Genomic DNA, 143,155 nt, shown 5'->3' on the forward strand with positions numbered 1-143,155 from the left:
AGTATTTATTTTTAGATACAGTGTATGTTATAGGCCTACACACTTTGTTTCTGTGCTTTCCTGTATTTCTGCTTTAATACAATGCAATATTGTGAAAAGCGATATAGAAATAAATGTGAATATAATTTTTGTGTTGATGTCATGATAATGGGGCGTCTTCCAATATTCCAGGCCAATAACAGTAAAAAGACTTATAAAACACTCATAAAAACAAAGAAACTTCAAGATGCCATAAAATAACAAATGGTTCAAGTCTTATAGAACATTTAACATCTGAAGAACATTTCTGCTTTGCAATTTTTAATATGATAACACTTAACAGTAAATAACACAAATAATACATTTTGTCTGTCCTGATTTTCAGATCTGAAGCAACTGCTGAAAAATGCATGACTGTGACGTCACAGGCATCTGTCATAACGCTTGCGGATATTTGAGTTTGTTTGGCGGGTTGAAATGGTTCCCCTGAGTGCTTTTACCGCAGCAGAAATCAATAGCGACTCCGCCTGTCACCCTCTCAGCTCGGCGACCGCTATGATCATCTTCATCGCTGAATCATGTCAGCTTTTCCCGCGCCGTGCGTCTGAGATGTAAAGAAATAGCAACTTTGATTTCGCACCATGTGAAGAACAAACTCAAAACGGAGAACATTTTCATTACCTCTCAATTTAACACCGTTTTGGCCTGAAATGCTAACTTTGAAGGAGTGGCTTTTTTCTTGTGAAGCTTTCATGAAGCCGATATTATTTTGTGGAGTGGGCTCTGGGCAGCACGTGCCGTTTTCCATATAGTCTGATAGTTACATGGAAACTGAAGGCATTAAAGTGCTAAATAATATATTAAATGTTGTTTACTTGGCCTCGTGCCCCTCCAAACTTGTGTGACTTTCTCTGTAAAACACAAAATGAAACTATGCGCTTTCCGACCTGAGAAGTTCAGGAACAAAGTTCCCAAACGAATAGTTTTCACTCAGGGAATTTCCCTGAATTATTATTATTTTAAACCGTTTTTATTGCCATGGGTAGGCTAAAAACAAAGAAGTATACATCTCAATCACAAGAACAGTTACAATACATTAGAAAATAAATTACAAGTAATCGGTTGAAAAATAAATTTATTTAGTGACAAAAGCCGGTCGATAGCAGCGCGTCCGTCGAATGACCCCAAATCTTCTCAATTGTTATTTGTGCATCCTCGCTTAATTTCCTTGTGTCTTAGCTCCACATCTTCAGGATCACCGAGTAAAAATATCTAAACATTCTTAAATCAAAACACAATTACTTGACAAGAAAAGTGACCTTAGATATTTGGTCTTGTTTTCCGTATCATCCGAGTGAAAAATGCAAGTTTAAAAGAAGTGAAATGGCATATCCTCTGTCTCTTTTAGGTCACTTCAAAGCGTCATTAATTAATGATGAAAATAAGGTTTGGTAGATTTCATCATCCCCACTGCAATAAAATAAGTTAAAAACATGCTTAAAAGTGGTCAGAAATGTATATAAGGTATGTCAAATATATGTTATAGGGCCTACATAAATATGAACTATTAATTCATAATTAATAAATTAACTATATGAATATTAATTATACTGTCTACATTTAATAATATAAAGCTTAATTATCACATTTGTGCGTGTTTGAATATGATCTAAAGATGTGACGATGTGCAGGGGGAGGATATATTATATATGCGCGTCAGGTTTAGTTGATAAAACACTTCCGCAAAGGAAACACCTGTTTATCCTCGCTTATGATTCCTCGGAAAGCCTCCTCTCTCCACAATCCTCGCCTCCTCCCGGTGCAATTAGAGAATTGAGATGTCCTTAAAGGTGGCTGAGCTCGGTCGCTTTAAGGCATGAAGGAAGGAGGAGCGAGGAAACAAGGAGGCAAATTGCATTCCACGGTGCGTTCCAAACGGGATATATCACTTCGGAGTGAAAACAATTATGGCTGCCATATTGAAGGGTCGTTCCAAGCCAAAGTGCTCATAAATGGCAACTCCAAAGGGGCCTTCGGAAATACGGATTTTGAAGGGTACTACTGATTGACACTACACACCCCCATGATTCTTTGCGTGGCGTTGGCGCCTCCTTATGGGCACGGGATGATGACGCAGAAGGGCACTTCAAGAAACAGTGGTTCGGTCCCATACACCCATCAAACCCTTCGAAGGGCTAAGGGCAGGGGTTGGCAACCTTTGCGACCAAAAGAGCCATTTTGGGCCCTCTCCCACCAAATAAAATTTTTCTGGAATATATGTAACCTTTCAATTACTATAACACAGGTTGTTATGCATATAAGGTAATAGTTACCGCAAAACTAGATTGCAATACAGTGCGATTTTTGTATTTAGATGTTGGCAATTTATAAATGTTTGTCCCTGGCAAGAATTGGGACTGTTGCCTAGCAATAGGAGAGTAGCGTCGCGGTGCTGCACGCACTTGCTTTAGTTAGACTTTCTGTGAACGTTTATTTCGGCTTTTGTTTTTGCAGCGTTTGATGAACAACGACAAGAGACCGCCTACTCTCTGCAGGCATAAACATTATGAGAAGTGCGCTAGCCAGACAGGATTTAAACTATGCCTGCTAAGGACCAAAAAGCAGGGGGCAGAAGAGCCACACGAGAGCTACGGGGGGCCGACCCCTGGCTTAGGGCATAGGGATGAGCCCTTCGGAATGGAACACAGGGTGCCTCCATCTAATGGCCTCCATCTAATAATGCCAACATCCCTACCCGGAACAAGGGCTGTTTCTCAATTCCAAGAACGCAAAGAAAGAGGACTTGTGTTCTTGTGGAGACCAGTCTTGCCAGGCAGCCTCAGAAGAATGAACTTGGATGGACGCATCGCAGTGACTTCTGTGACTTCTAGTGGATTCTGTAGACGTGCAAAGCTGCATGATACATGTTACTTTCATGCGTTCTCTGTTCTTGTGTTCTTGGCTATTGGAACAGGACTTTGAAGGTTGTTGATGACGTATAGCGTGAGCACGAGGACACAAGACCCCTGAAGAACGCATATTGAAAAACAGCCAATAAAATCGTTCCTTTGGTGTGAAAGCCCCTTATATGCATGCTTACTTCACGGTTTTCACCATCCACGAATTTCTGGTAAATTGTCAATTATAGGATGTCACTGCCTTAGAAATATTTTCAAACTGATGGTTGAATGGAATTTTGCAGAGGAGATGCTTTAGTGTTCAGCTGTTTAGCTTATGACACTGAAATGAAAACATATTTTCAATCATATTAATGTTTGCAGATATAAGCGTCTACATTAACACGGATCTGCGAAAAATGAAGAAATGCTGTTTTTTTGCATGCCAGGCCAGTTGGTGATAACTTTGTAAAGAAACACATTGTGTCTGGGCAGATATGCATATTTCCAGGTTTAACCCAAAAGATATTTTAAAGAGTGTGTTAAGAGTCTACTGAATGTGTCGGAGCCGATAACTCTGTTTAGTGCTACAACATATGGCCATGATGACCCGAGTTCTAGTTCCGGCTTGTGGTACTTTCCCGATCCCACCCAATCTCTAACCCATTTTGCTTCCTGTCCTCTCTTTCCTACTTCATTAATTTGATCATCTTAAAAAAAGAGTCTTCTTGAAAAAATTTATTTTTGCTGGAGAAGCGTTAATAAATATGCTGTGTTGCACAAGCACACAGTACTGGTGGTTTTTGGAAATACTTGCACATGCCTACAGACTGAATATGAAGTACCACAGATATTAATATTAACAAGATGCGCCACTGCCGTCACAATGAATGGCAATGCAACGCTCAATAGGGCTACCTTAGCGAAGGAAGTCCCGCCTTCCAGTAAAACGAGCCAATAGTCAAACAGTAAAGACTGGCGATTCTCTGGGGCGGGGCTCTCGTGAGATGCTTGCCAGCCTCTGAAAAGGAGCAGTAGATTAGGTGACCTCAATTATTACTTTTTTTGTGCAATTTTAGCTTAGCAATAAACTGCAAAGTGTTAATTAAATTTTAAATCATTGATTGGAAATATTCTGTTTAATTGAGATTTTTGCCAGCGATTCTAGAAATATCTGCCTTCTCCCATTCAAGTAGATAGTTTTTAGAACTTTCTATGACGTAAATACCTGGCCGCCGAGTGGAACAACTTCTGTAAACTGACATTGGTAATACTCATACATAATATGACAAAAGTTTTGCCTTTTCAAATTTTTCACAAAGACATCAAAAAAATCTTGTTCAATGTTTAGTAGCGTTTTTCTAAATATCTTTTGAAGAAAGTCATAAAGGAACAATGCAATACTTTTCATTTTTGGCTGAACTATCCCTTCATAAATTACATAAAGAACCTTTATATTTATTTTTAGTGGATATTCAATCAATAAAAGAATTGCCTAAAAATGAACTGTGTGATAAACTGCCGTTATTATAATTCATTGTCAACAGCTGCAGCTCATCTGTAAAATGTTAATACACTTAAAGGTCCAGTTTGTGAAATTTAGCAACATTGAGCTTACGAATTGCATCTGACGGCTCACTCCACCCATCACCCTCCCTTTCGAAGTACTATGTTGGCTGACACAGGACTATAGATGTGGTCGCATTTACACTTCTTTGCTGAAGGAGATCATGAAAATGTGCTCTGCAAAGTATTTTGTCAGTTTCGGGCAATTGTACAACATGGTAAATTCCAAGGGGACCTGCAATGTATGGAGATAGAAATAGCTCATTCTAAGGTAATAAAAACACAACTCTTCATTATGTAAGGTCTTTATACACCTCCGAAGACATAGTTATATTTATATTTATTGCATTTCAGCCTATTAACCCTAATACAAATGTAAGCGAGATGCATGAGAAAGATTTAAACTACATTTAAGTTCTTGGTGTGCTTTTCAAATCCAATTATAGATTGATGTCTTAAATCTAATATTTTCTGGAGATGTGCATTTATGGTGATGTAAACAGCGAAACCCGGCTCTTGAGCCACGTATTTCAAGCACAAGGTGATCCAAGTCAAAACTTCAATATGTTACCCATCAGACACTGTGTCATTTAAGAGACAGATGCAGCATGCATGCTTGCCTGCGTGAGCAGTCTTGTGTTTGCCTCCAAAGAGACGTTGTGGTCTCAGTTCGCCGCATGGCACTGGATGAGGAGACCAGGCGCAATGAGCATTCCAGCGGCTCTCTAGAGGACACAACAGATGTGGATTTACATACACCCCCCCACATCCCACTCTCTGATGAGATTATCTGAGAGTGCCGAGAGAGAGTCTCGTGCTTAATACTCGCCTCGAGCGGGGCCAGGGGAGTCGGGCCCTCAGAGAGAGTACGGGACAAAAGCAGAAGGGGAAAATGTCAAGCTTGCCAGACGAGAACAGGACAACAAACTGCTTGGGCTGGTCCTCGAGCGATGTCCCCGACAAGAAGGTGGTAGGATTTGCATATCATAATTGCAAAATGAGGACTCGCGAATTCATCTAAGATGAACTACTGACAAATCCAGCCTGCCTGTTCGACAAATCGCAACCTGTGTACAATGACCTCACAGAGATGAACAGCTGAGACTAACCTAACATTGTTGTTAAAATACTTGATGTCGTTCTGATTCGTTGATGTTCTGTTTAACATAACCATACAGTAACTGTGTAATGTTTGAAAAGATGCTTTTGGAAGATTTGTAGTATTGTACAAATAAACTTGTAGTCACAATTACAATGATTTTCTTTGTGTGAATACAAGTTTAAATAGGGTTTTAGTTGTTGATTAAAGGTCCAGTAAGTAATTATTTGGAGGATCTATTACAGAAATGCAATATAATATACATAATTATGTTTTCAGAGGTGTATAAAGACCTTACGTAATGAAGCGTTATGTTTTTTATTACCTTAGAAAGTGCAATTTCTATCTGCATACACCCCTGCAGGTGCCCCTGAATGGAATTCGCCATTTTATTTCTACAGTAGTCCTAAACTGCTCTACAGAGCATGATTCATAAATATGTATCTCCTTCGGGTAAAGAAGCGAAAACACAACAACAACAGCCGTATTGGCTCTTCGAATGGGAGAGGTGGAGTGAGCCGTTTCAATTGGCAACCTCACCACTAGATTCCGCTAAATCATACTCTAGACCTTTAAATGAGGAACCGTTCACACGAAGAAGAATAAGTACCAAGAAAACTTTTTTTTAATTATTACAACTATTACAGAACCAGAAGAGTGATATTGTTGCAATAATTTTCAGAGCAATTACAGCAAATCAATGTCAAGTTGCATTACAAATGTAAAAGTGCAGCGAGTATTTTTCTTTTTACGGTGCGGGGGCTAATAGTCATTTCAGGTAGCTTTGTATTTGCATTCCAGGTGTGGAAGGACCTTTACTAATCAACTAGTCTACAATTCAGAACCGTCCCTGGTAATTGTTCCCTGGGAAATTACAAAGACATATTTTAAAGGCAAATAAACAAGCAATACCATACTACACCTGATGCTCTGAATTCATGTATTAAGGGCGCTCGCATGTATCGTCAGAGTCTTAAATCATGCAGCAGGCATTGTGTTGGCCGCCTGAACCTGTCATGGTCCTGTATGGTTCAAGTTTGTGATTCATTATTAAACTGTGTGTGAGGCCTGCGTTTGAATATGAAAGCTGTGACAGTGTGGCCTTGTACGAAAAGCACATGCTATATTGATTTCTCTTCCGCTGAGATACTTGGCCTTGACATTTCCAGCCAATTCCCACATTGTTTTGTAAGTTTTATTTGTTCAGCTAGCGTGGGCTCTATCAGGCCGAGGGCATAGCCGGGCCCTGAATTAATCCCTCTACCTCCTCAAACTCAGGTTCAATGTTTAGAAGTAAGTTACGTCTGTCTGCCAGGAGACCACACCGAAGATCTCCAGAGGAGGTGAACGTGGTTTATAATTATGGGCTGTGTTCATTTACATGTGTTAATCACTCAGGTGATGGGCTGCTCATTCTGATAGGGGCAGGTCAGGCCCCTGCAGACACAAGAGTCAAAACCCAATTATATGCATGATTAACTTTATCCTAAGCTCTTTCCCTACAGTCAGGACTCTCGGTGGATAAGAGGACGGGGCAGTGATGTGTGTATGTGCTTTTGTGTTTGTGGATGGGGTGGTATATAAATTACAAGTAGTTAAGTTATGAATAATGATTATCTTGAATGTTAATTTAGGTTGGGCAGTTGTGATAAAGCTGTTTATTACATTGATCTTATTATTTTGTAAATTGTTCGGCCCTGTGCAGGAATATAGATTGTCTCAGGGAGCCAGACATTTGGCTTTGGGCATGAAATACCACCTACAAAAGACCAATTTGTAAAGTGACCAAGCATAATATTAACATCTGTGTGATATTTAATATTACAGTTTTTCTCAAATGCTAAAACACATTTCACAAACGTTTCCTCCATGTTCCCCAATGTCTAAACACAACACCCTTTTCTAAAGCTACATAAACACAACCACACCTTCTCACTTCAAAACTCAAACTTTCACACCAAAAGAGCAGCTCGAAGCTTTCAAAAATGTAAACACTATACACATCATTACACACAACAGCAAAAAAATTGAAAACACAATGCTCAATTTGTGAGAAGGTTCTTTGTTTCATAACTGCCAATGCATATTTTTAGAAACTTTACAGTAATGGATCTTCTGAGATCTCTGCAGAGCATTAGGCATTTAGATTTGTGAGTTTCATATGAAGAGTATAAATCTATAGTAAATTCTGCATGTACACTACTGTAACACAAATCAATCCAAAAACTGAATCTATTGCACACAACAGTACTCTTGAAAACATGATCAGGGTGTGAAGTTTTTTTATTTACTTTATTCACACCACACACACACACCACAATCACTGTGCGGCATCATGTCGCTGAGCTGCATCGGGCCACATCCCCTCATCCACATCGCACGCTATATTGTCTCTTGCCAGGCACTGCGGGAAAAACGCCCTGGAATGGCGAATCCATCCATGGAGGGCCTCCACTGGGATGTCAACACAGGCCAGCTCCATTGCCCTTAGGAGGTTCTATCTAGTGTATGGTTGTCTGTCATAAACCTTCCATCTCCACAATGAGAAGAGCTCCTCTATAGGATTCAGGAAAGCGGAGTATGGTGGCAGACAAAGGTGGTTACTGTACAAACCACTCTCTGATTTGGTTTGTTCTGTGGAAGCTTACATTGTCCCAAATGATCACATAAATGTGATGGGCGGTCCAGGAGGATGTCTTTTAGCTCCTCTAGGAAGGTGAGGAGACGTTGGATGTTGTAAGACCCAAAGGACAGAATGCCGGTGGACAAGCCCCTTCAAACCCATGGCCGCACAAAGAGTGATATTACCCCCCCACCCACCCCCCGTTGGCCAGGAACCTCAGGTGATGGCTCTTTGGCCAATGATGTTACGGCCTCTTTGCCTTCGTTTCTGCAGGTTGAAACCAGACTCATCCAGGAAGAGGTACTCATGAGGTCTGGCCATCGCGTCCAACTGTAATATCCTCTGTGAAAATGTGAAAGTGCACAGGTGTTCAGAACAACAGTCAATCAGGTAGCACAGTATTGTCCAGAAGCAATGTAGGCCACTGAGTAACACAGTATGTCCACTAACTGTACTGTGAACATGGATGTATACTTACTTGCACATAGTCGTAACGTAGGTCTTTGTGTCGCGCAGAGTTGCGCTCAAAGGGAACCCTATAGACCTGTTTCATCCGCATCTTTTGAGACCGGAGAACTCGGTCTATTGTGGCCAAGCTGACATCAATGCTCTCAAAGTTGACATTATCGGCAGTGACTTTGTCTCTGATCTCCCGGACTCTGATCTCCCGGAGTCATCTCCCGGAGATGAGGTTGTTCTCACAAACCATATCCAAAATGAGGGTTTCTTGTGCCGCTGTAAATATGGCAACCCTCCCACCTCGATGTGGCATTCTTTCAACTCTAAAGAAAGAAACATGTGTTGTCAATTGACATGTTTTACAAATACAGTAACAACTTATTTGAAACAAATAGACTACTTTCACAGGCTTGTAAATTGTATTGTGACAAAGAAAGCAATAGAGTACAATACCTGTTGTGTTGTCTGAATGCCCTGATAATGGTGGCCACGGTGAACCTACTCAGGTTTGGACGGACACTTAGTCCTACTTCAGCCATTGTCATGCCATGGACAATGACATGGTCAATGACTGTTGCTCGCATCTTGTCTATAATGATGGTGGGAGGTTGTCTTGCTCTCCCTCCTGGACCTTCTCCTCTCCCTTGTTGGCCTCCTCCTCTTCCTCCTGGAGCTTCTCCTCTCCCTTGTTGGCCTCCTCCTCTTCTTCCATAGCCAGCTCTTCTCCCTCCTCTGACTCGAATCTTCAGCAAACTGTGCCCTCTGAACTTGCTTTTATACATGAGGTCACAGCATTGGCAACAAGTGTCTTAAATTTTGAGTCGATGTGTGTAATGAATGGTGCCAGGTGTGTTCATTGTGTTCAAATATTGCTGACTGTGGCAAGCATTTTGCATCACATGAGCTTTCATCTGAGAATATGAGCAGAGTTATTTTGCAACTTGTGTTTTAACAAGGAAAAATGTGTTAAGATTTATGAGAATGGAGGATTGTGTTTTGTGAATTGTGTCTTCATGTGAAATGTGTTTATGATATTGGAAAATGATGGCTATATTTAGTAAATGTGTTTAGACAACTGGACATTTGGTTTAGAGGATTGGCTTTTGAGTTTTAGCATTTGAGAAAAACTGTAAACAAGCATGTAACATGCATAGTTCAAATAATGAGCCAAAATGTTGTATATGTCTATACTTTGCACTTAGTTTATTACTAAATCATGACTAGGACCTGAATCTATACCTCACCAATTTTACAGTAATAGTTAACCCCCCCCCAATAAAAAATTCTGACAGCATTTACTCACTCACCATTTTTGTCATTTCAAACCTGTATGACTTGCCTTGGTTTTGTGTCAATACAAAAGAAGTAAATGGGGTCCTGTTCGGTTACCAACTTTTTTCAAAATATCTTCTTCTGTGTTCTGCTGAAGCTGGAAAGTCATAAAAGGTTTGAAATGACAAAAGGGTGAGTAAATAATCACAGAATTAAATTTTTTTGTGTGAACTATCATTTTAAGGACATGTCGTTATATTTTTTAGAGAATTACACTGTAATTACACCTTACCCCCAGTGTTATAAACAATTGGGTCCTCCCAGTCAAATGACTACAACCATTTTCTTGAGCCGGTTACTTGCAAGCCGCAAGCTGAGTAAAACACAGACATGTGTAGCTTTGATTATTATAAAATGTAATACTATAATAAACTGTATATAAGACATACACACAACATTCATCAGAAAATTATTGTCAGACCAATCTCTGCAAAATGTACCCATAAACAAGTTTTAGCAAAAACAAAATCACTGTGCAGGAAAAAGCGGACCCACCACAATTGTTGTGCAGTAGTAAAATTTCAGTGAGCAGACTCTGGATGAGACTTTGATAAGATGTCAAGCTTGGCAGATGTTCTGCCTGTTGGATTGGTAGGGCTGCACATTGAAAGCATTCCTTGGTTGCTGGGATCTTATCTGTAATATCCATCCATCATCAATAGTGGATTTCCATCATAATCATCTAATCACCGTTATACTCACCTTTTGGAGAACTGCAGTGGTGTGTTAAATGCACAAGAAAGTCCCCACGAGCCCTCATTTTGAGACTGGTAACAGACTACAAAAATTGGACCGATGAAATGTTAGACATTATTTGATGATGTGCTCAGTCAAGTCTCCTCTTTCTGTCAAACTAGAACAAAGGAAACCCGTCTGTAGTGAATTCAGTGGGAAAATGTTTTATTAATTGCCATATGCTTATTGATTCCTCTTTCAAGCCGGTTCTTTTGTTCTTCCTTTCTGGTGGCAGCAGAAGGATCTGTAAGTTATGTGAAGTGTCAGAGGTGTCCTTTTGATGTAGATGACAGCCCCCATGCTAAGTACCACCTGTGCCGGGTCTAGTCTTGTCTTCTCAGGTCTATTTGCATCTGAACTGCTGGACAGTTCAACCCATCAGACAAAACTAATTGAGCCCAGAGAGGCATAATGTCGATTATCGCTTGTTATCCTAGTTGACATTTTCAGGAGTGGGAGGATATGACGGACACACCGTCAGCGGTCAGGGGAATTTGTATGAAATTGCACGATGATTCATACAAAAGAAAAAGCAAGAATGACGTACCACCCATAAATGACTGTTGACCTACAGTAAATATGACTGCATTTAATCATACAAATGAATAAGAATTAACAACCTCATGAAAAATGACATACATAATAGCTAATTAATTGCCATGATACAATCAGACAGTAACTCAATTTGCTATATTTACAAATTTACATTTTCTTTTCCTTATACATGTAGATAAAAAATCTATTGTCCGATCGTCAATCTGTAAAATCTGTATTTTTACATAAACCTAAAGTTAGAAGAGATGCACTTTGTAGGACATACTGGCAAAAAAGGAAGCAGGAACACTGTTTACTCCTTGCAAAATGTAAAATAAACTGATTTTTTATGTATGTATTTTTGATGTATTTTTGAAATACAGTCTTTTATTATAATTACGGAAAAAACATTTTGCCATTTTTTACAGTGTACAGTGTAAGTATCAATTTCATTACTCATATTTTGCGAAGTTTAACCAATTTCTTGATTTACAAATTTAAACTTTAAAAAATCACTAAGGAAAAATCTTTAAATTTTTTAAACTGTTTACATCTAAACATCACGTATATGAATGAATGTGCAGCTGCTGCCTCTTATTTAAGTACAGAATTACAAAGATAAATTGTTATCTAGCACCCAAAGATACACCTCATGCATCCTCCGAATTAATGTAGAAAAAGTTTGCATTTCCTACTTGCTTTTCTGAAATGAGACAGCCTTGATGATGTAAGTAACTTCAAAAGAACACCAATGCAGTTTATGTTTTGATCACCATTCTAAATCTGATCTGGATGAAAACACAATTTACTTAGTTTTTAAGAAAAGTACATTCAAAGATGAAAAAGAATACATGGAGAATAATATGTTTTTGTTTATTTGTTTAAAAGCAGAGTCTCTGTTCTCCAATTTGATACATTGTATACTCACATATTCATAAATTAAAATATTCTGTAGGCCATGAAATTTTTGTGAAAATGATGAATAATCCTAAAACTGTATTAAAAAATGCAGGCGGGGAAAGAGTTAACCTTCCATTTCTGTCCTTTATTTCTTTTAGATAACGGGTTTCATTCTTTTGCAAAGTTGTAGCTATCAGCAGGTAAGCCAGAATCTGTCATGATCCCGCCCTTACTAGCAGCTGCATCTTTTGTCCTGGCCGACAGGATCATGACAGCCCCATTTCTTGTGTTTGTTTTGGAACCATTGATCGCCTTAGCCCCACCCCCTCGTTTCCTTATTCATTATCATATCATTAGTTTACGCCCTTCACCTGTTGCCCTTGTTACCTCCCATTAGTTTCTTCCCTTATTTTTCTGTCTTAATAAATTAATTTTGTATGGATTTGTCTGCATCTGGATTCTGCTTCATGCACCTTATGACAAGAATCACCTGTGACAAGAATCACAAATGGCATGTATCCTTCGTTGAAATTGAAAAGTGAAAGTGACCTATTTCTTAGATATGGTTACCCATTCCCGAAATGTGACCTCTGCATTTAACCCATCCAGAGTGTAGTGAACACATGCACAGCAAATCATGAACACACGTACATGCTCAATACCCACCGGCCCTAAAAAAAAGCAAACCATCTACCTTCTGGTCACAAGTCAGACTCTCTAACCTTTTGGCCACGACTGCTGTTATGTTCACCACGCCACCTACAGACAAGCTGGGCATCCAACACAACCTCACTACAATTTGTAAGTATTTATAACCGGGTGGCTAACTTTGACGATCTCATTCGTACCTTTTAGTACGATATGCTTTCGAGCCAGATTCGATTTAGTACTGGGGTTACGGGAGGGGCTTCAGTAGAGCTTTTTTCCAATAATAGTACGTTTTTGTATGATTCACATCAGACCAATTCATACGAATTAACCACTGCGTAAAATAGTTGTGAATTCAGGCTGGTGGTTTCGTCCTTAAAATGCCAGGGGTTGGAAGGTACGTTGCACGATACAATAAAGTAGGCTTCAGATTGAAAAAATGCAAAAGCCGGACATGAATGGTGGCCATGAATGACATGAATCATTATGTCTCATATTCATTAAACTCCTCTCCCTACATCACAGCATACATTGGTTTAAAGAGCACACAGCATTTATAATGATAGATGTCTACCTCACCTCATTCGCAATTTATAAGCTTTAAAAACTCCCGTGACATTCTGACGCCTCTGCTTGGAACAGGTTGTACATTATTAAAAACTCCACACTCCTATGTTGTCTTTGATATTACTCATCTTATCATGGATTCACTTTATAGATGTAAATATCAGAAGTTAAGGGAACTGTTACAACACCCACACACTCCCACTGTCACTTTAAATATTTTAATAAGGACAGATCAAAAAAGTTGCACATTTTATGTTCTATAGTATATACGATCTGTCGATCCACTACCATCGCAGATGTTATATTATTTATTATTGTTATTAAATGTAATATTCAATTAAATCTGCAGATAAAAAGTCAGTATTTAGAAATTTCTTCTTATGATTCACAATGGTAAGCTTACAATACTGATTTGTTTTTTGTAACTGTCACCTACGATTTTTGTGGGTGCTGTCAATCTTGTATATATAATTTGGCTTCAATACACTCAAACAAAGTGTCTCATAATTGTAAAGTGTCTTAGTGTTATATAAGGCATGAATACTTGAACCATTTATTCTGAGGACGTAAAAGATATGTTAAATTGTGTAATTTCTAAACAACTTAATGTACAATTGTTGTAACACACAATACAATGGAACAATGTGTTTCTACATATAAATTTTTTCACCTTTTTCTGATCTGCACACTTTATAAGATATGTTATCTTATATTTCATGATGAAATTTTATGCATTTTCAAAAATACCAAAAAAACAGGTTACAGTAAAAACAGTTTTTTTCCTGTGTTTAATTATGTCTATTCTTATACTTCTTGCCAATTATTTAGACATAAGGTTGTTTGTTCTATATTTTTTATGTTGTTAGTTAATGTTTACTGTATATCACAGAAAGGCGTAAAGGCCACATGTGATAAACCTTTATCCATTTTACCGCATTGTGGTGTTTAACTGTATTTCATGTATATTATGAAGTAAAAAAACAGATCTATATTAAATAATACATTAAGTATAGTTACAAGAATTTAAAATATACATGATAGACATAAAAAATATGATCAAGAATTGTAGTTAACACTTTATTGTACGCTGCCCTGGTTCCACACAGTATTCATAGTATTTCCTATAAATTAAGAATAATAACTTGTAACTAACCTTAGTCCTAATCCTAACCCTAACCTTATAGTAACTACACATGGTTAATTATTTTAAATTCTCTTTAAGTACTGAAATGTATACTTGTACACTGTGCACTGTAAAAATAAATCCGTAAAAGACTGAAATTTACCGTAAACTTGAAAAACAGAAATATAGAGCAAAAAAAAAAATGACAGAATATTAAGATAAATATTACATTGTTTTTCTTGTATTTTCTGTATTTTTTTAACCTGGCAACTGGGGCGCCAGAAATCAACTGTAGAATAACGGGTTTACCTGTAAAATTACACCCCCCATGTCTTTCTTGTAAATTTGCGGGCTTCTGTAATTTTATGTTTTTTGACCTGAATCTTGAATCTGTATAAAAACTCTGTTAACTCTTTTACTTGGAAATTAAAAAAAGAATAACACAAACATTCTGTAAAATTCGTTTTTTTACAAGGTACAATACCGACACCATAAAATAAAGTGTAACCGAATTAGGAGAAGCTTTTAAGTTGTTTGTATGTATCTTGTTTTTTTGGGCAACCACAGATGGCAGTTTTTTTACTGCAAAAACAACAGATTTATTTTAGCAGGTGTATACTTTTACTGAAATGAGAATTGAAACGGGTAAGCAGCAACCATTCAGAAGATCCTAGCAATGGCCTGGCAACCATTTGTATAATGGCATTAACAAATATTAACGTATGATTCTTATTCAAGCACTATATTCAAACTTGATCGGCAGAACTTTGTCTCACGCAGATTCCGCAAGGCATCTTTGAAGTTGCCAGATCCTTGTATTTCACTGAGGTTCATAAGGGTAGAGATGACAGCACTTTCTTTTGCAATTCCACCGTTTTGATGTGCGCAGTTGTCAAAAGCTTGCCAACATCACTTTGATTCACAATGATTATTAATTTATTGCAGTTTCTGCCTGGTTTGTCTGCTAAGTAGTCTTACTACACGACTGTATCTAACCTGGGTCCTGATTTTTGGAGAAAGTGGCCTTCACTCAATAATAATTCATCTATTACTTATACGTAAAAAAGAAAAATAGGTATAATAAAAACAGTTGGGTTATTGTTCCAATGGATGAGCAGCTGCTAATAATACCTGCACCTTCAAATGTATGCAATATTTACAGTAAATCACCTAAAGCGCTCTCAGAATAGATAAAAATGTAATGATATATTGGTGCCTTTCCATTTAAGATGAAGGAATCCATTCACTGGAGCAGTCTCGCTTTTCCAGCCATTATTCAACTACAAAGCAAATCATATTCATCATTGCTTTTTAATCACATCAAAAAGAAATATAGTTCTACCCCAGGGTGCTGGCAGGAATATGGAGTCCTCCATGATGTTATTGTTTCCAGCACTGCCAAACAATCTCAAAAATTGACTTAGAATAAATGTATTTTTAATATGATAACTCAACCCTTGTGAATACAGAGGCACTCTGTCAATTGTTCTTGCTGAATGCGTCGCATTACAGATGTAATGCGGGAGTGCTTGTGATCTAGCGATATTAAACCTGCGAGCGTTGCCTTTCAAACTTTGTTCCGGCTTTCCGGATAACATTCTCTTTCCTTCAGCTTAACTAAATGCCCTAACAGATGAGATAAATGCATTGCTTTACCGAGTCAGTGTGTTATTGCAAATGCTACGTGTGTTCCTCGTGCTGTTAAGATACCTGCTAATCTGATCTATCGTGCACTTCTGATGCACTTTTTATTAATGTGATTTTAGCTTAGAAGAATATACCTGTGTGAAATAATAGCCTTGCATATAAACTTACATATGTAAGGAAGTACAAGCTTTCATCCCATTGGTGTATCAGCACAAAGAAGTTCTGGACAGTTTTGAGTTTATTTAATGTAATGCTGTTTGTTTGGGCACACGCAGTACCAGTTTAAACCATTTAAAGAGATTTAGAAAGGCTAACTTAAAGGTCACCATAAGAAATAACCTGATGGTCAATCATAATAGTCTTATTTGTGTGTTGCAGTACACAAAAAAATGTGCTTACACACTACAATAAAAGTTTAGTTTTTTCTAATAATGATGCATTTTTGTGTGATTCGCACAGATTTTGAAAACAAATCCCTTTGTAACCCAGGCTGGAAATAACACAAATGGATTGAGTCAGCTATGGCCTACCTTAGACTTTAGTAAAAAATCTGTCTCAAACGTTTGAAGTCATTCAGAAGTATAACCCGTTCATATTTGTCCATTACTGTTAAGCACTTAAAGCTGAAATGTGTCATTTCTGCCCCACACTGCAGATTTTTTTCCCAAAATGAAAACGCTGTCATCATTTCCTCTCCTTCGAGTTGTTCCAAATCTGTATAAATGTCTTTGTTCTGATGAACACAGAGAAAGATATTGGAAAGAATGCTTATAACAAACGGATCTCAACACCCATTGACTGCCACGTTAGGAGAAATTCAATGGTAGTCAAAAGTGCCCCAGAACTGTTTGCTGTCCTACATTCTTCAAAGTATCTTCTTTGGTGTTCAACAGACAAAAATATATAATGTAATTTGTCCTACTATGGGATGGACCTAATGACGGGTGTTGAAATCTATAAAGAAATGTGTACACATTTGGAACAACTCAAAGGTGAGTATGATGACAGAAAATGTCATTTGTCATTTGTATCATTTGATCTTCTCTGATATAATGATAGTTCCGCTCCATAATAACTCCAACAGTTCCACAAGAGTTGCAATTATTTTAACATCCAAAATACAGAAGCTTTTAGATAAAAAAAGCAAATAAATCATCCAAAAAAGCACGTCCAATTTTGAGAGGCATTGCATTTTGCTCAATTGATTTTTTATGACAAATAATCAAAACAGGTATTTGTTTGCTTTTTTGAAATGGTTCACATCCTTCACGTGAATAACCGAACAAGCCGCTACATCCGAAGACAATGTAAGATGGCATATCTTAATTAGGCAATCATCCCTCGGCATGCTGTTATCTGCACGTCGGGATCTTATCTAATGTGGCATGTGACGACAGCAGCCTCGTGTTACGTTCATGGCTTTGTGGCGAGCGAAGCGTTATTTGCGCTGCTAGGACGAGAGTTGCTCAGGGCCACAGAGGCTCCTAATGATGCTTTCAATTAAAGAGGAGCCCTGAGGCTACAGCGCAGCTGTCTGTTTCAAACGCCTCCTTCTCGCCCGAGCCTCCGCGGCGTGCGGGAGTGTTTAAGTCAATATTATTTTAGAGACTACCTCCCATCTATTATTGAGTAAATTGAGCCATCAGCGGCGTCTCTGGCCGTTTTCAACCCTAAATGAAATCTATTTGCCAAAGGCCTGAAGGACCTGCAGAGATAATATAGAAATACAGTGTGCGGGGAGCTTGTTAGGAAAATGAATAATAGCTGCAAGGAAAAGTAGTTTACGCTGGATTACATGTGTCAAAATGTTTGCTAGTGTTTTGACGAAACAAAAGAAACATATTTGCCAGTGCTTTAAAATTGTGGTTGTCAACTGCAGGTTGCAGGCAACAGGGAGAATAATGGTAAATTAAAAAAAGAATGAAAACAAATCTTGATCTTTTGTTCTCAGAACAGTCATGCAGATTAATTTGTCTAGTGGAAAAAACGGTTATTGAATAGGAACAGGTATTGAATGTTAGACTGGCAGTATGACTCTGATCTTCGAATAACACCAGCCCTTTAATACAGGTTCACTTCAACTAAGAATCAAATATTTGTTATGGATTATTTTTTATGAGCATAAACTATTAAATATTAAAAATACATTTTATATTTTCCTATTGAGACTGTTCATGGTTCGTGGGTTTTACTCGCTGGGAATGCATGTACGTGTAAAACATGGCGACATTAAACTGTTATATATTTTGGGTGGAAGTGTAATAGATGTATGTCATTGATATATGGGCATATTGTTGAGACTTCTTTGTAGTTTTACTAGATAACAATATGCAATACCGCTGAGATTTTAGTATATCCTACTTTTGTGCCACACATAATTGAATTACTGTGTTGGCACACCTCCTAATATCCAAAACTGTTGGCAAAGACAGAAGCAAAACCATCTGAGAACTGCTCAAAATCTAACTCATTTAATATGAACGAGTACAAAAGGCACCAGGCAACTTTAACTTAGACTACATCCTGTGAAAAAAATCTAAACACTTTTAGAAAGTGCTAATTTGATATTCAGTGGTTTGACTTCAGGCTGAAGTGGACGAGGGGTAACATGAACATCTCACAATTCAGCTTGTGCTGTCTGGCATGTTAGTGTTTATATTCACTATGCAGGAAACACTATTTTAGTCTGAATCGATCAGCTCAAAATCAATATTTTTAAAAGCTTTACACACCCTTTAGTTAAGAGCAAAAGCGTGCTTGCTTTAAATAAGCACATCAGGGTGTGACGGCGAGTGGACAAGCATTGTCTTAACACCTTCTTCTATCATACGGACTGCTCACTTGTACTCATAAAACATTTAATATCATATCAAATGTCCATTAAAAGTCATACACGCCATTTAATTATCCTGCATATGCATTTCTTTACAAAAATATATAATTCCTGAGAGGAAATTTTTGTCAATAATCAGACACGTACTGTTAAAACAAAAACATTAATACTGCCTGGTTTCACTATAAACTAGATTTGATGTATTTCCCCAAAAAGCCACGTATATAGCAAGCAAAATATGTCTTCTGTAATTATAACAGGTTAAATATTTATGTGATGATAAAGGATGTCATATAATTTCTTGCAATGACTGAGCTGAAGGAAAGTGCCACATGTAAACATACAGTATATACATTTCTGCACAACAGCAATTTTGAAAAGGAATCCCATTTGTAGATGTTTTGAATCCTCCTTATAAAGTAATAAGAAAGGAAAATACGCGTGTTGAATGCGACATTGGTGCAAGTGGACGGAAGATAATTGGATAGTTTTGATGGAGCATCTTTGGTTACAAAGCTTTGAATTCACTGGATTGTGAAATAGCATTGCACCTTGTGTGAACATATATAGTCAAACTCTGAATTTACCCAAAGGATTAGAGAGCTTTTCACATCCTTGCAGCTTCTTTTCATGGTTTTGTGTATAAAGACGTTGTATTACCCCTGTAAGCCACAGGGCCCGAGTCGCTTCTCTGATGTTTGTTGATGTTGGACTCTGCCGTTCGAGCAGAAATTGAGAATTGGTGGTAATCCTCTCTTTCTTGCCAAGAGTTTACTACATTTTGAATTTACACCCCTTAATCCCTTTTAAAATGGTCTTTTGAACATTTTTAGCCCCTCACTGTTCCCGCATCACTTCAACACACGTTTCATGTTTAGATGCCGTATGGAGCACAAATTTAATATCTCCTCCATTTATGAGTGCTGTCCCATAATCCCCTTGCAATAAATGTTGACTTGTGCGATTTAAATACACAATTTATCCACTGTATTAAGCCCAGGAGGCGACTATTACAGTTATTGAGTGTTTTCTTTGAGTCCATAAGTGAAGCACAGTTGTGAGCAAATCTGGAAGGCACTGCACAATGTTCTCAAAGAGTGATGATGGAATAATCCTCACGGGGTTGAAATATATGTGAAGAATAGCTTGAGTTCAACAAATGCAGCTAAATTGTCTTGACTGACGTCTTCCAAACCTGATGCCAACCTTTATAGAGTATCTGTCATATCTTTCAGTGAGCCCATCAAAACAGCTTTTACATATTAAAAATGTTCTTAACACATGACTGCTTATACAGGGAAACCTGAATTATGCATAATGTTATAGTTGCAAACCAAACCACAGAACGTGTGTTGATGAATAAACTTCATAATCCCAAAATGATTTCTGTGTCTGTGACATCTTCGGTAGGTTTTGTAAAATGGCACACATGATCAGGGGTAATATATGAACATCCAATAAAATAAGATAAATAGATCATTTTAACAGCAGACACACAACTTTTTTTAAATGACTACTTTGGCCTCTTGCACGGACGTGTTACATTGAATGGATATATGTGAAAAAAGGAGCATTTCCGCATAAAACATGACTTCATTCCTAAATGTAAGAAAACGTCGCGCAGCTCAGATGCAACAAAGCTGTTTTATTTGCACTGGAGATAATAATAAATAAAAGTGGCTAGAGAGTGAGTTTGCTGTCTCTGTGTAACGCAGTCTGGTTTATTCCGTTTAGATATTTGGGCTTGGATTCGTGCAGGGATCCGAATGCGCTATAGTTCGTGAAGCCCGGGCGGAAAGCAGACGTGTAGTATAAATGTCTCGGGGGATACGGGCAATGCACGGGTGATAACCTCCCTGATGTCTCGTCACACCTCTTATCGGACGAAGCCATTTCAGCAAGAGACCACAGTTTGGGTTTGGGGGTCGGGTTTGCTGAATGAATGACAGATGTGGGTTTGCAGTTTTCACTGGGGGGCTTCGGGCTTTCTCTGATGTCGTTTAGGGGAGAGGAGGTCGTGGCCACCGGAGACTCGGGTACTGTCCGCTTCTCGTGTTCTTCACAGTCGATTATAACACGATCCGTCGCGTCGTCGTTTGTGTGCTTTTCTGAACAGTCGTCGCGAACTGCAACATGAGGTTAAACAAAGAAACCATTAAGATTATTTGGCTTTTCAATCATATTTATATGTGGACTTTTAGTGCCCCCGAATATCAAATCTAATGCAGGATAATCATTTTAAATTGAACATAAAAACAGCTTAAAATGAACATTTAGTTTTGTCATTGAAAACCTTTAAGGAAGCATACTTTATTTGAGACTATTGTTGCGATTGATCAATATTATTACATATACATTTTATTTTGACAAATATGTTATTATTATTATTATGATAATTAACAGTGCGCACAAGACATGAAAAAGCGAATTTATAGGAAATGCACACCTGCATCTTTGGTCATCTCTGTTGTTTGGGTGGTCTTTAGCGGTTCATCCTCTTCGTCGTTTTTCTCTAAATCAATGCTGTCCCCATCATCCTCATCCTCACTCCTGTTTCGTGGTGTCCAGGTCATCTTATTTTCTTTTTTCAGTCTCCTCCGTGCGTTAGCGAACCAGGTGGACACCTGAGTCAGAGTCATTTTGGTGATGATGGCCAGCATGATCTTCTCACCTTTAGTGGGATACGGGTTTTTTCTATGTTCACTCAGCCAGGCCTTCAGGGTGGCGGTGGCATCTCGGGTGGTGTTCTTTCGGTATGCTGGGTCTCCAAACGGGTACGCACCCAATGGCCCAGCGTACGGGTGGTAGCCCATAGAGGAAGTTAAACCCGGTGAATGGTCGTACGGGGAGCCCTGGGCAATGAATGAATACAGATCATTATACATCAATGATTTATGTTGGCTCGGCTCTGCTGTTTAAATGTGTCAGGTCAGGGCGGACAGTTATACAAATATTGAATTTATACTGATCGAAAATATATCAAATATAAATGTTTCGTTTTGTTTAAATAACAAATAAAATACATATGAATATTCTGAGCTATAAACATCGAAATGCAGGGTTGTTTCTATCACGTGAACTCCATTTGTTAAAAATAAAAAAAGCGTGAAAACAAAATAGATATGTATTTTATGCATGTTAGTTAATGGTTGGTAAAATTATTTGTCTTGTTAATAATCATTTTGTTATAAAATAAATGCAGCAAAAGCAGTCCACTAAAAAATAGCGAGAAACACAAACGAATCACTGATTATTAACTTGTACAGTATTTGTTCTTATTTCATTTTTAGTTTGTATTAAATTGAGCTTTTTATGTTTCTATGTTTTAAAACGAATTAACTAAGAATAAGAAAGTGAAGTGAATTTTTTTTACAAAAGTTTAACATATTTTGGTTTCTGTAGAGAAAAAACAAATCAACACATTTCACGTGTGTTGACTAAATAAGTTTAATCGACAGTGGCATTAAAAGATGCATCTGGAGTTACAAGATGAAAGATTAAAATGTCATAAAATGATTATAATAAGCGACATTAAAACCCTCCGAAATCCAATTTGTGTGTCAATATAACTCACCACGTAAGTAGTAAAAGGGACTGTGGATTCAGAACTGTACTGGATTGAGTTAAAGGCTGAAGTGTTGCTGAAAGCTATGGTCGCGTACGGGGCAAACGCCGAGGCGCCGGAGGGTCGTCCCAGATCATGCGTGCGCGGGCCCGTCATCGCACCGGACGCGTGCGGAGGGCACGAGTACATGGAGAGTGAAGACTGGTACAAGTATCCTGGAGGAAAAGCCATGGCTGAATTACAGTCTTCCCACATGTCCAAGAGTCAGGACACTCATCATCGGTGCCATCCAAATGAAGATCACAGACTTAAATCATATTTCAGCTCCCGATGACAGGCATGTGAAAATGTGATTTTCTGATCGGCTGTGGGTCTTCTGGAGAGGGAAAGTCTCGGCGAGTTTCACAGAGCTCCGTCCGCTTCCTCATGCCATTGAAAGAAGGAAAAACTCAAGCTGAGTTTCCTTCCCATCTCTCTCTCTCTCTCTCTCTCTCTCTCTCTCTCTCTCTCTATCTCTCTCTCTCTCTCTCTCTCTCTCTCTCTCTCTCTCTCTCTCTCTCTCTCTCTCTCTCTCTCTCTCTCTCTCTCTCTCTATCTATCTATCTATCTCTATCTCTCTCTCTCGCTAACATACACACCTTCGCACTTTTTGTACTTTGTCTTGCCAAAGGGGGCGCTGAAATATGGACGTGGTTTTGGGTTCAGTCCCAATGCGCTTTTAGCCACATGAGCGTCCTATTTATGGTTTTTATTATCACGGTTAATTTATTTGACTTTTACGTATTTAAGGATTATAAAAAGTTAAAACATAGCTGGGTAGAAAGCAATTGCAAAAGGAAGAACGACGTAAAGGTTATTAATGCTTTTAAAGTGTGTCGCCACTTTCTGTTGGCTCTTAATATCTCAGGTGTTCACTGTAGACTGCTTTATTTAATCTGTAAGGAGGGAGTCTATCCGTTGCGCTCCATGCAGTATCTGATGCGCACAGGAGTTCATGCACTATTAGCATGTCTGAGATACACCGGGAATGTTACGAGCTCTCTCCTGAATATGGAGAAAAATACGTTCATACTACATGCGAGAGCCAGTCCGCTGGAAAAGGTAACGGGGACAGGCGCATATGCGTACAGCATAGGCTACTGTGTGTGCACTTTATATTAGAGAATATGTTAGAGAATATGAACTTGTTTAGGCCAGGTTATTAAATTAAAACTGTTAGTAAACTGTTTATCCAGGCATATTCTTTAGAAACCTCTCAGCAGAATCTGTAGATTTGTGTTGAATTCGATGACCAATGTAGCCTGTACACCTGCACATAACTGATCTAATCCCATTTGCGAGCTCTATAAATAGACTTTAGTATACTAATGCTCAGGGTTAGACTGCTGTGAGTGAGAACTATACACTATGGTCTGTGTATGTATGAAGCATTTGGAGTTGTTATCAATGCACACCTGTTGACTCTCAAACACCTGTTTCTACTTGGACATGAATAGTTTGTTTCACATTCATTTGCAGATATTTAATTTATTTATAGTTGAGTTTTATTTCATTGCTTGAGAGGATTTTAACTGATATTAAGTGTTTTGATTTGTGCTTAGATGCCAGTTCCTTGGACCATGGGAGCCCTATTGAGGACATTGTCATAAAGGAAAAGGTAAAATTGTCTTGACACATTTTGGCAGTTAAAATATTCCTTCACAGTTCCTAACTGTATGTCTTATTAAATGAGACGGTGTTAATATACCGACCCAGGTTTTCATGCAAAAACTTCTTGTTACTGTATACAGTATGTATTATGAATTACTCAAGTATCATTTTGTAAACCCGTTTGGCGTGTCATGCGGAATACGGCAATGGAAGAACGTTATAAAGAAAGTGTAAGTAAGCCTCATATAACAGCCTCAATCCCAATTGTATGAGAAAAGCACAGAATTGACAGTGTTTGACATTCAACATCCAAATACTCATAAAAGCAAAGTAATGCCTAAGCGCGGAACGTAATATAAAACACAACATATACATAATTAATAACAACAATTATTGAAAAAACTTTTTAAATAAAGTTAGTTCCCCTTCAGTCGGTCTCTTGACGTTGTGAGAGACTGACTGGGGTTTGATCTTGAGAACCTACCTTCTCCGAGATAATTAATTATAAAACGCCAATGGGCTTGGCGAATGGACGCGCATGCCAGTCTCCGCCCCGTGCATACGGGTATAAAGGAAGATGGCGGCGGTCATTCACTCATCCTTTGTTCTTCGGAACCTGTGTGTTTGCTGATGCTACACGCGATACTCGACTTCGAGAAAACTTTTAACCTGCTGGATTTATGACGCGGAGCAGCGGACTTCTCCTTTCGGTGGACTTCCCCTGGGCGTTTCGGCAGAAGGCTACAGACCTTAAGAGGTAAGTCCCTCCGGCTACGAACATGTCTCGTAGCTGTATCCTTGGGTGCGACAGACTCATCCCGGAGTCTGACGGCCATGATTCCTGTGTCACTTGCTTGGGGCTCAAGCATGCTGAGGCAGGTTTCACTGATGCAATGTCCCGTGTGTGCGGACATAGCAATCAGGGTGTTGCGGTCATGGTTGGCTACGTTCTTTCGAGCGCTGCCACCACCCCATCTGTTTCCCAGGCGTGTTCAGCTGCCGTTTCGGCGAAGTTGACCGCTTTGGCGAGCGGCTGGGGTGATTTAGGGACTCCGATAGATGTTGCTCCGTCAGCTTCACGCTCGCGGACCTTCTATATCCCTTCACGCTCACCTGGTTCGTCCCCTACGAGCGGCAGACGGCCGTCTCATAGTGGTAAGACTTCGCACACGGATGATGACGCTATCTCTATCGCTGCGTCGGACAGCTGCCTGCTGGCATCGGATGCGGAAGACTCCCCTGATCTCCTGTCGTCAGGCAGTCGAGCTCCGGAGGAGACTGACGCTGAGATGTCGGCCATGCTTTCCCGGGCAGCCGCGTGCATCGGGTTGCAGGGTGTAACAACATCCTCCTCGGAACGCTCGCGGCTAGATGCGCGGTTTCGGGGGCGTGGTCAAAAGCCACGCCCCGCTCCGTTACCATTCTTCCCGGAGGTGCATGACGAGCTCTCCAAGTCCTGGAATGCGCCCCTTTCGGCGCGTTTCAGGCCGGAGGGCTCTGTGGCTGTGACTTCCCTGGTTGGTGGGGCGGCTAGAGGCTATGTTGACGTTCCCCGCGTGGAGCGTGCAGTCGCGGGCCACTTGTGCCCGCAGACAGCTGCCACTTGGGGGGCTCGACCTAGACTCCCGTCCAGAGCATGTAAGCTCTCTTCGACACTCGTCGAAGGCTTGCAGTGCTGCTGGACGAACCGCCTCCGCTCTCCACGCCATGGCGGTCCTCCGGGTTTTTCAGGCGAAAGTCCTGAAGGATTTGGACGGCGGGAAGTCCGACCCAACTCGTATGAGTGAGCTGCGTACTGCCACAGACCTCGCGCTACGAGCGACGAAGGCCACGGCACGTGCCCTGGGTCGGCCGATGTCCACAATGGTGGTCCAAGAGAGGCATCTGTGGCTTAGTCTTGCGCGGTTGAGCGGCGCCCAGAACGCCCGTTCTGGATGCGCCCATCTCGCAAGCAGGGCTGCTTGGTGATACCGTGGAGGACAGCAGTTCTCCGCGGTCTGGAAGCAGACTGAGGCGATCGAACAGATCCTACCACGCCGCAACGTGCCCGCCAACAGGTCGGCATGGTCTCGGGCACAGCCTGGTTCCCAGCAGCCCTGCCCTCCCGCGGCGGCCCTCCGGTTGAGGAACCTCCCAGAGGACGACCCACCAGAGACGTAGCCCCCGCGGAAGAGGGCATCTGTTCCCCGTCAGCAGCCCGCCAAGAGGTCCTCTAAGCGGCCCTGACGGGATGAACCAGGGGGAGATTTTTCTGGGCCCGAATCCCGGCCTTTCCAACGCCGGATCGGAGAAGGACGCTGCCTGCCGCGTTCCATCGAGTCTGGGCCCTTTTCAGGGTCCGGCGCCCACATACTCACAAAGAGACAAATCTCCCCTGGGTTTTCCTCCACAACACTCTCGTCCAGACGGTGTATTGGATGGATCGGGCCGCCGACCGCAATCTCCCACCGGACATTGCGTCAGGCCGCCTGAAGCAGGTAAACATACAGAGCCGTCAACCTCCCGGGGGGTCCCCCCTGTGCGAGGTGACCGTACTGTCAGCCACCGAACCAGCCTTCCCCGGCACGGTGAAGCAGATTGTCCCTCTGGTCCCGTTGTCGCGGTTCTTGGGCGCTTGGTAGCGCACCAGCCCGTCACACTGGATAGAGAGGACAGTCCGTCTCGGTTACTCGATCCAATTCGCCAGGCGCCCCCCCAAGTTTCGGGGCATTCTGTACACCTCTGGGCGAGGAGAGAATGCTTCCGTACTTCGGCAGGAGGTCGTCGCCCTTCTGGCGAAGGGTGCGGTCGAACCCGTCCCTATAACCGAGATGTCGTCCGGGTTTTACAGCCAGTACTTCATCGTGCCCAAAAAGGCGGGGGGGCTGCGGCCCATTTTGGATCTGCGGCGCCTGAACAAGCACCTGCACAAGCTGCCGTTCAGAATGCTGACGCAGAGGGGCGCATCCTGGGCTCGGTACGTCACCAGGATTGGTTCGTGGTGATCGACCTGAAGGACGCGTACTTTCACGTCTCTATTCTCCCCCGACACCGGCCGTTCCTACGGTTCGCGTTCGAGGGAAGGGCGTATCAGTATAAGGTCCTGCCATTCGGTCTGGCCCTGTCTCCACGTGTTTTTTCCAAACAAGTGGAGGCTGCCTTAGCTCCTGTCAGGGAGCAAGGCGTGCGAGTGCTAAACTATCTCGACGACTGGCTTATCTTGGCACACTCGCGAGATGTGTTGTGCACGCACAGGGACCTTGTGCTTTGGCACCTAGACCGTCTAGGCCTCCGGGTCAACCAGGAGAAGAGCAAGCTCTCCCCCGCGCAGAGCACCTCTTACCTCGGTATGGAACTAGACTCTGTCCGTATGTCAGCACGTCTCACCAACGAGCGTGCACAGTCAGTGCTGCGCTGTCTGAGGTTGATCAGTCAGAATCCCTCGACGCCGCTGAAGAATTTCAGAGGCTCCTGGGGCACATGCCGTCCTCGACGGGGGTAATCCCTCTCGGGTTGATGCACATGCGGCCGCTTCAGCACTGGCTACAGAGTTGGGTTCCCTGGACGGCGTGGCACGCAGTATCGGGTAGGTGGACAGGTCCCCGACTGCGTTGGCATATCAACTGCCTAGAGTTGTTGGCAGTCCTTCTGGCACTGAGGAGGCTCCAGCCCCTCGTGCAGGACAAACACGTGCTAGTCCGGTTGGACAGCACGACTGCCGTGGCGTACATCAATCGCAAGGCGGCATACGCTCACCGCAGTTATCACAACTCGCCCGACGCCTCCTCCTTCGGAGTCAGCAGGTGAAATCCCTGCGGGCCACGTTTCTTCCGGGCAACCTGAACCAGACAGCCGATGCGCTCTCTCGACAGTGTACTCCCCGCGGAGAGTGGCGACTCCATCCCCGTGCAGCCTGGCTCATGTGGGAAGCGGTTCGGCAGGCACAGGTGGACCTGTTGCCTCCCCGGACTCCACCCATTACCCGCTATGGTATTCCCAGACCGAGAGTCCCCTCGGCACGGATGTCCTAGCACACAGCTGGCCGCGGGACAAGCGGAAGTACGCCTTCCCCCCAGTGAGCCTCCTTGCACAGGTCCTGTGCAAGGTCAGGGAAAAGGGGCATCAGGTTCTGGCGAGTGGTGCCACACTGGCCCAACCAGACCTGGCTCTCGGATCTGGTAGATCTGACGACGGCCCCCCCTGGCCCATTCCCCTGACGAAGGACCTTCCGCAGGGGAAGGACACGTTGTGGCACCCCAACGCAGGCCTCTGGAACCTCCATGCCTGGCCCCTGGACGGGATGAGGGCTTGCCCGTTAGCGGTCCGGGAGACTGTCTTACAGGCTAGAGCCCCGCCTCTAGGCGGTTATCGCTTATAAGTGGCGCCAATTTGTCCTGGTGTTCTCCCCGGGAGGAGATCCCGCGGAGTTGCCTGATCGGATCAGTGCTGACCCGCAGGTAAGTATCCCCGTCAGCACAACCTGGTCACCAGGTTCCTCAGGAGCGCGAGAGGGCCAGCTTGGCTGCGCTCCGTACCCTCTTGGGACCCTAATGTGGTCCTACAGGGCCTTGGTACGGCCCTGGTGAGCCCCTAAGAATTGCCAATCTTCCTCAGTTGGATGAAAGATGCACTCTTTGTGGCGCTCACCTCCATCAAGAGGGTGGGGGACCTACAGGCATTCTCTGTGTCCCAAAGGTGCCTGGAACTCGGGATTGGTAATTCTCACGTGGTCCTGAGATCCTATCCCGACGACGTGCCCAAGCTTCCCACTACTCCCTTCCGGGACCAGGTGGTGAACCTGCAGGTGCTCCCCTCCGGAGAGGAAGACCCAACCTTTTTATGTGTTGTGTCCAGTCCGCGCGCTGCGCCTCGGTCTGGACCGCACACAGAGCCTCAGAAGCTCTGAGCAGCTCTTGTCTGTTCTAGGAGACGGCACCCGGGGGGGGGCTGTCTCCAAACAGAGGTGGCGCACTGGGTACCAATCCCAGGATCGCCGTACCCGCTGGCAGTGAGAGCCCACTCCACTCGTGGGCACTGGCACAGGGCGCCTCTCTGGCAGACATTTGTAGAACTGCGGGTTGGGCTACGCCCAGTACCTTCACGAGATTTTACAATCTCCACGTGGAACCAGTTGCAGCACATGCCCTTAAACGCCGCCAACGTTTAGGGTGGGCTCCTGGTTTGGGCGTACGCCTGCGAAAGCGCCTTCTCCCCTCACCAGGTGAGACTAGTGCGCTATTGTAGCCTACCTACTTTCCCCTCTCGGGCGAAGTATAGGCATTCCATCCATCACTAAGCATTGCACTTGGTAACAGACTGAGCAGAGCCGTCTGTTAGAACCAGGTCCGTTATAGGTAGAGTCATCCCTGCTCAGGCAGACCCCTGTATTAGGACTAGTGCCCCATACGTAGTGACTCCCCTCTGGGTCGTCCCGTGTGTTGAATTCCTCACTCAGGATTTCCCGATTGGTGAATCTGTGACCTCCCCGCCGGTGGTAATCCCACCTGGATTGTCCCCCTATTCGGGCTAACACCTTTCCGCATGTTGTTCTCCCCGCCGGGGAGACCATGTCATTTCTCCACATGTACCTCCCCTCCGGCTAGGATGTGGCCTCCGTAACACACTCTTCTAAGAGGAGAGCAGTGTTTCCCCAGTGTTCGGCTCCGGACAGCTCCTCGCTACTAGAGGCGTACGCCACTGTCCGTGAGGCCGTCAGTAGAGGCTTCTCAGTATGACTAATACTATATGACTGGAAGATTACATCTCGCGGTAGCACTCTTGTGACTCGCTAGCCCAGACAGGGTAGCTCCGCTAGAGGTCGTGATATCGGTGCAAGCGCTGTGGCGTTTAAGATTGATCCCCAGTCAGTCTCTCACAACGTCGAGAGACCGACTGAAGGGGAACGTCTCGGTTACGTCTGTAACCTCGGTTCCCTGATGGAGGGAACGAGACGTTGTGACTTCATGCCACAACGCTGCACCGAATCACTGCAGTGAACGGGAGTGCCCTCTCAGGTTCCTCAGTACAAAGGGTGAGTGAATGACCGCCGCCATCTTCCTTTATACCCGTATGCACGGGGCGGAGACTGGCGTGCGCGTCCATTAGCCAAGCCCATTGGCGTTTTATAATTAATTATCTCGGAGAAGGTAGGTTCTCAAGATCAAACCCCAGTCAGTCTCTCACAACGTCTCGTTCCCTCCATCAGGGAACCGAGGTTACAGACGTAACCGAGACGTTTTCTTGGTGTCCATTAATGGTGGTTCAATGGATTCCAAAATGCTTTTGATCTTAAACAAACTAAAAATAAATAACAACGATAAATGAAAAAAATCAATATGTTTCATAAATGGCTGGCTAGATGTCGACTTTAAACTTTAAGATAACTCTAAGCTAAAACCTAGGTTTATGTTTAATGCAGTTGCACCATGACAATGCTTCTCTGTGACAAAAAAACCTAATGGTTTGTTTCTAAAGATTATAGTTTCATTCAGAGAGAGTCAATAACTCCAATGGCAGAATCAACAATGATTGACTATAATGGTGCATTAATAATGGTCTTTATTCACAGACCACCATCAGATTTAGTGCATCTTAGACAATCTTATGGTGATATGACTTCATTAAACAGTTGCTTCGCTCTTGAAAGCCAAGAGACGGATATGATCAGATGATGCATTTAGAAATTCAGTGCTATTGAAATTATTGAGACATCTGGAAAACATCTGAAATGTATCTTTTGAAACCGATTTATATTTCCACAGTAAGTTCTTGAAAAACAAAAATAGACAAAATGACAGAGTGATAATACCTGTCAGGATATATTTGGTCATTCACTTGCCTGTTTTGGCCTTGCTTAACATACAGATGTACCAAACATTGTTGGATTATGTTCTCTATATCCCTGTTGACTAATTGCTTGTGAATTCCTTTCCTGAGTCTTCAGCTAGAATCCACTAGCGTAACTCAAATGGAATACTGGCCAACATTAGCTCTGTTTGTTTTGGACTTTCACGTTTATCCTGTAGTCCTATTTGTTATTCTCTCAGTTCCTCCTGGTGCCATGTCAAGAAAATCCAGAGTATTCATCACTCAATGAGTCCTTGTTTCATACTGCGTTGTGACCCTAGGTGGATCCTGTGGCTTTGAGACTTGTAGACATTGTTGTGGATATCACATGTCACTGGTTGAAAACGGACACACCAAAGCTAGAACTGGATTAACTGAAGGATCTGCAGCAGCTGCCGACTGGAAATTGGTGGTAAAACTGAGAGTTCAAATCAAATGCTTTGTTTTTCTGTTCATTGCCCGCTGCTAAAGGTTTCCCCTGCAATGAACATTTACTGTATGGAACTGTACTCTCAATTCTGTGTCATGTGCATAAAAGAAACGCGAAACAATTGTACTCCAACAGTGATAATATTAAATATAACTGAGATGCTCCACTGTATGTATCCCTCTGATCATTACATACAACAGTACAGTAGTGACCAAGAATGATGTCATGATGAGAATTAAGAAATACTACACTTATTTTCTTTAATTATTTCTTCAGTTTTCATTGTCTGTAAATATATGCAAATTAACTCAAAAAACCTGGTCAAAAACCCACAAAGCTTCACACTTGAATATTTTGAGAATTTTTTTATTAAACTGCACGTTTTTGCAACAAACAAATGTACGTTGGGTTAACTTAATACTTAATTGAGTCAAACCAACCATATGTCTTCAATATTTAATCATCTTTTACAGTAGTTCACATAGTTCAACAAAAACACATACCTACAAATACAAGCAGAAAAACTGATTTTGAAATGGTCACTTAATTTTTTCCACAGTTGTATATTTGAATGTAGAGTGAGGATGTTAATTTTCCAAATGAATCACTCTTGGCCACTACTGTACAGTATAATGCTGTGTACTGTACAGGTACTCTAAGTGGAGTGAGGAACAGGTATGAAAGTTAACATGTATGATCGCTCAAAACTGGGTTTCCCGAAAGTCATTTAGTAGATTATGGTTAATAGAAGGGTAAGAATAGTTGAAATAACCCAGCATTTTTTAGACAAGTACTTAGAAACATCAAATGCTTTAAATGGTCTGCAGTCCAAGACGAATGGTCCAGAAAGGCCAAAGTACAAGCAACCACGAGCTCACAGTTTTCCTAATGAATTGCGAAAGGCTTGAATTACACATTCAACCATTATGTAGGAAAACAATTTCAGTTACCTCTTCAGTTACCAATCTTTGTGTAATGAATACCCATTGGCCCCAACTGTTTAAACCTTCTTTAATGGAGGGACATTTTAAGGAGACATTCTTGTCTAATGAAAGACACGGCATGCCAGTGGAAATGGAGGCAGGAACAGCTGTGACATGTGGAGGGCATGCTGGGATATTTGAATGTGACGTTTCACTGAAGAGAGACACAGCACTAGTCTGATAGATTTCCATTCTTCTGTCTCTGGAACTGTGGGAAATAGCTTCAGTTACAAAGGCTTATGTTGGATTTCAAACCTTATGAAAGCTGTTTGCAAAATGTGTGAATGAATGGTATGCCCATTATATGAGAAAAAAAAACCTTTATATGGTGTTCATGTACTGAAAATGTATGAAAAATTATAGATGTTTAGCACCATAGCATATATTTAGTAATTAATGTTAAATTACGTTACATTATTAAAACTCATGTTAAATAAAACTAGTCCCACAGGGCCAAACACCACTTTTTGAATTATTACTGTAAAAGTTATTGTCCTGGGATAGTAACTTTCCTATAATAACATTTCACTCTTTTCAAGTTTACTAACTTTTTCAATGCTTTTGCATTGAAGTTGCACATTTTATTTTCCCATAACCCAAACCTTTCAAGAATTTGAAAATCTATAAAATATGTAAATTAATTGTAATGTAAATGTAAATATAAGTAAAACAATTTGAAACAAATACTAAATGTGTGCATTATATCCACTGTTGGGGATTGTTAGTAGATTATAAACTAGTGATACTTGGAAAATATTGTTTTGACATAAGTTTCTTTTCCGAATGTCTGTAATTGAAGAAACTCCCACACATGGATACTACTAAAGTCTTAATGAACATGGGTGCTGCTATAAATGACACAAAGCCTGCTGGGATTTCTCTTTCTAAATGAAGTGTAGTGGAGGTTGAGTCTGGTCTGGAGTCTGACAGATGAACTGTGGTTAATGGCCACTTACACAGGGGTCTCATCTCCACTGGTCCGTGTACACACATCAGCAGGTGACTAAAACAGCCACTGCACTTGTCAAACTGTCACATTACTGGCTAATGAAGAGTAATCATGCCTACGTTGAGTGAAATGTTATTCCTCAGCTAAAGGGTATTTGTGCTTGTCAAACTGTTTTAGATTAGGACAGAAAAAGACTGCGTGATGCAGTTATGAGTAAGATAAGAGGACGTTAGTGTGATAATGCTGGTTTCATGATGGTTTTCTTGTGCCTTTGGGGAGATGTTCAAACCTCAAGTTCATTATGGATATTATGGTAGAGTTCTGTAGTATATCATTTATAAAAGACAAACTTGGCAGGTTTAGCCTAAATTGTGCGCTCACTCAGAAGACACAATGCTTTTTTTTATATATGACTTTGGTTAAAGTCTTGACAAATGCAGTTAACTCCAATGTATTCTAAATCTAAAAATAACTTTTTTGTAATGCTGTAGAGAGGGATGAAAATAACTCAGTTAATTTAATTTGGTAATACTTTGTTTGTTCATATTTCAATTTTGTTTTCAATATTTTATTTTCTACAGTTATAAGTGTATCTTAATAGCAAATTATATATATACACCACAAAACAAAGATCCACGATGGTGGAAAACACTAACAAAACTAAATACCAAAACAGAAAACAAACACTTCCCAAAAGGGGGGAATAACTAAATTGGATTAAATAGGGAGAATAACAAAGAAGATAACAATGGGCAGGTGTGGGTAATGAGACACAGGTGGAAAGCTAGACTAGGAACAAGAGGGGCGGGGCGGGGCCAAAAACGAGGCTGGAAAGACCGCATATTATGTCTTGATTGACAATAATATGTTTCTCTCCACTCAAAACGTGTGGCTCTGTAACAATTCTGCCACTAGACCAGAAAATCAAGACAAGAGAGGTCAGAATCATGACACATGGACAGGAATACCATCGCAAAGCTTGTAATACACACGTTGGTTTACTAGACTAGGCAATGTATGTTCGTGTTACAATATCCCCTTCTAGGCGTTAAAAAGACACGCATGGAGTACCAGCAGGTGACGATATATTCCTCGATACCAACAACAGTAACGTTAACAGCACCATATATTCTATTATATTGTGGTGTAAAGATTGTTTTTATTCCGACATAATATTTTGATTTGTGTAAAGAGACCAAACAGATTGAGAGGACCATCCTAATACATTTCTAGAGACCATGAATACATGAACTAGCTTTAATGCATTAGGAACAGATTGTCACAATCCCTGTCTGTTCCCCGGCCTGTTCACCGTATTTCACAAAAAGCTACAATACCCATAATCCTCCATATCCCTATCACCTGCACTCCGTCAGCCATTTCCACACCTGATCCTCATCACCTCATCACCCAGCACTAGATATAAGGACACATCTCATCTTTTAACATGGACTTGTCTCGTACATGTTTGCATAAGAGCAAGGACTACTTACCTTTTATGTTACCTTTCACATAGCGTGCTGAGGACGAGAATTCGGTTGCAACATCGGATGGCAACTTTCCGACATCAAGTGCTGAGGACTCTCTGCAGCTCCCCGCTATGGGCCGCCATGGGCATCGGGCTGTGGTGCACTTCACTGCCAACCCCGCAGCCCGCGGCTGGACTCTTTGTACCTGGATACGGAACACGGGGAACCGCGTCCTGCTCAGGTGCCAAGTTCCTGGGAGAGCTTGAGGAGCACGGAAACCTAGAGTGCCCTCTTCGGGGTATTCATGGTAGACCACCTCTGTTGCCCTGACTTACTTTGACTCGGGAGCAGCTAAGGGCTATGTCGGTACCCCAGGTAAATCGTGATCATCATCGCTGATGCACTGCGGGGGATCCAGTTGTTTCCCTTCACGCCATGGCCATCCTGCCACCAGGCTAAGGTGTTGAAGTAGTTAGTCAGGGGTAACACGACCCAGTGGTCAGGCAGGGACGGCCCCCCTCACTGCGTGCCCCTGGATGACCAAGGTGACGGCGTGCACACTGGGTCGGACGATGTCCACTTTGCAGGTCCAAAAGAGACACCTTTGGCTCTATCTGTGCAGAGGCGAGACGTTGAGAAAGCACACTTTCTTGATGCGCCCATTGCGCAGTGTGGACTGTCGGTGATGCTATTGAAGACGTGAGTTTTCGATGGTCGGTAGCAGATTGAGGCACGTCCTCCTCTGCTGTGACCCGGTCCCTGCCAAGGTGTCTGCATCCCAGGACATCGGGTAGTGAGGATTATCCGTCTCGGCTATGTGACCCGGTTCGCAGGCACCATGCCCAAGTTTTGTGACATTCTCTTACCTCAGTCAGAGGCGTGAATGTTCTTTTCCTTCGGGCCGAGGTAAGCAACCTTCTGGAGAAGGGGGCAATCAAGCCCACCTCTCTGGCCGAAATGTCCCAGGAGCTACGGCTACTTCATCGTCACAAATTAAGGTGGGGGGCTGCGCCTGATCTGCAGTGATCGCAGAAGCCCACCCTGGAGTTTGCATGACACCAGGAGTGGTTTGTGGTTATCGACCTGAAGGACACGTATGCATGCCTTGGTTCTCTCAAGCAGACCGTCTCACATACCAGTACAAGATCCTGCTCTTCTGTCTGGGTCGCAGACGAAGATAGCAGAGGCTGCTCTGGCTCCCCCTGGGAGAAGGGCATGCGTATCCTCAACTATCTCGACAACTGGCTTACCGGCCCATTCACAAGATCTGTTGTCTACGCACAGGGACCCTCTGCACCAGCACCTTGACGGATAGTGCTTACTGGTCAACTGGGACAAGAGCATGCTCTCCCCTGCATGGAGCACCTCTTGTCCTAGTATGGAACTAGACTCTGTTGCGTAACAGCATGTCTCATGAGAGCCCGCACAGTTGGTACTCCCTCAGTCAGGGGTCCCCTTGAAACACTCAGAGAGTGTCACACACCGGCGTGTGGCATCATGCCTCTTCGTCATGCACGCACCCTCTGTGTTAAGCAAGTGCCTGGGGCAAGTCCCCAGCCTGGCCATGTGCCCGGACCACACTCCCTTCTGGGACAAGGGGGGAACATACAGGTGCTCCCCCCGTGGGAGAAAGACCTAACCCTCACGTATCGTGTCCAGCACGCACCTTGCGCCTCAGTAACAACAGAGGCAGAGCTCAGATGCTCAGAGCGGCTCTCTGCCTGTACTGGTGGACAGCGGGGAGGCTATGTCCAATCAGAGACTGCCGCACTTTATTGCGGATGCCTGAGCGGAGCAGCCTGCCTCCTTAGGCCGGGTACTACCTGAGCTCTTGTTATATAGCTCTAACCGGACCCACAGGGCGGTTCCGTCTGATGAGCCGGCTCCCCTGCAGGCGAGACCATGTACGGTGCCTCCTTGCGGTAGGAAGTGGTCTCCGTAGCGCGTTTCCTCAGTGAGGGAATAGCAAACCCAGTGCTCCTTATGGTGTCATGCGGCCATCTTGCATCTAGAGTAACAAGGCCACCGCCTGTACGGTCGATAGTAAGAGCCTCTCGTCATGACCACACAAATGGATGACTTACTACACCACTGGATGGTTATGATTCGTGCGGACGATCATGCGCAGCCGCAGTCTCGACACAACATCGAGAGACCGACAGAAAGGGAACGTCTTGGTTATGTATGTAACCTCGGTTCCCCTCGTATCTGCCTGCTGCAGCGAACGATAGTGCCTCTCAATTTCCTCAGCCCAAAAAGGTGAATGAATGCCGTCCCATTTGCCAAGTTCATTGGCCTTTTCAAAAGTAGAATCGGAGATGATAGGTTCTTAAGTCAAACCCAATTCTGTCAGTCTCGACACAACGTCTTGTTTCTTCCATCAGGGAACCGAGGTTAAATACGTAACCAAGAAGTTTTATCCCCTTGTGGTTTTTAATTTTGTTGTTAAAGTCTTTGTTTATTCGATTCTGTCTGCAATTGCGTTCTTTGTCCCACACCCCAACCTGACAGTTTTTGCACCTTGTATGTATTTAAACCTGTTGTTGGACACACTATAAACCAAAGTTTAAGACCTTAAGAGTAACAAAATATTTACTTATAAAATAAATTGTAAAGGTCCGACTAATAGAATTTGAATCATTGTAATGCAAGTAAAATCCTAATATAGTTCTATATAAGCGATCTTAAAGATCTAAAAGTGTGGCGTGACATATAGTGTTGAATGCAGCAATAAGAGACAAACTAGAAGTGAGATAAAATCTTGGTCAGATACTAGAAGCAAATAATTTGCAACTTAAACAAGCTACGTTTTTGTGCTGTGATGTGGTCTGAAGCAATAGTCAGCATAAGACACTAGTACTTTTTCTAGTATTTTATGACACATTCTGAAATATGTATATCATTTCCTGTGTGTGTTTTGTAATAAGAGGCTTAATAACAGCCAAATTAAAGGGTCTTGAGACATGACCTGGAGCGAGTGAGGACTTAATAATATTAAGAAGAGGCTGTTCTGTAAGAAACATAGGACATAATCAAGTGTGTGATTAAAATGATGAATGTGTCTGCCGATGTTTTGCATTACACCAAAAGAGTGTAGTAAACACCACTGCTAATGCATCATTTGAATTATCTATGTGGGTGTTAAAATTGGTGCTTTATCAAAATGAACTAATATGGTGGGTCAATCAGGCAGAATATATCAAAACTGTTATCTGTTATAATTTCATTTACAATAAATATTTAGAAGTGCTAAAATCTAGTGAAGATTTCTTCCACAATTTTGACACTGTCAAGAAGGTTATCTTCCACTTCCACCAAAGACCAATTCTTTTGTTTTATGTTTGATAATAATATGTTAGATAATTAATAAAAAATACAAAAACACAAGCCAAGAAAAATTAATCATGTCAATTAAAAAGCACATATAAAGATATGTATTTTCATAAACTTAAACTTTTAATGTAAATGTATAACAACATCAGTGAACAGTTTAAAATATCATATCATCGAATATCATGAGCCAACACAATAATGTGTACTTACAGTACCTATGTTATGTTTTTCTGCCTTTGCTCTCTCTCTCTCTCTTTAGGCATCAGCGTTTGAAGCTTGTGAGTTTATACTATCTTCTCCTGGGATTTCAGTAGCAAAGCATTTTGAGGGTTTCAACTTTCTTACCAAAGAGAAACCAAAGCACGACCTTCAATCCACCACACCAGCATCAGCTTTGGTCTTCACAGATGTATCCACATCCAGTCAAAGATCCTCTGAAATAAATTGGACTTTTCAACTCAAAAAGCGAGCACATGAGAATCTGGTGAAGCAGAAATGTGATGAATCTGAGTGTCATGATCCAGAGGAAGGGATACCAGTGGTGGTGGTCACCCAGCCAGATAAGGTAGGCGGCGGCCTATGCAGAATATATAGAGAAAATCCGCTGTCATGTCAAAAGATGGGTCTTGGTCAACTTTCAAACAAACCCTGGTGCATTTAAATTAAAATATGAATGCAACTCAGACCAAAAGCTTTCAAAAAGCTCAAACAAGTGGCAAACACGTCACCTTAGAGGCAGGGGCGTTTCGAGCATTGTAGGACATCCGGGGCTTAGCAATGACGTATACGTGCATTAGAGGTATGCAGCGTCGGAGGCGTGGTAGCTGTCAGTGCCAAACTCGTTTATAAAAACGAACCGGGATCCCGATCAGCACGAGCGATCGAATCAGACCTAACAAAGCAACATCGCGCTCTCCTTAAGCATCCACTTCATGCAGCAGTCATCATCAGAGAAAATACCATCTCCACGAGAGCAGTTGTTTTGTTTGTTTTCCCGCTCTAACTACCCTAGAGCCAATTATATTGGCTGCGCTGCGTATGTTCAGTGTTTTCTTATTAAACATTTTTAGAAATTTAAAATGATGCGTATTTAGTCTAGATTTATATATCAAATTGTTATAAAAATCTAAGATCTCATGTAATATTCACTATTAGCACCTAATGATCTCACTTACATGTTTTCTGTAAAGCACCTTTGGAACTGCACTTACTAGCTGTTACTAACGTGCTTATATTATACTTCCTGCATGCTATTCATTCAATCGAAACAAGACAAATCGTGTTAAGACTGGCAACTGTATTATCAGGTAAGGAACTCCGCTTTATTTGTCCACTCAATTGCGTCAATGAAATCACAGCAATTGTCACTGGCACAGACAGTTTGGGTCAATGTTTCCCAAACATTCCTACATTAGTCAGACGAACAGGTTGTACTATTGCTGTTCGTGATGATGAAGCACTCTGAAGTAGTTATAATAGAGCCACAGTGTTTACAACCTTTAGAAGATCCAAGTACAAAAAAGATTTACGACCAAATTAAGAGTTTATTTCCAAAATTAGAACTATGTTTTCAAGAATCATGTTTTTACTGTGCATTACAATTCATATCAATCAAACTGCAGTTGGTTTGTTTTGATTTAAGCCATAACAATGAAACAATACAGCTAACTAACACTATAAAACACAATAAAAACAAACAAACTCTTCAAATATTACCAAGCATCAAATCAGTCTCAAGCAACTTGACTAACACACACGAATCGTCAGTCTACTCAGCCTAACAGTTGTACACTGCTGCATCTCTAAGTATTTCTCCCATTCAACCATCAATTTGAACCTTTTTGAAGGGAGAGATGATAGACTGATATTGTGTCAGTTCAGCGGGAAAAGCCTGAGCTTATCGAAAACCAGGAAGAATGTGCATATGGACAATTGAGCAGTATTTTGAATGCACACACACACCTATTAGTATGAATATATTTACAGTGCCCTTACTGTGCAGTAATGATATCTACTGAGCAAGGCTAGATTGATGGGTTAGCTGGATGGGCTGCACACTGTAAAGTGCCCCTGGGGGAGCCAACAGATAAATCAGTTTAAGCCCTCGACCCCATTTAAAAAGGCCTTGGCAGGTTAATGTGATATCCACTCCAATACATTACAGCAAGCTCTCATTCAGGTAAATAGGCACTTACTCTGGCCTGAGCCACACTCTCTGCTATCCAATTGTGTTTATTTTATTAGCTCATCCGTACAGGGTTTCCAGTGAAACAGGATATCAATTGATCCTGCACTGAAAAGGATGACTGACATCAGGTGGCTATGATGCGTTTAGGCTGTCCGGTGTGACGTATGGCTGATGTTTACATGACCCTGTGCTTGTGTTTATGGATTCGGATGATTATGTTTCTTGATTGGATTTTCTATAGTTTCTTCATTCGAGATGGCGTTGGATGAAATGTTAAGTGTAATGATAAATGATAAATACAGTTGAAAGGACAGTGTCATTTCAGCTTAATGGTTAGTTTGTAATAGCCAAACCATTCTGCAAATAAATGCTAAAAGAAACAAAAAAATTTTTTATTTGGGATAAATATTGTTGGTAGTTCACAGAATAAGTTCACAGAAGTGAAACACTGTCATGATTCTTGAGTGGTGAGACACGGACAGAGGACCCAGGTGCAGACAGCGGGTAACAAGGGGTTAACATATATTTAATAAATAATAAAACATAGACCCACGTGGGGGTAACATAACAAAACATGGATACATAACATGACAGGACTAAGACTAAAAACACTTAAACAAGAGTAAAATAAACTTTAAACATTAACTACAAAACTACACATGACTAAACTAGACAAGAACTCACACAACCACAATGAACCAGCACAAGACAGAAGACACAAGGGCATTAAATAAGGGAGCAAATCAAGAGGGGAACAGGTGTAGGGCATGAATCAATAACGAGGAGACGAGAGGATGGGAACAGAGACAAGACCGGAGAGAGCGTGTGGAAGGCCATAAGAACAATAATTGCCTCTCTCCACATTAAACATAAGTTTCTGTCATGATCCTGCCACTAAACCACGAGAAACATGACATGATGTGGCAGAATCATGACAAAACACATGCCTATAAATTGTACATTTAGTACATTTTATAAAACAATCAGAAAATCGGTCTCTGAAATGGTATTTTCCATGGTTCTATATATATTACCGAATGTTGTAGGTTTTTTACTATTAATCTTTTCCAGTCAGGGTGTAATTTTGTGAAATTATGCAAAAATCGCAAACATTTATGTAAACATGTTTATATATAAATATATACTTGAATGGTTAAAATGGAATATAAAATGGTTAGCTCAAGTCCAATTCGAGCAGTTTTGTTGCGTGAGTTATATTGCACGACGGGGAGTGTCTTAATGCATCTGGACGTGTCAAACAATAGGTGCCAATGAGGTGAGTTCTTCACACGAGTTTCTCACTCAAGTTTTTTATTGCGTTATTCACATCACCCGCCCAAGTTCGCGCTTTAGCATTGACTTTATATGCAATCTACTCGTGCTCTACTCGCGTTTGGTGTGAACACAGCATAAGGCTGGTTTCATAATAAACATGTGAGCTGCGCATTAGCAATACATTTTTTCGGGGGCACTGATGTTAACAGGTTAGAGCTTTACAATGCATGTGTGAGCAGCACACGCTCCTGCTGCAGAAGACAAAATGAAACGGCAGTGGAGTGATTGTTTCAGTACTCAGTCTATGTGCCATCCTTACATATATATATGGCTCGAACTGCTGATCCACGTGGTATGATACCGATTTGTAATATTATTGAAACCGAACATATTTAAATTAGTCTTTAACTGCAGATAAATGGAAAAAATCAATGGCTTTAAAATGCTACATACAATGCACGTGGTTTGTCATCCATTTGTCTTACATTTTAAAATCATTTCAATTGAAAACATTTGTCTTTATTTAGCATTGAAAGATGGAAAAAGAGAATTTTACTATAAAGTCATTTCCACTAGACAATTTATCACTTGGGATGTTTTTGGTAAAAAAATAATTTGGTTGAGAAAAAAAAGATGATTGAAATAAGAAACAAAATGAATTATCTTGTGATGCATGGGTATAAAATGTGTTTCAAGATTTTCCAAAATGAAATATTTGCACACATACAAATATCTGTACTCTACCTTTGAACTCATATTCTGTTCAACACTGGTGAGAACCGTCTTTAAGGGAAGAGGGTTCTTGGGTCCAGTGCTCGCTGAAGCTCTGAATATATATTGAATATTTGAATATTGTAGATACTCGTTTGCATCCAAATGAGTTCTGCTTGTCTGGGTGATGGACAATTTCAGCTTGACCCCGTCTCTTTGCATGCAACCTGCAGTTTACTGTCAAAAGCCTCTCATTGTTTTCACCTCATTGTGGCGTATACACACTTTTCAGTGTCATGAAAGTATGGATTTCAAATATTGCATTGTATACCCCAGTAACATTATTGAAAAATCAACTGACGTTTTTTGGTTAAGATGTTTTAAATAAGCATTCTCGGAGTCATACAATATTAATTTGTGTATGTGCTTTGTGTAAGACATTAATATTACAATTGCTCATACGTGGGGTGATGGGCGTAAACTCCATCTGCTTATACGGACCAACGTTATTTGAGGAAGCAGCCACCAGTTGAGAGTTTGTTTGTGAATATATCTATTTAAACATTAATTTAGTGACACCCAAACAGATTCATTGCAGACAAGAGGACATAATGCAGTCAGCGGTGTAATTTGGTCTCATGCTACAGACTCCATATCCTGCTGGTGTGTGTGCATGCTTGCTCAACTGAACACTTTCCAAATGACTTCCGAGGGTATTTGAAAGCAATTCGCTTCTCAAATGAGAAATATAAAGATACCAATATCATGCATGAAGTTATTTTGGACTCTCAGAGGGCCCCTAAAGAAGTAATTCCCCTCGGATGGAGATACCCAGAAACTAATATGAATGCAAATTGGACTAAACGTCTGCATTAGTGTTTGATAAACAATTTATGTTCTCGAGTCCTGAGTGGGAATGATTTTACTCTAGCTCTCCTATAATGTTCAGTACATGTATAACAGACATGAGGAATTTAGTAACACATCTAAAGGAACATTATAGATGGTTTCAAATCAACAACATAAACAAACATTAATGTGCCTGCACGCTTTTGTGGTCCGAACTTAACCTACGGTACACATCCGTAAAAGAACAGAGTCCCTGTAGATTATTTCTGAAAACAAGCAAAAGAAGTATCACGTAAATTACTTTAGCTAGTTAAAAGTATGTCTTTTGGGTTACCAGTAGCACCGTTATTTGGTTAAACTTAAATGCGAAAACGTTGCATGACCCATTTAACACATTTTGTATTTAATAGAATTAACATACAATCAAAATCTTTATTGTATTATTTTATAAAAAAATATTATACAATCAAATATTAATATCAATTATTGTTAATTGATTAAAGTATAAATCATTTTTTGTTACTAGACACTAGCCAGATCGATAAACAAACATGGACCATATAACTTCAGGCCAGGAGCGTGTGTCAGATGCATCTAATCACGGTCCTAGACGGTCAGTCACCTTACATGTTACATAGGCAACACAGAGCAAGTTTCAGACATGATGGCATTCATGCAAAACATGATTTTGTATATATATATATATATATATATATATATGTTTTGCATAAAAAGTATATATACATGTTCACATTAAATGCTGTATATATGGATAGATAGCTAAATACATAGATACCCATGAGTCATATTTTAAGAATGTATACAGAATCTTATGTTATCTCAGATACAGGGTATCAGTCACACAATATAATTATTATGTAATACAAAGAGAAAATAACATAAATTTCTGTGTGATATTCTACACTATGTGCATCTATGTTGCTTAAAAGGTAGCCAGCTCACAGCAGTGTGTGTTTGTATATGTGTGATTGTGTGTTTGTAAAAGGGCCAATTAAAGGATAAGCAGCTAGCTTTCCTGTCAAAACAGCTCGTTGTGTGAGCACTAATTGAAAAATGATAAGCGTAACAGGTAACACGTTACAATAAGGTTCCCTTTGTTAAGCATTTATTAAGGTTTATTAATGTAAAAACTCACTTACAAACACATTGCAAGTCATTTCTAGGCAGTTCAGTTCAAGTAATTTTTGGGAGGGGCTTTTCCATTTTTGATAGGACAGGGACAGTATAGGCCATTTTCAAATGTCGTCATACATCTTCCGTTCTTCCGCTAAGCAGTGTATCTTTACTTCCGCTAGCGCCTCAGTATGGAGTTCAATTCTAGATGACAAGTCACTAACAACAAGATCAGAAGCTTGATAAAAATACGAATTCTTCGTTGAACAGTGGATAAGTGCTCGAATAAGTGTTCTGTCAGTCAATAACGTTACAAAGTATTAATATACCTGATACTAAACACAATAATAATCTTACCGATGTCTTGAACACTCGTATTTTTAGTCACTGTTGTTAAATTGTTGTGTGAAGGCAAAATGGCAGTTTTTTTTGCAAAACGGAAGTTATGATACAAATAACAAAGTTAAGTTGAATGACGTCATTGTGAAAGCGCCTATTGGCAGAAAGGAAACGATGGGTAGGATTATTACTAGGAAAATATTCGGAAACTAATTGCTCCTTTTAAGCTAAACTAACAAAAAAGTAACTAAACTGTATGAAAACATTTATTTATTTTCACAATAATTTAACTACAAATTTAAACAAACATTCAATCTGAAAACTATAAATATACTTTTTATTTTCAGTTCCGCACATCTCCAAAAGTCAGAATGCATATCAGTTGTCGGATGGTTATTGTGAATTATTAAAAATATTGCGCAGTCTATTTTCAGTTCCTTAAAATAGCGACGCGGAAACAATGCACCTAAAAACACCTCTTTTTTTACCAAGCCTCCCCCGAGTGGGCGCACAAATGAGCGCAAAGGCATTTGCTATTTAAACAATGCGGTGCTGAACGGGAAAATGAGAACTGCATCGAGCTGAAGCACTTGCGCAGCGCAAGCACTTATACCTGGGGCTTTACAGTACATATCAATGACTATTCAGTGTTCATCAAGGCTACAACATTTTTTTGAAGATGGCCTCTTTAAAGAGTTTGTGCGTTTCTGCGTCTCTGTAGGGTCTTCAACGGTAGACTGCTGGCGTGGTCAATGCAACTACAGGACCTGACGTGTTATCATGACAGCCTTTCAGGTGTGATTGGAAATACGAGTGCTAGTGTCTAAAATGCACCGAACATTTTGAGCAAAGCTTTAGCTAAAACTGCTCTCGATGTGCCAGAATCATACTGCGATGTCACTGCATATTTAGCGTCACGATTTAAAAAAGTTGGGTAGTAACTCCAGACTCAACCAGCTGTCAGAAACTCACTCGCTCTCGCTCTTACGACTATCAAGGTGCGTGGAAATCACAGCCTCTTATATTCTCTTTGATATGTCACAGATGTGTGCAGAGCTGTTGACACAAGATCCTCTCGTTATTTTACATTCAACATCTTCCCCCTAAGTTTATCTCTCCCCGTTCTCATTTGAGCAATTCAGTTGACTCTTGGATCTTCAAGCGCACAAAAAAGGCTTTAGAAGTGTAAATGCTGTCTGGTAATCGGTGATGGTCATTATGACAATGTTGTCATTGTTGCTCCCCTGAAGCTCTCTGTGCTGTTTTTCCATGATGCTGATCAAAGCAGTCAAGTGCTGCTTTAGTTTGCTTCTCACCAGTAAACGGATACTTGCGTAAAGTTAATTAGGCCTCAGACTGAGTTTTAGAGGCTCTTTTGACAGGTCTGTTTAAGGACAGGACAAAAGAAATGTGTGATAGCAATTGTTTGGTAATATAGCATGTAATTTATCTCAAAAGCACATAAGCTGCTAGGGATGAACCAGTATGGTACAATACTGTAACTTCTTGTACTAGATGAAAAGTTCACACTTCAACATTATCATGTTTTAGTCAACATTGTAAGCTTAAATCAAAATGCTAAATTTAGCTTTACCTCCTCAAACTTTTCTTTTTTTGGTGTCACCTGCTGTGAGGCTATTGGATACGCAATAGTCATTTATAATTTTTTCCTGTCTCCAATTTTTAAATAAAAGCAAAGTTATATTTCCACAAAGATCAATTCAATCAAATGTTCTCTAGCGCCATCTGTTTCTTAGCCCTTATAATCTTAAATTTTTGTCTACATGTTCTGTGTCGTTATAGTTTGTTTACATTGTGGTAGAGAGAGAATTTAGGAGGACAACAGGTCATGAAAATTATGTTATAGAAAAAAAACATAACGATTGAAGGGTTCATTTTAAAACAGTACAAGTTTTGTCAGGCGAAATATATACCAGATGTGTTTTTGCATATGTGTGTGTGTTCCTGCATAGTCCTTTCAAAGTTACTTCAATTCTGATTATCAATAAACACAAGGGCTTTCAGCCATTAATAGTGTGAATTGGTGTTTTAATTGTGTAAAGATGCTGCCGTGCTGTTTCTCAAGGGCACTAAACAGATTGATGCTCATTCTTTGAGAGTCTTGAGTGAGCGCTGTGATCTTATAAACGCTCTGTGTGATGAGAGTCTCTCCGTAATGAGGTCTCATGGGTAATAAGAGTCTTTATGAGATATTAAACCGTTTCCTCTGTCTTTTTGTTGAGCATTAATTCCATGCAACAAGTAAAGCATGTCTTTTCATTCTCTTCTATGGCAAGAACAGATGTGACTCAAATCTTCTCTGTAAAAGAGTTGTTTTATATGATAAATAGCTTTGCATAAGGGAATTTAAAGGGGTGTTATAGTAAGCTGATAGACTGAATATATTCTTTCAAGTGTATTAAGAAATAGGCAGGAATATTTTTTTAAATATCACATGAAAGAGTTTAAGTGGCACGTGTTTTTTCTTACGTATTTTCTATTGAAACGTGTGGGGGAAATATCAATGTGGGGGGAAATATCAATATCAAAAAGGACTTCTTAAATAGCCAATAACCTTTAGGCACAGCCCAAAACAAATGTCACAAGAATGGACTTTTTGTTTAACCTATTCATTAGAATTTGAAAGATTAAATTCATTTGAATGTTTTTGATATCGATATATGCATTAATATTTGATTTTGATATTTTCATTGTCTGTTTTAGATCTCACGTGAGGCAGAGGATACCCTGTTATCCGTGAAGCATCAGGACATGGTGCCCTCTGATGTTGGTCCCAGCGATGGCACAGAGCTAAACAGCAGTGATCTGCAGTCTCTGAAGAGTGACACTGTATCTCTGCTCTCAGGCAAAGTGAGTGCTTTAAACGTGTGTACAAACACACAACACGCATGCATAGATGCACGCACGCATACACACAATCGTTTAATTCTTAAAGGATTGTCTAGCCATCAAAGAGTATTGTTTTTGGTGGTGTTAAGTCAAGAATCATTACTGAACTTGCAGTGCAAGTACTAAAGTAATCCACCTGACTCCTGTGGGTTAATAAATAGGCAATTCCAAGAAGATGTCTGTCATGGTTCTCGAGTGATGAGACACGGACAGAGGACCCAGGTGCAGACAGCGGGTAAGGGGTTAACAGATAATTTAATACATAATAAAACAAAGACCCACGAGGGGGTAACAGAACAAAACATGGATACAATAACATGAACAAAACAGGACTAAGACTAACTACACTATACAAAGACTTAAAATAAACTCAAAACAAGAACTACAATTACACTAAACTAGACTGACAAGACACATGGACTCACCACACAACCACAATGAACCAGCACAAGACAGAAGACACAAGGGCATTAAATAAGGGACCAAACCAAGAGGGGAACAGGTGAAGGACATTAATCAATAACGAGAGGATGGGAACAGAAACGAGACCCAGAGAGAGCGTATGGAAGGCAATTACAACAATAATTGCCTCTCTCCACATTAAACATGAGGTTCTGTCATGATCCTGCCACTATACATGATGCAGCAGAATCATGACAGAAGCCTCTCCTTAAGGAGCAGCAACCTGATGCTCCTCAAGGCACAAACAAGACAAGACAGACAATGACATAGGCAAAACCAAATCAACATGATAAAACAAATCAACATGATAAAAAAACAAAACAAGCAAGCACAAGAGTCCAAGAGAAGGGGCACACAATAGTCCAAATGGAAGTCCAAACATGGCCAGACACGGACTGGGTAGCTCCGGCAGGAATGCCCAGCTCCACCGGGCGGTAATGCCCGGCTGCACCGACCTGGAATGCCCAGCTGCACCGACCTGGAATGCCCGGCTGGGGATCTTTGGCGGCAACAGTATTCCGGCGGCTTCGACCTGTAGGGAAGACCGGCAGTCTCAAGCCTGGAAGGCATTCCGGCGGCCTCGGCCCTGAGCAGGAATCCGGCAGTCTCAACCCTGGAAGGGAGTCCGGCGTTCTTGGCCCTGGAAGGGAGTCCGGCAGCCTCTAACCCTGGAGGGGAACCCGGTGGCTTCGACTGCTGCCACAACGATCCCTCTGTCTGCTGGGTTCGATTATGGCTGGTTCATTCTGTCATGAGACGTTCACACAAACCACAATGAACCAGCCATAATCGGAGAAGAGGTGTTACTTGGCTAAACTTGCCTCTCCAATATTTTGAATTTAGGCTGCGATACCAAGCCCAACCGCTAGATGTCAATGTACCATACAGTTTCTATAAATGTGCCCAAACTACACGACCCGTTTAACAAATAGTTTATTTAATATAATCAACAAATCGTTAAATTAATACAATTATTATACAATAAACTAATAATATAAATGTATATTAGACAAACACAAACCGGAAGTTAACTGGGATCAGGTGTACGCCCGTCCGATGAAACTAACGAGGTAAACGTTACAGATCACAGCTTTTAACATGCTGCACCTTTAAATACACATTTTGCCAGACAGAATTGTTAGCTTCAAAAATTGTCAAAATCACATTTAAAAAAAATGAAAACACATAACTTTCCAAATGACCATCACACCATCTATTGCTTATCCTTTCTGATACCTTAAATTGTAAAAATATGGGATGGCAATGATATCCCAACTACCATCCTCCTGAATAATATTATGTCTGCTGTGATGGTAATCTAAACTGAAACAAGAGATATTTTTGTCCTTAATCTGGTGATTTCACGCTTACCGAACCCTGACTTCTCTGTTGATCTCGGTAGAAAGAAATGATAATGTTTTATCATCCAAGATCAATGTCCTGCACCTGACTCCAGAAAGCTGTTGGCCTCCAATGAAGCTCTTACAATCAGACAAACCTAACAGGAGCGGTCAAGTCATTTTCTCTTAACTAAAACATTGGTGTATCGCCACGGTGCCGTTGGGACGAGTAATATGTCAGCGACAACGTGTTACCAAATGGGAAATTGTCCCTTCCTAAATGACACGGCGTCTTCAAACAAGTGCAGTGAGTCATTGTCTGGTAATTTTACTGACCTTGTGTGCCGTCCTGTCACTTTGACAGTCCCGGGGAGCATTGTGGGGCAGAAAAGCTCTCTCCCACAGGCATGCTGGATGTAAATGGATTTTTCATTTTTAAATGCCTGTCTGATAATGGGAGTGGGTGGCATGTCAGATCACACACATATGAGCCTCTATTTCAGATAAGGCCATTTGAACAGAGAAGCCGGTGCGTGCTTGCGTGTGTGTGTTATCTTCATTCCTCTCTTACCTCAATTTCTATTCTGTTCCTAAAAGACTCATTTGAATTTCCTCATCAGAAAAGCCCTTCGCTTGAACCTCAATTAATATGTTAATGTTGGCAAGCTAGCTTTTTAATTAGTATAAGATGAATCACATTGCTTATTTGGAAACCTGATTATCTCGCTTATGTGTTATTCGGGCATTGTTTTGTTGTTATGTGATGTTGCTCTGATAGTGATGTTCATAATAGTGATGCCTCATGTATTATATATTTTTAAATAGTTTATTAGTACATTTTCTGCATAAATCAATCTGCAAATTCATAAATCTGAGTTTAATTGAAAGGTTGATATATACAAAAAATCATTTTGGCCGTAATGACATTATTGCTCTGAAATTCTGCTCACTTGACCAGTTAAAAAGAAATTATTTCGACATTATTTAATTCCAAACCATGATTTCCCTTTTCTGGAGGCGAAACACGAAAGATTCACCCAGTATTTTAAAAGCAGGCATCTGGGCATATTTTGGCTTATATGAACAAACTGGTAAGCAGGAACGACCTGTCAAACATGAATAAAATATACAGGGAATATCAATAATTTAAGAAACCATGTTAGCCATTTTCACACTGAGATGCTTTAACACGGTGTCAACACTGGATGCGAATGAACTTATTGTATTCAATGATTCCTCCACACTTGATCCGGTGCGGCCCGACACATCCCAGACAAAATAGTTTATACATTCTTACAAAAAAGGTGCTTCGACAGGTTCGATGCAACAGAAGAACCTTTTGGTTCCATAAAGAACCTTAAACATCTGAAGAATCTTTCTGTTTTAGCTCAGTGGTTAACTTTTTTATCACCTTTATTATTAAGAGTGTAGCATTTATATAACATGTTGCAAAAATCACAAAACATCACACTGAGGAAAACTTTTCCTGAAACTGCATGATATTGTCAGGCAATGGTTGTGCCAGCTGGTCGGTGCGGTATTTGTACCACCCCTGACAAATTCTTATTACGTCTGCATAAAAACTGACGTTGACGACAAACATGAACATATTTTAAATCTTGTGTTGAACGCTGAGCTTTCATTTCAAAGGACTAAAACATGTTCTTGCCTCATTAAAAAAAACAGTTGAACACGCATCCTTAAGCATATCACTTGTTTATTATATTATCATTTATTATTATTGCCTTTGCATTGTGTCTAAGAACACCTCTCTCTCATGATAAAATCAATGTTACATAAAGGGTCGAGCGGCTTATTGCTTTATTAACAACCACCCACCCAACCACAGATGTGTGTCACCCCCGTTTGCCTATTCTCTTTCTTTTAATTCTTCACTTTCCCCCTTCCCTCCGCCTCTTTTATCCACTGCATCTCTTTCTCAGTAATCTGTTGAGGTACATTTACTTTGCCGACAGAGTTATTCAATCATAACTGTGATTTTAACAGAGTAATTAAAGTTAAATGTGGCCCTGATGAGCTGCTCCTTCAGGAAATGTTGTGTTATTAAATTATTTATGACTAGAGGCTCTCTCTACCATATGTAAATCATTTAGATATGCAAATGGCCCACTAAAGCTCATAGATTATGAATAAAAACGTACTATTCCCATGTTTAACTGCAGGCTTTTAATCATAGAATTACTTTGCTCTTTGTTCATGCCTTAAGTCATGTTCATCAAACATTCGAAACACCATAAATACTATGGCATAGAAGATTAACACGGTATACTTATAGAAATCATTGTACAGTTAAAGAGTCAAAATAAGTACCAGATTTATACCTGTAATTTAATGCTGTCAAATACTGACCTTTTAGGCAGTCCGTTTATTTCTAAGGCCTTCTAATACCATTATACATTTAATGTCTGTGGTGGCCATCCAAATGTTTGTGTAAAGTATTGCTCAGGTGTTTTGAACTGCTCTGTCTTAACCGCTAGATTACATATATTTATTTAGCAGACACTTTTATACATGAGACTTGCGTGCATGCAATCTATAAATCAATAAACAATCTGTTTACTGGGATCAAACGCACAACCTTTTTGCATTGCCAACACAATGCACTACCAGCTGAGTTACTTAATCACTTTATAGGGAAATATTTGATAACCTATGAAAACCAGTGTGAAGAAGTGATAGGAAGCGTGAGTATACTGTGTCTTTAGAAAAGGCAACACACTATAAAGCGTTGCTGTAGTTTTGCAGCAGGTTTGCCATTAATTTACTGTAGATTTAATTTATAATTTTTTTTTCAACAACTTGTTTTAAACAAGCTGTATTTTTAAACAAATACTTACCTGTTGTTATATTTTCTTATATTAAACTAGACTGAGTTTCTTAGGTTACTTTTCTTGTAATGTAAATGTATCGTAATTTATAAATATGTTGACTAGAAAGCCAAACAATTTATTGCAGTGTAACGCCAGTAATGAGTCTTGCTCATTTTGAATCTCAAGTCAAATTGAACTCAAATTGAAAACGGTACTAACAGGAAAAGTTAGTGGCAAAACTGATGCAAAATTACATTATACAGCATAAAGCGAACCTCACAAACATATTTAAAGGGATGGTTCACCCAAAAATGTAGATTCTGTCATCATTTACCCACCCTCAGATTGTTCCAAACCTGTAAATAAATGTATTTGTTCTGCTGAACACAATGGAGGATATCGCCAGTATCGAAAGATCGCCAGTAATCAAACAGATCTCATCCCCCATTGACTCCCATAGTAGGGAAAATAACACCATGGGAGTCAATGGGGGATGAGATCTGTTTGATAGCTGACATTCTTCCAGGGACCCGTTTTAGAAAGCAGGGTTAGTGCAAACTCAGAGTAAGTTAACCCCAGAAAACGGGATACTCTGGGTTTTCAGTTTCAGAACGAGAGGTATATCAAACCCGTGACCGCGGGGTAAATCAAGCCCGTTTCAGAAATCAAGGTATCTTATACTTAGAGTGAGTAACCATAGTAACCTACTCTGTGAACCTAACCTGGTCGGGAGCAGGTTTTATTCCACTAACCCGAGGTTTGTTACAATCTCCGCCCCTTATATATATATAGTGCCTCCAATTCGACTGGCGAGAAATAAACGGAGTGCTTTTTGTCACGTGGCGTTGCCATGGTAAATCGTGTTATCTTCGCTCAATTGATGATGGCTTTTTAAAGCCGCGGTGAACGAGCGTAACCTAGAGTAAACTTACTCAGAGTGGATTGAACTGATTGAAACCAGCTGTTCTGAAACAGAAAACTCAGAGTAGCGGTTATCTGAGTAAATCAACTCCGAGTTCATATTTTAACTCAGCGTTGCTTGAACCTCCTTATTGAAACGGGTCCCAGATATCTTCCTTTGTGTTTAGCAAAACAAACAAATGTGTACAGGTTTGGAACAATCTGGGATATTCATTTTTGGGTGAAACTTTTACTTCACTCTATGAAACTGAAGAACTATTCAGATCTAAATCATTCTTTTGGTACTGCCACAGTAAGACAAGGTGTACAGGGGTAGATATTTTTATATGAATTAAGCCACAGTGTCAGTGCTCCTCCTACAGGTGGTCTTGGGTTTCGTAACGCAGTTCACTCTCTGAACCACATCACAGATTTGCCCAAAATGTCATGTGACCCATGCTCTGTTTCACACTGATCTGCCAGTGCAAAAGCCCATTTGTTCTCTTACCAACAACAGCCCAATGTTGTGAATTTATGTGCATTTTGATTGAAAAATGCAGAACAAAAGATAAAAGAACAAAGGACTATAGCTTTCACTTTGGTATTTTTCTTAAAATAAGAAATCGGAGTTGACAGTATGGCCGCCTACAGCGTTTAGATTTTCTAGCTGTCAGAGCACCACAATATACTTCTACATGACATGGCTTAAAGCTCTATATTGATGAAAACGTAACCATGTCTATTACTGTAGTTCAAGTTGTGTTTTTTGTGTGTTGTATAGAGTGATGAACAGGAAGGACTTGAGGAAGACACTCGGAGCGTCACAGCATCTTCTGTTATGGTATGTCAATTTTCTTTTGTTAACTTACCACTGAGCTACAGGAACGCTTATTAAACACTACAATACAAGATTTAGGCAATACTGTAAACATTAGCATGGTAAGCATACATTCACAGTGGAGTGACCACATTCACAATAGCGTTGCATTAAGCTCCATGACGTTTTTATATCAAAGTCGGCATGAATTTGACATTGCGTTGGTGTTTTCTTCTGAATTGTGACATATATCCGAGAGGTTATATTACAACACTCTGTATCGCTCAGTTTAGCTGGCAATACATCCTCCCCACACTGTGTCAGGAAAAGAGGATTGTGTTCTATTTTAGGCCTTTTAGCACATTTCAACATTTGCAAACCAGAGTACACAAACAGTCTTCTCCCTGAACAGCAGGCAGGCGCTTGAAGGACAGCCCCCTGGGTGAACGCTTGCGTTTTTTAATTATCGTGGAGGTGACACCTCTTCCCAAGCATCTCTCACCTGCACTGTAAACAGGGCTGTGAACTCTGCCGTCAACAGCCCGACCCTGAGTGTCATTGATGAAGGGAAAAGCTCATTAATACACACCCATCAGGTCCATAGCCAGCCTATTGAAAGGGGAGGTTCTTTTTTCAAAAAGTGGACCTTTTTGCAGTTTTTCTCCTTCTTTTGTATTTAATTATGAGGTTCAAATACTTCATTTTGATGATCTTTTATGCACTAATTTCTGCTGGATTAGCTTATTTTAACCAGCACGCTTTTTGATGCACCTAAAATATTTATTGCATTGTTGTCAAATTGCTTCCTCATGTAACACTTTTGTCAGTCCATACACAGTTCATAAGTTTAAAGACCACACTAACAACGGAATAGATTTAATGAACTTTACTGAAATATTAATAATAATTCTTCTCATCATAACTTCTTGACTCTCTGTCAATGCCTCTTTGCTATGTTTTATTATTATAATTACGCTACGTTTATATGGCTATTATATTGTAGACCAGGGGTTCCCAAACTTTTTTCTGTCTTTAATGGGGGGCCGGGTCGGTTTGTAACAGAAAATTACATGGGGTGGACGTACTACTTGAATTATTGTGGAGATTTAATTATGATTTGAAATGTATTTATTATGCCTCCTAATGGTAGAATAGTTTATTAATAGTTAATAGTTTAGTGCTACTCAAATTCAAAACATTTTCTCTTTCCCAACCGCTTGGGCATTTTGTCATCTCTTTGAAATTTTCCGATGGTTCGCGCGTCAGTTCTATCGCAATGGTACGTTATCAATTTAACAAATTATTAGGCTATGTGAGTAACTTAGAGAAATTTGGGTCTGAAAGCCAATATTCTGACGCTCGCTCACGGCCCTACTAGAGCAAGCTGCCTACGGTAATTGCCCATAGATGTCCAGCTGGGGAACCTACAAACAGGCCTCGTCTCTTAGCTGCTAAACTTGAACGATGCTAACATCACTGCAAAGATGCGCATAGACCCTAGAATATTTTCCAGATATTCACATTGGTTTTGAAATAAACATCATTTATGAGTGCATGCACTTAAACTGAAATCTTCAGTTGTGAAGCAAAACCAATATTATTATTATGTGTATACATTTTTATTATTTGTGATATTATCTTGATATGAGACAATTTAATAATAATTGTGCTTTTTAAGAGATTCAATATTTTTTCGACCTACAGTGATATTATTATTGTTGTCCATTCATTTTTCGAATTTACCATTTTACTGTCAAGAAGTTGCATTGGTTTTCAGATGACCAGTACATTACATGTAAAATAATTGGTGAAACGTTTATCGAACTGGTTTATTGAAATGACCCGCCCGAAAGAACGGGATGACGGGAACAGAACCGGAAAGTTCTAATTTGAGGAATATGTGAGAGATTATTGAACTGGCAATGGGTGAACTTTCCGGTTGAACTCTTCTGCTCACTAATCCCAATATGGCTGCCTCTGAACTTCCTGTGTCAACATGGTCACCATGGACTACCCTGTGCCCTTGTCTTGAGCTCCTCCCTCATGTTTGCCCTGGTCTTCGGCTCTGCCACCCTGTGCTGAACTGCTCTGCGTGTTCTGTCTTGATGCTCACCTGCTCTGCCCTGGTGTTCTCCCTCTCTGTCTGCTTCAATTTGGTTGTGTTTAGCTCCTCCCTCTCTGCTCTGCAAGTCTGTACTATTGTTGTTGAAATGAGTACCTGCCTGCAGCTCTTCATGCGGCGCGTCCGTGACGGGAGAGAAGCAGCACGTGCGGAGTGGAAAGGGTTCAAATTAAGTGTGTTTGCCGGCTTGGCGCTAGATAAAGATATTAGAGGATATAGAGGCAAATGATCAATTACATAAATGTTACTGAGAGCACGTGTGATGTGATTCTCCGTTATGTAGACGTGCGGCTCAATTTTAAACAACTGAAATAGTCAAATGTTTCAACGTTAAATGGTTTATTAGGTTGTCTCTTGGTCCGGATGAAACGAAGCAAATTGGCGGTCCGCCGATGACGATGACTGCTCTACAGTGTACAATGATTTATGTTTATGAATTTTGAGGTCACATTTTAAACTACATCACACATTTGCTGCTGAGAGGATTCTTTCAAAACGGACGTCAGAAGGAGGCGGAACCGTGAACCACCAGAGACATTAATTTCAGAATAAACAGGGCAGTTTGTCTCTTGTAAACTTTCGTTTTAACTTTGCTGTAAACTTTATAGGCTGGGTACCAACTGGCCTGCCAATTACGGCTTCTTTCTCTTGTTAATTTTATGTTGGGGTGATAAATTCTCAGCAGGGCTTGAGTCCTGACCTCAATCTTACCTACTTCATTCATAAAGAAAACAACACTGGGTAAAGGATTTTTTTAATGATTTTCGTGGTATCATATAGGGAGTGTTAATGTCGAAATAAAGTGCTTTTTTAAGCAAGATGAGTAAACATGTTTAATGTTCTGTAATGTTGGAGGGATTGTGCTTATGGGTATTGTTTAAGGTTGTGGACAGGCTAATGCAATTGAAAATTGTCTTGGCTATTTCTAAATATTTTTTGGTGGGGGGGCTTTTTCAAATTTTTTTGAGACGACAGTGGAGATAGACAGTAAGCGGAGGAGATAGGGCTACAGGACTGGGAAAGGTCCACGAGTCGGGACTCAAACTCAGGTCATCCAGAGCACAGCTGCGCTATATGTGTCTTGCCTTTTTTTTAAGGTTTGAACCTGTTGTTTCACTAAACAATTGCTTTTGTTGATGTGCTCAAATTGGTTCATGCTAAGGACATCTGATGGTAAGAATAGATTGAAGTAAAAAAGAAGCAACAATGAGGGTTGCACACCGGACACAGAAGTGCCTAGCTGATCAGCGTAGAGCCATTGTTTATCAAAATAAACATATTGTTCGCTCTGCATATAACTCTGGATGCTGTTCTGAGTCCTGCAGCGACACAGTGTGCCACTTGCATTATTTAGCATGAAATTATGTTATTTGACTGAAATCATCTTTAATGTATAAACTGAGTTCACCATAAGCTGCAAGATCCATTTATCTATTTGAGAATAAGGGAAAACAGCGCATTAATACAGAAAAACTCTCAATTCTCAACAGTTTTAGACGAGACCCTGCCCGGTTTGAGCTCTGGCGCGTCCGTTGTGCGACCGCCTTATGAATTTTCTCTGTAAAAGCACACAGTTAACTTAACCATCAATTAAATGAACCGTAAAATGATTTTGAATTTGCAAAGAAAACAGTTATGCCTTCACTGACTCCATTGCTGAAGGGAAGTTACAGAGTTTTTGAGATCTTTAAAACAATGTTAGAATGTGGGCATCACTTTTGCTAAACTAATGGAAACCAAGAGACTAACAAAAAAAAGTAGATTTATTTTGGGGATGTATGTAGAAGTGGATGGAAAAAGGAAATCATTGGAAGAGAGTGGGTGATTCCAAGCAGGTCATGATTCAAATAAAACATTGTTTGGCTGAGATAGGAAAAGGAAATATTTTCACTTTGAAAAATTGACACACTACCGTTAACCAGTTTGTTTTTGCTCCAGGAACAACCCAATATTTCCCACTTACCTACATTTTGTGATCCCAAAGTGCTTTATTGTGTGTTAGGATGCAGTACCGGACTCTAAATATAGAGCTTATGCTGTAAACAGTATTTATCATTGCTGTAAAGCCTCTGTAATTTAATAGATGTCTCACATCACTCGCTCTACCCGTGAGTTACAGTATGTTCTCTTTCCATCCCCAGTGTCCAAACAAAGGGCACTAAACTTGCTGATGTGGTTGTTGCTTTCCCAGCAAGTGGGATGCTGACCTCTGTCTCATTCTCTCTATGTGCCAATGCAAACTGAGCGAGCATCCCAGATCAGCCGTTTCCACGTTAACATTCACTGTCTGAACCAACACCTTCAGCAAGACCATACTGAGATGAGTTCACTACGCTGTGGGGTTTCGAGGACCAATGAGGCTTTCATCATGTTCAAAAATAGACTTAACAATAATTTAGCATGTTGTTTTGGTAGATAATGTTGGATTTACACTGGAAAAATAAAGGTGCTAAATGATGCCCAAAAAAACTATTTTGGCTGTATAGTTCAATAAAGAAACTTTATATTTCCCAGCACTGTGACAAGATTTTAGATTGCGCCCCTCCAATACAAAATAATCATTATTATTATTATTTAGATAAAAGTTATTGCAAATGTTTCTTTTCAATTTTGTCACAAAAAACTAAAGGTTTCGTGTGTTTTATATACAGTATATACAGTAGATCATAGCTGTGCCACACACATCGTGTCGTGCTAGTTTGGTTATGTCATATGTGGCTAATATGGTTTGAATCCAGCCTATGTTATGTCAAAGTCCGTTTACGGAAGTCGTGCCACTCGACAGCCATGTTTGCAAGTCCACAGTCATAGCACCTTCAATGGGGAAGGTCGATCTTTCTAAAATCGCTGCCAGAAATCAAAATAAAACAGCATATTTCCGATTAAAAATTCATCATGACATGAACCTTATCATAACTTTGGTTTGTTAAACTTAAATTGTGCAAACAAATCACCTTTTCCAGGTCGTCTCATTTACTCTGCCTGCGCACAGGGTGGCAAACTCCTCACGAGGCGCCTTCCCAGAGAATTGTCAGTCATTACTGATTAACGATTGGCTCGTTTTACTGGAAGGTGGGACTTCCTTCGCTAGAGCGGCCATCGTAAATAGGCAGTGGTGCATCTTGTTAATGTTAATATCTTTATTTACATCCCAGGCATTGTTACACTTCTTTTTCTCTGCCATAAAAAAAGTCTTAATATTATTGCTTAAAAATTCCTGCAGCTCAATTGATTGTGCGTTGCATTAGAAGCACAAGATAGCACACATGCTGACAAAATATACCTTGAACGTTGGTTGCTTTGGATAATTGCATCTACCAAATGCATGAATCTAAAGATTATACTGTTGTGTGTAAGACGCATGTACAAACACTCAATAATTGACATTGAATTGAAGTGTTATATCTGTGTTAATTGTTTGCTATAAGTCTTCACACACTTTTCTAACATGGCTTCTGAGAGACCCAAAATACACAAACTTGAACAAAATGCTGATGAATGCAACTTAGAAAAACACCTGGAGCAGGAAAATGTGGAGCTGTGACATCTGATCTTTCTGAACGAGGGATGCTTTCATGTGTCCTTAAGGGCCGAGGCAAGACTTGGAGATATCTCACAACATCCATCACCCCAGCAGTTTGTCTTCATCAATCATCTTGCTGTTTGTTGACCATAGCAACAGGATGTCACAGTTATTTTTATGGATCTTGTTATTGGGGTCTGCCCTCTCACAGCAGGAATTTCCTCCATGCAAGGCATCATGGGATGTGTGTGATGTGTGTTTGATCATGTTTCTGACGTAGTCGCACTCAGGAATCTTTTGTGGCATGAAATTATAGAAATCGTGACATCTGTTTTAAAACTCTAGCAAGCCATTGCGTTTGATGGATCAAATTGCAGTTGTAGTCAGATTGCCAACCTGTTAAAGGTTTGTTGAAACATTCAAGACAGCCAAAGAGTTTATCTGTATACTAAAATGTAAATAATACATGGTTGAATCAAGAAACAACAACTTACACTCTAGGCAACCTATCACAAAAGACTTGAAAGTTATCTCAACCAACTCAAAATATTATGTTGATATCCTAAATTCTCACTACATAAATAACTATTATCAACACTCTGTCATGCACTAGGACCTCAACACTGAAAACACAAACCTCAAACATGCTTCTTTAAAAAAGCAGCAGCATGGAAAAACAAGCAAACATTTAAATGGAATGTTTCAAACCTGATGACTAGCATGAATGTTGAGTACACGTGATAAAACAATAAATGCGGAGCTCAGATGTAAAAGCCGATGAACGCCACCTCAGCAAAACCACGTTCTTAGGACGTCTTGGCAACGTTCCATTTCTTAGTTGCTAATGTTCCAGAAACGTCAAAGCCACGTCCTCAAATAACGTTGTAAATTAATCCTATGGAGAACGTTGTAGTGACGTGATGTACTGATCTTCAGATAACTTGGACGCTGGTCATTAATGAAACTGGTCATTTCTATTTATAATATTAGTATTTGGAGAATTTATGATCAGAGTAAAATCTGTTATATTGTCACAACAAATGCTTAAAAATCCGACTTTTCACAGCTATTAAACTGGAGTTTAATTAAATACAATTTACTTAATGCGCGCTTCTGATATGTGTGCGTCCAGCACAATTTCTCTATTCGTAAAAGAGACGCTCACACTCATCATTTAAACTTTAACGGTCATTTTGTTCAGCCTGATATATTACTTTAGTGGTTTATTAATATTCTTTCTTTACTTTATACCTTACAGATGATCGATTTGGCGCAATAAACACACACTGGTTGTGAGTGTAACCAAATAAGCTTGGATTAAAAATTCCCCTAAATTTATGTGGTAAGACAAGAATATAATGTTAAGCTTAAAAGATAAAGAGTCATTCATCTGTCAATAAATATTTACATTTACATTTAGTCATTTAGCAGATGCTTTTATCCAAAGCGACTTACAGAGAGTTCGGGGAGGAATAAGCGATATGTCATACAAAGAGCAATGGTACAATAGGTGCTAATATTTGCTTTTAATCCTCTATATTGTGTTGAAGTCTTTGGTTGTTTATGTCATCTACTTCGGCATCTAAATAAAATGTCTGATGCTCACAGTTCTGTGTTAACGTTCATCAATCGTTATACTTTGTATAATATTTGAATAGAAAATTACTCAAATTAGGCATATAATTGAATCTTTAACGCACATGTTAACTCACAAAGGATGTTTTTAAATAAAATTATAAAAACGATTTTAGCAATGTGTCTGTTTGGTCGTTGGGACATACTCGCCAAGTTCCAGATATTTGGAAAGTGCTGCAACAAAGATGATCCATTCCAGGTAGGCCTACAGTCTTCAAATCACCATATCCCAACAATGTACATTGTAAATTCGCCACAAAGAATACGGGAATCAAAAAGTTGCTTCGCTGGACGGTATTTGGTACGTCGTGGCGAAAAATAGGGTCCAGTCCAGGTATGACGTCACAACATAACTGGGTTAAGTGGGATTGATTGGATCAATTTTGATAAGAGATAGCAATGTCTTGGCAACTATTTACAACAATCTTATCATTAACATTTGGCATTCATTATGTATTCAGAAAACTATGGGTGTAGCAGTTTCGATTTGGTTTCTGTATATCTTTCTCAAGAGCTGCCTTTAATAAGCAACTGATGTTATGTGGCATTGGGTGTTCTAACAGACGGATGAATGGAGCTCGAATCAGTGTTTTCTTGTCTGGAGACGCAGCTGAAGTTTAAGAGTCAAGGTCACGCAGACCCCTCGCCTTCATCTGTCAGCTCCTTTTGATCTGCAGACGCTTTCCTCCGTCTTTCTGCACGCTCTGCCTTTAACACGGGGTCGGAGGTCACAGTGGGGCAAGGCCAAAGAAATCTCTGCCAGAAAACTCCTTCTTTCTTCCTCGAGCCTTTCTTTTGTTTCTTTTATCATACTGTGAAGTAGAACAGGCCAGTATGCGGGTGTATACAGTGTCACAGTATGTACATGTCAGCTGCTAGAATGCTTCATCGGAAGTTACATTTGTGTTATTATGTAAAGCACAGAGGGCTGCAGAAACATAGAAGGGTGTGTCCTAAATATGATGTCAATATGATGATTATGTACTGTAATGTAAGGTACGGTATAGTTTTTTTGTGGTTGCGTACGCATTTGTTTATACGAATCTGCCAAAAGAGTTGAGGCTGACGTACATTTCTTATTATATTTATTGATAAACCGATTGTTATAAAGATATGAGAAGTTTAAAGAAATATTGATCCAAACTTTAAAATAAAACTTTAGAGTTGATCAGTTACATATGTCAATATCCACGCTCAGCTCCTGGCCTAATTGGCAGCCCATAGGTTGCCATGTTGAATCAATGTTTTGAACAGAAATGCAATAATGTCAGGACCCTTCACGGTGGGGGTTTCAATTTGTCATATCATAAACAGGTGCTAAACATGAGGATTAGCGGTGTTGTGATCCACGGTCTTCCCTTAGATCGTGTTATCTGAGTATTGGATCCCCAGCGCTTCTGTCAGATTGAACAACGGGGCTCTTGTGCTGGCCACGGGCGTCTGCAGGGCCCCAGACCTGGTCACAGGTCATTGATCAGTGTGACAAGAAAACTCTGTCTGGTTCTCTTTAGAGAGGGGCTGCCTGGAAGCAACTGCACATTAGAAATGGTCAAAACTATAAGCTCTTCGTGCAAGAAAGTCAGAGAAGCTTTTTCATTTTTTTTACATGTAATGCATTCTACCTGAACATTATTTACTGTAAATGAATGAACCTTTGGATAAAACAAATGCTTAGGACTTTTAGTGTTCCTGTCAAAATGTTGCTTATGCTTTTAAACTTTTTAATTATGAAATACTGTGTTGTCAGTGTTTTTTCCATTTCCTGAAAAACGGGAATTCGGACCTCTGAGGTTTTGGAAGAACAGCAACATTTCCATTTTACCAGCTTAAAGGGGAAGTTCACCCCAAAATCAACATTGTGATTTTTTACTCACCCACATGACGTTAAACATGTTTAGAGAACTTCCACCGTCTTCGGAGCACAAATAAAGATATTTTGGTGACATCCGAGAGATTTCCAGGCCGCCTCATAGACATCATGGTGTCAGTTTTTGCCAATTTCCAGAAAAGTACTAAAGACATCATTAAATTGGTCCATCCGCTCATCCGTTGAATTTTTTTGAAGCGACGAGAATGCTTTATGTGCGAAAAACAAACCAAAATAAAACTGACACCATGATGTCTATGATGAGGCCTGGAAATCTCTCGGATGTCATTTGTGCTCTGAAGATGCCGGAAGTTCTCTACACATGTTTAACGTCATGCGGGTGAGTAAAAATCACACAAAGTTGATTTTGGGATGAACTTCCCCTTTGATGATGAAAGTCTGGTTAAATACAATAATAATATAGTGTTTGTTTGAGCATACAACCAGCCTTTGATCAACTCGCCAAAGCAACATATTAACCATATTCACAAACAATGCTATACATTTGGAGTAGGACTTTTTGTCAGATCAATGGCAAATGAAGCAAGGGTTCGGGAAAACTGTCCTTACTTTCTAAGTTTATTTGATGGCATTTTTGATCTTTTTTTCTTCTTTATTTACTTTTCATTTCTCAGTCTTGTTTACGTTCTTTTTGTCTGCCTACTGTAGTCACTGTTCCATCGGATACAGATGGACCCCATGGAGAAGGAGTGGTTGAGATATGCGGCTCTGGGAAAGGCTCCCGCCCTGCACTTGCTCCTGCAGCAAGACAACACACTTGTCTTCAGAAAGGTGAAACTGCACCATCTAACCCTCTGCTGGTCTCAGATTACTGTTTCCATGATAACCAACAATTACATAACACACATAATTCCTTTTCCTTATGAACCTAATCCCTCTTTCCTCCGGTTATAACATATTTATTCAGTTAGAACATTTGCTGCATATCTTCTAGGTAAAATCATGGGAAAATTGATTTTGAACAGTGGGTCTTAATCAATAGTTTCTGTCGCAGTGCATTAGCATTCTTTAGCTGCTGACTGACAGTTTTTATAGATTTGTTATTGCATGCTAATATCATAGGCTAGAACAGGTGAAAGTATAACATGTAAAAATTGAAGTTGAAATGAGGTCAATTTTGATTTCCCATTTGTATTCCCAACAGTAAATAGTTTTGTGGTTGCATGGATGTCTTTGCTCTATTGTAAAGGACAAGATAATTGTGTTGAGGATTATGTTACTGTGCCGAACACTAAAATGTCCCTGTTTTGAAGACTTTGATGCAAGATGAAAAGAATCCGACAGGAATGGAGTGTTGTTTAACCAGGAGCGTTCTGTTGCCTGATAGTGTTAAGGGAACCCTTTAAAGGTGAAATGAAAGAAAAATAAAACATGCTGACGACTTCCAGATATTGTTTGTCCCCGGATGCAAGCGCAACCTGTATTGGCTTAACTTCAGAAGCCTCTGCCCCAAGGCTGTGTATTCTGCCACTTACGTTACAATAACACACACTTCCCAAACAAGGAACATGGCTGGACACAGCAAAGGGGGGAGAAGGGGAAAGAGAAGAAGGTGGTAGACTGGTTGTCTGGTTGTAAATCATCACATATGTGCCTGGCAGCAGCAGTGGGTCGCGGCTCTACGGGAGAGAAGCCCAAAGCAGCAGCTCTTATTAAATTTCCATGAAGTTTAGTGAATATTTGCGGCGAGTGAGGATGACAGGGAACGGCTGGTGCTGCTACGTGCTTGCAGCACTGCTGTAAAACAGATGACAACGGCATTTACCACCTCTACCACCTCTACTACTATCTACTTTTACCAGAGGCTCTGTATGTTTAAGAATTATTGAGAAATTCTTCTATTGAGAAAGTTTGTGCCTTTAAAATTCAGGAAAATGTATATAATTTTAACTATTCTCTAACCTTTAAATTGTTTCATTTATGAATAATAGTAGCTAATAGTAAAACTAATAGTAGCTAATGGCGTTACCTAGCAAATACAGATCACATTCTCTATAGCCATTTTTGTTTGAGGAAAGAAACATTTGTGGTTAGATGCTTGCCTGCGTTAGGCCCTATTTTCCCAATCGTTATCATTTTATTTAGGTGATTTATGAAGAGATGTTATATAATCCGCAAATTAAGTAAACATTGCCACAGGGATCCGTTTGAGGAATTCCATCCTCTGGCAGATATTTTTTATACAGCAAATACATTTTCTGCTGAAGTGTTTCCACTTATTACGATCCCACCCACAATAAAGTAATCGAAAATGAAATATTCCAGGTTTTGCTGAAGTAATATTAACGCATAAATGTATAACTTTTTATAACAGCAATTAAATAATTTTTTTATAATAAACTTGCTACATGAGGAATACAAAGGAACGCTGTTGTTATTTGCTGCTTGGCAAGAGGGGGAGGAATATGCCGGGCCTCCAAAAAGTCCACATCCGTGTGTCCACCTGCACACTTGGATTGATAACAACAACAGAATGTTCTTTTGTGTAAGTGATGCTAACTCAGACATGAAAAACAGGACATTTCCAAAGAGCATGCAAGGTTTTCTTCCGTACCCTAACAATACATTTTTCAGACGCCAAACCAGTTCAAATTCATCTTTATTGTCTTTAAAGATAAGACGGGACACTCTCATCTGATCAGACTTCCGATGCAGCAGTCAAAGACGGACGTTTTTAGTTGGCCCTTTTTGCTCGTCCAGTCCCCCCAGGTCAACAGTAATGGCCAATGCTCTTAAGCAGGATCAGATAAAAGAGATAGCGTTGATGGGATAGACAGCATCTTATGTGGCCATCGCGATTGAGAGACAAAAACTCATAGGAAAGGTTAATCTTAAACCCTTATCAATCAATTACATTTGGCTTTGTGGAATTAATGGGATGGCTGGAATTGCTTGGCAGGATTGAAAGGGTTTGTGGGTTGAACTTGGCATTGGCATCTCTGGGGGAAATGAAGCTCTTTGTGTCTGAAGCATCACGGCCGAACGATTCAAGCACATCTCATAGAGGCTGATGCAGAGCGAGATAACAGCTTCTCAGATTAATTAGTGGAAAGAGCCGATGCCTTGTTCCCAATCAGACGGTTACCTTGAATCCAACGAGAATCCCGGCAGAAAACAGCGGTTCATTGAAATTCTGATGTGTGACTCTCTGCGGTACATCCTTTGACCATGTTTGATTTATGTGGCTGGGATGTTTACGATCTCATTACATCCCGTTTTCTCTTTTTACATCTACAGGACTTCGTCACTGTAAGTACACGTAGAACTGCATGCGTATCCCTCTTTTCATATCATTCTTAGTTTTTTTCCCGATGTTTTAGGCCAAAAGAATGTGAACACACAAACACCACACCATTTCCTTTCAAGAGCATTGAGCACAGCTTGCAAAGTCAGTAATGGATTTTTCACTTGACTTCTGAGGTGAGGATGCCGTCTCACTTTTATATTTGCATTTGCATTCAGGTTAATATACACTACCCAAAATCTATTGCAGTCACACTACTCAAAAGCGACTCTTTTCTGTTAATGTGTTTTCCAAATTTGAGAATAATAGTGAATGCTTTGTCTAGGATTTGCATTTTCATTTTATCAAGCTGCTTCTTGGGGTTTCACCTGAACAGGTCACATCTATTCTTGCCTATTGACTACTTAGGCTGTGTTCACATTTGACTTATTTAGCTGCTAGCGCCTGTTTTACATTATAATCCGAGTATAACCGTGTCTTCAAAAAAGTCCTGAGCGCCTTTTTAAACACCAGCGCAGCCGTCTTATTATGCAGCTCTTTTTGAAGTTGAGAAAAGTTTAACTTTTCTAAAAAAAAAACATCTTACGTCAAGAAAATTTTCACAGCTAACCAATGACAAGCGAGCAGTGAGACCTGTTGTTGCCATGACAAAATGCGAGCAGGGTCAAGCTTGAAATATAAAATGTGAGAGCATAGAGCATAGTTTTGTATAAATGTAAGTTAAATTTACATTTTCAATAACTTTTCATTGCATTTCTAGTGAACAAATCGGTATTTTAGTCTTTAAATATGTCAACTTTATTTATATAGCGCTTTTTAGCTGTACAAGAAAACATATAAGCAACACATATTAGGTTATGCAAGTCAAAACAAAAAAGGTGAAAACATAGAAGAAAGACACAGACACACAGATTCAGACACACTCACAAAACACTCCACACAACATGCACCAACACACACAGACACACGCACAGGGGCCATCACCTAGAACAACACACCCAAGATAAGGAGAGAGAAACACAGGTCGAATATTAAACAGACAATAGATTCCTATATCCAGTGTTAATTAAATAAAACTTACAAATTCTATGTGAATTATGTGAATAGTTATTGCAAAGCCACTCTCTGTTTATAATTTAAATCGAATTCCGTTACGCTGCCTATGAAGCCTGACTCTCTGAGCTGCCTTCGTGCACAAATGCTGCCTCTGACCTTGCCGGCTGATGTTTGTAACCACAACGCTTTTGTTTACTCAAAAAGCACCATCGTCAACTTTTCTTGTAAAAAAAGAAGTACGTCGTAAAAACGGCCTTATTGTTTGTTATTCAGTCCAAAACGTGATTTTCATAAACCTTAATACAAAATTTTAGTTTTCTATTAAAAGTAATTATCATGTTTGCACAATTATCTTCTTTTCTAGAAAATGTTTAAACACATTTTGAAGATCATGGGAAACATTTCAAGCAAGTGCCCCTGAACGTTTGATGGTAGTGTATATAAATATGAATCAAGTTGCATTAAAGTCTTATGAATTTTGTTTTGCCAAAGTGTGGCTCACTAACGTAATATTGAGTCAATCTTGCCATTGCTGTTGGGTGTGGACCATATATTAATAGTTGTATTGGGGCATTGTTATTCTGGAAATGAATCTGACTCTTGCCACAAAGTTGGAAAAACTAAATTCTCAGATTTTTATGTCTCTATGTGACATTAAAATGTGTCTCCATTGGACAGACAAAAAGGTGTGCACATACTTTTAGCCTCGAAAAGTGGGTTAATTCCTTTTGAAAGTGAGCAACACCTACATTACTGAAGGCAGAACACTTTCAAATTCAGAACATTATTGTCTTTTTGTATGTGAACATTTGGTAGATTTTTGTTATAAAAAAACTGACACTGACACTTATTTGGATTCAGAATGCTACAGGATTTTGATATCACAGCGAAGTAAATGGCCGTTAAAATTTTGGAGCCAATAGACAGCACCATCTCAACTGAGATCCCAATCCTCCTCAAAACAAACCATAATCAAATCCTGTCCTATAGACATATTTCTAAAAATGGACTATTTTGTGTACAAGAAATGACCATGATAAGGTATTAGTGAAGGCATTTGTTGTTCACTTTTATTTGGAACAATCCTACAATAACCTTGTCCTTTGTGGATGCAAAATGACCATGTATAATTCAACCAGTGTTGGAAACCCAAGTAGTGAATGTAAGGAAGTAGAACACCAATAGACAAGAACTTTGGGAGTGTTTAGATAAAGTTATCAATGGAGATGCCTATTGGTCAGCTGCGATGCTGTTGTTTATTAGAATATGACACCAAGGAAATCAGATTTGTAAACAATAACATCTAAAGGCTCTGTAATCTTCTTAAGAGAAATTAATGAAGGGAGGATGTGGAAATGAGTAAGGGGTGTCCTTTACCAGGCTGGACACTGATCTTAGGGCGATCGAATAACAAGGGAAGATGAGACGTGGATCTGGGGATTAAGCTTTGGAGATCCCACAGGAATCAAATGAGAGTTTAGCCTTTAGACTCACAATTTCTCAGCTTAGAGCCTGCTACCCCCAAAACTTCAAAAAACATTCAACGCTTTGAAATGGGAGTAGGTATCCATAATCCCCTCTGTGGATGCTAATCTGCGCACCTAGATTTTAGCTTTCCTTTAGCCTGTGCTTTACAACAATGCTCTTCCCCTCTCAGGCTGGTAAACTTTAGCAATGTGATGTGTTGATGAAGGTGGATTAGTATTCTCTTTGGAGTAGTGCTTTAATAAATCTCTTGAAGGACATTCCTTAAAGTTCATTGTACAGTACTTCATTTGCATCAGGACAATGCTTGATTCATGTTGTCTTCAATCACTTCAACGATTTCAATGGACTCTCAGGGGGTAAGTTTACTCTCCTAGAGTAGTAAGTTTAGTTCAAGTATATGAGTGTTTTTTCTAAAGTAAGTGATTTGACCGAAACACTGACTACTTGTACTATTACAAAATGTATGTGTTTTACCTGGTTGCAGTAAAACATGCCCGAACTATGTCTTTGGAACAGAATATAATTTTCCAACAAGTAGGTAGACCATTCCCACTTGAGCCTGGTTCGCCAAGACCTCATTAAACATCGTTCTGGGCCCATAATTCTCAGCATAAAAATGTGTGTTGTAACCACTCAGGATTGGTCAATTGTCCGTTGCATGGCTACCAATTTTTCTTTCATTGTTGAAGTTCACTATTGACCCCTTTGAAAAGGACACAGAAATATGTGGTCGTCCTCCCCAAAGTGTCCACTGTCTTGCATTACCAAGGCAATAACTGATGCATCTGTATTACAATCCAAATAGCTTTGTTATCTTCCACAGTGGAATATGAAACCATATTCGTACCAGATTGATCGGCACGAAATCCAAACACCCGGACGCACCATAGCAGCAGTATCACCACTTGCATTGTCTTCTAAAAATAAATCCTGTACATTTTCACTCTTGCTAAAAAATGTTAACCAATTTAATGTCCATGACATTCAAGCTACGTAAAAAATTGGTGCTGCCTTAGATTTTTATTTATAATCAAAACAACTTGGCTACACAAGTTATTTCAACTTACAAATGAAGAGTTTGGTTCCAAAATGATGATTCCATTAAAATGTTTCAAAAATCATGTTTTTTATTGTGCATTCCAATTAATATCAATCACACTGAAATTGTTTTGTTTTGATATAAGCCATAATAACTAAAAAAATACAGCTAACTAACAAAATAAAAACATGATTTTTGAAAAGTTATCTCATTTTGCAACCAAACTCTTCAAATTGCCTAGTGAATCTGTTGCTTTACTAAATTTTAATGACTTAATCTAAAAACATATCATATCATTTTTACAGTGTATTTTATCAGTATGTAAGATCTGCCAATGTTGTTCTTGTCAATGTCATTCTTTTATAGTTATATACAAATACGTTGATAGTTTATAAAGTAATAATTGCAATGCTAAGCTATTTAATTCATGCTAATGTATGTATTTGTTATACGTTTCCGTGTGGCAGCTTGATGATCATTGTGTATAATTACAGTGTAATGACACAGAAATCATTAGATTTGCAAACAGGCACTGCTCCAAACGCCTTGGGGCGGACATGCGCTGCTCCTCAGCTTTCAGCCAATAAGATCAGAGGCTTGAGATACTATGGTATAAAAGGATTAAACTCATGCTTAAGTTTTAGGTTTAGTGAATCTCTTTCACTCTTTATTTGCCTTTTGTTTGAGTACAGAATAATTTCACAGTATCGTGGGATAAATAATGTGATGATGCAATTTTACCAGTTCTTTACCAGAAAGTTTATTTAATACAAAGATCAAGAAATGATCCCCAAACTCTTCAAATTCTCACATCTGATTGATTATTTAATTAAAGAGAACAAAGGGCTGGTTCTCGTATGTTGGGTTACATGGGCTCTGTTCTAAAAAACAGTGAACTGTTTTCTACATAGGCAGCAAGCATCTAAGGCAGCTTTCTAACGGAAATACCCTTTTTAGTAACGGATTAGAAATTTTTAATTGGAAATTGAATAATCTGAACGAGTGTTTTGTTGATTGTGGTGGATTGTGATATTTTGCCATAGAAAATGTTGTTAAAGTCAGTGTTGTGTGTTGCTGTTATAATCACCTGTGCTTTGTAGTTGTGTCTTAAAAAGATGTACTTGTACAGTACCACAACAATGCCAGGTATTTTAATTGTAGACTGGAAAATAAAGAACAATTAAATGCTTTATTGAAGGATAAATCTTACGCATTAAAATTAATTAAAATCGGGTTTTAATTTTGAGGAAAAGGTTTACAAATGTCACGGTGTCTACACACTTAGCTATAACCAAACTCTTTAAAATACCACAAATAAATGGTTCTTCACAGCGATGACAGAAAAAAAGAAAAATTCTCCAAAGACCCATCTACTCAAGGTTTCTAATAAACACAATTCTTCATACTACTAATAGTCTAAAGAATCAAAGGTCCTGCAGAAGACCTGTCAGTGAACCATTCATCCAAAAAATGGTTCTTCTATGGTATCGTAAACACCCTGATTTTTAACACCTCACGCATCACACACACAATGTAATATGATAAATATATTGAACCTTCTCGTGATGACTTGATATTGGTCTAACAAGAAAATTGCAATAGTAAATATGCTGTAATATTGAAGTATGAAAACCATTGCATCCCAAGTATGCTAGATCCTCTCTAAAATAGCGTCAAAAGTTTGTGTCTGTGTGTGCGTGCACTGGCCATGTGCAATAATTCAGTGTTACCCCAGCAGTCATTGTAAAAGGCTGTTAATGTTGTTCTTTTGTGTGGGGCTATGGCCATTTTAAACAGCTCCATATGGTGACAAGCATCAGGCTTTGAGTTTGAGAGGGCCCGCTCTCACCCTCTCTATTGAGCGGACCACAGAGGAGCACTATAAGCTGTTCTTTCACACTGCCAATAAAAGACAGAGCCTCCATCTGGCACATACTAAAGCTCACACACACACACAAAATAAACCGACAAAGGTTTCGCTTCACACATGAACATTACACTGTATTTTCATGCTTGTGTTGGTTAAATCTTTTATTTGTGTGTGGTTGTGGTTGTTGATATTGTTTAATGTCTGATATCCAAAACCACACACTAGTTATGACAGATGCAACTACATTTTTCCTATGTAAAGAACATGTGAGTGCAAAATCAAGTGTCATTTTTAGGCATTGCCATTACTTGAGCATTGCTGTACAGAAGGTAAAAATTAAAAGTCTAAAAAGCTTAAAAGTAAAACTCCTCAAAATTTGAGGAATCCTTTGCATTTCCACCACATGATTATTGATAAACCTGAGCAGGGTGTTGCTGTTAAGAGCAGTGAGGATGGGCCACAGATCTGACCGAGACCAGAGAGATTTCTCAATGGATTGTGTGATCTGTCGCCCCGAGACGGGTTTTTAAGAGACGGCTTATGGGGTCAAGGTGGGCTGCCAGCTCTTGCGTGACAAGATACATAGGGCTTTTTGATTTGCGCTGTGGCAGATTACAGGTTGCTATAGTTTCTCTAATGCTCAAATCAAGCATTCAGCTAATCGGCTCAGAAGAGGTTAAAGGCTGCCGCTGATTTGGAAGAGATAAAACTTGGTGACAGAAAATTGTGGAGAGAAGTTTGACAAAAGCATGGCTGCTGAATCTTTGATGTGAAGTGAATGCGGATGGAGACTGAGCTTTTGACCAAACACACTGATGTAATGCTAGACAGTAGTGACTACGGAGAGCAGCAAGGCGACAATAAGTTGTAGTTGTCCCATTACTAATGTTGTTTTCTTGTCCGTTCTCTTTCTTTTTCTCTGCAACTCTCTGAAACACACATGAATACAAAATAACACTTGAAACTCATCACTTGGACCTGAAGTATGTAAGTCAAACCATATTTAGTTTTGAATAGATATTCTGGTAGCATTTTATTTCACAGTCCTGTTCTACATGCACATATTGTTAACTTACTGACACCAACTCCGAACCTAACCCAAATATCCAAACGAATATCAAACCATTTTGTGTTTATATTATGTTGATCAGGCTTAAGGGTTTAATGGTTAGCTGTTCACCCCAAAATGAAAAGTCTTGCTTCATTTATTCCCCTCACTTCAAAATTCAATTCAAGTTGGGTAATTTACATCAATGCATACAATCTGATTTATACTATTTTAGTGCATGATTTCACCCCAGTGACGTTTGGATCTATCTTACACCCGGCGCAATGCGACAACCGGCAAGACGCAGGTGTTTTTTGCTAGTTTCAGCCTTACGCAGTTATCATTTACATGTCCAGCGCCACGTTGTTTAAATAGCAAATGCTCCTGTGCTCTTCTGTTTGCCTATGGGCCTGCTGGTCTGAAAACGGCAACTGAAAGAGGCGTCTTTGCTCCTGCAAATTCCACCATTTAAATAGCAAATCTGCCATGGTGCAAGCGCAACTTGCTTTTAAAGGGAATGGGAGATGAGACTCTGATTGGTTTATTGCACATTACGGCCAAACAACACCCATAGACTCACTAAGAGATAAGGTACAACCCTTTTGGACCATGCACCTGGTGCGCCGACTGTTATTCTGTCATTAAACTAGCCAAAGTGGATTTGAACACGCACCTGCACCATGCGCTTAGATCGATAAAATAGAACCTAATATGTTTAGTGGCCTTTGGTGACCTGTCATCTTACTATCTTTTTAATAGATTAAATAATTGCTCATTGTTATATGTATGTTCTGTTGTTAGTTGACACTGCCTCTTTTTATCTATTGAGATGATTGAGAAATGAATTATGTATTCATAATGACCTGTCTGGCTTGAAAAAGAGGCAGCGAAGTGTCCTTGAGTTCGGCTCTTTTAGTTTGGCATCAGTGAGTCACATTGTGCTGAACTAGCTGGTATGCAAATGATTCAGTTGTGTTCACATGCATTGAGCTGCGGCTAAATCTGCTTATGCAAATGAATCCAAACACAGCTTTTATAGATGCTGCATAAATGGGCTTGTGTGCGTGCGTGCGTGCGTGTGTGCGTTTATAAAAAACAAAATGATTTTGTCATATCTCAAAGATAAAGTCAAGGAAAGTACCACATAGAACAGAAGTGAATTATCCCATTAAAGACCCCATAAAAGGAAAATGTGAGTTACTGTTTAGTCCATGTCTATAAACATTGAGGAGTACATAAAGAACACTCCAAAGGGGACAATGGGAACTTATAGCACAAACATTCAAAATCAGTCAAAAAGTCAGAGTTTATGGGGGTGTACGTTGTTTTTCTGTACGAACAGCTAAAGGCTATTTTAAAAAAGGATTCCTTTACCAACACTGTCTCTATTTAACAACAAATGTCATACGGACAACCACACTTGTCAGGGCATTTCAAGAGGTCTTGAAATGTGCTCAATGACACTGTGCTGAATTTAAACCACTAAGCCAATGTAAAGCTTTAAAGCAAACAAAACTGCTCAGTGTCTTTGTAACCTTTGTAAATGAGGAAAAGTGATTTCAGCGCAGTCTTATTAAGCCCAGGTGGGCAGCGCAGCCTGAATACATCACCAATGTGATTGACGGCAATGCTGGGATTGACAGCTGGTGTGTTTGTATGCGTGTGTTGCAGACGGCGCTCCACTGGGCGGCCAAGCACGGCTGCGTGGAGATGGCGGACATGATGGCGCGTTTTGGAACAGACGTCAACCAGAGAGCGGTGAGAGTTGACAGGAGCCAGTGGCCCTACTGACACGCTCACATTTACACCTCTGCAGGGGCCCCCACACAAACAGACTGAAACACACACCACTCACACAAACATCAACACCATTTAGTGTCAGAGGCCTGTGCTGCTGGTTTGGCAATGTAATGTGTCGTTGCTGGTAAACTGCCGTTGCTAATGAAATGGATCCGTCTATTAATCAAACACGCAGACTCACAGAGGATCTTTATTTAGCTCCAGATTTAAGCTGGATGTGTAATCCCTCTCTCTATTTGCATAAACATGATCTGATGTTTATTTATTCCAGATATACCAACTGTCCGACAGTGAATGCTTTGGACCAGTTCATGCATATTATAATTTACCGAATCTTATCTTGTCACATTCACGGTTGGCGCAAAGGAAATATTGACAGCATCTTTGTGTTTCTGCCAGCCAACCATTCTCTATCGATTACACCGAGCATTCTCTTACTTTTTATTTATAGTTTAATTCAGTCTTTTGCCATCCACTGTCAGAAAAAGTGTAGGGATGGTACCCTAAGGATCCCTTTTGTACCTTTACATAACATAATAAAATGCTGTAACCTTTTGGGTACATTATTGGACCTTTTGTGTAGCTTTAAGCTTGAGTTAAAGGTTTTGTACATGATATAGGTCGTAGAGGTACACAACAGGAACCTTTACGGGTACCACCCCAGCAACAGCAGGTTAAGGCACAGTTTTGCCTGAATGAAATGCACGTTTAATATTATTTTTCAGAATAAATTAGCAAGTTCACAACTCAGACGTAAATTACTGGAAGCAGAATGTTGTTATTACTTAATGTTTTTGACCCCCTCTCATCTGCGGCAACGGGCTCAGAAGATAATGTTTAAAGCCTTATCAAGCACAGTCAAGCACACACTTCTTATTGCCTTCATAATTACATCATTAACTTTTGCTCTCTAATGGTTATGGGGCTAATGGTGCTTTTCAAGTGCGGCAGCCTCTGGGCAGAAATGAAATAAAAAAATCAATAATCCATGAACGCCGTCAGGGTCTGTATATGCCACACTATGTGCTGTCATTCACAAACACAGGAAGCAGAGATTTCTTTCACCATCTGCTCTCAAACTTTCCCTACACTCATTTAAATAGATTTTTTGTGTTGCCTTTATAGATATATATATAATTTTATTAAAGAAACGATTTCTTGAATTTTGTTGTATGTTAATTTTATTAAATTAACAGTTTGTTGAATGGGTTGTGTAGTTTGATCGCATTTAAAGAAACCGCATGGTACATCGACATCTAGCAGTTGAGCTTGGTATCGCAGACTAACGTAGTAACGCTTCTTCTCGGTTTCTTTTGCTTGTTATCAGAAATAATCTACAGGTGCTCTATTGTTGGGGGTCACAAAAGTGCGCATGCGCAGTTACGTTTGTTTAGGTTTTAAGATGAAACTGTCTGTAGTCTGGTACGAGCTGGTGCAAATGATTGGAGGGCGGGGCTCATTTGCATATTCAAATCCACGGTCTGAGTTGTGCGATTGTGTGGAGACGGGGGACTCATTTGCATTTTCATGAATTGCATATACCAAATTTTATGGCATGAACACATTTTTGTCACAGGAAAAATACTTTACACACTGCATGTAATTTTGATGCTTAAAGATGAACATTTTAAGTGTTACAATTATCGACTACAAGGGGACTTTAACATATTGGTTCTTGTTCTTTTTTTTACTAGCTAGACAATAGTCATAATGACCTATCATTTCCTTTAAAGATTTAAATTCTCTTGTGATGTTGTACTTTCTTCTTGTGTTATATTGTCTCCTTTAATTTCTCTGTTGTTTTTGATCCTGACGTCTTTGTCCGGACTACTTCCAGCATGTAAGTGTACACCCTGTTTTATCCAGCCTTTACTTTAGCACTTTAAGACCTACCCATGAGTTAATCTGTATGTTTCTCATATTCAGAAATTCTGATTTATGTTCTTCATATGTGTCTGAGGCCTGGCAAATATTTCCAAAGCCAAATTGCCCATGATGCCAGTGTGAAATTCAATTCTTGACCCATCCTGTGAAATGTACTATGCTTATTGTTCTTTCATCTTTTATTTTCTGGCAAACGGGAGCTGACTCGGGGCCCTTAGACATCATTCTTTCTGCTTTTTTTCTAAAGGGGGTGAGTATCATTTCAATACACCTCTGAAATGAAGCAGGGTTTACAAAAAATATATATTTTAGGCTCTGAATGCAGTCATTGGCTGTTCTTCTACAAGAGAGTATTGTGGGAATGTTAAGAACTGGCATTATCAAAATGAAAACAGTGATATTAAATGACAACCTTCAAAGTAATAGCCTGCTAATGCTTTACCCATTCTGAGTAATAGATGACATACTAGAAGTGAAATGTTACAGTATTTTGTGTAGGAAGATTCTTATCATTTCATTGTCAAACTCCAAACAACCTCTAAATACATTATAACGTCTAGAAACGTGGACATAAGTAACTCTGTTTACTTTTTATGCTTCTTGTCTTTCTGTGCACAATCTTTAACTGCCCGTTTGTACCGATATCTGTTCCGATATAAAAATGTGACATGTTTACACACAGATCACAGATTGGGCAGAGAGAATCATTACCAGCATCATTGGAATTGCAAAATATAAAAACGCATTTTAATACGTAATATTGGCAATTCGTCATATGCTTTGTTACAGTATTATAGAGATTGAGACCCTTGACGGATGCTAAACGCTACATAAGCTTACCCTCGCGCACCGTTGAGCAAACCAAAAAATCACAATTAGAAGTCTTTAAAATGGCGTGGAAAGAGAGTGCAAATTGTTATAAAAAGGCACTAAAAGCAGCAAAGGCTGAGCACCTTTGTAACCTCATAGAAACCAACAAAAACAATCCAAGGTTTCTATTTAGCACAGTCGCTAAATTAACAAATAAACAGACACCACCTGACCTGGCTATTCCGCCACACCTCGGTAGCAATGAATTCATGAAATTTTTTCGAAAACATTTGTGACAAAATTGTAAAAACTCAACCTCCAAATCTGTCCTATGAATTAGCACCAACCATCGCTCCAAAACAAAGGCTCCAGCGTTTTTCACCTATAAAACAGGAAGATTTAATTCAACTTATCGCAACTTCTAAACCTACAACTTGCTTACTAGACCCCATACCAACTAAATTATTAAAAGAGTTACTACCTGTTGCAATTGAGCCCATTTATAACATTATCAACTCGTCAATTAATCTAGGCCATGTCCCAGGACCCTTTAAGATGGCCGTCATTAAGCCTCTAATCAAGAAACCAAACTTGGATCCAAATGAACTTGGAAACTATAGACAAATCTCCCATACCTGTCTAAAATACTAGAAAAAGTAGTGTTTTTGTGCTCAGTTGTGCTCTTTCTTACAAAATAACAACATGCATGAAAAATTTCAGTCAGGCTTTAGACCGCATCATAGCACTGAAACTGCGCTCGTTAAAATTACAAACGACCTGCTTATAACATCAGATAAAGGTAGCATCTCACTCCTGGTCCTGCTTGACCTTAGTGCTGCGTTCGAAACCGTAGACCATAACATACTTCTAGATCGCTTACACAATTATACCGGTATTGAGGGACAGGCACTACAATGGTTTAGATCTTACTTGTCAGACAGACATCAATTTGTCCATTTAAATGGGGAATCATCCAATCTAACGCAAGTAAATTATGGATTACCGTGCTGTTCTCCATATACATGCTTCCCCTCGGAAACATTATTAAAAAACATGGAATTAGCTTCCATTGCTATGCAGATGATAGTCAGCTATATATCTCAAGACCAGATGATTCCTCCCAGCTATCCAAATTGGCAGAGTGCATTGAAGATATACAACATTGGATGACCTGTAATTTCCTTCTTTTAAATTCTAATAAAACAGAAATATTACTTATCGGACCAAAGACACGCAAACCAAATATTTCTGATTTTAAACTGCAAGTTGAAGGATGTACTGTTACTCCAACAAATACAGTAAAATATCTAGGCGTTATATTAGACAGCAACCTGTCATTTCGAAATCACATCTCAAATGTCACAAAAACAGCCTTTTTCCACCTAAGAAATGTTGCCAAGTTACGAAATATTCTGTGTGTTGCTGACGCGGAGAAGCTTATTCATGCATTTACGACCTCAAGACTTGACTACTGTAATGCGCTACTTAGTGGTTGTCCTGCATCATCAATAAACAGACTACAGTTTGTTCAGAATGGAGCTGCCAGAGTTCTAACCAGGTCCAGGAAATACGATCACATAACCCCAATTTTATCAACCCTTCACTGGCTACACATTAAGTATCGTATTGACTTTAAAGTTCTTTTAATCACTTATAAAGCCTTAAAGGGTTAAGCCCCTACCTACCCAACAGAGCTTCTATCACACTACAACCCATCACGCTCTCTAAGATCTCAAAACGCAGGACTTTTGATAATACCTAGAATAACTAAATCCACCAAAGGGGGTCGAGCTTTCTCATACGTAGCACCTAAACTCTGGAATAGCTTTCCTGATATTATTCGAGGATCAGACAAACTCGGCCAATTTAAATCTAGATTAAAAACGCATATTTTCAGCCAAGCATTCACTTAATGCAAAATATGCTAAATAAACCACCAGGAGATGCTGACATTAGATATTATTTACTAGAATAATTGGATTTATTATATAAAACACCATGTAGTGTGTTTTACCCTTTCTTGGGTTTTTCGTTTTTCCCCTGCTGCTTTGGAACAATGTAAATTGTGAAAAGCGCTATATAAATAAAATTGATTGAATTGAACATGTTAGCAAGAAATAGCAAGTTACCCCCGCTGAATTTTTGTTTGATGACTTACAGAGTATCTTAAAAAAGAATCTTAAAATATGTGTACTACTTTTTAGACAAGCTAATAGCACGGTCAGTAAGCAGTATGGACCATGGTGGAGTGTCATTTAAACACTACGATTGTCAATGTCACCATGAGTGTTTGTCAGTCAGTCTTGTTAGAATCAAACCTATTGACTTACCTTGATCTCCATTGGCTCCTTTAGCACCCTGGACAGCCTCTCCAGGGCCCTTGCTTATGTTGAAACTGATGTGAAGCCAAGCACATGAAAGTAACTGTGACCTTTTGAAAAACGTCAATGCTAGGACTAGTGTAATAATGAGGACAACAGCAGAGGAAAGTCGACCGTAACCTTTAGGAAGAGCATTATGATAGTCCTGTTGTGTTCGCTGTATAGCACACTGCGAAGACCGACACCGGTGACTCTGATGCTACAATACCAGTGCAGTAGTACCAGAAACATTTACAGACATGATGATAGACCAGCCACTTCTTACTGAATTACTTCCTAGTTACTGTACGCAGTTAATGCTATGCAGTAGTTGTCAAATGTGATCGCTCTTTCATGTTTTATCAGTCATCAAACGGGTCATTACTGTTATGAGGAAAGATATGGATCTGTAAAATAAACCGACATCAAAGAGATATCAGAGACCAAATTTGCAGAAGTGTTGTGGGATGATATGACTCCCCTGTGGAGCGTTAATGTGCTGTCGTTCACACTTATATCCACTGGAGCTCAGATCATTATAAAACACCGGTCACTTTTCATACATCCATCATCTGTTTATGTTTTACTTTCGCTTTTTCTCCTTTTGGCACCATCTCTTTTACTGTAAGACAGACCTGTCAACTGTTGTATGGCTGGTCGGTGCTGTTTGAAACAGCGATGGATGACTGACGGTATCCAGTGGCGGGTTCGTCCTGTGTTAATGTGCAGGATGTACTGTAGCGATTGTCTCAGCGGGTCTCGCTGTGTGGATAACTGCACGAATACAGAACGTCATCTGCACACAGTGGTGTGTGAAATGACATCCAGCTGTTTTTAATAGCCTTTCACAATGGAGTGACACACATATCAGGACAGCAAGAATCTTTTAACCATCCTCTCTCGCTTGATGTGATATTTAGATATTTGTGTGGGTGTAGGATTCATGCACATTGATATTTCAAGGCTTTATTTCTCCAGGAAAACTTATGTATAATTGTTTGTGTGTTTGCAGGGTTACACACCTCTTCATCTCGCCTCTCTACATGGACATGGCAACATCATCCAACTCCTGGTCAATAACTACAGTAGGTCATTGATATTCAGGACTTTTAGTCTCAGTCCTGATTTGTTTTCATAACATGAAAAGCAACCAATAGAACAATCCACTTAACTTCTCCTTCAAGCCTTATGATTCTACTTTTAAACCAATGTTAGATTGTAATTCAGTTGAGTTCAAGGTCAGCAGAAACATTGGATGTGATGGAAATGCCCCTTTTTTACATCCGGCATGTGCCCATGCATTAACCTTTTTAAAATCCTGCTATGAAATTGACAATCCGATTTACAGTGCACTACATTATATACATTTTATCAGTATGTATGCTAAAATGTATTAAATAATACGCAACTTCTTTGCAAAATTCAACTGCTAAATTGTGGAAAGTGCTTAAATCACATTACTGTAAACATGATTTTCATTTATACAGTATGGTCAGCTTGCCACAGATGCTGACAATAAAATGTAACATGTATTTAACCCGGACACTTCCATTGATGTTCATGACGGAAAATTTGTAAACTTGAAGAACTGGCAACTGTATGCTAGAGAACGAAGCCAGCTCATATTCACAGATGAAATCAATAATGCAGAACAGACGAGAGGAACTGTGCAGTCACAAAGATAATTGGTTTTGGGGGGGAAACGCAGTTACGTCCCCCATACTGTGAGCTAACACTAACTCCTGCTAATGAAGCTAACTAGGGTGTGTGTCAATAGAGCAATTCAAAAGAACAGTCCCGTGAGATTCTGGACGGTGTGTGCGCATGTGTGTATGTGGGGGGGTCTTGTTTGTTAAAGCCCCTAACAGAGAAAAGATGCCCATATGTTGTGTGTTATGTGTCCGCTCGGCCCTGTTGTGTTTGTAATTCACTAAAACACATATGGTTTGGGTCACTATTAGCTCCCACCTCCTCAGTACAAACCACAGAGCTTCCATATGGTGTGTGGAAATGGATACTCCATGGTTTCCTATCACCACCTATGGCTTTCTTGGACCCTACACTGGGAGAGAGAGAGAGAGGCTTGAGGATTGTCCTTTGTTTTGTTCACTTTTTAAAGGCACTAAGAACGTCTAGCCAAATGAAAAATTGTGCTCTTTACAGCATTCTGTTGAGCAGTCCGCTGTGGTTTAGATCAGTGGCCTCAACCGATCACTTTTACACATGTAAATATCATCCACATCCAACTTTAGTACCAACCTTAAGCCTCAAACGTTGGACCATACAGTATGTATCTGATATTTATTAGTCCTAAACAGATCAAGTTTGAGAAAGTTTGAGTTTTTTTATATGAGGGCATGTCACGCAACCTGTCCATGTTGGCATCAGCCTTATTTGGCTGATTTTACCAAGTGACAGATGAATTGGTGCTAAAATACAGTTGAGTTGGATTAGATGCATGACCTTTGACATCAACAACAAAAATGTGGCAAGGGTTTGTTACTTTTGAAATCCTAGCTGTGCCCAATCATATTGTTAGTTAAAGTTTAATATTTGCCATTAGCTTGCAGCTTTAGATTTGTATAACAGGACCAGACTTTCAATACGTTAGCCAAGCAAATTACAGACTACTGGCCTCAGACTTTAGATTAATTTCTGCATTGTAAACATAAAACCCGATAGCAGCTAAACATTGGCATTATCTCTACATCGATGATCTGATCAGTGGATAGCAGTAGGTCTTGGGCTGTCAGTGAATGTTAATTGAGTGGCGGTCACTGATATGCCATCAGTTTGATGAGATCTCCAGTGCCAGCACTTCACCTGGGAACCTCCAAACCAATGAGCCATGCCACGCCAAGCTGCCATCAGCCGCCCCATTCGTACCCCTCACTAGTGGCCAGACTGTTTACTGTTCACCCAGTGACATGCACTGTATATTGCTTACAGAGTGTCTAGGCATACGATTATGTGTTTCATGCAGTTGGTTTATCATAAAGTTAAAAAGATAACAGGGCTTCATTCATGAAAAATGAACAGTGCACGTTTTTGTGTAAAAACTACAAAATAATTTACAAGAATCGTTGCTGAATGCGATACATTCATAAGTGAATTACACACATTACATTTACATCAGGGGCATCACTAGACCCCTTTAACTGGGGCATGTGCCCCAGTATAAATGTTATAATTTATTTTTCAGTGTAATCATTTACATTGATAATTGCATCCCCAGCCAGTCAAGTCCCAGACATTACAGGAATATGTATTGTGTAGGAATATGTATATGACATTACAGTGTAATAAAGTGTATGTTTAGTATGTTGAAGATACTTACATATTTTAAAATACATAAATGTTTACCTTCCCCAGTATTGTTAAACTTAAGGAATAGTGGTTTAGGCAAGGAAAGTTTGTATAGTGCATTGTGTCGCAAGTGATAAACGTAAAAAAAAGGGGCCTGTGCCCCAGTAGAGCTTTAGGTCTAGCAACTGCAGAGCAATCTTAATGTTGCTATGTTTGTTTTACTATTCTGTATGACAAATTGTTTACAGTGTAACACAATTCTCATAGATTAAGTTACTAGACAAAAGGTAGCATGGTATTACTCTAGTTTTTGGTACATTTGATATTAAGGCCATGGTTTCCTCTGGAGTACCATGTATCAAAGTACAACTGTGTTGCTATATATCATGCCTCCACTGCACCAAAGTAAGACAACGGTACTTTTTGTGAGAGACCTGAACCTCTAAATGCGTTTAAAGTGTTCAGAAAAAATCTTCACTGCAGTAATTTCTATTGTACTCTAAGTGAATAATGCTTTATCTTATCTCAGAGAGATCTCTGCATGTGGTTAGGGAACTGTAGATAGTTTAACACAGTTACAAACTGACTGCTTGCAGTGCCTTAAGCAATATAGTTGAACACAGTTATAGGATTACCGCTTTGCGCCTGGAAACATAAGCCTCTCTTAGCAGCGGACAGCTTAAGACCCGCGCGTAACTCTATTAAAGCACACCAAATTTCTCCAGACACAACTGTAATCATATAACTCAGTTAAACAGCTCACAGTTGCATGAGACCGCCGTGACTGCATTGTTGAAAATCACAGCATACGCTCTTTATTAAAACTGCAGTTTTATTAGTTTATTGTTATCAATTCATGTCCTCTGTCGATACTTAGGCTCTGCGCGATAGGGACCACACTGCGCATTTGGAAACATAGGTGTCTTTTTTGCCTTGGTTCTTTTACTCAGTCAGTATTTTTGTATTGCATTTCATTAATAATATCCAAACATCGCCCTTTAACAGAAACTTGTAAAAATGCAACAAATTGTAATTGTATAAAATGATTTGCCTAAAAAATGTCCCCATAGCTCAGTTGGTGGAGAACTGTTTAGCAACACAAAGGTCATGCGTTCTATTCACAGGAAACACAAACTGGTTGCACTGTTAGTCCATTTAGAAATCTGTCCCTGAAAGCAAAAAAAAATTCTTCTACTTATTTTTTGTCAGGATGTTTGTTTAGACCATTTGAATGGAAAAGAAGACCTACAAATTGTAGGCTCCCTTTTGATGTACTGTAAATATTTTAGATAATATTTTTGCAGTAAACGTTCTAGTTCCAAACATAAAACCTGGAGAAGGATCTTAGTGCAGATAAAAGTCTTTAATAAATCCAACTGTAACCGATAATCCATGACTGACAGACAGACAGACAGACAGACAGACAGCACCCCATATTAGCTACATACAATAACCAACAACTAAACACATGAAACACCGTGATATACACAAGAACTTAAGCCTAACACGGCACACCTGAAGACAATGAAACAATAAACCAATCAGAACAAGACACTAAAAAGAACTACAAAAACAATAAAACAACAACACGGGAACTAATGCATACACAAACAAAAAATCCACAATAATCGGGGAAACACAGACAGGGATCATGAACACCCATCAGTGTTCGATCTTTCATCTCTGTGTATTTAGATACGCTAATGCTTGTTTGTTTGTTTGTTTTTGTTTTTATTTTATTTCCTGGTCATCAATTACAGTAGTTGCAAATGAAGCAGTCCCACTGACTGCCTGTTTCAATGGGAAAATGCAGCTCTTAATGGATTTTCAAACAGTGTGCTTAAACCTCCTTGACTTTGAAAACTTCTTTGTTTATTTATGTAAATATTTTATTATGTTATGTATACAATCAAACAAAAAAGTTATTTCAACCCATAGTTGGGTCAAATGTGGATTTCTTTTAGGTCAATTCAAATCAGACAACCCAGCATTTTGTGTACATATTTTTCTTTGAGTATATATAGTTTTAAAGTCTCAATTATTAACTTTTGTAGAAATAAAAAGACTTCTAACGGCATCAATAGATTGCTGGTCAAAATAAGGTGTTATTTATGTAGATTCATCTGTCAGGCAAAGCAGCCTCTCTGAATCTGAATCCCCAGGAATAGAATCTGTTGTATATGAAAACATGGACACTCTACATAAAAATAGTGGATGTTGACCTTAGCGTTAACGCCCCCTCTCTGCCCTATTCTCGCTTTCTGTTTCTTTATGTTGCCTGCTCTCTTTTCAGATGCATAATCTCCACCTCTTCTTTACACTGTTATCTCAAATAATTACCCCACCGTATCTGGCCGACTCCCCAGAGGCCGGCATCTTCTCTGTGTATCCAGGCGTGGAGGGATTTCAGATCAGCACTCAGTCTCTCAGCATTCAGCTTCTTATTAAGCACCCCGGTATTCCAGCAGGCCCTAGACCGGCTCAAGTCCATATGGCTCTTACAAGGCCACTGTGATTATGGCTGTGTCCTACAGAGGATAGGAGAGAGGAAAAGTCTGAAATAAGAGTGCTCGGGTATATTATTTTTAACGACTCCCTAATGGCCGAGATGACGGTGCATTTGTTATTTTTAAGCATCAGTACCTGATCGCCACGTAACCTTGACCTCCCGTGCACTCACACCTTTCTAACACTTTGTGTTAGAAAAAGAGTCATTAATGAAAGAGCAGCCATCTGTGTGTGAAAGTGTGAAGGAAAACAAAGTCATGTTTTATTAATTGTTTCAAAAAGCAAGCAATTTTCAAATATATTTTATGGAATGGCTGTGTAAAATGATAACTGGAAATTTAGAAGGCAATTGAAATATTCAGAACTGGTTTAGATTATACCCACAAGGTCTTTTGTGGGGGATGTAAAGGGGCGTGAATCCTCATAAAAATCGTCCGGATATTCCCTCATGTAAGCGTCCCTGCTTTCTTCACATTTGACTCACAACAAACAGGTACTTGATTATTTCAAGACGCTCTCTTTTCAGATGCACTTTTCAGTTTGTGCTACCAGAATTACCACACAAATTTACAAACAGGTTTTCATTGTTTTAATCGACCATTGGTCAACCCCACTTCATTTTATTTTTACTTTTTAACAATTGTTTGGGTCCTTATTTAACCACATAATTGCTGCAAAATAAAAATGTTTGTGTGTATTTATGAAAATGTGACATCAGACAAGTATCTTTTTCTCTCTTTAGATGCCAAAGTCAATATCAGGGACTATCATGGGAAGATGGCAGCTCATTACTGGAACGGCAGCATGGATATTTTTAACAAACGTGGATCTCATTCTGGTAAGTAAATATCTGTACTTCATGCCTTATGAATTCAGTTTACAGTTTTATGTTGATAACATGGTCAACATCAAGTGCTGAAATGGTTGTTTGAGGTGACTGACAGTTGCTTTCCTCCAATCAGCAGGCAGATGGTCAGGCGGGAGGCGTGGCCAATGTTACGCTCAACTGTCTGCCCTGCTGTCTCGCTCTCGGGGTCACAGGAACATCAATGTGGCGATGTGTGCTCACAGTCCTCTCACCCGCACGAGCCAGACACCTACTCCCTGATTTAAACAGAGACCACTATCAAACCGTACTGTGGGTTAAAATAGTACAAATATGAGTGTTATTATTTAAATTAGTCAAATTCAATTGATCGGTTTAAAAGGAATCCATATATGCACTTCTTGAGATCACTGGCAGAGATCAAACCAAAGGATGGTTACTTTAAATACGTTTCCAAGTTTTTCATACAACACATATTTCTAAACTTTGGTTACTACATAATTAAAGTACTTACCTGTCCGTATTTTATCGTAATGTAATCTAAAACATGGACAAGAAACATTGAGTGGGCGTGTTTAAACTTTTGTCTGCTAGTGCATGCGCATATGTCACCTTTTCTTATGTAGAGTGAATGGAAACAAGTCTGCTGGTCAGTTTAAAGGATTTTAATTGGTCATTTAACTCTTTGCATCTGTTACATCCAATAAGGAAGAAAGCTCGACACAAACACCTGCCAAATCCTCTCCAAAGACCACTCAATGGCTCTACACAATTTGTATATTACCAAGCACTAAAAGAAAATAATTTTCTGCATAATTTCAGTTATTTTCACTGTAGCTGTAATCTCACAGCATTAATATTACTATGAGAGTTGAAATAAGGCTACTGTTTTGTTTTAATACGCTGGAACCACAAACATTTTGGGTTTTGACTTAACAAATCACGAAAATGAATCCACAAGCCTTTTTTTTATTTCCAAGCCCGCTATGTTTTTACAAAACTCCTACAAACATCTTTGCGGTTCGTTTAACTGACAGAAATACCTAAATGTTTATGTCTGCTTTCCTTATAAACAACCCGATTTACACAACTGCTGAAAGGACGCAAAACAGTGTTGTAATGCTGCTGTCCATCTGTTGTGTTTCAGACATTATCTTTGTTTGAAGCTAGTTGTAGTATTTCTCACTTTTAGACCGTGAGTCTTACAGAGGATGACTAGCTAGCGTATGTCATGTGTGACAGTGTGCTGACAAAAGCAGGTCTAAGATATGACACTCAACCTGGACAGCTGCTTTGCATGTGATGTACAGTAACAGTATGAAAACTCTCGTTGGAATGACGGAAGATGATGGACGAACAGAAAACAGATTCCTTTTTATTTATTCCTATTTTTTACGGAACGATTTTTTACAGCTCCGTAAAAACATAGATGTTTTCATTTTACAATCTTAGAAAGATAAATATATTACATTCATGGACTGTCTCTTCTCTGTCAATAAAAAAGCAGGACTTCGTGGAGGTCAAACATCTATCACTCCATCAACAGCAGTCCCTCACACCTGCTTCAGGATATTTGTTTAGGTCGGGATTTAATTCCTGCATCTCTAACACCCGTGGAAAAACATAGACAAAGGGACACCTCATAAAGATATAGGAGGGCACACTAACACATACACATAAATACTTGTATATGGTATACTAGATTCTCCATACTACGTAAACTGTATATCGATATTTTACAAATAATATGTTTCTTTCCTGTGTCCTATGGTGTGAAAGCTAAAATTGAGATAAGATAACAATGGAGAATATATCTCACTATTTTATATTATAAATATAATAATCTAATATAATATATTACTAACAGTTCGTTTTTTATTGTTGCTGTCACGTTGTAGGACACATGGTAGGGTTTATTTGTCAACCACACATATGGACAGGATGTTATTGTTTGATAATTATTATCAAATCATCCCCCTTCATTTTTCCTGGTGTCACACACCTTTTTTTGTCCTCTGAATGATTTTGTGCTAGCGTCCAATTTCACGTCGGCGTCACCAAGAGTCTGTTTTTATCACAAAATCCTCTGCGGAGCCAAAGGAACAGCAACAATGGAGTCATCCAGGTTAACTTTTCTTTTGTGTTGCCGTCTGTGAAGCACAACACAATACATGACTATATATCAGGGCTTAACCTGTCAGGGCCCTCCTTCTGTCCCCGTGACACGAAAAGATGGATCACCCCAGCCCCGGAGAAAAGATCTGCCGCTGCTCAATGGCAGCTGGATTGTTTTACAGGACAATTAGGCCTGGCTTTTGTTTGGATAATTACAGTGGATGTGAAGCAGCCCAGCCCCCTTCGGGTCATGAGGACAACCTTGACACAGTCATTACAGGAACGCCCAGTGTGTCATCAGTTGTTTAGCTGAAGCACTACAAGACTTTTGACATGTCACATGGAACAGTACTATGTGAGAGCGAAGAAAACGTTTCCATGCATTTCACCCCAATCCCCTCAAATAATGAATAAATAAATGTTTATAGAAGGGCCATACTTTTAGAATAGTGACACTGTTTTCAGTACAATTACAGCTCTTGTTATTGCTCTAATACAATTAATAAATCAATTTAATTTTAATATTTTAGTTGATCTACATCTGCATGAATTACAGCAACACTGAGATAAAAGTTTTCCAAATGTTGAATGTTTATTTTGAGATAAACAACCAGATAATCTCCACTAGAGTCCCAAATAATAATCCTTCATTATCTCCCTTAAAGTTCAGAATATATCGTGACTGTTTTTATTATTTCTAAGCAATTGCAAAATAAGAACTTCAAAAAAACACCACAGTTGGCCTATTAAGCTATGAAAGCGCAACATCTGAAAAATAAAACAATCCTCAGTTTTTTCCGATGATAATTCAGTTATAGACCAAATCGAAATTAATTTTCATCAAAAGGATGTCTCTACAGTTACCAGTAAAGTGTTGTTGATAGTAAAGCACAAACAAAGCATAAATATGCCTGTCAGACACACACACAAAGAGATAAAAGCAAAACTTTATCAATTCAGACAGTCATATTCTACCTGACTCATTCACTAACCGAGCACTCGTTCAAACAAACACAATCTTCTCGAGACCAACAGACATATCTCAAGTCATTTCTGTATATTTGAGCCAAGCCTTGTTTGGGTGGTGTGCCTAACTACACCAACAACATTTTCATTCATTTCCAAACACTGCCGTCGATAAGCGGTAATTGTTACTTTGATCTTTTATCTCAGACTCGAGCAGGTGTGTAAACATTGTTATTCCATTATAATGTAGATATTAGCGGTGCGAACATGTTTAATGATTGATTTGCGCTATGTAGTGAGGCTTAAGTACACTGACTCACAAAAGTAACCTAATACAACCGTGCTCAGTATTAACCTGCATATCGAATAAATCAGATACAAAGTGTAATTTGTATGTGGGAGTGTTGTCCTAGATTTGCAGGTGCGCTTTTGTTCAAGAACGCAGAAGAAAAGCAAACAAACTGTAATTAAAATCCAATTTTCACTATTGCGATTACATGCGGTTTCCGGGCATCATTACAGATGAACGCAGGAATGACTTTTGCCATCGCCTTAACTCTCACTATTAAACTTCAGCATGTAACTTGGCCCACACTTTGTACGACAGAAATGAACGATTGCTCAAATGATGAGGCTTGTAGGCGTACTATTACTTTTACATTTAGGCAGAAGCGACTTACATAGCATTATCCTATACATTTTACATAGGTATTGGCAATCCCCTGGGATCCAACCCACAACCTTGCGTTGTTAACGCAATGCTCTTACCACTGAGCTACAGGAATGCTTATTGCTTTTACTTTTCAAAGTTATAAGAATGATATTGTTGTAGTTGATGCTGGTATTCTCTTAAATTTAGAATTATACAACTTTTAAACTGGCCTTTACTGTTTTTCCTGGCAATTAATAAAACATGGAATAAATGCCACAGACTGACACTGACAAAGGAAAACAAATTCTATAGACTTGGAGAATGTTATGTTATAGGGTGGGATCTTTTAACATGGACCAGTTAGCGACTACCTAGAACACCTTAGCAATCGCATAGAAGCATGCTAATGTTAAAGGGGTCATGTGCCACGGCTTAAGCGGATATTATCGTTTGTGTTATATGTATTGCAATGTGTATAAATTATTTAAGGTTAAAAAATGCTGTATTTTCCACATACCTTGGATGTTCCAAAGATTGGCCAGTTAACCAGTGCGTAGTGATCGGTCGAATACTGCAAGCGTGTGACGGATATGTGACGCCTCTTACCATATTTGGAACATCAGATTCCAAAGCAATTGTACTGACAGGTGCCCATCTTACATGCGTATACATTTGGGCGGTCTTAGTCAAATCATACCACAAACTGATGTAGATCTGTGGGGGTGTGGATACACGAGGCCTTTCAGTCAGGTCTGGGTGAGCAATTTCTTTTAGATAGAATCCATCTTTTATTCTGATACTTACATTTTTGCAATTGTACGTGTCTAATACATGCAGGGGCAACTTTTAACACACCAAAGACACAGAAAAACACGTATTTGCACCCAATAAACTATAGCAACTTCCTGGCGACCGCTCAAAACATTCTAGCACATAAAAGGACAACGTTCAGAATGTCAGTAGGCTACTCTTCCCATGCATACTTAATGTACTTTTCTATTAAAATCTTGATAAGTCAAAGCTTAATGGTGATTAGTCCCTCCGTCTTTATCAGAGTCATGAATCAGATCCTCAAATAATAAAACTTCACATGATAGCACTGTTTTTGATTAATGTGTTTTGATGAAGCGATATCTACCTCAATCCGTTTCATTGATTTTCTCAAAGAGGTGAGTGACATGTAGCGAGCGAGGAGAAAGAAAAGAGATACTGGCCATGTCAGTCTACAAAGGTAAAAACAAGAGCTGTTATACCGTGATTAATAGGTAATTTTGGGCGTAGGGGCAGAGGTCAGCCCTTAACCACCACAGCTAGCTTTTCTAACCCACCAGGTGCTGGACCTATTGGAGCTAGATCAGGAGAATTGTATTATTAAAAAAATGAAACAACGTAAAGTAGATGGAATTGTAAATAATTTTACCACTTTGCTGGGAACAGAAGATCAGAATAATCGCTTAAAATATGGCTGAACTTTCAATCTATCTCTGAGGAATGACATTCTTGTTTTTTCACAGCTCAAAGGCAATGCACAAGCTCGAGCCAACAAACATGCTCGAACACATTCGATTCATGTTGATTGTTGTGTAGTTATGTAGTTGCAACCCTGTTGTATCAATTACACCCATGTTAAACGACTTGTTTCGCTCGGCAAATGTTTGTTTTAGAGCCATTGCAGATGTGGGAGTGAATTTGATGATAAGCAACAGAATGCCTCACAGGCTGCCGTGGAGAGAGATCATGTTCTCCTGGAAACAAGCACACAATGAAAGGAAAGAACAAGGAAAGGCGGAGACAAATGGAGCAAGACACAAACAACAAAACAACAAAGCATGGATGTATAAGTATCACCATGGAAAACCATGTTTTGGGAATCTTTGATACTAATATCAGAGTATTCTAGATTTGTTGTAAAACATAGTTATTTGCCTGGCATTTTATAGATTCCATTACATGTAAATGTGATGATTGAGGTTTTTAGCTAATGTACGTGGGCTTTGCGCTCATCTTTATGATAATGTACTCTTAAAAGAATGACTGTAACTAAAACTAAAGAATATTGGCTCTGTTTCAATAGGAAATCTGACAACAAAATAGATTTGTTTCTGTGATGCAAAGAGGTGTTAGGTATGTTCACCTACATGGTTTAATTTGAAATTTCTCCTTATTTTAAAGTACTACATCACCAATCATGGCACTGATTTTTTTTGTGATTGAAAAATCTCAGGTCGGTTTTGCTGCAAACAAACCAGTCCATCATTACAAATACTGCTTATAAAACTATTCAAAGATATTCTCACTCTCTTGAAAAAAGTAAAGTGTTTTTCTTCATCACAATTCATTATATCAATGACTGCTAAATGAAGATCTGACTTGCATTCATTACATTCATTCACGCTTTGACAATGGCCTTCTGAGAAAAGTGCCCATGTCTTTTTTCATTCACAGATCACTCCCTTCAAACCCTAAACAGCTTTACAACCTTTAATGATCATCAATTACAGGCCCATTTTGCCTATCAAGTAGCTCTTAGCCACAAAGCAGACTAAAAATTAACTCTATTGAGCAAGCCCTGGTGTAATTGGCTACCTGAATGCCCTGGCACAAAAGGCTAGCAGGGAATGCTATTTAGCTAAATGAGCTGAATACTGTTTATGGGCTCTTAAATACACTTCTCACTGGCAGCACAACAATGTGTTGACCTCTCAACTTTGGCATGACCTCTCCCGATCTGTGTCAACTTCAAACCCTCAGCATCCCCTCCCACAGCTGGGAGTTGTTATGGTAGCCAATAAAACGACAGACAGCCAATGGAAGCCCAGCCTACGGGCCCCTCATAGCAGTCTGTATGAAAACAGAGAATGGACCAGAGGCGTTAACTCATTAACGGCCTTTGTTGTGCCAAAATGGGTATCATGCAGACTCTTACTGAATGGTAAATGGACTAATGGCCTGAAAAGCTACTTCAAAAGGTGTTACAAACCAGATGAATGCATCTTTCCATTTCAGAGACATAATTTAAATGGAGGAGTTGCTCTCAGAATGTCTTTCAAAACGTTTAATATGATAATTCTCTCCCTCTAAAAATAATAAATGCAGAATGTACGGGACCTGAAAGAGTCTTGCTTTTGACTTTTAGTCTAAAATGACCAACTGTCTCAATGGAGAAAGAATGGTGATGGCCATGTTTCTCAAGCCAGGAGTCTGAATGGTTTCTTTGATGCAAAGTCTTTGCGAACCTCTTCTCAGACACTTCACAGAATGAATCATTTTAGTAAGGCTTTCGTAGTATTCAAATATTTTCAAGATATGTCTTCATTGACGCTTGTTTCCTTCATTTACCATACCATTCAAAATATCAACAGATGTTGACCCATATGGATGTAAAAAACGCCATTTGTACCCACAGCTGAATAGTAGAGCTGAATTAGTCACAGTCAACTCTGTAGCTCTTCTGTAGTCATTAGGCTAATGGTAGTAGCAGATGATGTCGGGGAGGTGGAAGGACAGCATATAGGTTGGAGAGAAGCGTGAAGACCTTTTCTGACCCTCTGTGGGTGGGTATCAGACACTGGAGCAAGACACCTCTTCAGAAACATCCAAATGAGGACCCTGAGGGTGTTTGTGTCTGCTTCTTGTACCCAACACAGGGGGTCTTGGCCTACTTGTGTAGGACTCAACATTGGGTTTAGTCATTTCTGGGGACCAATAATGGAAGGTAGATAGAGTGGGGGTACCAACTGGTCTCTCAACCAATTCGAGTGCATGAACTTTAACCCAAGTGGTTGGACGGTCCGATCCAGTTGTTGCATCGATGTAAAGCCCCCTGCTGCTTTTGGAATGATTTGTTTTGTACAAAACAATTGATGGGACCACTGAGAATGACCGTTGGTATGGGCTAGTTTGTGTACGTGTGTGAATCTGGACAAATATATGTTGTGTAGAAAGGGCTTTCTTTTTGAAGATCTATGTAAGGAAGGCTCAGCTGTCACATGTTGAGACATCGTGTAGCGCTGGGCTGTGCCCATCTCGGCTGGAGCTTTGATGAATGGATCAGCTTGCTGATTTTGCCTGAGGTCAAATGTAGAGTGATTAGTACAGCACAGCTGAGAACTGCCTGCACACTGTGACTCTAACTCTTTGTGTTCGGAAGCAATGCGGCAAAGCACAGTGCCAGGAAACTCTTTCATTGGAAACAAATTCAAGCCTATACCACAGACAGTGTGGGTAATTACAGGATGTATGAAATTAAGTATGATAGTCGTGAAATTTCGCCATAGGCTCACAGGAGAGCACCTTGATTTAATCCCGCCCCTCTGCAGTCACGCCTCTCCGTCTTCATAATCTCCTACTCGTCCATGCCGCCATGCTGTTCTGAGCCCTAGGCCGAGGCCTGCCGCTGCGTTCCCTCCCCGTTGTTGTCTTTTTAGGGGGCAACAAAAGAGCCTTTCCTCTAATCACAAGCCTCCCACTTCAATTTGAGCACCCTGGGTAGCAGGCCATTGATACACAGTGAGTGTGGGCACCTGTGCTCCAAACGCAATTTTGGCGCTGCGCCGCTGGCGAGAATGGGCCGATTCAAAGGACGCATCAGCGAGTCTCAGTCTCCCCCGCCATGCCCACGCTGACCTGAGGAGGTGGTTTGAACAACAGAAAGGAACTCAGTTGATAAGGGATGAGGTATCACTGTCATAGCGGCTCTTTAGCTTAAGGGCAAAAACACAAAGCCGACATCTAACTAATCAGTTTTAATTTGTCCAACCTGGGACCGCTGAGGGTTAGACAGATTCCTACTGGAGTGATACAGAAGGGGGAAGGACACATTTGTGTGCGGTGTTACCAAGCATATGAATAAAATCCTGTCCTGTGACAAAAAACGAAAATGAAGTCACTGGAGATGAATTAACAACATTTGTTTTTTAAGTGGGGAGTTTTTGATCAGTCTGGATTATCTCCATTAAACTGTAGTGTTATACATATTTAGTGTTAAAATGCTTCTCCTTTTCCAGATTGATATGCAAAGAGCAACTACAGGTATTAGAATACATACCATTAGTATGTTAATTTCTTTAAAAATGGCGCTGACAACATTGCTTTGACTGTTTTAACATCAAAACCAGCCTGACACATTGGTTACATATGGACGATTATTTTATTGCTCTGAGCTTGCTCTTTCATATTTCAGGACATTTGATGGAGTTATCAGTTTTATTTAACTCGGTTGTCTCTCCTAAAATTGCTTTGGAGATATAACAGCAGAAACAAATGAGACAATTGTTTATGTACATGAATCGTATGTTTAAAATGAATGACGGTTCATTTGTAATGTAGCAAGAGGTAAAAAAATCTTACTGTTAATGTTTTTTGGTCTGTTTGTGCAATAAACAGAACAATGCAAAACAATTAAGTGTCAGTGATCTGAAATAACGTGCTTTGGCATGAACGCAGAAAATGAAAAATCCATCATTTGCATCCGATTCACCACAGTTGGAATATTGAAATTTGATCTGAGTGGAAATATGTCAAGCAGATTTACACAGTAACAGTGACAGACTTTGCCATGGACACAAAGTCCGCCGCTGTCTGCCATCTTTCATATCCAACACAATAAAACTGCAACAGCAAATCCTCACTGGATATAATAAACTGTTGAACTGAAAACTGAGAGTTTTTGCGAGGTTAGTAGAGAGATGGGCCAGGGAAATGGCCAGGATGATGTGATTGTGGCATTTCATGTCCCACCTCCTTATAGACGCTCATCTTCCTGTATGCGTTCAATACCAGCTTGATATAAAAATATTTGAAAGTTTCTGATATTCTAGATGGCAAAGTATACCTTGAGCTTAACCAATGGGGGGGCACTTCAGGAGGTCATACAACAGACGTTCATTTGATGATTAGCTATCTGAGACTCCTTCTGGAGCCGTAATGAAGGAGTTGAACCAACGCCTTTGACGATTTTACGTCTTCTAGACCAAGAGGGGCGGTTAAGATCCAGTCACATGGGCCTCAGGTGTGGGGTACTGCTCAGGTTTGGGTTACCGCACCACTGCTGAAGTTCATCTGAACTGCAGGAGGCCAAAACTAAATCTCCTTTGAATTCAATTATGTCTTTGTGTTTTTGAAACGGTAGCTAAGCACAGTCAATATATTCACCCAAATTCTGTGGGAGGGTGGACTATTTTATGACTGTGGTTTCATGATGCAAAATTTTTAACCAAATTTCAGTGCTGGTTAAGCAAAGTGATTCCTGTTATATTGAGATTTTGCTGTTGGATCTAAACCCGGCAGAAGTGTGATGGTGGTACACACCTCACTGTTTGACTGCTCTTTAGACTGCCACCGCCAAAAGGATCTTCCTCCACCCTCTCCCTCTGTTAATGGGATTAGACCGCCTTGACTCCCAACAGGCACTGATCCTCACATTTGGCCCAACAATTGAAGGTGCTGCTAGAAATAGACCTTTCACACTGACTGGAGATTCATCCAGCAGTCACAGTTCAGAAGTAGTCCAATTCCACAGAAATGTAACATATATTAGATTTTATGTTCATAACAGAAAAGGATCAAAAGTCAGGAAAACAGTACATTTACATTTAGTCATTTAGCAGACGCTTTTATCCAAAGCGATTTATAAAGTAACAGGGAGTATTATGTGGAGTATCTATGACCGCAAATGTTGTAGCGAAAGTCGTCGCGTTGGAATTGTAAGTTCTGCATTCTTTTTTTTTGAAGCAGTTTTGAGCTTCAAAGATTTTCTTGCATTACATTTGACTTTGTTGATAGAACTGTTTTGTTTTCTAAAAAAGTCCAAAAATTTACACAACGTAAAGAAAGAACACCAAAGTGTATGGTTAAAAAGTTATACGGGATAAGACTGCTGTATTTGAAAAGGCCTAGAAATTCCAAGGTGATGAAGTGAGCAGAACTTATAGACAGTAATCTTATGTGTTACACATTCAAGGAGAATAAGCAATGTTTTTCAAAATTGTTTAAATTCAAAGTGAATCTGAGAGCTGTTTCTTGATTGATTTGCCTTCAACGTAATACGTAGACACGTCAGTCAATTAGATAAGGGAAGTGTCTTTGTGATGATTTAAAAACACTGTTGACCACTATAACACATTTCTGTGACCGACTGCTCATCTAACTAGCTGTTACTCCTCACGCCCAAGTTCTTCTTCATTCTACAAATTATCTTTATTCAGCTATAAACTACTTATCGGTTAAATCCATATATAAGGAATGGTTAAAGGGATTTCCGTTGGAATGAAATGACTGCATTCATTAAATAAATCCATAATTAAGTGCTTCGATTAATGGTGGACCATCGATAACAGTGTTTCCTTTATCCTCTTCTAGATTTTGTAGTTCTTCGAAGATGTTTTAACCTCCATCATGATTTTCCGCTCAGCATAAAATGAAGAGGTTTTACACTGATTTGCTCTGCACAAAACACTTCAAAGCAAATAACCAGACACATTTTTTATCTGCGTAATAAATATTCACAACAAATGTTCTAAACCGGCGCACATAATCATATCACATATCACAAACCGAAAGATGTGCTTTAAAATTGATGTCAGAATGTCATAAAGATGAGTTACAGGTAACATGAAAACAGAGCTGATGCATTCCCAGCTTATCAACTACAACTGCAGAATGATATAATAGATGTGTACAAATCCTCTATTCATAGCCAACCACCTTTACGTAAGACGATGACCTCATTTTACGGACTACTGATTAAACAATCCAGTTTACAAAAGACACACATCAAATTACAAAGATCGACCGCAGATTCGGAGTCCCCTCCGGCTGACCGTCTCCATAAAAATGAGACCCCAGTTGGCACCGGCTCACCCTTATCTGCAGCGCACCAAATTACCATCCCACTGCCGGCTGTTTAAGCAATGATACATTAACGCTGCACTAGAAAAGAGAGCGCGGACTGCAAGCCCTGAGCGCAGATCCCTCGCAACCCAAATCACCACCATGCATTCAAGAGGCAGGTTGTCATAATGGATCTGAGCCTGGCTGCTAATGGTTATTTAATATGGCCATCTCCGCGTTCGCTCCTTCTGCATACTGAGCGCACGGCGAAGGCCCTAAACCCTCTTCAACACTTATTCAAGATGACAGGAAAAATGAAAGCGTTTGTCCTCTCAATGGAAAAGTAATCACAGCTACATTATCCCTCAGCTCGGCGCTATCATGCTAACGCAGGGGACAAATGTCACCAAGATGTATTTAAACACTGATGGAGCGCTGCTGTGTGATTCACGCCATGAAGCTGATTAATAAGAATAAATAAATATAAAATCCTCAATTTGTATGTAAATGCGCTGTGGAAGGGGCAGGCGAATCCATATCAGTTGCTTGCGATAGCCGCATCTAGAGACCAATCGTCATGAAGTGAAGTGTAAAGTGGTAATTATGGACATTTACAGGGATGCGTCCATCCTGCATGTCTTATAGAGATGGTTAGCTAGACTCTAGACTCTGCATGACTGGGGCCTTGTTAGCATACAAACAGAAATCGGCTAATCGGCTCATATCTGTGAGGAGACAGTGCAATTGCTCTTTACAAAACCTAGTAAACTGCCTTGCTGTCTACTGTCCACATAGTCAGCTGCCTTCAAAGGGACAATTTGATTTATACAGGATTTTAAAACATATTGAGCAGAAGAATGGACATAAACTAAGGGAGATGCTTTAACTTTTACCGTGACTCAATGCCTTATCCCTTATGTTACAAGACAGTCCAATCTGATTTGTAATGTTCCATGTCGTGAAAGCAAGAGATTTAATAGAGTTTGATGTTAGCATATATTGCTAAGCTAACAATGCAAGACAAAAATTGTGTGATATGTTCATTTTCACTGAGATTGTATTCTGTGTTTGCTTTGAGAATCATATGCTAATTTAGAAAGTGGCTCCCTACTATTTGTTAGCCTGTCTTTGATGCATTTTATTGCTGTTATTGGATTATAAAGCTGTGTAGTTCAAGGTTTTGAAAGCACTTTTTGGACCACCACAGCGTTTTTGTTATTTTCTGACGTGTTTATGGACAGAGGGCTGGTTAGCATGTTAAAACTCGCTTGTTAGGGGGAAAGGTTCGGAAGGCCACAACTGAGCTGTCCGTTGATGCCCTTTTGACACATTTGAATGGAGGGCAGAGCTTTAAACACATAAGGGTTCCCTCACAAAGACCAATTTTATGGTAGAAAGCGAGAAAAAAAAGGTTTGGCTTTTGAATTTGTGAGCATAATGGTTTTGGACAAAACTCATTCAGGTATGTTTATCTGTGGCTTCTCTGTAAATAAGAGCGCTTTGTGTTAAATTGGATTTCGCAGATGACACCGCCGGGCAGAATGCATCCGCTCAAGTGCAGCTCTCATGAGAAACTTATCAAGATCGCCCGCATCACACCCATAAACACCCTCATGCAGAGTATCAGCGTTAAATAAAACCAGCATTTAAATATTAATAGTGGTGGATTGTTGGGTAGTGAGGCTGATCTGAAGAGTGCTACGCGAATGAATATTAATCATTATTGAGGCGGAATTGTGCGCTCACACTTATTCATATTCTAATGTATTTATGCTAATCATTTCTCTTCGATGTGTATGCGTTTATGAGACTTCGAGGGAAGATGTATAGTCTATATTGGAATAAAATGGAAAATTCTTGACTTTTGAAACATAATTTAACATTTAAACGAGATTTAGCAAACCGTGGTTCGTGATGTATGCTTGTTTGATATTATTATATATTACATTTCAAATAATAGATGTGCCATTCAGGGAACGAAATATGCCTCAATGATGAGTTCAATAGAACTTAAGCTCTGTCAACAGTATTTGGCACCTAATGTTGAATACGGCCGAAAATAATTTTCAACTCATTCCTAGGTTTGTAAAAATAGAAATCATGTTTACAGTAATGTACATAACATCCAACTACACTTATATTCTGTTAATTATTCAGTTAAAAGACAGTTGTCCAAATCATCCCTTTTCAAGTATAGGACTACCTTCACAAATGTTGTCAGGGCACACATACAGTATTATATCCAACCTTTTAGTATCTTTACAATGTATTTGTGGTATATTAGTAAACGATTAGTATGTGCATAACCTGGGTATGAGCCATTACTAATTGTTAAGATATAGAAAATATTTTTCTAGCACAATCAACTTATGAATTAACTTCTGTGTCACAGGCATCACTTTCTTCAGGCCAACTGGTGGTTTTGCGTGTACTGCGTAAAGCTTACCTGGTTTATAAAAATGATAATGTTAGCCATAGACTTTGCGAAGATGAGGTATGTACATAGGATTTAGTTTATTCTGGTAAAATGTTTTGTTCCACAGCCTTCCACCGAGTTAAAATGATTCTTGCCATGCCATGCTTCCTCCAGAGTTGAACTTGTTTAAAACCTAAATAAAAAGCAATTGTAAAACACAAAAAACAGCGTTTATAGGTTAAATGATCTGTTGAGACAATTCTGGCCAACGTAACCTGCCCCGAGGAGGCCTTACAATCAGTCTAGAAGTCAAGATGACTTAACTGGAAAACCTTATTTGATGAAGTCTCGCTCAATCCTATCAAAGTGGTTTGCTCTGATATTTTCCCACGAACTAACGGATGGCCAACGCTGATAGCAGCCAATCCATTACTGTCAGCCGTGGGGCGAGAGTCATTAATTACTTTACTCTCTCTCGATCATCGCCACACACACAGGAAGCCCAGGTGTGAGGGACAGTGCTGATTATGATTGTAAAGATTGCAAGAGATTAATCTTCCCCTCGTAAAAATAGCGGACCACAGAGGTCCTTTCATTTCAGATTGTAATCATTCTCTTAAAATAATAATTGCCTTTTCCTGCCCGGCATGTTTTACATTACAATGCGTGTTTGGTGTCTATTGAAGGGGGTTGTCGTATTGTGCCGGGTTCTTTGAAAGGGCTGAACTTGTGTGGCAGTCGGCGGCGATTAGTGATTGTAATGTTTTAATATTCAGATGACATTATAGTTAGGGGTTACTATTGGAGTATGCACTATGAATTTGTTCAACCTCCAATGCTAAATATAGGCACGACGCATACTTTATTTTGAAAGAAGATGTTTCAAGCTTGAGTTCATTTGTTGTGCAATTTGTACCAAAAACAAACCACAAAACACAAACTACGAAAAATGCTTCTAATTTCATACTAGTTTGCACTTTTTTGTGGAAAAAGTGTAGCCATTTTCTGTCCATTGATTATTATTGGGAAAAACATGCCTTTACAACAGTAACCATGTTTTTGGGGTTTAACTGTAGTAAATAAATTATATATGTTCATAGAGAGTATAATTTGTATCTGTGCAACCAAAAAACCTTCTCTGCATTAAACAAAAACTTTGCCTAAATCATGCTGCATTTCAAAGAGAGAAGTGCTATTGCCGCTATTTTTAAACCGGAGAACAAAAATGTTACTGTGTCTACACTGTAAACAATTTCCCTGTATTTTTACAGTAAGTTACTGGCAGCATGGTTGCCAGCAAGTTACTGTTTATCAATAACAATTTCCAGTATTGTTATAGATTTTACGGTACACAATATATTACTGTATTTACTGTATTTTAACTGTATATTTGTACTGCATTTTATTATGCTGTATTTTACTGTAATACCTATATTGAAACATTACTGCTAATTATTACTTATTGCAATAATAACACATAATATGAAATATTATATGTGGTTAAGTATATAAATCTATAGTTATCAATATTGTAAAACTACTATACTTCAGAATTACATTATTACTCAAAGGCAATCCAAGCAATGTTTGTATCAAAAATATTTTTATGAAATCATTTCTTTGAAGCGTAGTGGAGAAACTGCATAAATTGCAGTCGTAGCTGGACAGCTTAAACCTGGGAAGACTTGCCTGGGAACATTACAGATGACCCAATCCAGCTAAACAAGCAATGGTGAGACTGTAACACAAAAAGATACGTATAACATCAGTAACACTTTACTATAAGGTTTTATTTAACATTTTGTTAATGCTTTAGCTAATATGAATTTACAAAGTACGATATTTTTTACTTAATAATATTTTTTAAGATTAGTTAATACATATTCATTGTGCATAAACAGAGTTGAAATTATTTAAAAATGTATGTGCATATGTTGAAATGTATTAAGATGAATAATGTTAACAAATGGAACATTATTGTGAGTGTTACTGAAAATACATACATATATCCAAACAGTATTTTGGACATTTTTTATATTTAAAAGGAGATGCAACTAATATATTTAAACACAAACAGTAATTTATCCAATAACAAATACATACATTTTAACTTGCTTACCTTTGTAAACACACTTCAAACAATTCGACAGAATATAAATTTACCAAAACCCTCATTTGGTTAAAATAATCCTGTGTTCATTGATTAAGATGTGAAAGTGGGTTTAAGCAGCAGATATACACATAACTCTATAGGTTTCATTTTTTAGTGGGATTGCAATTTTCTTTGGCAAATGAATGCACTACGAACTGCAGTATTTTACTGTAATGTAGAAATTCGGCACTATACTGTGCATTTTTACAGTAATGTGCTGCTAAATCTATGTCAACCTCTATCAGTGTAATCAGTAAGCAACTAGTAACCACATACTGTAGCAACATGCTAACAACCCTATAGCAACCGAACGGCAACACCCTGGCAACCAACAACACCATAGCATCACGGACATGGCTATTACACAGGTCAGCGCCACTAACATTCATGAAAATAGAAAAATAAAAGATAATATTCCCATGCCTTTGTTTTAAAAAATCCTTTTTAGGTAAATACTGACTTTAACAGCACTCTGTAAGATTTGTCTGCTTGCCAGAGCACATCTCACTAGTGTCTTAAAATGACACATGCTGACTAACTAATTTACTCAGACATGCACACACACGCATAGTCACTCAAACTGTCAATAAACAAGACGCTGTAAACATAAAAAACTATACATTTACTGTAAATACTATGAAAGTTAATGCCACTTTGAAATCTATTACTCAGGAAGGAATTATTCCCCTTTGGACATTTATTTTGCTATGCAAGCTGTTCCTAAGGGAGATCCGACAAGGGGTCATTTTTGAATATGAAACAGAAACGGGGAGGGGGGGCTGTCATTGAGTGACACATAAAACCTCTGAATGCTAAACTCTATTCTTTCATATTGGCACTGGACTGTGGCTGGTTGTCAGTTTTATAAACTGTCAGTGAATTGTAGACCACACAGATGTCATCATTCACAGTTTTTGACAGTTGCTAAGACACCACATCAGAAATGTGGACCCTTTTCCCTTAACACATAACTTCACGTTTCTCTTGCAGAAGTAAAAATCAAATCAACTCTCAAAATGATGTTTTTGCATGGAAACGCAAAAAGATTTCATGATTCACTCAATATAAAACACTTCTGTCTTGTGTTCTTTTCATGTGCACAGCTTTAATTCCCTTTATTGATGTCCAAGTTATGTATATTAGGTACAATGTGTAACCAAAGTATTAACGTCGCTTATGTAAATTATTTGGATGGAATAACAGAGTCAATTGCCCACTCAGTCTAATGCTGGGTTCACACCAAACGCGAACAATCGCCTTCCACGATCTTTATTACTCGCGGTTCGTTATTTTCGGGTGAGTGACGCGATCTGACAAATATAATTTGCCGGAGACGAGATTGACGCGCGTTTCGTGGCACTGGTCTACTTTCAGAAAGTGATTTTCTATCGCAGTATGATGAAGATGCTTTTATCTAATTTCATTATTTTGAAGATAATTTGAAAAATATATTTTGGAATATATGGCTCATTTGTCCATTAGTAGTCCAAGAGTTCCCCTGCTTGTTTTCAAGCTATGGTAATTTTTTTAAAGCCATCAATGTCAAGAAGGTAAAGTCGTACAACAAAAAACCAGGCAATTGATAATGAAAAGCCCTAACATAGATATTGTCTGTGTTTAAGCTCGTGTCAAAGTCTCTGAGCCACCACTGTGCCAAAGAAGAAAGGGTAAAAAAACCTTGTCTCCATTTAAGTGTGATCCAGAGAGCTTACAACTGTAATTAAATCATTAAATTCTTGTCCATGCTTGACAGAGCAGAGAGAAATTAACTTCCCCACCAACCTCATTTTCTATTTGAACATGAAATAATGATTTTCTGCCAGTCTAATTACAGAGGCAACATCTGATCTGTGCGCCATCCGATGGGGATTAACTCCAGCACAGGCATTAGAGCTCATTACCAGCCTGAGTGCAGAAATATTACATCTTGTAATTGGATGGAGAGATTTATACACTGATCTGGGGCCAGTTTTCGGAAGATTGTAATTACAAGCTTCATTGGTCAGCTACTTATCTAAACTTCGCAGGAAAACAAACCGTGCAAGAGTGCATCACATTAACCCGTGACCCTTACGCAGACGCCAAACGCTTCTGTTCGAATGAAGGGGAGGTGGGTTTTCTCCGTATCTATTACTTAAGAATAACTGGCTGTGAGCTCATCCGTTTGACTGCCATAAGGAAATTGTTCTCCGGACTAAATGGGAAAGAAGAATATTGATTCCGAAAGATTCCAACCCTTTGTGGCTACGATAGAGCAGGTGTAAAAAGGAGCATGTGATGATGTTCACATAATTTGCAGACACTATTTCTGTTTGGTTTTCTTTAGCACTTCGCCCACTGAGTCCAGCGTGCAAATCAATGCTAATGAGTTAGAGCACTGCATCTGATCTCGCTCTATAAACACTTTAGTCTTTAGAAGTCCTACCGTCATATTGTTTATATTTCAGATCGCAGTGATCAATGATGAGGGTCAGTCATATGAGTCAGTAAAGCCACAGAAGATGTTTTGCTTCATCTGAACATGTACAGTATTTGTTTTTTGAGTTATGGGGACGTTCATAAAAAAGTTTATTCTGGGATTATTTACGTATCCTCGTGTTGTTCCAGACCTTTTGCTGTGTGCTTATATATTTTTCATTGAATCAAACAAAAGAATATCTCTCAGGCTTATCTCCAAAAAAGGTACTAAATGTATCATAAATGTGTAAAGTCTAAAGTTAGTGATTTTAGATATTTGAGGTACAGCCAGTTCCTCCCTTTACAGTGCTTGTCAGACATGTCATCGTATGGGCAGGTGTCCAAATATTCTACTAATAAATTATAATCTTGTGCTGCATAAAAAAATTGAATGTGGGTTTGAAATAACCTGATAGTGAGTAAACAATGACAGGTTTTTTTTTATTATATTCTTTTATTCAAAAAAAGGAAAAAAGTGAGTTAAAAACAGTTTTATATTCCGATATCAAACTATAAACGTTGCACATCTTCTGTTTTCTTTCCAGGCTTCTTATTAAGAAGGGACTATATTTGTATGCACACATTTTGTATTTTAGGAAGACCAATATTATTTAATCATCAAATCGATCCTTAATTAAAACAATTAAGCTTCAAACTTATTTTGTCATCATCACACATATATTCTTTAAGAGAGCTTTAGTAGAATCATCAATAGGTTAGCATTCATATTTTAATAGCATCCTACCTAATCTTATCATTAATGTATTTGTGCAAAATCGGTATGGGTCTATTATATTATTATTTTGAATTTTGTTTTGTACTGAGCTTTCACACTGAGAGGTTGACATCAGATGAACACTATAGGTCCTACTCTGACGTCATGACTGATTTGTTTTTAAAGACTGTAGAAATAAGCAATTAGAATTTATTTTCCCGTTTTTTGTTAAATGTATTTATAATTCTTATTCTGAGATCAACCAAACATCCAAGTCTTGCGTGTTATTTAGTTTGTGTTATTTTAAGCTCAATGGCAGTGGCTAGTAATAATATTAGGCTAAAGGCTTGATAAAAATCTTTTGAAAGCGTATTTGATTCATTAAAACTCTAAAACTAAAATCACATAATCCTCGCGGTGAAATAAGATTTGTGAAATGTTAATAATACGGTTAATAATACGGTTAATAATGCGATGTTTTGTGATGATAATAAATAATTTCTCTCCGGCATTCATTTCAAATGTGTGTCTTCAATAATCCATATAGCTATTTGCCAGAAAACTATAAGCACATTAAATAGGCTAGTTTATATTTTTTTCTGATTGTCAATATTCCTTTCTTGGGCTAAATATGTAGAATTCATCAAATTGATAGTTTATAATGTTTAAATCGCAAATATCAACCTAGGCTATATGTTGTGTTTGTTTAAATTGTGTTTATATAAACGCAATTTTATGAAAATAATTTAATATAATTCAAACATAATAGGAAACAAAGTCCCAGATTATCCGAAAACGACGGACACGTTGTGTGTGTGTGTGTGTGTGTAAGAGAGCGAGCGAGCGAGAGAGAGGGAGTTTAGGGGTGGGAGGGGCCTGTGAGACACTAGAAATGTCAATCACATTCGTGTTTTGAACAATCCCACTCAATGTGAGTCTGACCTCAGTGCACCTCAGACAGGCTTTGACTCTCCGTGAGTTTCCCACTCAATCCCGTGTGTCAGAGGCTCGATCGGTGGTTGCTGTTCATCGGTAGAGTCATGTATAAGTACATCAGACCGGTGCACGGGCCGGCCGGTGGTCGAGCCGGTGCGGATCTGAACGCGTCGGGCTCTCTCTCCAGTGTCCTCTCCAGTATGTATGGAACACCCTTCACCAATGTGCACGGATACAGCGCCTTCCTGCCCTACTCCAGCGACATCTCCATACTCAACCAACTGGTGAGTCAAACATTTACAATAACCGCAATTCCTTCATGTTTATAATTATGAATGTAATGAAGTGTAGATTATCAGGCACATTTTATAAAGCTGAATATAAGAATGCAACGGTATAATAAAAGATGTCTTTAAAATAAAAATGAACTTCTAGAAGCACAGAAAAAGAGGATTTGTGTGAGGAGTATTTCCTTCTTTTTCAGAAGCTTGTGTGTTCTGTTGCTTAAACAGATAAAAAATGTATGTTTTTGACCTATTCCCGTCCTTTTAAACCTGTTTAAATAAATACAACCGTTTTTTGATTTGCCTATCTTAACTTACAATGTAACCAACTTATCAATAATTTATTTCTAAGTTTATTTAGAAACACAAAGGTCAACTCTCAAGTGACTTTTTTTCACGAGAAGAGTGGACCTGTTAAAAATGTTCTGTTGGCCAAATGTGTTTCAGTGTTAAATACTTAATGGTCAGGTTTGATAAAAAAATACGTACATTTAATATGTCAACTTTAAGCACATTTTCACTTGATCAAATGCAGGAAAAAGCCATAAAACGTAAGCCTAATAATATTTGCTTATTCATCGCATTGATACTCATCTATCATTAAAATAATAAATGCAGAATTCTAAAAAAACAACAACAAAAAAACAATTGCTCATGCATATTTGTTTTTATTTGAAGGGCTCACAATACGAGTTCAAAGACAGCCCCGGTGTTCAGCATGCAGGGTTCCCTCACACAGCCTTCTATCCATACGGACATCAGTATCAGTTTGGAGATCCGTCCCGACCCAAGAATGCCACCCGTGAGAGTACCAGCACCCTGAAGGCCTGGCTCAGCGAGCACAGAAAGAATCCCTATCCTACGAAAGGCGAGAAGATCATGTTGGCCATTATTACAAAAATGACTCTGACTCAGGTGTCCACCTGGTTCGCCAACGCCCGGCGAAGACTGAAAAAGGAGAACAAAATGACCTGGGTTCCCAAAACACAAACGGATGAGGAAGGGAACGTGTACACGAGCGACAACGAGGATGGGGACAGGAAAGATGAGGATGAGGAAATAGACTTGGAGAACATCGACACAGAACATTTTGAAGACAAGCAGGATTGTGAATATGGGGATGATGAGAAATCAGTGTCTAAAGTGTCTGACCGGACTGATTTTGATACCTCTGAGGAATATGATGACAGAGAAGCTGAGAAGAGTTTTGTGAACAACATTATTAAAGAACAAATTCAGACAAACTCCCACGTGGCTGATGGAGACCAAATAAAAAAGAGTCCGGCAGCACAGCAGCCCTTAGACAATGGAAGTCCACCTCAAAAGCCCAAAATCTGGTCTTTGGCTGAAACTGCAACAACGCCGGACAGTCCCAAAAAGTCTTCTTGGATTCAGAGGAACTGTGATGCTCAGGCAGTCAAAAATCCTCTCCATGTTCAAAATTGGACCAAAATGGCTTTTTCTGCCCATCAGATGGCATTAACCAGCCATTACCTCGGACTTAAACACCAAACCAACTTACAAAACCACATACACATGAAGCATGGAGAGCAGAGGACTCACAACTTATGAATAAACCGGACATTTGGAGACTTTTGTTTTTAATATTTTGCTTCCTCACAGGAGATTTTTGAATTATCAGAGAAATATTACATTTCTACGTGATGCCCTGAATTTATAATAGATTAAAGCTGTCTATTAGCTCTTCAATTAATATGAGATTATATGATGTGTTTTATATTGCCGACTTGTTCACATGGACTACATTTCATTGTGTTTCATTTTTTAGACATTTTGTCTTCAGGTAACAAATAATCAAAATTATACGATGGTTTGATTCAGACTCTATTCATATATATATAAAAAACATGAATCGAAATATGTAATGTATGATATCAGTATGAGATACTTCACAGATGTGGGCTATATGGGATTTTAAAAGGATCTTGTCCTCTATGGTCTCACAGCCTTCTTAAAACACACACACACACACAGCTTTCTTCACATGAATTGAGATTTGTCTTATTGTAGCATATCCGTTTTAAGGATTCGCAATAAAGTCACACCAGAATTTATGTCTATGAATTTTGATGAATTCTCTATTGATGTTATTTCAGATGCCTGGATGTTTTGTTGCTTTCAAAAATCGTCACAATTTTGCATTAGCTTCATTTATATATGAGGAAAAATGAATATTTCAAATGATTTTGTAAATTAAATGAAAATGTACCGACTTGGAATAATATTGTACAAAGGCATATATTTTGATTATTAAACCAAAATCACATAATTGTCCTCTTTCTTTCTTTCTTTCTTTATTTCTTTGAAATATTTGCATTTAATCTTAAAAATACTTTATTTAATAATTAAAAAATACAAAACAGCTTTATTTATTTTTCTTCAAATGTTCATGTCTAATTTAACCTGCTGCATGTGGATATTAAGAACTGAAAATGCTTCAATTAACAGCTACAGTAGGCTATGGATATTGTATAGAGTCGTGCAGTTGTATAGTATTGTTTATCCCAGGCAAAAAAATGTTTGAATGAACGAGTTGTTATTAATATTTGTTCTTTAAAAAAACTGATGGCTCATATTTGACACGCTGTCATTCAAAGGAACTTCTTAGCGTTACAGCGCCCTCTGCAGGCACTGTGTGGCATATCAGAGACACATTTGGAGATCACAATTTTCCAAGTGAAATTTGCTTCGTTCAATTTGCTACATAATATTGTTATTTGTATTTAAATCGTTTGTATTGTTAATTTCTAATGGAACTTAAGAAATGCAAAGTGGCAGAAATGCACTTAGTACTTAACAACATTAACTTTTTTATTTTTATCAATCCATGTCTAGTCAAGATTTGAAATCATATATTCAATGACTTGTACAGCTTTACAGTGCAACTTGATTTTTATATAATAATCTCTAAAAACTCTTTTAACAAAACCAAATTTTTGGACAGATATAGGTTAATGATGTTATTTGACTATAGACCTACTATACAAGCAAGCTATGAAATGACCTTGGATGGAAAAGTGCTACGTAAAGGTTTGTGAAACGTTATTTTTATGAATCATCACACAAAAAAGAAAGTCATGGTTTGAGTTTGTAATAACATGAGTGTGAATCTTAATGCTGTTTTATTGCTTGTGTTTAGAGGACAGACTAGAGGGAGGGAAGTGATTTCATGCTTGCGTCTGACCGGCTATCAGAGGGAAACTCTTTCAGCGGGACACAATGGACCTTAGTCTGGATTGGGGAGAAAGAAGACAGACTGAGGTCCCTTTTATTCTTCCGCCACTGAGTTAAAAATTCCTCACCCTATTCCCACAGGGCCCTTTAAAAGAGTTACAGAACAATTATGGTTATAGATTGTTTCTTGAGTAAGCATTAAAGCCAATGAAGAGACAATTATCACTGCCCGCTCAGTCAAGTTTAGTATCTTTGTAAAGATTAGAATTTCTGCTTTCGGGATCATCTACTCTCCACACCGTCATTATAGTGGTAAACCAATAGAGAGCGTTAAATCTGTTTCTTCTTAGCAACGGCCTGCTACAGCACCTCTGATGGATAACTTTTCAGGGGATTTTCTCAATATTTAGATTCTTTTTGGTTCCAGATTTTCAAATAGTTGTATCTCGGCCAAATATTGTCCTGTCTTAACAAAAGATTTTTCAGCTTTCAGGTTGACCTCAAAAATTGACCTTAGTGACACATTTACGCATTTACACAAGTCTCCGTATTGAGGTCATTTCAACTATTTTTGGCCAGTTGTAAGTTGCTATAACTTATACAAAAATTAAATTGCAGATATCAAAGGTAAATATCAAATCATTTAATAAAGAACACATGTGCTTTTTTACATTTTATTTATAATGTCTTTACTAATACTGACGTTCTGCTGTTTTTGTCCAATACCTTGACCAATAATGTTTCCACACTTCCCATTGTTTAACTTACATCCCTCTTTCCCAACATAAAGACCATATGAGTGGATTTTGCTTCGCACAATAAAGGATGTTTAGATATTTTTACTGAAAGACTAATTTAGGTTATATTTTTCTGAAGGACATTTAAACAGGTGAGGCAATCCCATGAATGAGGGATCCAGGACTGTGTACTGTAATAGCGACATGTGTGTGCTTTTTGGACTTTTGGCCACTAACAATCTAGGCCAAACCACCATGGCCGCCACAGAGAAACACTTAAATCCATTCAGAGCACCTTAGCAACTGCATAGCAATGCCGAAACAAACACCTAAAATATAGAGATAAGTTTTATATCTAAAATACAAAGAACACGCATAAGATGAATGTATTATGATTCCATCTGCAGACATTTCACGTTTTGTAACCTTTGATCAGCCGATGGGACATGAACGCAGGACAGTACAGTAGCATAACCCTGAAAACAACTTCCCTAAATGTTCTCACTGCTCCACCACATCATCATTCTGCACTAAAATGTAGAGGCAGTGTGCGAACTAATAAGACACAACTTCACTTTTATTTGAGAAAATGTGCTGGCAGTCATCTAACAGGACTGCGTGAGTTTCAACATGATGTCTGTCGGCCACAGCTGTGGGACATGCGAGTGAATGAGTAATACTGTAATCCGTAAGGTCAATCTTCAAACACGTTTCTTTTATCATTCTTGTTTTGTGTAAGATAAGATCATGATCTTCATGTTTATTCCTATTTTATTTGTTCCATTCGTCCTTTTAACACAAAATAGTGTAAAAAGTTTGTTTTCAAATTTTAACATTTCATCTGTCTAATCAAGAAATATCACACTGTAAAAGAAATGGAAAAATGTATGTTAGAAATATACCATAGAATATTCGTTTTTGTCTTCAAAATTACAGGATAAAAGGATATATAATAACCTGTTGGACCAGTTTTTCTTGTAAATTTGCTGGCTTTTTTGTAATTGTACAGTTTTTGACTGTATTTTAAAAATAAACTGTAAAAAATGTAATCTTGTCAAAAGGAAAATGTCCCTGTAAAATTACTTGTTATTAATAAATTATTTTCCTTTACTTATAAATTGGTGGTAATTAAAAAAATATATAAACAAATCTGTAAAAATACACACTCAAATTCAGTTTTTTCCATTTTAGGTGGAAAATTCAATATGTAAAATTACGGGGGCCTTTGTAAGTGTAGATTTTATGGTTTTGTTCTCTAATAAATAAAAGTTGTTTAAACCCGTGGTTGGGTTTCTGGGCTTTTGGGGTTTCTAGTTAAAAACATATTTTTGGTTTGTCAGAATCACCAGAACCCACCTAAACATCCGTCCCACTTCTGACATCCTCGGCCTTCACAAAATACCCACACAAAACTCTCCATGGAAACTCCCATGACCTTGAGAAATGTGTGAGATCTAAGATCACTCTCTATGTAAATAATCAAACAACCAATATAGGACTTACTTACTGGGCCGTCGCCCCACAGGACCATGGGAAATCGCATGGCTAATATAATTTTACAGGTGGATTCACAAGGAGATTGGAATGTAATTACCAGTATTAAAACCTCGACCTCAATGAATTCCCTGGAGTCTCGCTCACCCTTTTTTCAGGATGGACTCTGTATTAGTTCAATTGAAAGAAAATATACAGTTGCTGAAATCTGGGGCTTTGGTATAAACATATCTAACACGGATGAGCAGATGATCATTTTTTGTAAATTAAGGAAAGCAAATATTGGATGGGATATTGGGTCAAATGGTTAAACCCACATCAAGAATAATTAAGTGGCTTGTAATCGTGTTTTCTGACAGTTATCCGCAGTGACATTGCTATTTCCAAGCGTTTCATGGCAAATATTTATCAGACAAGAATATTAAGTAGTCCCATGGGTTGCTTTTTATTCAGACTTTAGTAAAAATTTATTTTTTGTTTTGGAAATGGTATCCCATTTTTATTAGGACCCAAAAGTTATTTATAAAATTTTACAAGCCATAATAATGAATAATAAGTGGAATAAACATTTTAATACTCAAAACATAAATATGGACACAAACACCATTATGTCCAGTATTTTGTATTATATGTCCACCACAACAACATTTTGCTACTATAAAAGTTGAGGTAAACATTCTCTAATCATTTACTCACCCTCAAGTTGCTCCAACTCTGTATAACTTCCATTGTTCTGTTGAACACAAAGAAAGATTTGATATTCCAGAAATGTCAGTTGCTTTCTTTGTGTTTATCCAAACTATTTTCATTTACATTTATAGAGGTTTGGCACAACTTGGGGGGGGGAAGAGTAATTCATGACCAAATTTAATTTTTTAGAGTATCCCTTTAAGACGTGGTTGGAATGACATGAAAATCATTGTAAAAATCTTTGTGATGTTTTATAAAGCTGACAGAATACCCTTGATGCATGTTTGTGCACCATTGAATACCTTTAGCTGACAAATCTAAAGCTGATTCCCAGGGAAAACACAATAAAAAGTCACTTTGAATAAAACTATAGAGATAAACAAAGTATTATGCAGCTTGGGCGACCCTTTACAGTTACCCACAGTTGAGTTAGTTGAGATGTTTTGTGTTTGTGAGAGCAGAGGTAAATATAAAGTTCATAGACCTATTTGAGGAGTATGATCATTACAGATATCTGTAAAGTGATTTAAATCTTACGAAACCTGACGGTCGCTCCTCTCACATGCCTGTTTAAATAGCACCAAGATGAGAGAGCCATATCTTTCCCGATGACCCAGCACCCATGTCCTTTACTGGCCTTACGGTGAAGTGCAGTTGGCCTCTAGTGGTCACATTTGGCAGCTCGCACACACTCTCTAATGAAACACCAGCAGTGAAGAGTGCTGGTGAGCACAGCACTGATGTAAATGTACTCAAACACATGCACACACCTAATATACAGTAATCATTGCAAAATGACCATTATACAAATTGTCATTAACATTATGCCAAAACCAAACAAAGAAACTAATCGTCATTTCTGTAATACATTAATGAAATTATCCTGTCCACACAAAATTATTTACTTCATTTACCTAAAGTCAGGACATTAAATACTGCTAACTGGGTAAATAGTTTTAAACAATTCATTTTAAATTATGGGGTGAACATTAGTTTATAAGATGAGGTGAAAGAAAAAATACCTAAATATTTCTTAGGGTAGTTTTCATGGGATTAATCCTGATACCTCCGAGAAACACATTTTCCTCTTTTATTAGATATACAATATGCAGTAATACTTCTCTCCACAAAATTGTAACAGAGATATAGTTTGGTTTAGACATTGAATCTAAAGAATCTGTAAGACCTCACTGGTTCAAGATATCAGCTAAGTCAAGAGTTTGAGAGGTAGGTCAGGGCTGAAGACAGAGCCTTGCGGCACTCCAAAAGTCTATTTTGTAAAGGTACTTTGGAATGGAAAACTATCTGCCTTCATCTACAGAGAGAGACTTGATGTGCCCTCTTAGAGCCAAGTTTCCACTCTTAACACACCTGATTGCACTGTCTTGGGGAATTTTACTCACAAACATATGGACATATAAAAACAATGAACAATTTTCTGAGAAAAACTCACTGTTGAGCAAAAAGGTTTAAGCATTTTCTTGTGTCAGCTTGAGTCGAATGTGTATTGACTTTCACTCAATCACAGAAGTACACATATTAAACCAGGGGCAGCTAAACAAAAGCATCAGTCAGGACATGAGCTGAAAAAATGATTTTGAGAGCTGCACATGCCCGTAGGCAATGCTTTATCCAGCCTCACACCTGTAGAGAAAAACATCACCACACACTTAAATTAAACATGAAGACATTCAGCTGAAAAACACAGAATTTCCTCTGACTGACTAGATTTAGGTATTCACTAACTGGGTATTAACTATTGTCAGTACTACTTTCAGTTGGATTAATTTGGGTGGAAAAAGAGAAGGTGATGTGAGGGAAAGAAAGGACAGCAGAGGTAAAGAGACAAAATGGAAGGCACGAGTAATAACTCTAATTAATTTCACTGGTAAAGCAATAAAATAAGTGCTTTGTGCACTCAAGAGATGACAGCCATACTTTAAACAGACTGATGGGCCGACTTCCACGTGTATCCACAGTAGCATGTACTTTATTTCCTGAAGCCTTTGGCAGGTAGGGATGGCATTTGTCAGGTGAGTAAAAAGACAGGATTGAGGTGTATAAAATATTCAGCAAAACAGTAATGATTTCCCTGGACAAAGGAAAAGAGGTCAGAAGAGAAAGAACTGAGGGTGGAGAGCACGAGAGAGGAAATACAAAGAAAACCTGTCCGCTGTTGTTGTTTTTTTCTCTCTGGGAAAAGACTGACAAAAGAGCTGAAGTGCCAAATAGATTCCTTTCAAATGCATCACTTTCTCCAGTGGCATCAAAGTACAGCGGTGCTTATGAATCAGGGCTGTTTGAAAGCGCTCAACAGAGCGGCAATAAATGTGTGAAGATGTTCTTTTAAAAATCATCTCTGAGGGATGGAAAGAAGCGTGTCAAAAAGCATCACCATCTCCAGCCACATTCATATTTCATTTGCTTATTATTATTATCAAAAAGTTTGGTGGACTATTTGATAAAATAAATAACCATACAAATGCAGACATTTAGGCAGGGAGTTAGACCTACTTTAAATAAAGTGCACTTTTAAAAGCAAACAATCTTTTGAGACTTAAGGCCCTTAGACCTTAAATTTGTTATCTCTAGGAAATACTTTAAGAATTTAAAGCTGACATGTACAAAACGGTCTCTCATACTTTTGATGTTATTGTATTCTTATATTTACTTGAGTGTATGATTTTAATATTTGCATCGGGCTGATAAAAGCAATGACTGAGATCTCGCTTTGCTTCTGGAAGGAATTTTCCGTATCATTTTTACACCTCTGTTTTAAAATTTGCACTGCATTAGGTTGTTCTCTTGGTTTTTTTGCGTGTGAGTGAAAATGTAATACAATGCAAAATTGTGCTATATATCAATTTGAAATAAGAAATAAGATAGTTATTTTTCGAGGGGACATCTTGTTCTTGTTTTTTGCTGTTTTTTGCTCTTGCTAACAGCTCAATACCATGTCAGGTTAGTTATTGCCACATGTGATGATATGCAAAGTCACTTTCCAATAAGCTATTTAGTGAGACATATGACTGAACAGGTCTATTTATGCACAGTCTAGGAGGCAAGCAGAAACACAATGCCAAATCCCGTTGACTGCTGTTGTTTCAAAATATTGACAGCTGAAATAATTCAGAACTCAATGAACCTTTAAAACCAGGTAGTGCACCATTGACTTTTACAACAATACAAATCACACCAAACCACGGCTTTGTCAGACGAAAACAGTGGGAAGTCTCTGGATCTTTGCCTGGTTGAATTATGACCTAACACAACTTCAATCACCGGCCAATAGAACAGACAGAGATGTGTAGTTGAGTTACAGGTGCTGATGGGTGGAAACATTTATCTGTTTTTAACAAACACAGGAATGAACATACCCTGAGGCGGACCGCCTGAGAAAGACAGGGCAATGAACCAAATCATAAGGGGTCAACAACGTCTCAGTCATTACCCTCAAAACGGACACAACCGTGTGTTTTAGTCACCTGGAATTTCAACAAAGACTTGATGAGATGATAATGTCATTTGTAAATGATGGTCCGTCTTTTAGGACTGGCTACATGAAAAAGCATAAAAAGAAATACATTGACATGAAGAGGCATTGACGGCTTGAACAGCATGAACTATCTGCAGATATCAAACAATGTGTTTAGAGAACAATGTGCTAACCTTACATAGCTTAAAGTAAATGTGAAATCCAAATTGCATTAGAACTTGTTGTTAAGACAATAGCATGTGAAAATCATCTGTTATCTTGTTTGAAAATATAAGAACTGTCTTCGCCTTCGAGAAAACCTTTATTATCAAAATGGGTTGAGGAAATATATGTTGAGCAACAATTTCAGATGCTTTCTGGTTTCTTAAGAAGGTGATCACATCCACCCAATGTACATAAACCTCGCTGCATCTGTCAAACATTTAAGACACCTATAGCACAGATGTAAAAAGCATCTTTGAATTGCAGCACTTAACCTCATGAGAATGTGACGTGAAGAATGGAGGAAAATCTCAGGATGCAAACTGACAGAAAATCATTACTGATTTTGGTGGAATGAATATTTCATTAAAGAAGATGCTCACGTTGGACGGGCGAAAACAACATAACATGTGTACGTCCAATAACAAGAGCTATCATTCAAACGATTATAACTAATTAAAGTTATTGCTAGTCCCCAAAAAAAATCTGTTTTATGGTTCTCCAGAGGAATCCAGTGGTGTGGCATCTGAGAAACCTTACATACTTTACCATTTAACTTTGTTCTACTGGAAGATCCAAGGTGCTGAGCAGTGCCATAAACATTCGGTGAACGACCACATATAATAAGCATTGTTACAATTTTATAATGAATATTTTATATCACCGTGGCACATTCCTTGTCATAACACAGGTATAATCCTCCATCATCTTATAGTGCACATTTATAACGTGCTTATTAGAACACAAGGTGTAATATTTCATTCACTGGAGGCCTTAATAAACCGTCTGTCTCCAAGCCAGTTCCTCTGTCATCCTACGATAGGAGTGTTTCGCGCGCTCGCGACAACAGCTCGAGAGATCCACGCTCCTTAATGACTTCAAAACACCAAAGACAAAAAAACATCTTAAGCAGGAGAGAAAAATATGACAGCAGCGCGAGACAGGCCGCTGCGGCTGGCAGTCGTTTCCAGGGGTACCGGTGAGTGATGTTCTGTCACTCACTCAAACGACTGCCATCATCGCCGCAGTCCCAGCGAGCCGCATTTCCTTCTTTATCTAATAGAAAGTAATGACACGTACAGCCTGCCAGGCCTCTTTGGCAGCAGCGGGGCCCTCTGGGGAGACATTTTGCATCTCTCGCCGCAATAAGAATAAACGCATAGGGGAGTCTATTTGGCTGGGCGTGATGGCTAGCTCTTCACTTATCGCCGCTCAATAAATCTCCGTGCCGCAGCCAAGAGATGCGAGCGGTTATCGCATCACGGCAGAGCCCACGCCACGCTCGCCCGCATGACTGACGGCTCCGCGCATCAGCGCAAATTATTTATCAAAATGGAGGGGCGGAGGAGGGGGGCTTTGATGTGATTTACCCAGACAAGAAATAAAGAAAATCGAAAAATAAAAGAATTACAGAAATGGGGAAATAAGGGCGAGAGGACGAGTAAACAAATGAACATCTATGAGGGCCCTTTGCGTAGGCTAAGTAAAAAAAATCACAGTGAAAAATTACAACTTGTTGAGTTAACTGCAAAAGAATCAATCATTTAAATTACGGCTTTTAAAAATGATTTTTTGTTACACTCTGCAATAAGGTTTTATTTGTTAACTTTTAGTTAATGCACAACATGCATTCACTAATTTGAACAAAAACTTATTCTACTGTAAATCCATATAAGTTAAGATAACTCAAAACATTTATTAATTTAAGTTGATGAACTCGATTCTATTCTAGAGTAAACGCAAAATAATTTATATTGAATAAACATAATTTTTCGTTTTGAGTTTAACTTTGAACAATTATCAATGATGTCAAGAAGGAACAACAGCCAATTACAGCTGTATTATAACCAATATCATGCCTTCAGATCATTCAAGTAACATTAGAAACTTGTCTGCACTATGGTAACCTCTAATGTTACAAAACTCTTTAAATAACAGAATAGAACAGTATACTAAACACGTATAAGCATCCTCCTGTTAAGATAAATACATTCACAAACACTTTATGTAGAGAATTACTTCCACTATCCAGCACTTAAGAGCGTTTTCTACAACACAATAGGCTTACGATGCATTTTGGAATCGTAGCCCTGTTTAGGAATGAGAGAATTTTAGCCGTATAAATGTCGCTTTGTTCCATTCCTCAAAAGTAAATACCAGGGACTGTCAAGCTCAAAAAGCGACAAAAAGCACCAGGTACTACCCATGTCTTGTGTGGTTTATTCCATATCGTCCAAAACCAGACAAGAATCCAAATATTGACTGAGAGTGAATGGCACTTTAAAGTTTGACACCAGTGATATCATTAATTCTCATGTGTTTTGTAACTGCCACAATCTCGTGGCAATTTGTAATGGATTTACAAGGCTTTGTTTTTGCTTTTCTGTACGTGAATTTATAAATTTGTGTACAATTTGCATTCTGCAAATCGCTTACAAAATCATCACCTGACCATGTTATCATATTTGATTTCAAATGTTTATTTATTTGTATTTATAATAGGGTTGTTTCTTTACCAGTAATCTATTTTAATACATTCATGAAATCGTTTGTATGCACATGCAGTGTAATCACACGTGTACCTAACAGCCCCAAATGAAGGCCTTCTCGTGAGCCCTGGATATGACAGCTCTCATTACGCTAGCACATGGCTCCTCCACCGTCACCTCATGAACCGACGTTGGCAGGACTGCAGCTCGTCTATATTTAGGGAAAAACCGTGTAAATATAATCAGTGCTGTCACACACCTTACTCCATTCCAGCCTTGACGAGCCATTGATCATTAGCCGGCGTCAAACGCGGTATGGCGTTTAACGTCGGCGCTGGAAAGATAATAAGGCTTACAAAGATGAATAATTGATATGTTTGCCGTAACACACACGGAGCGACTTGCTTCCTTATCATTATTGTTGACTTTTAAGAAGGGAGTCTGGTTATACTCTGAAAAATACCGGAGTGCCTTATTATAAGACGAGAACAAACAAGAAAGATCGCAGTGCGATCGGAACCGCTAGGCAATAGATAAAAAGAAGCTGTCACTTTGCGCTAATGAAATTTTCCCATGTGTTTGTTTTTCTACAACACTCCTCAAATGTCATGTCCAGCCAAGCAGCGGTTCCTCATTAAGAGCGGTCATTAACTCAGCGGCTGACAGGAGCGCACATGCTAACACAACTTAAGCTAGCATTGCGGCACGAGGAGATGCTAATAAATCAATGGCTGACAGACACGCCGCACAAAGGGAAGCAGATGAAAAAAGAAACAAGTGGGGCGAAATGTTGACGTGAAACGAGGTTATCTGTGAATACGGCGGTGACGGGGGGAAATCTCATTTTAATGCACTCTTATTGGCCGAGATGAGCGTGGACCGTGTGTCCGCGTTTCGAGGGAAAGAGGAGGAGGAAATTACCTGGTGCCGTGACCTTTTTCGAGTTCCCAATCTAATGATGAATACTAGACTGGTGCATCATGGCAGATTATCCCAGTGGGGGCCCATAAGCTTTTGGCTTGATTTATGACATATTTATTCTCCTCTATCTAAGGGATGTGTCACTCCGGTGGAGAGAGAGCAGGCTGCCTTGCACGACTGACAGGAGGAGAATTATGTGGCCATAATTGTCAATCATGGCTGAATATGAGGCACGACCTCTTCCGTTTTCATATCGCGGTGCTGCTAAAGTTGTCCTGGAAACCATGTGGGCTTCTAATGCCATTCAGAGAAGAATAATATTCACATCATTCTTTCTGTCCGTTGTGACGGAAAAAGCCCAGAGGCGACATAGAGCCGGGAACGCTGACATTAGGACTTTATGTATACCTGCAAACGTCTCATTTCTCATACTCTTAAACGCTTGATGAGATTAGATCCCTCATCGTTTTGTGGTGTCGGTCTAAAAGCTAATAAAAGCATTAGACAATCTGCTTGCTTTTAGCTACATCCACAGAGGAGCAACTGTACAAAACACAATCGGCTATGGATAGATCAGAAAGAAATCTATATTTAAGAAATTAAAGAAATCTATTAGCCACTATATATGTCATTATAGTTCAAAGTTGTCTGATTGTAAACTTTATATAATCAAAAGGTCATAATTGAGATAACTAATGAAAAATGATAATGATGAAGTGTAGTTTAAAACAATTATATTTTGCCTTAATACCTCTATAATTTTTACTAGGCTTTCAAAATGGCTTTTTTACATTTCTCCTCGACAACCGTAATTCATTTGAGACTTTTAAGTGACACTGACGTGACACAGAGCCAAGGGGGTCTCTGTGATATTGTTTTATGGTAACTGATGTCATATGACAACAGAATGGATTACACCAGACAGACTTTGAAGTTGAAGTTGAAACATAATGAGATTTCAAATCGTTGCCTGTTTGAATCGTATGTTTTTTGAATAAATTCTAAATGAATAAGACCCTAGAAAGTATATTTAATGTATTTAACTGAGAAAACATTTGAACAGAATATTTTCCAAATACTGTAAAAATCGGATGATTATATTAAATTCATAATACAAATATTTAAAATAAAAATGCTTTCCTTCTAAAACCTCGTACGTTGACAATACTTTTTATTGGTAAGGTTTTTGCAAAACCCAGTGACAAACATGAATTGTGACTAGTAATAATGATTTATGGCAAAAATCACGAAATATGGAGATACAAGGTTTCAGAAGGACTGCAGCGTTATGCAGTATACTGGATTTGTTTCATGATCACACGTAAAAGTGAAAGACAGGAAGTGTTTTTTTTTTCTTTCTCAGACAGAAAACCCATTAAATTATACATAATCCCTTTAAGCAATTGAAAAGCCAATAGCGCTATGAAAACGGCCCTAAAGTCTTAGGCTTTTTGTTTTTGTAAAAACTTTAAGCATGATTCTGGGAGATGTACCCTGGTAGGCTCATAGCAGAATTGTTTTTAGGATCAGTAATTGGAATTGATTTCACTATTTGAACAGCATGCGTTTACAATATTTTGGTCAATTTTCCCAAAAGAGAAAGTCTGTAAATAAATAAAAAAGTATGAACAATGGTCGCAATGTCTGTTTGAAGATGTATGTGTGTGTGCAAGTGGTTTGAACCTCAACAAAAATAACCAGACAGCTGCCTAGTGCCTCCAACAGCCTCTTTAGAACAGATCTCCATTTTTACACATCACAACCCCTCAGATAAATGACAGACAGAAGGGGGGAGAGGGAGAGCTGTGTGTGTGCTTTTCAGTAATTGAAGAGAGATTACATGGTCTTTCAACCATGTAGTTGGTCATCACAATCCATTAACCGTTTATATTAGACACTACTCCACGGTGTCAACAGTCGTTTAGGGTACAGCTGAGGTTCAAAAAGGAAAACCAATGTTTTTCATAATTCAGCACTTACGATTTATGCAAATGTTAATGATTATTTCACAACTGAGGCTAACGATAACAACGCAAGGCAAGGCTCGCAAGGTGTATGATATGCGTCAAGGCCAGCGTTTCCACTTTACAAAACTGCTGCATTCGCATTCCTAAAATGGCGGTTGTATTTTATTCAGTAGACACACTCAACTCAGGTATATAACACTCAATTGAAATGCTTAAAGAGTCTAATCGAATTCTTTAGGCAGTCATTAACAACATTACCTGCCATCAGCACCGAGTACAGTAATTTAGCATGCACTTTCACATAATTTAAACACATAAAGCGTGCGGTGCCATACGGCTCTTGAAACACACGCAACAAGAATCAATGTAAATCAGTCGCCCCAAGTCATTATTAATACTATCAGTAAGTGCTAATTTAGTTACTTTACTCTAATGCAAAAAACCAAGAGGCCAAAGTACTGTAATCATGTTTCGACAAAGCAGCGTTCACCTCTCCACGGCTTATTTTCCCATTCTCCCTTAATCGATTGGAGACGTTAGCTAAGGTCAAGATGGACTGCCTCTTCGTTTCCCAAACACGCTGATCCTGAATCAGTCTGCTAATGAGCTCATATTACCCAGCGATCAATGCCATTGGATTCTCATTGGGGAAGGATCAAACCTCATTCAATAACGGTGAGTGTCTGACCTCAGTTGAATGGATATAATAGCTATCATTTCAATAACACAGTAAAGTCTGGTGTTTTGCAAACTCTCGACATGTGTAATCGCAAAAGGGCTAAAGGTGGATCCTGTGAATGTGGGACGTGGACAACTCTGGCGGTATCCTGTGTCAGAATTCCACAAAGCACCTCGGCTGATAGGGAAAAATATTGTCATTAATCGAAAGTACATTCATTTTTATTCGGATGCGTCTTTCTCAAAATAATATTAGCCATGGTCAAAGGCAAAACTCGATGGCATATTTAAGCAGTCCATTCACTCCCCATCTGGTGCACATTGCTCCTCATTAGTGGAGTCCTGGGTGATACGTTTCAATCTTATTGGTCGGCATTTAGCAAATTCTAAGAGTAAGCAAGGCAGGTGCGGCACAACCCATAGATGCTCCATCGGTTTGAGGGAATTTCGAGGCCAAGGCGGCACCTCTTCAAATCATTCCTGAGCAATTTATTCAGTGGCTTCACGGTTTGCAGCCATCTTTACTGGAGGTAGGTGGTACAGTAAAGGCCCTTGCACATTGCATCCAAAATTTCAGCACGTTAAAAAATAAATAAGACCTCACGTTGTGTCAATCACATTTACACACTGCCTCCGATATTTTCATATTTCGCATCCGCAGCAAGCATTTTAAGAGGCTTTTTTCACAATTCAGAGACACCATAGAAACGGTGCCAAATATGTACAATTTCGGACTTTATGTTTAAAGACCTTAAGTCTGATGTGATTTTACACCTGTTTACACACAGTTGGGCCATACAATTTTTCATTTAAATGTTTACAGTAGTGTTTTAACAGAGCTGCCTAATCTCATGAATCAAAATGTGAATTGCGCTCTTTGTGCAGTTGGATGCTAATTTAATGACACTGTGCAGATGCGTAGAAAGGTCATAATCATCAAGTAAGGTAATGGAGAGACATTATAATAGTCTATTAAGTCTCAGTCCAGCGGGACTCCTTACGGTTTGCTAATAATCTCCCTGACTTCCAATGTGATTACAATGTTTACAAGCCCTGCTGTACCACTCTATTAACACGTATACCAACATTATGGGAAGCCATTTCTTTTCCTCAGATCTGTCCTCAGGATATGCTTTATATCGGTAGGCCACGCCCTGTTCTGTTTTGGCACCCGACTTTCACATTGAACATGCAGTGGCCCATCACAACGTAAAGAAATGTCTTCATACACCAGAACGCACCAGAAATACGTCAAAGTCATGTTGTGCCCTTTTATGAAACATTTCTCTGTATGTTCGATAGCTGTTTTTTCTTAGGAGTGTCAGTAAAGACGACTCGGTAAATTTAAAGTCTCTATCATGAATTCGCTCTATGTTTTAAAATGATGATCAATTTACTATTGTGACGTGATGAAATGTGTCTTTGCCTAAATGCAAGTCTATATTTAATATAAAGATGTTCACTGTTAACTTTATAAGATAGATAGGACTAAATACAGTGACTATTACATAATATGTTTTCTTGTACAGCTGCTTAGTAACATGACTTGACTTGACTTGACTTGACTGTTGAATTCACCACTCTTATTAATATGTGGTTAAGAATCCAACTGACTGACATAGTTTCTTCTAAGTTCATAGCCTGATATGTGACCATATGATGATTATCAAAAGTGAAATGAATTTGCTTGATGAAGAAATTGGTGGAAGTGTTGGTAAAACACAATGATAAACATCAGAGAATAGCCTTTGAAATAGGATTTTATTGTATTGTTTATTTATTCTCTGAGATTAAATGGGATCATAACTTTTAATGTAGTTGCAGGGGACACAAATATCTTGAAGACATAATCTGACCATGAATTGAAAACAAATTGATAATTATGATCTTGCACCGCTGTGAATCATTTTTTTAAATGGATTACCATATTTACTCATATTTGTTTGGCTCCCTGCACTGAATATAACTCTAGGCCGACTCAGAGCATTATGAGTTTATGTCCATGACGAATAGAACAGTCATGGTTATCTTTGCTATACTTGTATTGGAATTTTGTACTCTGAATCAAACAGGAACATAATTATCTGTGCCTAAAGTTATTAAGGCTCTTATTTAAGGACCCCATTTATTATGATCCATAGTGAATTTTTTTAGCAAGGTTTTCTTTAAGTGGCAACTGAAGCTTCAAATACCGGAGAACCTCTCTGTATAAAACATTTACATTAGATTTACAGTTCACATTTGGCAGATGCTTCTATCCCTAGCGAAATGGGTATTGACCCAACAACTTTTGCGTGGCTAATGCAGTGCTCTATAAACTCAGCTGCAAGAACACAAATAAGTCTGGAAGAGGATGAAAATTATTACCCATCCATCTGTCCATGTAGCTTAAGCTAGGTAAGTTATTTAAAATGATTGAAAAAGCATTCCTAATTCTCTTCCCTTTCCTTCTTTATAATAATAAAAAAAAAAAACTTACTAACCTCACTATTCTTAGCTTTGTATACTGTGCAGGCTTTAATGGACTAGTTTGATGCACTTATGTATTTTGTGGCCTATGTTGTTATAATTGCTTCCAATGTTTCCTCATCTGTAAGTCGCTTTGGATAAAAGCATTTGCTAAATGTAAACGTAGATAATAGTTCAGTTTATTTACTTGTTTTCCTGCCATAGCTAAATAATGTCATGTTATGGGTGTGGCATGGAATCTAAAAGGAAAAGTTCATCTCAAAATTGTGTTATTTTTTACTCACCCACATGACGTTCAACATGTTTTAAGACCTCCCGGCATCTTGGACCAATTTTAATAACACAATTTTGATCTGTTTTAAAAGGCTAAAAATAATATGGTAACAAGGTTGCACACAACATGTGGGAGACAGCTAAACATTCATACAGTCAAGGTCAAAAGCAGATTCAAATGATGACATTTTTATTTACTATTAGTCTTATGTTTAATAATAGCTCATTTTCATCTAGTTCTGACTCAAAAACATGGGATTCGTATCTCTGATGATAAAGTAACGGGATACCCGTGTGTGTTGTATTTGTGGAGGGTTGGGATCCCTGTATGGATGTTAAAGTGTGTGCGCTGATGACTTTGGCATGCATGTATGGGTAAATTAAAGCTGATCACAGGAAGTGTCTATGACCCAGTATTTACAATGTGCTGGTTTTGGCCAAAGTGACAGCACAGCGTCCCGACAGCATCAAACACAACCCAGTGAGAGAACAGTCTGTTCACAGACTCCTAATTACACTCCATCTGACACACTGCTTGTCTGCCAATGAAAACACTCACATAAACATATTTAATGCGCATTTTTACGACAGCACTATATATATGAGCTGCGAGGATTTGTTTTGTATATGTTTTGTATTCAAATTAAAAATATTTTTAAAAAATTACATGTGATTGGTGTTTCTTCACTAATTAATATTTTATATTTATTATATAGGTTTGAACTCCGAATGCACTGTAATTCGCTTTGGATAAAAACCTAAAAGTAATGTGTTTATGCTTTTCAGATGTCATTTGCATATAGAATGTATGGTTTTTCCCCAAAAGAAAATGTTGAAACAATTATAGAAATAGCAATAAAGTTATAGTATATCCAAAAAGACAACTGTCTCTGTGAAGAGCATGCTTGAAATGAAATATCATGTCATATTTGAAGGAAACATGTTAATTTCAATTCAAGTAACTATTGCTTATTATTTCCAGGAAAGCTAATTTGGTCAAAGTATGCAAAAGTGTTTAAATATATATGATGAATTAGATGTTTAACTATAAACAAAACAACAGTTTTTTAATTATACTGTATTCCATGAATGCTGTAACACATTTGCACTACAGAATATTATCAACAAAATACATAATATCAGATGATGTAGATATGACATATACGATATAATACAGCAGCTTCTAATCTCATTATTGTTTCAGGTCTGCAAACACATATAGAGTAAATCTCTGGTTAAAATCTGTATATGTGTGTGAGTGTGTGGCTGTGAAATTCCAGACTGGATGATCCTTCTGTGTTAAATCCTGCTTTATTAAAAGCCATTAGCGTAGGCTGTTCACAGTTAAGACCTCAGTAATGAAAAAATAACAGCACGCTGCTTTCTGTGGCAGTACATGGCAGCATATGTTCTGCTGGTCAGCGGCCCAAACACAAGGCATTTCAACATTTGTGACGCATGTACCATTACACCAGTATTTTGACGTAGCAGACTAAATGTGACTACAACTGAACCCAATGCAATCCTTAATAAAAAAACGATTCTCTATTTACAGAACTATGTTTCAACAAAAGGTTATTATGTAAATATTTAGAAAAAAATTTTTTCATCGGCAAACCACACTAGACTTTTTGACCATCAGATGTCAAGGTGATTGATTTTTAGTGAAGGCATGAAGCTCACACAGGTGTCCACCACAGGTGTACTTCGTCACGTTATTGATGCGACACCTTGAGAACCGACAGGCGGATGACATCACATTACTGCGAGAGTGAGTCAAAAGAGTATGGCGCAGTCGGCTCGACTCTCTCTCTCTCTCTCTTTCTCTCTCTCTCTCTCTCTCTCTCTCTCTCTCTCTCTCTCTCTCTCTCTCTCTCTCTCTCTCGGTAATGTGATGTCATCCGCTTGTCAGTTCTAGCGGCTCCGCATCAAGTCGAACACGCCTAATGTATGACAACCAAAGTGTGGATCTTTGTTTTTATTCTGGGTCATTGTTGTAATAGTTCCATTGTTTTTTTATTATTTTAAATCTAAAAGAAACAAATGGCTCTAGCTAGTCACCTTTGACATACTGTATTGAGTTGTATACAAGTTTGCAATTAGTCTCTTACTAGTTCACAAATTATGTTTTTTTTTAAAGTTCGGGAGGAACCTAAGCATGTAAATCAGCCTGATGTTTCAATAGCAGGAATCACCTGTCAGCCGAGAACGCAATCTCATCTTAATTATCTCAGCTGGTTCATCATCAGCAATCACTGTATCAACCCTATCAGCTCCAGCTAGCTCTATCATAAATAGACAAACAATCTTACCTGATGCATCTCGCCAGATAAGCATCTTCTAGTTTTCGCTACGATGTCAGAGACTCCCATTGCTGCCATGGTACCTATTGTTCCAGATCCTTCGGCGCCATCCTGTGCACTCCAGCTCAGGGTCGGATTATAAGGACAATTCCCAATCTTTGCCTCGGGGACGCTAGCCCCATTTAGCAGGCGGATGTCAAAACCAGAGCTCTATACCCTCTACGTGTCATCCCAGGCTGACGTCCCATCAATACGTTCGGCCCGACCTGCTGACAATGACGAGCCAGGCTTGGCTTGGGGTCCTGTCCATTCCTGGCATGGGCAATCTACCTCCTTGGCCGGTTGCGCTGGAAGCCACAGATATCCCGGCCGAGCACCTCCGGCAGCACGCGGCATCACAGCTCAATGCTCAGGACACTTCCTCGACTGTAGCTGACCAACCCGGCCAGGCTGGCCAGCAACTTTCAGGAGCCCCGGCTCACCCATACGTCTCCAGCATGAGGCTGCCTCCGCTGGGGACACAGTAGCTTTACTGTAGCTCAGTTGTAAGAGCATTGCGTTGACAACGCAAGGTTGTGGGTTCTAACCCATGGGATTGCAGATACCTATGTAAAATGTATATGATAATGCAATGTAAGTCGCTTTGGCTAAAAGCGTCTGCCAAATGCCTAAAATTTGCCCTTCGCTAGTCCCCGTACCACAATTCTTCGACGCCGCTATAGCGAGCCTGTCTCTGTTAGACGCACAAGGGGCTCCTGTTAGATTCGTCTTTCCCACCCCGGGCTCTTGGCTCTCCAGCGTGAGGCTGCCTCTGCTGGAGACACAACCGCTGGCCTCCAAACCACCGCTGCCAACGCTAGCGCGAGCATGTCTCCACACGGCGCGCAAGCGGCCACCGTTCCCTACATTCTCCAACAGGCACGCCCCACATCAGCAGCCTTATCAGATCCCCTCTTCCTCGACGAATCTAATCGCCCGGCCTCACGCTTCTGGTTTCAGAAGCACCTCAAAGCCGTCCTACTCCAATCTTGCATCCTAGCAGACAACTTTTCCAGTCACTCCTTCCTCATAGGTGCAGCCACCACAGCCACCCAAAAGGGCCTATCTCAGCCGCAGATTCAAGCCCTAGGCCGATGGTCATCGGAGGCTTTTAGAAGCTACATCCCGATGGACAGGCTCATCAGGAAAGCCCATCGAACGTTCCTTTCCCGTATCATCTGATAGTCTCGGCTGTTAGTTTAAACATCAGCCACTTTGACGCATGACTTCCCGAAGGTCGCGTCACCTTTGCACCTATCGACTCAGCATTCACAGTTACCGGTTGTCCAGCTTTGTCACTCGGGAACGCCTCGGCGGGCGATGGTTCTCACATCTGGTGCTCGGCTGAGCCGGCCTCACATCTGGCGCTTCTTTGCTGAAGTTGGCACTGATAAACGGTTTAGGGAATGGTTTAGATTTTATTTATCTGACCCTTTTCAATATGTAGCAATAAACGTGTCACGCAAATCGCAAGTCCAGTATGGTGTACCACAGGGCTCAGTCGCATAATGCATGCTACCTCTAGGATATATAATAAAGTGACAAGGAGTTAACTTTTTACTGTTATGCTGATGATATGCAACTTTGTATTTCCTCAAAGCCTCATGAAACACAGAAATTCCACCAAATAGTAGAATGCATAGTTGATGTAAAAACTGGATGAGTAACATTTTTTTATCACTGAACTCGGACAAAACAGAAGTGTTACTTATTTTAACGTAACAACCAAGAATACTGCTTAACTATTGACTAAAGTTCCATAAAATCCTAATCATCTGCAAACGATCTTGGTGTTTTATTAGATAGTACTCCATGTCGCCAACACCTGTAAAATTCTAAACTACTGTCACCATCAGATGCAGAGAAGTATATTCATGCATTAATGAGACTAGATTACTGTAATGCACTAATAGGTGGTTGCCCTGCAGACTTATTATAAAAACTCCAACTGGTTTTCTTACACGTACAAAAATATATGAGCATATTATCCCGATTCTGTCAACCTTGCACTAGTGACCTATAAAGCATTGCATTAACCTTAAAATCTTGCTTTTTGGCTATAAAGCCCTACATGGTTTAGCTCCTCACTACTTACTACACTAGTTAGATCAACCGGAACCAGGAACACTTCCAATAACAACTGATGCATTTGTTGCATCAAAGAGTGCAGAACAGTACTCTACTCTCAGCCAGTCTTGTCTCATTGTTCCAAGGTTACCAGAGCAGGCTGGGCACAGTTATGCCTTGTTATGTGAGCACTGTCGAGCTTGAGTTGAGGCTGCAGTTTGCCAGAGGGGAACTGGAATCCCCTGGTTAAGCCTGGTTTCCCTCTGGGTTTTTTTTCCTTCAATGGAGTTCCTCGCCACTGTTTGCATACTGCCACAAGTTTTATTGAATTAACACTGCATATAGGAATTTATAGTCCGTCTGATATTTGACCTGTGTCTCTTTCCTTATCTTGGGTTTATTTTTTGTGTTTTCACCTTAAACCAAACATGTACCTTAATAACTATTAATAACCAACAAATTGGGAGTTTATTGGGCAAAAGTCGTAGTTAGTGGTTTGTTAATAGCGAGAATTGGACCCTAAAAATAAAGTGTCACCCAACGTTTTTATGAGGTGGCAAATTTTGGGTAATGCGTATGAATTTGTACAATCTCATTCATACATCTTTAAGTCAAGTCACCTTTATTTATATAGCTTTTTTTTGCTTTTGTTACAAAGCAGATTTCAGTACTACTCGTTTTTATTGCTTCTTTTCTATACGTTCGTGTACGATTCACAATAATTAGCCACCTAGTAAAATACATACGAATTCTTGTGAGATCAAGTTGGCTTTAACCCACATAAAAATAATTCTGTAACTTAAGCTTAAATATGTTTCAAACAGAGATGGCGATAGATTTTTATGCCGTGACTGATGGCTCAAAGCTTGATTGTTTTTAAAATGCAATAGCCTTGGAGAGCATCAGATAGCGAACAGGAACTTTGCCACAGAAAACAGTTTGACTGATTATAATTATGAAACGCTTGGTAATTACTTTACCATGTCGGATCCCACCCTGGATAGAGAAGCCCTGAAAGAGAGCCAGTGTTCATCTCCAGACGACATGTATTGGTGTAAAATTAATGATGTTTGAAGCAGTGTCCTGGCAGGAGAGAAAGTGCTGCCACAATTAGCCTTAACGCTGGGATAACAGCGCGCCAAATGGTGCCGTCAGCCCGCCGTTTAATTGCCTTGGCACTGCTGCCACATATAATCACCTGTCATTACTAACAGAGACTGCATCTGTTTATGCGTCTGTCCGAGGTGCCAGAACGTGCCAGTCTTATGGAAGAGATAGCTTTCGCTAAGACCCAGACGGTGCCTTGAACACGGAAGGTCATTCGCCAAATCAGACAAAGACGGCATTCGCTAAAAGAGCATTTCGGAGCATGTTTGTCATTTCCGCATTACAGTGCTGTTCCCACTATTTATTGGATGACGTATGATAAGCTAACATTTTATAAGTATGTTAATCATATTACACTGCAAATAAAAATCCGCAATTTCAGCTGCCTTATATTGTCATAGTTAAATAGAGTCCATTGAACTGAATTATTTTTAACTTACTTAAAAAATGTAACTAGATTTTTTAAGTCGGTTCAATAGAATTCAAGTTTAATTGTCTCATAAAGCTCAATTTTACTTAAAATGTAATGAAGCTGTTTAACGTTGTTTTTTGAGTAGAAAGGTAATATTTCATAATACTTTCATTGCCTTGGTTTGAGTTGCCATTTTTCTTCTAACTTCAAAAATGAGAGAAATCTTTTTTAGTTTTATTAAACTATTTATAGTATATTCAATCTTTTCACAAGTTTTTCTGTAGTTTCTGGATGATGCCCTCTTACTATGGAAGAGCAGATGGAACAATTATGATTGATTTCATACATTACATTTGGTATCTTACAAACTATTTGGTAAGCAATGTAAGTAAATAACTGGCCAGAAAATATTGATCTAAGATCAAATATGATATAACTTTGCAATTGATTTTTGTGAAATAACATTGGTAAATTTACAGATATGTTATGGTTATAGAGGAATATCAGACTGCTTTAAGTTCTCTTCTGCGATTTTTATGCAAACGCATTCAAGAGTGTAAAAAAAATCCATATGCATTCACAGCAAAGGAAGTCAGAGTAAAAAATAGCCATGTCAGCCCTGTTCCGCCTGGTTCTCCTATGTGACAGCCCACTATGAAAGGCCCACACACACTCGCTCTCCTCTGATCCGCTGCAGCACTAATTGACAGATTGAGGGATGGAAGACGGTGTTCACACCTGATGAGATGAGCCGCTTGCACACCTCAGTGTCCGTCTGCGGCCGCGGCGAGAGGACGAGCACGACTGCTGATGTATGACTGCGGACGGGTGGCACAGCTGTTGGCAGAGCAGGGCTGCGAGCTTCAGCAGTCCAACCTGCACTGGAGAGAGAAGGAGAGAAATGAGAGAATGAATTACAAAGACCAAATGAAAGAATGAAAGAAAAATTTAAAAGAAGATTGCAACAATGAAAAGAAAGAACTAATATACTAAAGAAAGAAAAAAACGAATAATAAATGAATTAAGTAATGAATGGATGAATTTAGGCAAACAAATGAATGTAAGCAATAAATATTGAAAGGAAAAACATGAAACAAACAACAAAAGGGAAAACAAAAGGGAGAGTCACACGGCAGTTTGTGGAATAGACACGAAATTTGGAATCTATTATCCATATTTTTTCGTGTCAGTGAGAACAAACCTTTTTTAATGTCACTCAGCACAACGTTGAATACGCAGTATATTTACATGTATATATTTATAACCTGATATCAAAAGAAGAACATATTTTAGGATGCGTCTATACGACACCTTACTTCACCCCAAACCCTAAAATCACAACCGCAAAGGCTAATATTGCTAAATTCGTGAGTTTCACGAGGTGGCAAAACAATGAAAAATGGCTCCCATAACCCCGCCCCAAATCTAACGTCACAGGTGAAAAGTCAAGAAAACATACCAATGAGATTGTAGGAAAAAGGAATTTACACGAATGCCCATCAGATTGCATTGATATATATCTATGCATATGAAATATGCCGCGTATTAAAATACATTAGATTGAAAGTCGTGCTGGTTGACACGAAAAATTTGTGTCGGTAAAGACGAATGAATAGAATACAGTTCATTACAATGTCACAAATTCCTGTGAGACTGTTGTTGTGTAATGTGTTGCTGTCAGAGCTCAGCAAAGCATTCATTTCTATCCGTCAAATGAGTTTGACTCAAGTTAGAATTTGGTTTGTGTCATTTCCCGATCTCTTCTCTCCAATGACTTTACAAAATGTCACAGAATGTGATGTTTAGCTAACATCACTGAGCAATACATGTCACAGTTTAAGAGAGCCAACTTGTTTAATGACAGTTCTTTCTGATCAATGGATTTGCCTTTTTCCCGTCCCATTCAAAACCATTTGGCCATAACAAAAACAAACATTTGTGTGTTGAAGTATGAAATGGCACAAAGTACTAATAATCTCTCTCTCTCACATACACACACACACTGAAGCTGATGAAAAGAAGAGGTCTTGACCACAGAGCATGCTTTAAGTAAATTAATAGAGGAGGACAGGCTGAAGATTGCCTCTGTGGCTTTCTGCCCAGCGCTACAATAAAAGCCAATGTGTGTCTATGTGTGTGTGTGTGTGTGTGTGTGTGTGTGTGTGTGTGTGTATGTGTGTGTGTGTTTGCGGTGACAGAGAGCAGTACCGGGATGTGACAGGCCCCCCACGGCCCTCGTCGCTCTCCCGGTTTGACCCTCCGCCCAGCGCTGCTCCTCCACAATGCGGCTGCTGACAGGACCAGCTGCGGTGTGCGGCCGAGATTGATGAAATTTTCATAACTGTTTCCCCCGAGTTCTTCTTCACCTTCAGGATAATTTATGACCCGCTCGCCGGCCTCAAAGAGACAATATGCTGGCTTTGAAATTAACTGTAACAGTCTTGTAGGTTGTAATTAACAGCGGTTCATGGTGCGAAGACGCCAGCCGTAGCATCAGCATGAATAATTGATGCCGTTTCCAGGGGAAATTAAGAGCTCCTAACGTCATTGTCTCCACACACATGCCCACTTCGGTTAAAGTCAAACTCCGATAAAAATCCATCTGCAGTCCCATGATATCGCATGTCTGGACCGTTGTTGTGGCTCGCAGATGTTGTGGGAATGGCTGAGCGGGCCGCCGGTCCATACGCCGCGGAGAGAAGGGGACGGGTCATATTTTAGCTGTTAAACATATTTAAATCATATGAGTCATTCAAGCTACTCCCGAATGTATTCAGTAATAAGGCTTGTCAGTGTCATAGTATTGTGCTTAATGTACATAGACGTGGTGCTCTTTTGGGAAACTGTACTTCGAATCCGGTTCATGATGTGTTCGGATTGAAATCGATCATCTTTCAGCCATCACTTGCTTTTAACTCTGTTGTGGGGCCCTGGGTAAGACCATGAAAATGGGCCCCACTGGGGTCAAAATTGTCATAGGACTGCAATTTGACAATGGAAAAAAAACACAAAAATGACATTTTATACACAGTTTTATAAAATATTAAGTGCAAAATATTAAACAAAGCTATTATAGAGCAACAACTGTATACTGTATGTTCAAATTTAACTTACTTATTAATACTTACTTTAGTACATATTTTAGAATTTTACCACAGATTACTAAAGGGTAAATTAAAATACTATTTTTTAATGTGGGTTAAATTACCCAAATTACCTGTGTTTTTTGGGTAAAGCGTTTTTTGGTGGATTGAATACTATTGGCAAAACCATGTTTTAGCGTTCGCATTAAAGAATGATTTTAGCTTGGTTTTCGTCCTCTGAATTTCTCTTATTAGCTCCAGAAAAGTACCGTTTTGATGCCTTAGCTTGCCTAAGCCTACCGCCGCAACCTCATTAAAAACTTGTTCTTGATGTAACGTGAACATTATGAGACACTACATTACCCATAATCCTGAACATGAGCTTGCGCAATGAGGTGTATTTGACATCATCTAACGCACCTCTGCAGTCGCGTCATAAACATTATGCAGGTTAGCCCACTCTGCTCCTCTTTTCTAATGTTTTATGTCTTTATTTATACTGATGCTTTGTATTTATTGTAATTTTACTGCAAATTGTCGTATAGATTGTCGTTTATCCTGTTATTTAATCTCTGCTTTTTTATACAGTCATTCATATTGCAGACTTTTTGATCACACAAAGACCATCTCAGTGACTAATGTGTCATATGTGCTTTTATAGAGGATCCTGTATGTGAAGTGGCTGCATTAATTCATATCCCTATGGAATTTGGTTTTTAGGAGAGGAATTTAGGACATGAATGGAATTTTGTCATTTCCCTGTGCATTTTTATTAAAACCGTAAAAATTTTCTTTACAGTGAATTAGATATATCAAAACTCATCATCCATCCTTACATCAATAACATCAGCCATCGTGGCCGTTTATTGTTTCCCTTACATTTTCTCACAAATTGTAGTTTTCTATGGCGGATGAGAACTTACTTAATAAAGTGTATAAATAAAGTGCGTGAATAAAGAAATTAATAAATACAGACATAAATGCAGAAATGTAGCGATTAAGGTAATAAACACTCAATATAGACGTGCAGCCATTCCTCCCCATATCTGCTCCAACCAGGGTTCGACCGGCTGATCAGTCTGACACCCCTAACAAGTGTCATACACACCATGTAGTCTTTTACACTTATCACTAGAGCACTGATGGCGGAGTGAGAACATAAGATTTTTTTATTATTTCTATTTTATTTCTGTTTTTTCATTCATTTATTTATTCATTCATTTACTGATTCATTTATTTGTTTATTGGTAGATTTATCTATTTATTAATTTTAACTAAAGTAATTTTCAACACATTAGTAAATCCACTGTATGCAGAGCAGAAAGGGTTTCTCGCTCTCAAGGGCTTTATGCCGCTATGTAACTTTTTTGGTTCTGTTGCCATTGTGAATCGTAATATCGGAGCTCCATTGATGATGGCTTGCCGTAGTTTAACTCGCTTAACTCAAGGTAAACCTACCCAGAGTTGATACAACTAACTTAAGTCAGCTGTTCTGAAACCAAAAACTCGTTGTTGGTTGAACCTCCTTATTGAAACGGCAAACAGTATTTTATAAACTATAAACAATTTAGTTTGTATTACCTAATTTTTTACATTTTGTGAATAAAATTTCACATTTCAAAATTTCAAAAACATTTTTATGTGTAGTTTCTAAAATAGGTAAAACTTTGCAGTCTAATGATAAATGTACACAACAATAACGTACTAAATTTTTAAAAAAAAATTGGGGGGGGGTTTGGAAAGATTTTCATACAGATGACAAAAATGATCTTCATTCTAATGGATTTGCAACTGAAAAAAACACATATGCATGCCAGGCCAGTAGTTGGGAATGACACTTCGTATAGAAGCAATAAGTCCATACAAATTATTTTTCAGAGAGGTAAATACAAAGAATAAAGATAGCGAAAGCATTGGCAGTTTCGTCTGTATGAAAATGGCACTACCAGGATTTTGAAGCTGGAAGCTGGAAGCAACAGGAACTCATTTTTCATTAATGAAATAGCAGGAAGTCCCAGGAAGTGGTTAATAAACAGGCACAACAGAAACAGTTTAGTCAGTGATGGAGACAGCCCAAGAGGTACGGTGAAGGAAAAGCAAATGTGCAGAATAAAGGCAGAGAGGCGCAGAGATGCCAGATGGGTGTTGACTCCCGTTCATTTATCATACCAGTGTCTCTCTGTCTCAGCTCTCATCCCCTGCCCCCTGTGTGCCCTAAAAGCCCTCATCGTTTAGTTCAAATGCCCATTATCATGTAATGGCCTCTCTTAAATAAGCCCAAGTAACCCCCTGCCGCTGGCTCCTCCGACTCGCTCGCCCGCGATGATGACGGCCATCTTTAACTCGGCCAATACCAAGCTTTGTGTCGGCGGGTCACAGTAGGGTCATTTCCTGGGTGGGTGTGGAGGTGTCAGCAAGGGTCATATCTCAAAGGTCACAGACACACACTAGTCTTTAAAGTGTGAGTGGTCCTAGTGAAAGGTGCTGTCATTAAACAAACAAAGACGCAGATCTCTAGCCGATGTTTCTGTATGTCGACGGGAACCGCATGAATCACACAGAATATTGCATTTTAGATTTAAAATTGGGGTCAAAAACACATAAGTCTAGGACCGTACATTTGAAACAAAATATAACAGGTGTGAACTGGAAAGTCAGAATTAGGCACAAAGGCTTGCTGTGTGAATCCAGGCCAAATATTTCATCTTATGCAATGTAAAGACAAAAAGAAATGTGTACTTTTGTATTTCATTTATTGACCTTTCTTTGAACCGAGAATTCCCCTTCCAACACATCCGAATCATACAGGCTGTCGACAGTCCTAAATAACCTTTGTCCAAGCCCACAATATCAAGCTTTTCCCTGTCAGCACCTGTCACTGTCTTAACAGGAGATGTTTATGGACAGATGACAATTTCTGTTTTAGACAAAACACTACTTTGTGACTTCAGGTTTGGGTTCAAGCAACAGCCATTTGTACAAACCTTTTAACCTCGGTGAAGTAAACTTTCGGTCACATCTGCTAATGGACTTTTTTTGAATAACTTTATTGTATTTATTACACCCATAATACTGTATTACTGCTGGAAAATGTAGATGAATGACAGCATACTGCATGATATGAAATCATACTTAGATAATTGCTTTATTATGTATATGATGTCACAGTTGTTAATTATAAAATTACATAAAATGTGAAAATGTGACTTATTAGTAAAATTGGTATAGAATTAGTACAAAAAACTAATTTAATAATCTCAACTGTATTTAAAACAAATTTCTAAACAGAAAGTCGATTCTTGCACAATTTTATATTGCTTACTTTATTTTCTTTCTTTATTTGTCCTCCTTCAACACCAGACGCTCTAAGCTCTGCAACGCTCCATCTGTGTCAAAGTGTGCCGGACACATTGAAAGCATTATATGAGGTGTGAAACCTTTGGAAACATGTCTCTGAATGTTGGAGACGACAGACAAAAGTGTTTGCAGCGGTTGATCATCAACAGACTGCCCCAGTAAAACATTTTGTTCCTGCCCCCATTTGAAATAGCATTGAGGAGGGGACCCTCCTTTGTCCCCTTCTTCACGGAACCAACTGTTGCCCTCATGATTTGCCATATGCTGTCTTTAGAAGGAACTTGAGCAGAATGACTCTGCCTTGTTTTCTCCCTTTGGTGCTTATGAATGAAAATCTGTTCAGGCTTCAATCGAACAACCTTTAGTGATGTCGAGTGAATCAAGTTTACGACTTCTTTTCTTGACAATTACAAAGCAGATTCCAAGCGTTTGTCGACATTTGATTCTTAATGCCATGGATACTGAGGGTAACGTCTGAGCGTAGACAAAATGACTCTCAATAACAAATAATAGTACATATTATTATACTTAAATGATAAAAGATATAGCATGCTGCACTGCTAGCATTCAATAAACTGTAAGCATTTGACAACTTGATGGACTCACTATCACATCACCAATCCAGTTTGACCTTCTTTCTTCTGCAAAACACAAAAAAAATTTGGTATCCAAACCCATTTATCTTTCACTGTAAGACAACAAAGCCACCGAGACATCTTCGTTTGTGTTCATATATATGTTTGAAACGATATTTAAATTTTTGGGAATTTCCCAATAAAAGTCACCATAAAATCAAAACTGACAAATATATGCCACCTTTTGAGGCTTCATGATATATTGTCAATATAATCATCAGATATTTGATTTAAAATGCATCTATGTTATATTTTGTCCATTTATGAGTTTAACAGTTATCAAAAGCTGTTGTATGAAACAGAATGTGACAATCATTCAAACCCTTTACATTATCTGTGCTTCAGAACAAAGCAAATGCATAACAACATAAAGAATGTCATAATGAAAAACACAATACCCTATTCACCTTCAACGCTGTTCTTAACAGTGATAGCATGTTTAAAGTGCATATTGTGTTTTATGCATGTATTGTATATATGTATTAACATCATCGACTTCTATTCATGGAATCAGGAACCTGACCAACAAACAAATGGGTAACAGGGTATCAATCGGCATTAGGAACAAAAGCTTGTTTTCGGCCGAGCTGGCATCTTCTGGTTCCTGAAGAGATCAGTCTGGCAGACAGTGCACATGTATTGTGTTTGAGGGTGTTACTGCAGAGGTCGGCTAACAGACACAGAGGTCAGGAGAGCTGAATATCACTCGCCCCACCTGCTGCTTCATTCACGTCATGTGAATCAACAGCTTCAATGAACTTTTAAAGTGGTCATATGGCGCAAATACGTGTTTATCTGTGTCTTTTGTGTGATATAAGTTGCCCATGCATGCATTAGACACGTAAAATTGCTAAAATGTACGTGTCTGAACAAAAGAAGCATTCGACCAATGCTCACCCAGACCTGTCTGAAACGCCTCGTGTAACCACACCCCCACAAATCTACGTCAGTTTGTTGTATGATTTGACTAAGAGCGCCCAAATGTAAACGCAAGTAAGGTGGGCGTACCTGTCAGCACAATTGAAGAGGAACCTGATGTTCAAAATAAGATGAGAGGCGTTACATTTCCGTCACACGCATGCAGTATTCGACCAATCACTACGTACTGGTTAACTGGCGAATCATAGCGCAGCACATTGTGTGTGTTAATCTCAACAAGATTTTAAACTTTCCATTAGACAAAGCATGTTAAAAAGTTGTAGTGTGTTCATTTAAGCTAAATTAATGAATATTAAGGTTCGCCCAAATCACGTGCAGATGCACTGTTCTACACCATTTTGTAGCATAAATAGTGTGAGTAGTGTGGGACCCAGATGAGAAAGATGAACGAATGTCTTAAGGTCGGGAAATGACCTGAAGGTGAGTAATTAATGACAGAATTGTGTACTATCCCTTTAACGATATACCGTAGTGGAAATAACACAGCCCTCTCCACGGGCCTCGGATCTTGACGGCCTATAAAACAATACTCTGTCAGCCTCCATGAACAGGCTCCTAGTTCATCTTCACAGTTTTATCATCCTAGACATATTTAATGTTTTTTTCCTCCGTGGAAGATCTTGAGCCCAAACAGCCTTATTACGGTTGACAACTCAAATTGCTTATGCTTGTTTCTCTGCACACACCAATTAGAGAGAATATCATCAGATGAGATTGTTTGTATTTGCGGCGTGCCAATCATGTCACAATATTAGCTGGACCGTCCTGACGTCAACATCTTGGTGGGGAAACTGACAAAACTGTCAGTTTGATGAGAGAAACTCGCGCAGCATGCAAACGCAATGCAGCCGCATCAATCCTAGCAGTGTGCACGCTCAAACCAGCCCTCACTCTCAATTAGCACATGTGTCTGTCAGACAAAATGAGCAGAGAGCAGTAAATATAACTCCAAACAGACCTGAGAACATTCAATCCTGTCACTAACTTTGAATTAAGCTCTGACCCAAGTCTCAGATATTATGGTCCTTATATCTGAGTGCCTTCTTCAATGAATTTCAAGTCTAAGGCTATTAAATGGCTCACCAAGCAAAAAATGTATGAACATGTGAATGATGTCTGGCAAGACAATTGCAATGAGTAGTTACACACCAAACATTGTTTACTTCACATAATATTGTTGGCTTGTTTACATCAGTGTATTTAAACCACACCATATAGGGAGTCCTAATCTTACCTAGTCTTACCAGCCTTAGTCTTCTAGTCTCTGTTTTAGGGCTCTTGTCTGGGTCTGAGTCCTGGGGCATCTAGTCTTGGTCTGAGTTTTGGGGGTGCTTAGTCTTGGTCTGAGTTTTAGGACCTCTAGTTTTGGTCTGAGGTTTGGGGGTGCTTAGTCTTGGTCTGAGTTTTAGGAGGTCTAGTCTTAGTCTGAGTTTTGGGGGTGCTTATTCTTGGTCTGAGTTTTGGGGGTGCTTAGTCTTGGTCTGAGTTTTAGGAGGTCTAGTCTTAGTCTGAGTTTTGGGGGTGCTTAGTCTTGGTCTGAGTCTTAGGAGGTCTAGTCTTAGTCGGAGTTGATCTGGATTTTGTAACTCAATGTCTCAGTTTTAGGATTTCTAGTTTTCTAGTTTTTACAGTCTTAAGGACTGTAGTCTTGGTCTAGAACTGGATTTTGTTACTTAGTTTCTTGGTCTGAGTATTAGGAGGTCAAGTCTTATTCTGTGTCTTAGGGTTTCTAGTTTTCATATGTGTCTGAGGGAGCTCTTGTCTAAGTCTGTGTCTTAGGGGCTATAGTTTTTGTGTAGGTCTAGGAGGGCTGGGCTGGTCTGGACTCAATTCTAACAACAAACAATTTGTCTGTCCTCGCTAAATGTGAAAAAAGGGCTGTGGTACACAATCGATCACACATCACCGATAATCAGATCAGCATGTGGACTGGCTTGCAAAAATAAGAGCACATATGTAATATTATCAATACAATGCATCACCAGACTGTATAGTTTCTTTGTTTGGGAAAAAGGGATTGTCATAAAATACCAGATTATCTTTCATTTATCATTTCCATTAGAATATAATTTTCATTAACAAAACTACAAGCAAGCCTCACTGAATTCACAAAAGTGCTAAAGAAACAACAATCTGTTCTAGGCTGCTGTCATTTATCAGAATTTATTCAAATAATTCGAATTTCTTTAGGGTTTTAATGTCTGATAAATCAGATTTCCATTTAGTGTTGAAGGTGTGCAGTCGACCTCTGACCAGGTTACACGTGATGGATCATGTTGCTATATTTTCCCTCAGTTGTAACACTTTCTCAATAGAGGTTTATGTCATAAAGACTGGAGAGAAGACAGGGGCCAAGCGGGCGGCCCACCGCACTAAGGCAGCCATAAATAATGGATATACTGACTCTCTGCCCTCAGGGGTAAATGGAAACAAAAGGTTCAATCAATCATTCCAGCCAAGGATGTAGTCTGCCGACCTACCTTAGCTGCCGTGGCCAACCAAAACAAACACCATGCTTATCTACACAATAATGGCTGTGTTAAATGGGATCTGTATATCAAAAATATGTGTAGAATTTCAGGAATACTTTAAACAGAAACACAACAAAAGACATACATTCTATCACAATCGAAACCTTAGTATTTAGTGTAGCAAAATGTATTTGTTTAACAAACAAATTGCAAAGGAATAGAACATAAGTGTCTTGAGGTCTTTTTTCCAGAAAGTTTTAAAGTTTGATACTGTTAAAAAATCTGTAAAAAAATTTAATATTCCCTCAGCTGGAGCAACAGAAATAGATTTTCCCTCCTGTAAAATTACAGGATATAAGGATATATTATTAATTCTACCCCCAATTTCTTTTAAAATTGGGGGTGTTACATTTTAAATGGAAAATCTGAAAAAATAGCAAAAATATGTAAAATTTAAGTGCAAGTTAACGTTTACGTTTGAAAAATGGCTTTTGAACTTTTGTCCATCTCAATGTGATCTATTTATAAAATCGCTTTTTTTCTGTGTACAACGGCATATTTCACATGTCCTCTCTTTTGTCAACAGAAAATGAGGCACACAGAAAAGGAAACTTTGAGATGTGAGCTGCCGTGCAACCGACACACTTTCTCTAAACAAACACACACACGTTAAGTGCTGTTGCTGAAGACGGCAGTAGATCTGGAGTGTGTTTGGCAGGTGCTAGACAGATTACTGTATTTACTCAGTAAACCTGTCATATACACTACCTGCCCGACAGTCATCGCTGAAACACCCTGATCACATAAAACTGTCAGCAGAGACAAACAGTGACAAACTCAAGCCTGAACCTCCAGCACCTCCATCAGATCTGGAGCTGATTTCGCTCCTAGTTGTTAGAAATGTGAATGTGGTGTTACAGGACTCAAGGAATGTGCTGAGACACAAATACACGCACAGATGTTCTCGGGGTCTCGGAGGTCAGAGATCATCACATAGCGCTTGTACATCAGAAAGAACAAGTCTGAAATTGAGAAATAAAGTATATGTGGGTCCCTTTTTGGAAAAGTACTGTACTGTAACAAGGTTGAAGGATTATTGCCCAAACCAGTGGGATTATTAGAATGATTCTATTTTTATATAGGGTTAAGGATCATTATTTATTATTACTTATGATATAAATGTCCTGTGCACTTTATCACGAAGTTATTATCAGAGTGGAATAGTTTGATGGAAAATATGATTTCTTAAAAGTTCTACCAAAACACGTAATGAAATCTGTTTCTGGCAGAATATGTCTTA

The 143,155-nt window shown here is 39.1% G+C and overlaps 3 protein-coding genes across 3 annotated transcripts; 2 read left to right on the forward strand and 1 right to left on the reverse strand.

The window, feature by feature from the left end:
- Positions 1-20,622: 20,622 nt before the first annotated feature.
- irx5b (iroquois homeobox 5b) lies at positions 20,623-22,738 on the reverse strand (the record flags this gene model as incomplete). The annotated part of the gene is made up of 3 exons (XM_079450881.1): positions 20,623-21,068; positions 21,389-21,794; positions 22,517-22,738. The coding sequence occupies 3 exons, from the start codon at positions 22,736-22,738 to the stop codon at positions 20,623-20,625; spliced, it is 1,074 nt and encodes a 357-aa protein (XP_079307007.1).
- A 685-nt stretch (positions 22,739-23,423) lies between these two features.
- Positions 23,424-87,846, forward strand: LOC306890188 (uncharacterized protein). The gene is made up of 10 exons (XM_079449743.1): positions 23,424-23,608; positions 24,109-24,164; positions 38,406-38,711; positions 47,367-47,513; positions 53,867-53,926; positions 63,719-63,841; positions 74,487-74,573; positions 80,682-80,754; positions 86,226-86,321; positions 86,446-87,846. Exons 1-10 carry the CDS (start codon positions 23,515-23,517, stop codon positions 86,589-86,591), a joined length of 1,188 nt encoding a protein of 395 aa, XP_079305869.1. The 5' UTR covers positions 23,424-23,514; the 3' UTR covers positions 86,592-87,846.
- An 18,685-nt stretch (positions 87,847-106,531) lies between these two features.
- On the forward strand, positions 106,532-108,544 carry irx3b (iroquois homeobox 3b). The gene is made up of 2 exons (XM_079450075.1): positions 106,532-106,832; positions 107,511-108,544. The coding sequence occupies exons 1-2, from the start codon at positions 106,653-106,655 to the stop codon at positions 108,402-108,404; spliced, it is 1,074 nt and encodes a 357-aa protein (XP_079306201.1). The 5' UTR covers positions 106,532-106,652; the 3' UTR covers positions 108,405-108,544.
- The last annotated feature ends 34,611 nt before the right edge of the window (positions 108,545-143,155 follow it).

The sequence above is a fragment of the Barbatula barbatula genome (assembly GCF_947034865.1).
Source record: "Barbatula barbatula genome assembly, chromosome: 25".
NCBI classification, from domain to species: Eukaryota; Metazoa; Chordata; class Actinopteri; order Cypriniformes; family Nemacheilidae; genus Barbatula; species Barbatula barbatula.

Excerpts from the sequence above, each read along its gene's own strand:
- LOC306890188 (XM_079449743.1), top strand. The coding sequence starts at position 23,515 with ATGTCTGAGATACACCGGGAATGTTACGAGCTCTCTCCTGAATATGGA. Across the intron at positions 53,927-63,718 it reads TCACAGCATCTTCTGTTATG|TCACTGTTCCATCGGATACA; the intron begins GTATGTCAATTT and ends TGCCTACTGTAG. Across the intron at positions 74,574-80,681 it reads CAGACGTCAACCAGAGAGCG|GGTTACACACCTCTTCATCT; the intron begins GTGAGAGTTGAC and ends GTGTGTTTGCAG.
- irx3b (XM_079450075.1), top strand. The coding sequence starts at position 106,653 with ATGTATAAGTACATCAGACCGGTGCACGGGCCGGCCGGTGGTCGAGCC. Across the intron at positions 106,833-107,510 it reads TCTCCATACTCAACCAACTG|GGCTCACAATACGAGTTCAA; the intron begins GTGAGTCAAACA and ends TTTTATTTGAAG.